This window comes from Delphinus delphis, chromosome 1 (assembly GCF_949987515.2).
Source record: "Delphinus delphis chromosome 1, mDelDel1.2, whole genome shotgun sequence".
In the NCBI taxonomy this organism is placed as follows: domain Eukaryota; kingdom Metazoa; phylum Chordata; class Mammalia; order Artiodactyla; family Delphinidae; genus Delphinus; species Delphinus delphis.
Window position 1 is genome coordinate 111,476,123 of NC_082683.1, and position 133,206 is coordinate 111,609,328.

The 133,206-nt window shown below is 56.4% G+C and overlaps 12 protein-coding genes across 37 annotated transcripts in view; 8 read left to right on the top strand and 4 right to left on the bottom strand.

Moving 5' to 3' along the window:
• PBXIP1 (PBX homeobox interacting protein 1) overlaps positions 1–8,292 on the bottom strand; it is a 10,286-nt gene extending 1,994 nt beyond the window's left edge. Inside the window, exons 1-11 of one of the 3 annotated variants that reach the window (XM_060030766.1) lie at positions 8,228–8,272; positions 5,763–5,849; positions 4,602–4,724; positions 3,882–4,008; positions 3,563–3,627; positions 3,324–3,489; positions 1,476–1,709; positions 1,324–1,347; positions 948–1,030; positions 732–863; positions 1–123 (exon numbers count right to left, since the gene is read on the bottom strand). The exon at positions 1–123 is cut by the window's left edge and continues 1,109 nt beyond it. In XM_060030766.1, the coding sequence (XP_059886749.1) occupies positions 1–123; positions 732–863; positions 948–1,030; positions 1,324–1,347; positions 1,476–1,709; positions 3,324–3,489; positions 3,563–3,627; positions 3,882–3,972 (918 nt within the window). In that variant the 5' untranslated portion in view covers positions 3,973–4,008; positions 4,602–4,724; positions 5,763–5,849; positions 8,228–8,272. Of the gene's footprint in view, positions 124–731; positions 864–947; positions 1,031–1,323; positions 1,348–1,475; positions 1,710–3,323; positions 3,490–3,562; positions 3,628–3,881; positions 4,009–4,601; positions 4,725–5,550; positions 5,618–5,762; positions 5,850–8,227 lie in introns of those variants that run through there. The other 2 variants (XM_060030757.1, XM_060030775.1) reach the window with 2 other exon arrangements.
• Positions 8,293–9,156: 864 nt separating this feature from the next.
• PYGO2 (pygopus family PHD finger 2) lies at positions 9,157–13,633 on the bottom strand. The gene is made up of 3 exons (XM_060030784.2): positions 13,085–13,633; positions 12,588–12,637; positions 9,157–11,948 (listed from the first exon to the last, which is right to left on the bottom strand). Exons 1-3 carry the CDS (start codon positions 13,185–13,187, stop codon positions 10,881–10,883), a joined length of 1,221 nt encoding a protein of 406 aa, XP_059886767.1. The 5' UTR covers positions 13,188–13,633; the 3' UTR covers positions 9,157–10,880.
• Positions 13,634–13,906: 273 nt separating this feature from the next.
• SHC1 (SHC adaptor protein 1) lies at positions 13,907–24,231 on the bottom strand. 4 transcript variants are annotated; one of them, XM_060030809.1, is made up of 14 exons: positions 24,095–24,231; positions 21,858–22,006; positions 20,459–20,626; positions 19,855–19,925; positions 19,264–19,327; positions 18,998–19,117; positions 18,677–18,730; positions 18,436–18,487; positions 18,144–18,270; positions 17,127–17,325; positions 16,970–17,039; positions 16,757–16,891; positions 16,374–16,612; positions 13,907–15,551 (listed from the first exon to the last, which is right to left on the bottom strand). In XM_060030809.1, exons 3-14 carry the CDS (start codon positions 20,621–20,623, stop codon positions 15,423–15,425), a joined length of 1,425 nt encoding a protein of 474 aa, XP_059886792.1. In that variant the 5' UTR covers positions 20,624–20,626; positions 21,858–22,006; positions 24,095–24,231; the 3' UTR covers positions 13,907–15,422. The 4 variants fall into 4 exon arrangements, with proteins under 4 accessions (XP_059886792.1, XP_059886800.1, XP_059886782.1 ...); XM_060030817.1 differs by lacking the exon at positions 21,858–22,006 and having other exon boundaries at positions 24,095–24,217; XM_060030799.1 differs by lacking the exons at positions 21,858–22,006; positions 24,095–24,231 and having other exon boundaries at positions 16,757–16,888; positions 20,459–21,259.
• Positions 24,232–24,511: 280 nt separating this feature from the next.
• CKS1B (CDC28 protein kinase regulatory subunit 1B) lies at positions 24,512–27,981 on the top strand. Its single transcript, XM_060007969.1, has 3 exons — positions 24,512–24,649; positions 26,737–26,864; positions 27,484–27,981. The coding sequence occupies exons 1-3, from the start codon at positions 24,591–24,593 to the stop codon at positions 27,534–27,536; spliced, it is 240 nt and encodes a 79-aa protein (XP_059863952.1). The 5' UTR covers positions 24,512–24,590; the 3' UTR covers positions 27,537–27,981.
• Positions 27,982–34,748: 6,767 nt separating this feature from the next.
• On the top strand, positions 34,749–40,755 carry FLAD1 (flavin adenine dinucleotide synthetase 1). 5 transcript variants are annotated; one of them, XM_060030870.1, is made up of 8 exons: positions 34,749–34,816; positions 35,368–35,592; positions 37,112–37,856; positions 38,561–38,708; positions 39,167–39,265; positions 39,343–39,532; positions 40,294–40,367; positions 40,485–40,755. In XM_060030870.1, exons 2-8 carry the CDS (start codon positions 35,512–35,514, stop codon positions 40,618–40,620), a joined length of 1,473 nt encoding a protein of 490 aa, XP_059886853.1. In that variant the 5' UTR covers positions 34,749–34,816; positions 35,368–35,511; the 3' UTR covers positions 40,621–40,755. The 5 variants fall into 5 exon arrangements, with proteins under 5 accessions (XP_059886853.1, XP_059886832.1, XP_059886843.1 ...); XM_060030849.1 differs by lacking the exon at positions 34,749–34,816 and adding an exon at positions 34,866–34,908; XM_060030860.1 differs by lacking the exon at positions 34,749–34,816 and adding an exon at positions 34,911–34,976.
• Positions 40,756–41,198: 443 nt separating this feature from the next.
• LENEP (lens epithelial protein) lies at positions 41,199–41,888 on the top strand. Its single transcript, XM_060030883.1, has 2 exons — positions 41,199–41,446; positions 41,534–41,888. Exon 1 carries the CDS (start codon positions 41,208–41,210, stop codon positions 41,391–41,393), a length of 186 nt encoding a protein of 61 aa, XP_059886866.1. The 5' UTR covers positions 41,199–41,207; the 3' UTR covers positions 41,394–41,446; positions 41,534–41,888.
• A 7,444-nt stretch (positions 41,889–49,332) lies between these two features.
• Positions 49,333–65,233, top strand: ZBTB7B (zinc finger and BTB domain containing 7B). 3 transcript variants are annotated; one of them, XM_060030913.1, is made up of 4 exons: positions 49,333–49,373; positions 49,531–49,631; positions 61,369–62,537; positions 62,929–65,233. In XM_060030913.1, exons 3-4 carry the CDS (start codon positions 61,375–61,377, stop codon positions 63,392–63,394), a joined length of 1,629 nt encoding a protein of 542 aa, XP_059886896.1. In that variant the 5' UTR covers positions 49,333–49,373; positions 49,531–49,631; positions 61,369–61,374; the 3' UTR covers positions 63,395–65,233. The 3 variants fall into 3 exon arrangements, with proteins under 3 accessions (XP_059886896.1, XP_059886905.1, XP_059886914.1); XM_060030922.1 differs by lacking the exons at positions 49,333–49,373; positions 49,531–49,631 and adding an exon at positions 55,131–55,734; XM_060030931.2 differs by lacking the exons at positions 49,333–49,373; positions 49,531–49,631 and adding an exon at positions 57,659–57,740.
• A 24-nt stretch (positions 65,234–65,257) lies between these two features.
• Positions 65,258–77,038, bottom strand: DCST2 (DC-STAMP domain containing 2). Its single transcript, XM_060030898.1, is given in 17 exon segments — positions 65,258–65,334; positions 65,337–65,447; positions 65,450–65,472; positions 68,467–68,607; positions 68,713–68,806; positions 69,168–69,295; positions 70,625–70,755; positions 71,397–71,497; positions 71,628–71,795; positions 73,264–73,428; positions 74,165–74,322; positions 74,500–74,713; positions 75,206–75,271; positions 75,598–75,795; positions 76,036–76,137; positions 76,424–76,594; positions 76,771–77,038. Coding segments are annotated over 17 exon segments (2,316 nt in total).
• Positions 77,039–77,345: 307 nt separating this feature from the next.
• Positions 77,346–92,489, top strand: DCST1 (DC-STAMP domain containing 1). Of its 2 annotated transcripts, XM_060030990.1 has the most exons (16): positions 77,346–77,406; positions 77,767–77,892; positions 78,180–78,254; positions 82,528–82,656; positions 83,003–83,142; positions 83,882–84,098; positions 84,200–84,343; positions 85,004–85,125; positions 85,519–85,676; positions 87,747–87,846; positions 87,972–88,067; positions 88,206–88,332; positions 88,718–88,834; positions 89,318–89,460; positions 89,582–89,695; positions 92,218–92,489. In XM_060030990.1, exons 1-16 carry the CDS (start codon positions 77,346–77,348, stop codon positions 92,470–92,472), a joined length of 2,124 nt encoding a protein of 707 aa, XP_059886973.1. In that variant the 3' UTR covers positions 92,473–92,489. The 2 variants fall into 2 exon arrangements, with proteins under 2 accessions (XP_059886973.1, XP_059886980.1); XM_060030997.1 differs by lacking the exon at positions 78,180–78,254.
• A 406-nt stretch (positions 92,490–92,895) lies between these two features.
• ADAM15 (ADAM metallopeptidase domain 15) lies at positions 92,896–103,189 on the top strand. Of its 9 annotated transcripts, none has more exons than XM_060030946.1 (23): positions 92,898–93,080; positions 94,265–94,371; positions 95,009–95,085; positions 95,489–95,567; positions 95,744–95,820; positions 95,913–96,105; positions 96,883–96,948; positions 97,031–97,099; positions 97,177–97,346; positions 97,498–97,582; positions 98,037–98,185; positions 98,270–98,444; positions 98,692–98,784; positions 98,914–99,218; positions 99,306–99,501; positions 99,768–99,845; positions 100,298–100,370; positions 100,576–100,714; positions 101,120–101,189; positions 101,830–101,904; positions 102,315–102,526; positions 102,653–102,777; positions 102,867–103,189. In XM_060030946.1, exons 1-23 carry the CDS (start codon positions 93,002–93,004, stop codon positions 102,917–102,919), a joined length of 2,745 nt encoding a protein of 914 aa, XP_059886929.1. In that variant the 5' UTR covers positions 92,898–93,001; the 3' UTR covers positions 102,920–103,189. The 9 variants fall into 9 exon arrangements, 6 of the variants coding, with proteins under 6 accessions (XP_059886929.1, XP_059886939.1, XP_059886946.1 ...); XM_060030956.1 differs by having other exon boundaries at positions 92,899–93,080; positions 102,315–102,386; XM_060030963.1 differs by having other exon boundaries at positions 92,899–93,080; positions 101,833–101,904; positions 102,315–102,386.
• A 1,114-nt stretch (positions 103,190–104,303) lies between these two features.
• Positions 104,304–108,454, top strand: EFNA4 (ephrin A4). 3 transcript variants are annotated; one of them, XM_060031023.1, is made up of 4 exons: positions 104,304–104,479; positions 106,588–106,883; positions 107,285–107,353; positions 107,739–108,454. In XM_060031023.1, exons 1-4 carry the CDS (start codon positions 104,367–104,369, stop codon positions 107,873–107,875), a joined length of 615 nt encoding a protein of 204 aa, XP_059887006.1. In that variant the 5' UTR covers positions 104,304–104,366; the 3' UTR covers positions 107,876–108,454. The 3 variants fall into 3 exon arrangements, with proteins under 3 accessions (XP_059887006.1, XP_059887014.1, XP_059887024.1); XM_060031031.1 differs by having other exon boundaries at positions 107,288–107,353; XM_060031041.2 differs by lacking the exon at positions 104,304–104,479 and adding an exon at positions 106,434–106,479.
• An 8,936-nt stretch (positions 108,455–117,390) lies between these two features.
• Positions 117,391–127,155, top strand: EFNA3 (ephrin A3). 4 transcript variants are annotated; one of them, XM_060031005.1, is made up of 6 exons: positions 117,391–117,597; positions 123,662–123,975; positions 124,445–124,510; positions 124,704–124,781; positions 124,991–125,079; positions 125,921–127,155. In XM_060031005.1, exons 1-6 carry the CDS (start codon positions 117,470–117,472, stop codon positions 125,990–125,992), a joined length of 747 nt encoding a protein of 248 aa, XP_059886988.1. In that variant the 5' UTR covers positions 117,391–117,469; the 3' UTR covers positions 125,993–127,155. The 4 variants fall into 4 exon arrangements, with proteins under 4 accessions (XP_059886988.1, XP_059886996.1, XP_059886992.1 ...); XM_060031013.1 differs by lacking the exon at positions 124,704–124,781; XM_060031009.1 differs by having other exon boundaries at positions 124,991–126,083.
• The last annotated feature ends 6,051 nt before the right edge of the window (positions 127,156–133,206 follow it).

Here is a 133,206-nt window from a genome sequence, read left to right on the forward strand (position 1 = left end):
CAGCTCTAACTCCAAGGCCCGCTGGGAGGCCTCGCCCTGCTGTAGGGCCCCTCGGAGCCGGGCATTCTCCTCTTCCAGCCCTTTGGGCTGATGCATCAGGCTCTGAAGCTCTTCCTTCTGGGCCTGGAATGGGAGTAGGGATGGAGAGGACAAGGAGGAGTCAAGGACGACCCCAGTGCCTTCTACCCTGATTCCATTCCATCATAGACTTTATGGCCTGGGAAACTCAGAGGACTTGGTTCTCATCCCCTGCCCCATCTTCACCCTTCACCAGACCCTGGGATCCCCAAATCCCATCACAGGCCTCAGCTTCTATGTCCTTTTTAAGCATACACTTCTCCGATTCACTGAAAGATAGCCAAGATGTGGCTGTCGTTGCCCAATTTCCACCTCCCATACCCAGAGCAGACATTACTAATTGATCCCAGCACTTCTTTCCCATTGAGCCTTGGCATGTTCTTCAAATCTTCCTCCACACAATGCTCCAGGTGGACCATGCCAATCAAGCACAGGTGGCATGCCACGTGAAGCAGGTATGCCAGTCCTGGCCTAACCCTTAGCATGCAGGACATGAACAGAGAACTGAGAAGATGACTTCACTATAGTGGGAAAGGGAGGGGATCAAGGTGTGCGGGTGAATACAGGAAACTTCTTTTGGGGGAGGACACTAGGACAGACAGACACCTGGCCTAGGGAGGGTGTGTAGCCCACCCACTCCTGCTTGTGCCCACCTGCAGCTGGGCCTGCAGCAGCCGGATATCCTGGTTCTCCTTGGCCAGCTTGTCCAGCAGAAGCGCCATGTTCTGCAGGCTGGGAACACTGTCAGGGGGCGCTGAGGTCGGCAGCTGCTGCTTTAGCCCATCCTAAGGGCAAAGGAGCCAGTCACCCCCGCAGCCCTGAATCTCCCCCATCAGGCCCCTCACACCAATGGAGAGTGTCACACATGCCTGCCCATCCCCCTCAGCCTCCAGCATCTCAGTATCCAAGCCGGTATCTGGGAAGACCTGCAGGTCTGCTTCCTCCATGGGCCCTGTGGGAAAGTGAAATCCTGAAACTGGCCCCAAGGCACACAGGGCCCTCTCCTCCCCCCCCCCACCCCCCAACACACACAGTCACCCTCCTGCCCTGGACCCGCCCTATGGCTGAGAGTCCAGCGAGGTAAAGGGTCAAGGGTCACCCTGAATAGCTGACAAGACCTATAACTGAGCAAAAAATGTACAGCCGCCAGCATCCCTACTCCTGACCCAGAGAACTGCCCCCATCAGCCTCCCTCAGGGCCGGAAGGGGACAGACACGAACCAGTCAGGGCCCGTCCTCACTCACCACTTTCAGCCTCTGACAGACCACCTGAAATGGAGACAGAGGAGTCTGGTCAGGCCCTCAGAGGAGGGGCTGGAATGGAGTGAAAGTGTGGCAGGAGGGCAGAAGAGGCCAGAGTGGAGGCTTAAGGCCTCATCAGGAGAGGGACCACTCACCGGAGAAGAGGAGGATCCCCAGGCCCAGCAGAACCAGGGCCCCGAGGAGACACATGTTGAGGGAGATGCCCAGCTCCCTGCCCGCACCCTCACCCCCGGCCTGGTCCTCCACACCCAGGGGGGCCGCAGGCTGAGGAGTGCTGGGCTCCCGGCCCCGCCGTCTCCGCAGACCCTCCACATCCATGTCGGTGTCGTCCTCACTGCTGGAGCAGTGGGCCTCCTCCCTGATCCAAGCTGGAGGAAGGGATGGGGACAGGGCAGTAAAGCAACGGGAGCGATGGGACATACAGAGAGACGGGAAACAGAAGTGAACACGAGAGGCCCCCAGCCCTGACCACAGAGGGGGCACGTGGAGACCCTGCCCACGTCTGCCAGGGCATTAGTGACCACGCCCAGTCTGGAGGCGGAAGACCAGTCCTTTCTTTTTTTTTGAATTTTATTTATTTTTTATACAGTAGGTTCTTATGAATTATCTATTTTACACATATTAGTGTATATATGTCAATCCCAATCTCCCTATTCATCACACCACCACACCACTCCCCCACTTTGCCCCCTTGGTGTCCATACATTTGTTCTCTACGTCTGGGGGGAGACCAGTCCTTTCAATCTGCAAACTACAAGAGCAGCTTTCACCCTAAAAGTGCACTCCTTCCTCCCACACGTGCCTCACGTGGAGCACCTTCCCGGCTCTGGGTTCTGCCCGAACCCTGGCCACTCCTTCCCAGTGCCTCTGCTCAGTCCCTGGCTCTTCCCGGTCCTAGAGGCAGAGGTCCCCCTGGCACCATTTCTGCTCTTCTCACCGTACACACAGTCACCTGCTATCTCACCCACCCCGCTGGCTTCCCCGCAGAGCAGATGAGTCCCTCATCAGTAACTCCCAACCTGGCCTCCCTGGAGCTCCAGGCGTGGACGTCTGTCTGACTGCCTCCTGGCTACTCCCACCTGGGTGTCCCTGGGGACCAAACATTGCCCTCCAAACTGGTGTTCCCCCACTGCAGGGCAAGACGCCACTGCTCCCACCTAGCCAACCTCAGCCCTCCCTCTTCACCCCACATGCAGACAGTTCGACAATTTGACACCTAAACATCTCAACGTCACTCGCCTTGTATCTGCCTTAGTTCAGGTCTTCCTCGGCTTTGTCAGTTGCCCCCTAAACGGCCCCAGCCCCCGGCCTCCCCCTCCACCCTGTCACCCCTCAACAGAGATGGACTCATACACTCCTCTGCCACCAGCGCTGGAAACAGCCTCCTCAGCACAGGACAGGGGGTCCCATCCCTTTGTTGATGCTGCAGCCTTGGCCTGGAATGTTCTCTTCCTCCTACCCTACCGACTAAAATCCTACTCTTTGCTCAAGGCTCCACTCAAATGACACCTCCAGTGTGGCCCTTTCCCCAGCTGTCCCTGCCTCTCCCTTCCCCTCGACCTGTCCCGTGACTGACCACCCTCCCCTTCCTTTTTTGCGCCCCTCATAGGTCTGACTTGCATCTTGGCTCGGTCTAGTCCACCTCTTACATAGGCCATGAAGCCAACCTCTTTCCCCAGAGCTGACACACGGAAGGGACTCAGGGAATGAGAGTTGCATCTAGAGGCAAGAAAAGAGGAGGCCCCACGGCAGAGACAAAATAGTCGACCAGACCCAGGCCCTGCCACTTACCTGCTGTGTGACTTAACCTGAGCCTCAGTGTCCCCAGGGGTGGTGGTAAGGTTTCACTGATACAATTTAAGGAGGGCACCAAGCTGCTAAGTCCTAGGGCCTGGCCCAGAGCTGTGTTCGTAGCGATATCTACTCCCACTCCCACACCTTCTAGAAGTATAGTGACAGGGGGAGACAAGGAGAACTCTCACCTGTTTGGGGGGATGAGAGCAGGCTGTTGGGGGGACTCTGATCCTCCAGGTCCTGTGTGTCCAGTCCCAGGCCTACTGCCTCGGGGGTCTCCTCCAAGTCTCCCTGGACCTCTGTGTCTCCTGAGCCAGGGGACTCCATTCCACGATCATCACCTTCCAGGACACCCTGATGCAGACACAGCTGTGAGCAGCTCCCGGCCCTCCCCATTTCCTACCCTTCCCCCAGTGAAGGTCCTCACCTTGGCCTCAGTCTCCTCTGGCAGAATGGGTCTGGACTGGGAGCTCTCACTCTGGAACAGGGTCTCTGTGGCAGGAGAAAAGGCTAAGGAGAAACACCACTACCCCCCCAATGGAATGTGCTACACGGCTCTCTGGCTCCCACAGGCCCCAACCAAGTTGGAAGGGGAAGGAGAAAGCAGGGTAGAATGGGGGAAGGTTTTAAATTGAGATTCATGCCAGAAATAAGACCAACCAGCCTCCCTCTCCCTGAGGAAACTGGGAAACACCAGAACATGGAGGAGAGGTGGCTGCACCCCACCCTCAGTAGGGCCCTGTTACCTTCTCCATCCAAGGTCCCAGCTAATTCCTCAGCAGCTGCCTTGGAGGGGCTCCAAGGGGCCTGGGGAGCTCTCTCGGATTCTAGGTCCATCCTGGATTCAGGGCCCAGGGTCTCCACAGGCAGGTTCTGGGGGGGAGGGGCACAAGCAGAAAGGCTGCTCCAGAGGAAGGACAGCAGGACGAAACCAAGGGGTGCTCTACTGGGGTGCCTGGGACTAGCCGCACTGCTCAGGGACCTCAACCCACATCTCACAAAAATATAATACACTCTGTAGTGGGCTGCTCCAAAGTGGGGATGGGGCAGGGGTCAGCTGGCACTGCAGCATCTCAGCTCTACACAGTGTTCGGCCATTCCCTAACCTCACTTGCTGCTCTGAGAACTTTCAGAGGCCAAGTTTCTGTTAAATGAAGAAGCACCACTGGACCAAGGCGGTGGACCACTGTACAAACCTGGTGCCCCCCACCTCCCCAGAGAAGCCGGCTAGAGCCTGGGTCTCCCTCCCCACAAGTGACCAACTCAGTTATTGGTTGGAAGGTGGGAGGATGGCAAGAGAACAAAGTCCCCTGGATGCCTAAGGATCACGGTCCCGACCGCCGCAGGCTTCCCCACAGTTGCCCTCAGAACGGGCCACCCACTCTAGTTACATCTTCCAAGCTTTTCTGGCCTTTCCCCCCTCCCCACACACTCCTCTCCCAGGAGCTGACAGAAACGTGACTCACCCCAGCCACAGCCAGACTGTCTCCCAAGGTGCTCTCAGCCCGGCCGTCCAGCCACGGCCTCTCCTTTCTCCGCCTATGCCCCCTTGACAGGCCACCGCCCGCTCATCCCATCCATGGCTCCCGCTATCCTTCCAAGAATAATTCTTGACCTTAGTATGTTTCTTTACAATTTTCAAGTCACTTTTTTCTCATGGCCCCTCCTACCAGGCAAGAATCACAACTCCCCTTTTACAGGGGAGGACAGAGAGGTGAAACGACTGGCCCAAGGTACCCCAGCTGTCAGCAAAGGCACCTCAACAGGGCGCCAGGGCTCTGGCTGGAAGCATGGTGTCCGTCCCCTCTGCCGGCCAGCCCTAGTCCATGGGCCCTGCTCCAGCATCATCCTGAGAGCAGCTCCTTCACCCCCAACTGGTCTCCTCAAGGCCACTCAAACCCGACGCCTTTAACTCAAGCTCCTCACCTTCTTCCCTCCCTGCGGTATGAACATACCAAGCCCTTGATAAACCTTGTCCAGACACTCAGCCCCCCAATCCCACTGGTCCCCTTCTCAGTGGCTTCAGGGCGCAGCGGTCTACTGGGATCCCGCCCCACCAACTACAACCTGGACTGCAGGACCTTCAAAACGCTCTCCCCCAGTTCCCGCCCAGCCCACACAGCGGCTGCACCCTCTGCCCAAGGCAGTGATGGTCCTGATTCCCTCCAGCTCAGAGCCCTTCCACGATTTCCCATCAAAGAGGAGGCCCGAATGCCTGAGCCAGGCCCTCCAGGCTTCTTCTGGAGGTTCCCAGGCTCTGGCCCAACCTCACTTCAACACCGTCTGACCCATGTCTCCACCTCCTCCAACGGACCTCCTTGGTCTCCCCCAACACGGCTCTCCCATTGCTGCCTCAGGACCTTTGCTCATGCTGGTCTCCCCACCAGAATATCTTCCCTGCTTCTCACAGCTTACCCCAGCAATTTCCTTCTTTCAAGGCATGGTCCAACTCCCAACACCTGACTCCTGGGGCCTGATGGCCTTCTCCCTGCCACTAGAGTTCCTCTCACAGCCAGCAGGAGGTGATGCACATGATCACCAAGACCAAGGAAGGGGACAGACCCAGCAAGCAGCCCAGCCCTATAGGAACCCCCATTCCATGTGGCTCCCAGGCCTGCTTTTCCTACCTCTGAGCCGGCAAGCACCCAGCTATTGTCCGAGTCTGGGCAGGAGGCCATAGTTGCTGAGGTCCCCAAGGCTACTGAGGCTGCCACCTGCAGAGAAAGTCTTTCTTAAGGACCCCAGCTCCCTTCAGGGGAGGCAGGATGGAGACAGCAGCCTCGACCGGGTTCCAAGGTTTAAGGGCTGGGCAGCCACTACCACAGCCAGCCTGGTTCCAGTCTTCTGACCCCAACACCTCAGCTCTTCTGGGCAGTATTTGCCTTTCAAATCAGAACGTACCAACAGCCACAGTGAAGCCTGCCTCTGCCAGGGACCGAAAGAGCCCTTGGTAAACTGGGAAACAGAACTGACCTTGAAAGGTCAGAGAAGCATAGGGCTGGAAGGGCTTTGGGAAAAATCCAGGCCAACTCTCTCATGTTATAGTCAGGGAAAATGAAGGGAAATGAAGGCCAGAAAATGAAGGGAAATGAAGGCCAGAAAATTGGCTGACATGACTTGCCAACGATGAACAGCTAAAAAGAGGAACAACCCAGCCCTCCCTTCACCTCCCCAGCCTTCCCCATAATCACCACCTTCTTCCCCAGAGCCTAGAAAAGACTCAATGGCCTCCTTCACCCCCAAGTCACCCACCCATCACCCACCATAAGTCCTTTCTGTGGTCTAGTTCAGGGGTCTTGTACACTGGCTGCACAATGGAATCACCTAAGATTCTGATACAACTGTGTTCAAGGGTCAGGCTCAGGGAAGGATATTTTTTTAATCTCCCAAATGATTCTCATTTGCAGCCAAGGTTGAGAACAACTGGCATAGCTTAGATCCACCTCAATGTACCTTTAGTAAATCTCTTTGTCACTCTCACTCTCCATTCTAAGTTGTTTCCCTTCTTAGTAAACTCCAGAATTTCATCTTAGGGAACTTGAAGGTGACTGGCAAAAGGGATTTATGGCAGCTATCATGTATAAAGCACTTTACAGTTTGCAAAGCATGGACAAAAATCAGGGTTGTGGTCCTAACCCCTGCTAATCTGCTCTGACTTGGCCGGGTGGGCGTGGGAAGTTACTCCAGTTTCCAAAGCCTGACACAAGGCAGGATGAGAAGAGAAGGACCTACCCCTCCATCCATGGCCTAGACTACTCCCCCAGGCTGGCAATTGGGACCCGGCATAAAGGTGGAGGGATAGAGGAGCTGACCCCCTCGAATCTGGGATTGTGATCCTTTAGAGGAGACTACATGACTGCTTGTTGATGGACTAGAAAGGTGGCAAGTGGAAAAGGACTCTGAAAGGAAACCCTGGGAAAAGGAAGTGAGGCTGGGGTAGAAGTGTGGCAGTTCTACCTTGGGAAACCACCACAATTCCCCCTGCTGTTTGAGCTAGTGTGAGTCCTACATGGTCCCCTAAAAACCTCCTGTGGCCCTTGCCAATCAAGATCCAAGCCCAGGACAGATGAAGGACCCCTCACAGCATCCCCCAATACCCATGCCTCCCAGACACATGCACCCATCCCACAAGGAGACAGGAGAATGCCTGCAGTGACTTCCCCACACCACGTCCAACAGCACATCCCTGGCCGGTTTCTACAGGCATCCACAGAACCATCACTGTGCTGCCTTCTGGTCTCAGGCCCCAACCCCGCCATTCTGTCATCATCTCCCCACCCCCAGTTGCTGCGTGTGACTCTTAACAGGTGGTGGCAGGAAGGAAGTAGCAGCAGCTTGGTCTGAAGTCCCTGTTTATCCCTGGCTGTGTACAGCCTGCTCAGGTCCTCCAGAACCAGGCACCATGGCAACCAGGGTGATGTCAGACACACTGTTTCCATGGAAACCAGCAACGGTATTTGGGTCAACAAGACAAATACTTCTGAGACCCGAACAGAAGACAGTCTGTTCCAAACCCTGGTTGATATCTCTATCTTGGTTGGGTTCACCCAACATTCCAAAAGATCTCCCAGTTCTCCCAAGCCAGCATCTCACTGCCTTATTAGGAAGTTCCTTCTGCTGTTTAATCCCCACCCTTCCCTGCTATTTTCAGATCTCTTTCTTCTCATCAACCTCTTGGAAGAAAACCCACCTCCACCCCCTCCTCACTACTCCCTCTCTTTTCATTCAGGCAGGATTCAACAAAAACGTCCTGTAAGGACTGTCAGGGACTTGTGCTGTTTCTAAAAGACAGCTAAAGGGGGAGCTCTCCCTCTCTGTACAAAGCTGGGAAGTCTCATCCAGCTAATTTCAACCCCTCTAAGAGTTGTTCCCCCAAACCTCTAACGCAAAGGACCTAGGAATTGTCTGGGGGACCCAGAGCAAATTTCTGTTTTGGAAACGGCCGCCCATGATCCCCCTTCCGCCGGCCCAGAAGTAACAAACAGCTCTGCAGATGCTCGGTGGGGCCCAACCCTTCAGAGTTCTGCCCTTCCTCTCCTCCATCTTTCCTCTCTTACGGAGATCTATGGCCCCTTCCCCGCTAGGGCATTACCTGACCCAGCTCTTGCTTCAGTCTTCAGCTGAACTTGTTGCTGGCTCTCCAGCTTCACAGCCCCGAGAAAGGAAGGTCATGTGACTAAGGACTGGCCAATGGAAAGTCAAGTTCCCTGAGGGGGCGGAAACTTTTGGCCAATAACAGCTAAACTTGAGAGCCAGGGGTGGAGAGCGGGTACCTGCAGAGCCCCTAAACCTGGGCTTACCTCCCGGTGGGACACTGGACTTCCAGCAAACTGAATCCTGGGTCACCTTCCCTCCTTTCCCAGTGTCTAAACAATTTCTGGAGGGAAGACCCAAAACTGAAAGGCAAGGCGTGACATCTCCAGGACAAGGAGCCAGGTTGGTTCCAGGACAGACAGAGACAGCTGCAGGATGGGGGAGGGGAGAGTGGCAAATTATAGGTTGGAAATAGCCCTCCTGCCACTCTCCTTACCCTGCTCCGGTGCGGATTAAGGATGCCGCTGTTTTTTTTAAAGGGGGATGGGGGGGCTGAAAAGCATCCAAAAACGAAATCTGCTAGACCAAGGCAGCCCCATCCCCCACCCCTGGAGCTACGCTCGACCCCTAAACCAAACAACTCGGGAGTGGGAGTGCGGGCGCTAACCCCAGAAGCTCTAAAGGCAGTTGTCTCCCTGAAGCCTTGGAGCCAAAGCTCCTGCTTGGCTCCAAGCCTGGCCCAGGAACATGCTCAGAAAGGAAAGTTGTTTCTCGCAGCAGGGACACAGGGCGAGAGGTGGAGCCCAGAGGCCTCCCTGGGCCCTGCGGCTTGTACCAGGGTCAGCACAGGGGCCCGAGTCTTTCTGCCATTCCCACCTCCAGGGACCCTGAGGGATACCTATCCTCACCCCGCAACCATCCTGACCAGCAGTGCCTGCTTCATTCCAACCCTGTGCACCCCAGCAGCAAGGAGTCCTGGTCTGGATTTTCCAAGTCATTTTATTAACCCAACCGTACAAAACTTTCCCCACCACGTCTCTGCCACCCCCGCTTCCTTCCAAAAAGCAGTGGACTGAGAGGGAGAGAGGGACTGAGCTGACACGCCCACCCCCCTGCAAGAGCCATCTTACCAAATGCAGAGATGGGGGAGACCACAAAAATAGCAACCGATAAAAGAGGGGCAAACAGAACCACAAACACAACACAAAGCTCAGCAGTGGTGGTGGGGGGGGCTGCCATCTCTGCTGTTCCGCGGCAGGGAACACTGGAGAGAGGCCCAGAGGCCTCTCCCTTCTTTCTCACAGCCTCAGAGGCTGCATGCTGCACCTGGGCAGGCAAGAGTTCTGCAGTATACCTTTGTCTTCTCTTCACACCCTAGGGTCCCGGGAGAAGTGGGGGCAGGGGAACACCAGCTCCTCTCAGGGCCACACCCCAAGCCTGCCTCCCCCACCCCACTGAGGAATGTGTGCACGAGCTGTAAGGAAGAGACAGCAGCTGTGAGGGGCTCCTGCTCAGGCCGCTGGCCCATCTCTGGCAGGCAGTGCTTACAAAATAAAATAAAAACAAAGCCCAGTGCAGGACCCTGGCTGAGAGGAATGAGAACAGCTAGATCACCAGGCCGGAGAAGATATAAAGAATAGCAGGGAGAGAGAAACAAAAAACATCCAGGCTCTGGATTGCATTTTAGTACCATGGCAATAAGGGTCCTGCCACCTCCCCACCCACAGGCAGGGCCAGGGATCCTTTCATCAGGAGAAAAAATGAGGTATAAGGGCTCTGCGCCTCTTCAAGCTTTCCTTCAATCAAGCCAGGGAAGCAGGGAAGTAAGGGCGCCAAAAATTGAAGACCAGCGCTGCGAATAATGTGCAACAGATGGGGGGGTGTACAGCCAGAGTCCAGGCTTCCAGGACAGTCCAAACATGAAATATTCTGCTCTGTCAGACCACATATCCCAATTTTTAGCAAAAATATTGTCATTAGGGAAAAAGCACAAGAGAGTCTGAGAAAGGACCAGTGACTTTGGTATGAGGAAGGTATGTCCTGACAGCATCTCTTACCTACTGTCTTGAAGCCCCAAATCACCAAGAAACTGCCATAGCCACGTACTCTCCTGCTTCTTCAAGCTATTTGGTTCTCTGAGGGGGGAGGAGTTGGGTAGGTCTTGGAGGAGGCAAGGGGAAGGTAAGAAAAGGGGAAAATCTCCATTTATTCTCTAAAGCTGTTTCCCAGCACCCATGAAAGGGCTACTGCAGAGATGGGAAGAGACCCCCAACTCCTCTGGCCAGAAACCTTTAATACTGGACTCCAAAACCTAAGGCTGGGGGGCTAGATAGGAGTGTTAGGCACAGGTGTCGGGGGTATCCATCATCTGTAGAGGGGACACCCCTGCCCTTCAGGTCTTCCTCCAGCCTCTTTTCTCTTGCAGCCACACCCCTAGGCCTCCAGAGACAGCCACCAAAAATGGCTCTGCTTGGCAGGGCTTTGGTTTCCTGGACCTCTGTAGATGTCAACACGTAAGTTTCCAGAAAAGTGAGCAATCCAGGCTCTTCTGCCTGCCCATCTCAGTTCCTTTTCTGCCCCCAGGAGACACTGTGTTTCTGCCCCATGGGGATGGGAAGCCAGTGGAAACAAGGACCAAGAGCCAGACAGGAAAACAACCACCCTGGAAGAGCAGGGAGGAACGTATGCACTTCCTGCGCACCTCGCCAGCATCACCCATCGTTAGCAGCCACCAGCTGCCCCATGCCCTCGCGGATGTAGACAGACTGGATCTCCTTGGTCTTGAGGCAGAGATCGCAGGCCCAGACAGCAGAGGCCTCAGTGGTCAGCAACCCATAGGCGCTCTCAGTCATGCCCGTGCACTCGCGGTGGAACCACTTCTGGCAGGAAGCCTCACACAGAATGGCATCTTGGTCGTCGTTCACCTCACTCCGACAGGCACCACATGGATACACCAGGCCTGGGGGAGGCTGGGGCCCTGAGCCCGCACTTGTCTTGCCAGGGGGTGCCAGGCTATTGGCATCTGGGGTGCCCCCACCCCGCCCACTGCTGTTTGGGGGAAAACTGGGCTGATTTCCATTAACAGCAGCAGCCGGGGAGCCTGAGTGGGGCTCCTGGGGAAAAGCAGTGGGAGCAGGTGGATTTAAGGGCTTCCCCCCATCCTCACCACCAGGGCCAGGAAAGCCAGGGTCCGGACCAGGGAAGGGACTTGTGTTGGGGGGCAAGCTGGGGAGGCCCTGACCAGGTCTCTGGAGAGGAGAAGGACCAAAAGGTGCCCCTGGCTGGGCAAAGCGTTGAGGGAGAGAAGGGGGGCCCAGCTCCCCTCTGGGAGGCTGTCCCATGGTGGGTGAGATCATGGGGCCAAATCCCCCCACGGGGCCTGGCATCATCTGCCCACCAGGCGGGCTAAAGTTTTGACCCAGAGGCTGGTTGAAGGGTTGGCTGGGAAAGTTCATGTTGCCTGGGGGAGGGTAGCCAGGGCCCTGTGGGGGCATGTTGAAAGCAGGGCCCATGGGGTTGGGAGGGAAAGGGGGGGGCTGTCGACGAAGAGGCTGGGGGCCTCCTCCACCCCCAGTGCCATAGCCTGGGGGTACCTGGCCTGCCATGCCCCCCTGTACACGGAAGCCCCCAAAGGGGACAGGACTGCCCAGGAATGGAGGGGCTGCACCCCCCACCTTAGGGGCTCCGAAGTCATCCTCAAAAGGGTTGGATGCGACCAGGTGATCAACCATGGGAGTCGGGGGTGGCGCAAACTCCGTCAGATGTGAGTATGCAGGGCCCTGGGGGAAAAGAGGAGGGAAAGAGGGTCATGGAGGGAGACGGAGAGCTAAACCAAGAGAGCATCAGAAACACAATACACATTTTTGGAGGCTGGTACTGGCCAGCTCAGATCTTAAATCAAGATGGACCTTAGAATGCAACAAAGAAACTGAGAGTGGAGAGCAGAACCAGCATAGTGCAGTAACTGTGTTTTGAAAACAGGCAGAACTACGCTGGAATCCTAGCTCTGACACTGAGTAACTTCAAGGCCCTGGCGCAGGCATTTAACTTTTTTAAGCCTCAGATTCCTCATCTGTAAAATAGTGACAATGTCCATCTCCCCAAACTGCTAGTTTTAGCACAATCCCTGACACTTAGAAAAGGTTCAGTAAGTGGTAGCTGTTAACATCATGTGGGAAACACGACAGCACAAACGGGGGAAAGAATGTTTCTAATCCTGACTGATAAGACCTTTGGTCAAACCATCTCATCCCCACCCCTACCCCTAAAATCTGTTATGAAGTTGAAGGAAAGGACCAGAAACAGAACAAGAAAGACAACTTTCTCTTCTCCCCGCGGCTTATGCAAAGTAGAGACATTGGAGGGGCAGAGCCCAAAGGGGCTACTAGGAATTACCCCTGCCACCAACCACCATTCACCTGAGTATTTGACTTCCTTCGCTTCTTTTCTGGGCTCTTCATTTGCAGACCTGGAAAAGTAGTAAAACGCAGACACAAGTTTCCCTGAAGTTTTCCCCAACCTCCTCTCTCGCAGCCATGATATAAGGAACTCTTCTAACTTCACTATACTCTTGTTTATTTACTTCACAGATACTAACAATGGTACACCTTGAAAAATAAATTGGACGCTACACTCTCAGCTGCCTCTTCCTTCAAATGAGACGCCCCATCTCTTGATACCCTCAGACTCCCAAGTGGCTCCTAAACTCCAGGTGCCCCAAACTCTAGGATCCGCAATCTGTGAACCCCTGCCCGCAACCCCTGGAGGGCTTCACCCACCCATCCTTTTCACCTGAGCCTCCCCGCCCTTCAGAGCCCTCAGCCAGAGGACCACCACCTCCCCCGCCCGCCAGCCCTCCCTCCGAGCTCCCCGACTTCTCGGCCTCGCCAGCCCCAGGCCCCCTCAGCGTTCTCACCGGCCTTGCCCTGCTTCCTCCCGGTGCTGGGTGGCGCAGGGGGCGGTGCGGGGCCGCCACCTCCCTCCAGCTTGTCCGGTGGGGGCGGCGCCGAGGCGGCCATGGAGTGGGGGACCGGGGTCAGCGGCGGCGGGGGACGGACGCGCCCTGGGGTTGCACCATGGCCCGGAAGGGGAGGCTGGGGCGGCGCAGGCCCCCGCGCGGCAGCAAGCCGGAGGTGCGGCGAGGCGGGGTCGGCGAGCCCGGGGGCCAACTGCACTCTCGCCCAGCCTTACCGCCCGCCCGCGGCCGCAGCCACAGGAACCGGAACTCGGCGTGGCAGCCACCACTGCGCACGGCAAGGAGGGGGAGCGAGGCCCGGGTCACACCCTCCCCCGAGCGCCGGGCGGGCAGGGCGGTACCAAGGCACGACCCTGGGGCGGGGGGCCGTCCCAAGCCCGGGAGCGCCGCGTGCCCGCTCACTAGGGCAGGCGGCGGCCGTGGGCTCTGCGGCTGGGCCGTACCATCCCCCGCCGAGGGGCCGCCGCAGAGGTGCGCGAGGGCGTGAGCGCGCGCCTGGGAAGCCCGAGCCGCCTGGGGTTCGGCCGGCCGCGATCCCACCCCGCCGCCGCGGCCCCAGTTGCAGACACGAACACCTCCTTGGATGATGGCCCCGCCCTCCCCACCCCGCCGCGCCCTCCCGGCGCCCCTCCTCCGCGAGGAGGCGCGACCCGAGCGAGGCCAGGTGGGCCGGGCCGCACCGCGCCCCGAGGCGGCCTCGGCCTCCCGCCACGGGAGGCCCACAGCCAACAATAGGCAGCGACAGGGACCAGGAGGCCGAGGTAGAAGAAATATGGACTTTAATGAAGATTCTTTCCCTTTGGTATAAGTGAGACCCGTGAAAACATCCAAACAAAAAGAAAAGAAAAAAAAGGGAGGTGAGGATTTAGATAGTCCACGCTCCCTTATCCACAAGGCCTAATGACAGAGCAGGGCCGGCTCCTCTGTCGTTGCGGCAGGACCCGGCCTGGAGAAGGGATTCAATAACTGCAGGTTTTAAGTGTCCCCAAGCCCCCGCCCCCGCCCGCCCCGTGTGAAACTAACATCCATTCAGCCAAACTTCTGCCTCCCAGCCTCGCGGTGGGAGGTCCAAGTTTCTCTAGTCCTAGCTCACCCTCGGCCTCTGGTCTCTCAGAAAAGATAATGCTACCGGCAAAGGCCAGGGTGAGGAAAATGCCAATACTTGTAAAAGGGCTTTGAAAAGTCAAAAAGGTGATGTATAAATCGATTATTATCATTTTGTGCTCAGGAATAAGCTATGGAAAACAAATTAGTAAAGTAAATCTACAGCCCTAAAATATATGCATATAAAATAAAAAACGCAGTTCCAAATCTACCGATGGTATCTGGGGATTGTCTACTGCTTTAGAGTCTCAGTGCCCCTGTTCCCACCTCCACAAAGTCCACCTAGGATGACACTTCAGTCATCCCCCCACCACCCCAGCAGGGGGAGGCAGGGCAGAGGCTACAGGAGGAAGGGCTGTACTTTGGCTCTAGAGTATAACATGCATGCAACATGGGGGGGGGATGGACTTGCCAAATGTATATATAGACCCCCTGGGGTGAGGGGCCCCACCCAAGAGGCACTGAGCAAGAGGCAGGTCCATCTCCCCACTGGCTGGGAGGGGGCTCTGAGGCAATCTCTAAGAGCTGCATATCCCGGTGGAGAGGGGACAGCTGCCACTCCTGCCTCTGTTCACCCAACCTAAACAGGAGGGGGTACTGAGCAAGGAGAGGACGGGGTCCCAGAAGCCAAGGTGTCAGCACCCCCATGCTTGACTTCAGGGGCCCAAGAACTCTTTGCATAAAATATCTTCAGACCTAGCAGATGGTCAAAGGCACAAAGTTTAAACGCTGGGAGGGAGGGTTGTTGAGAGGGGTCTGGGGTACCCTGAGCCCAGGGGTAGACTAAGGGTGTGATTCATTCCCCTTCCCTGGAAGGGTGATTGCTCCACTGGGCCTATCACCACAGGACATTTTCCATTACAAGGAGGCACACTGCCCAGGCCTCCAGCACCCACCTTGGGGAAGGGGGTATCAAGTTGGCACAGGAAAGGCCCAGGGAAGGGGGCCACTCTGTACATTAATACTTTGGTGAGGTTTGGGGAGAAGCAGGACTCTACCCCTGGCTCCTGACTCAAACCCTCTCACTCAGCTGGACGCTGAACCCAATGTCCACACTACCCCCATCCCTACACAAGGCCAAGCCCACAGAACACTCCCAAGTGAGGTCCTGAGAATTGGACAATAGGGTGGAAGGGGTCGCAGGGTATCTTCTAGGAGAGAGCACTGGGAGAGATCACAGTTTCCGCTCCACAGGTTGCTGGAGACACAGTTCGCTGCCCGCAGAGATGATGGGCAAGTGATTGTCCATGTGGTAGCTGATGAGGTGACTGACACTCTCAAAGCGGTGATCCTTTGTCCGAACCTGGGAAGTGGGAAGGGAGAAGGTCAATTCAGGTGAAGAGTCAAATAAGACCTCAGTCCCCAAAGCTGAGGAAGCTGGAATGTTGAAGAGGGTTGAGGCAGGAGAAAAAGATGGCAGAAGCGGGAGGGCCGTCAGTCCTGATCATTGAGGCTTCTCTAGAAAGAGAAGCTGGAGATAGCCGTGGGAATGGGCAGGTCAGTGAACTGGGAAAAGGCAGAGGGGACATCAGCCCAGAAATCATGAAGCTGAGGGATAGCTACTCCTCCCCTGACCTGGAAGAAGGTGGTATGTCTCAGAAGAGGATACACAGTACAAAAAAGACATGCAAAGGAGGCTGAGGTTGCTGTAGAAAAGAGACCAAAGTTATGAGGGGCAGAGGGACAGTGCAGACAGGAGACAGAGCACTGGTCTGAGCCCTGAGTCTGGAGAAGCTGGGGAGGCCCCTGGCTCCTCTTGAGAGAGGAGATTTGGGGTGCCTAGCCTCTAACCATCTGACATTGAACATCACAACCTCTTAAGGATGGTTTTCTCATTTGTCAAAAGAGGGACTCAGGTGACATGTGCACCTTCCAGCACTCATGGGCATAAAGTTTAGGGATTGGCCGGGACTGAAGGGAAAACAGCTCAAGTTCAGGGATGTGAGAAGGGAAGGAACCCTAAGCCACTAGAGGGGGAATGCCAGGCACCTTGAGAGCAGGGGAGGCTCAGATAGAGGTGCCCAGCAGGTGAAGTCTAGAAAGCAGTGAAGCAGGAACAGGGCTGCACAGGAGGGTACTGCACCTTCCTCTCTGCCTCACCCACCCATACCCCTGCGATACTCACCACACCCTCAGGGTCCACCAGTAGCAGGTGCTTGGGCTGCCCACTCTGCAGGCCAGTGAGCACATACTGGCCAGGCGTGGTCGTGCTTTCCCGCACCAGGAAGTCCCCGTTGAGCTGTAGCAGTGCCTCGGCCTCCCGCCGGCTCAGCTTCCCGTGAAACCAGGGCTCCCCTCGGAGCTGCTCAGCCATGGCCACCAACTGGGGAGGTGGAGGCACCCGCAGGGCATCTTCAAAGGGCTCTGGGGGTACAGAGAGAGGGCTAGAAGAGGCAGCTGGCACAACACATGCTCAAGAGCCAGACCCTCAGGGAGGGGAGGCCAGGAAGAAAAGAGGAGGAACCAAGTGAGAAGACGCAGATGCAGGAAGGAGAGGGGCACACTCACTCATGTCAAAGAGGTCTCGGGGCGCGCTGCCATTGACGGCAGGATTGGGGGGCCCGGCCCCACCGCCTGCTTGCCGTGCCTTGTCTAGGTTCTGGACATTGACATAGGAGGGATCATCAAAGAGCTCTCTGCCTGCTGAGGAAAGGGAGGCTTTACAGTGATCCCCGCCCTGCTTCTCACACCCCACTCTGTCCCTCTCAGCTCCCTTCATACCTGGGCAGGGTGGCGGGGGCAGCATCTGTTTGCGGGCTTCTGGGTCTCCTCCAACAGGCTGCCCCACTGGCTGAAGGGACAAAAATAGGGTGAGACCAGAGGCCCTAACCAGACGCTGCCTTCCTGGGCCCAGCCCACCTTCATGCAAGCAACTTACCAGCGTGGCTCCCAGGTGGCTAGGGGTCTGGGCACTGGGTGGAGTGGGTCGAGCAGCCCCCTGGGGGACTCCTTCCCGAAGCCTCATGTCCACCACCCCCCCAAGAGGGGGTTCCTTCCCAGGGAAGTCATTATAGTACTGATGGTCAGGTGGCTCTTCTTCCTCCTCATCCCAAGCTGAGCCATCAAAGCCAGCCATCCTGGGAGGGACAGGAGGAAGAGAAGAGCATGGGTAAGAGGATGGAGAACAGACAGAACAGCGGTCACATACTGGGCATTCCCTGAGGGGTAGGCCTGAGGCTGGGTGTTTCATATATATAATCATTTCATCCTCCTGGCAACCCTATAAGGTAGGTATTATTTCCTTCTTCGATTTTATAGATGAGGAAAATGAGGGTCAGAGGTAAAAGGATTTAGGTCTCACAACTAAAAGGTGGTGGAGCTGAGATATGAATTCAGATTTGTCTTTAAAGTCATGCCCTTGATCATTAAGCTGTCTCCCAAGAGGGAGGGGGAGCAGTAAGTACCGGGGAGGGGGGTGCTCCAGAGTCGTTTAACCTCCTCTAAATACTCAATACTACTGGTCTGAGGTGGGAAAGGTAAGGATCTCAGGAAAGAGCCATCCTCCCTCACCCAAATTCTTGACGGCTTCTAGAGGCAAGAAAATGAAGAACTAAACTAAATATGGAGAAATGCACAAAAGGACAGACCAGCAATGAGATGGCTGGGAAAAGAAAAGCCCATCTAGCCAGGGAAGAGCTGCAGCGTGGACGTCCTGGACTACAGCTCCACCACGGGCACACGACAGGAAGAGGTGGCCCGGCAGCAGGCAGGGCCTCGAAAGACCTTCCTGATGGCCACAGGAAACTTAAGAATAGCAGGAAGTGGGAAGCAGGGGCGCACAGGTTATTTCCTTCCCTGCACCTCTCTGAGCTCAAGTGTGGGAAGAGCAGACCTACTTTTCCAATTCCGGTCTGGGGCCCAAGAGCTGGCCGCCCCCCAACCCTGGCCCACTCACCTGTCATGGGGGGTGACCAGCTTGGGCGGGTTCCTGAGGTATTGTTTGAAACGCAACTCGAAGGCCTGGCCAATGGTGCTGATGACGTCCTGAGCAAGCCCTTCGGGACACTCCAGGATGTGGCAGGCTGGGGACACAGCAGAGGCCATCAGGGAGCTCGGGGGCAGCGCGGCCAGGAGGAGGCGCAGACAGAGGCCCTTGTCGTCTGTCCTCCACAGCCAGGAGCCGCAGGGTCCTGCTCACCTACCTCTCGGACAGCTGGCCCCACCCAGTGCTCCCCACCACGCCTCACCTCTCTGATTCACCGGGTCTTTGGCAACATAGGCGACATACTCGGCTGTGTCCTGGGGTGGACAGAGTCAGAAGAGGCCAGTTAGCTAAATTTCATAGCCCCACCTCACTCCTGACCCCTCAAACCCAGTCCTCTTCAGATATCACCTCAATCCTAGCACGCTCTATTCTCTAGCCAGTGTCTTTCCAACCCCTAGCCCCGTACTCTTCTCCCACCACCCGTGCTCCATTCCCCAACTCACCGGGTCCCCGCCAGACGCAAAGGAGATGGATTGCATGTGGTGGTTGGCGATGATCTGAGGGTTAGGGCAGGGGATGGAGAAGGAAGGGAATGACGTGTGTCAGGCAGCCTCAGGGCCCACTGGGCGCCCCCCACCATTGGCCCAGGACCCTGGGGTCCCAGTCTCATCCTTTTGGCTTCTCAACCCATGTCCTCCTAACCTCTTCCTTCCCTACCGTCCTGATGCTCCCAAGCCTTCTGTCCGAGTTTCTTGCCCTCATAACCGGGTCCTCACTTAGCCCTCCCATCAATGTTTCTGGTCCTGCCGCCCTAGTCCACCAACCTGTTTGCAGTCTGCGGCCATGAGGTTGAGGCTGCTGGTGGAGACGGTGAGAGTGATTGGCATTCCAGCAAATTTCAGGTTACTCCTCCCCAGGATGGAGCTGAGTGGACGGCTACAGGGCTAGGGAAGGGCCCAAGGATCTCAGAAGCTGGGGGCTCCCCGCACACCCCTGCCTCCTGGCCTCCTCCCCGCACGCCCCACACCAGCCTTCCCCCTGCTCCTCCACCTCTCCCGGCAGCGCCCCTAGCCCCATCGACCCCAGCTACCTTTCTCCTCCTTGTTGCCCCCTTAGCACCCGGCACAGCGTCACACACCAGACTGATGGCCTCCCTGGGGAAAGAGGGGTACTCAGACCCACGGCCTGCCTCCCACCCGGCTGGAGCTGCCACAGGGCTGGGGGAGGGGAAGGCCAGGCCAGACTCCAGGGGCACTCCAGGCTCTTTGTCGTGGCGGATTGAATTAAGGGCCTTTAATATTTGATGACACTGAGAGGCCGCTTCCTGGCTGATTGGGTTAGAGCCTCAGTGGGTCTGGGCCCACCCCCTTCCAGCTACCAAATGTCCCATCCCCTTCCCAAAGGCAGCAGCAACCTTCCATCTACCCCCTTTTTCCACTCAAGCTCCAGCTGCCAGCTGCCTCTGCCACCTCCCCCACAACCCCCCAGGCTGCATAAGCAAGAAGGAGCCAGGTCAGAGTTGCCTCTCTTCATTGAGACTTCGACTCCCTTCCCTAACTTTCTCTCAATCCCCTTCACCACCCAAAGATGAGCCATCACTAGTGCCACTGCCAAGTGACCCACTCCCCCCTCCCCTCACAAATCCCAGGACCCCCACACTCCGCCCCCCCGCCCCACCAACCTGGTGACCTGAGTCCGGGTGTTGAAGTCCAGGGCGCGCATTGACTGCAGGACCTCCACACATCCCATGTACTGAGGGGAGGGACAGGAGGAGAACAGTCAGCCGCCTCCCCCTACCTCTTCACAAAGAGCCCCAGGACTCTTCCCTGCTTGTTCCGTAAGGTTGCAGAAGTTCTGCCCACTGCCCGTGGATACATCCCACAACATGCAGAACAACAGGGTGAGGAGGGAAGGCAAGCTTGGGGGACCTCATGCATGTGGGAAGAGAATTCGGAGGGGAGTGACAGACACTGGGTGGGATGGAGTGACATCTCCAGAAAGGGGGAGGAGACTGGAGGGGACTGTCAAGAGTCACTCATTCCAACACTTACTAAGGGCTTGTGCTGGGCTTTGTGCTAAGCATGGCAGGGTGGGGGTGGGGGAGTCACAAGAAGGAAGGGGCCCCAGACAGAGCTGGAAGGGAAGGGGCGAAAGAATCAGAGAAGGGGCAAGAAAGGTTTAAGAAACAGGACACAGAAACCAAAGGAGTTGCTGGGGAAGAGCAGGAAAAAAAAGACTAGTGAGCAGAGGAACTGGAGGAAGTGGGAGGGAGGATGTTCACTCACCCGAACCAAGTAGGAAACCCCGGGTCCCATGACTTTGTCGTTGGGATGCAGCCAGCCCCGCGTGGGCTTATTGACAAAGCTCCCGTGGCGGGTCCACTCCTCGCCCCCCAGCTGGCCCCCTTCCACCCGAGTCCTGCGCCCGCCGCCTCCACTCAGCTTGTTCATGTCCTGGAGGAGGGGCAGGGGGCCTGAGTCCGGCATGGCTGCCCCTACGATCCCCTCCCCATCCTCGGCTGCCCTTCCTGGCTCCCCCTTCGGCCCCAGGCGCCCCCCAGCCGGGTTGGCCAGCTTCAGGTTGCTCATCCGGGGGAAGAAGGAGCACAGGGTAGTGGGACTATCGTCCCCAGGCAGAGGTGGCAGCATGGGCCCCAGAGACGAGGCTGATGGGGAAGGCAGCTCCTCCGGTGGGGTGGACCCTGAAGCTCCCTCCTCCAGCGATGACAGAGACTCATTCCGAAGTGGGTTGTACTTGGGCTTGGGGGGCAGGAGATCCATGGCTGGAGTGAGAGGAAGGCTGCTGCCCAGCCTGGCCCCCCTGCCAGTCAGGGCAAGGGGGCCAGGCAGGGGGCATCCCAGGCCCTTAGCCTGATCGGACCTCTCTGGCCCAGGGATCTCAAGGGTCCTGGGGAGGGAGAGGGACAAGTGGCTCTGGCTCCCCAGGCTCAGACCCAGAGAGTTTCAGGCCCCATCCCCGCCCAGCGTGGAGCCTCTTCTCTAGCTGTGAGGAGAACAGGCTGGACCTAGAGCTGACTGGCTCCTCCCCAGGGGCGGGGAGCTAAGGGGAGAGACCAATCCCGAGGACAGTGCTGACTCACAGGCTCTGAGGGGCTAAGCCTCCAGCACTGCCCCAACCCAGAACTCTTACAGGGCAGAGCGATCCATGCCCGCCCCCCCCACCCCCACCCCGCCCCGGTACAAACAACAAGTAATCTGGAGAGGAATAAAGTGGGAGTGGGAGGGAAGGATGGAGGAGTGAGAAGGAAAGGAGGGTGGCAAGAGGAGGTCTGCATCAATCCAAACCAGACATAGGCAGGCCAAAGGGAGCAGGAAACTAAGGGAGGGCAGCGGGGGGGGGGGGGGGGGGGGGGGCAATAAGGGAGGAAACAGAGGCAGCTGGGGGTGGGAAAGGGAGGGGATTCCTGAGCTCAGCAATTCCCTTCCTGTCCTAGTTGAACACTCAAACTCCCTCCTCCTCCAGCCCCGGCCACCCCCGGCGACCCCCCACCACTATCACACATGGGGTGGCAGCCCCAGGGAGCCTGGGCCATTAGCATCCTCTGCTACCACAGCTGTGGAAGGAGCTAAAGAAATGGGAAAAGGAAGGACGTGGTCCCAGTGGATGCAGGGAGGGGCCAAGAGGAAGGGCAAAGCTGGTGAAGTAAGGGGAATAAAGTCCAACCTGGGTGGTGCATCAGGGAGCCACCAGGCAGGAGCTGGAGCAGAGGACAGGCTGGTGGAGGCTTGTTCTCCATGCATGGCGCCTACCATGCCAAGGAGCAGCGGCCCATGCCAAGCACTCTTCTGTCCCCCTTTCCACAGCGAAGCAAGCTGTCAAGGGTAGAAGGGGTGGGGGCGGCCAGGGCATTGACACTAAGGTCAGCTCCCTGGACCTGCGGGTAAGCTCATACCCCTCCTCTTGCAGTAGTGACTGGGAAGGGTGCAAGTGTCCACCACAGAGCATGATGCCCCTCACGCCAGAGGCAGAGTCTGGCTGGAGGAAATGGGAGAGTGCAACAGTTCTCCAAGAGAAGTGGGGGCTACAGGCCATGAAGGGACAGAGGGGGCACAAGACAAATCTGCTAAGGAGAAAGGGGTGCCAGGAGAAGGACTGAGGATGGACACAGGGAACAGTCCCAAACCCATTCCTTCCGCCCACAGCTCTGCTCCACAGCTCTGCTCAAGGGGGCCATAAAGGAAGTTGGAAAGTGACCCAAAAAAGTAGTTGTAAAAGATACCTATAACCCCCCAGGCTCACCGCAGAATTACCTATCCTTAAATTTACTTCAGAATATAAAAAGATGCAAATTATCATATGATTATAGCAATGAACAACACTAGCACTTAAAACATGTTAGATACTGTGCTTATCACCTCCCACTTAGTCCTCCAAGGAGAGCTTTGCCACTCCATGCACCACTCCCGAGAAGAAATTCTATCACTCTGTTTCCTAAAGACTCAGCGCCCAGGCATAGAGAGAATGAGGAAAGTATTCTGCCAAAGCCTCACACCCCCATCACACACACACACACACCAGGATGTCCTCATCTTTAGAGGTGGGCATTCTATGGGTGCCTGCAGGATCCAGAAGCAGGGAATGACCAACAGGTGTGAGCATTGTTAGAAAAGAAAGAGGAAGTAGGGCTTTTTAAATTTATGTAGGAAGAAAGGAGATTGCTACTGGGAATCCGGGTGACTGGAAGAAGCTGCGTGTGGCTTCTCAGCCCAGCAGGGAGGAGGAGGCAAGAGCGGCGGAAAGTAGCAGGAAATGGCGAAAGCTCAGGAATGTTTCCAGAAGGGAAGGCTGGGCAAGCGGGACCAGGAGGAATGCCCAGACTAGAACTCCGGTTAGGGGGAGGGGAAGAGCCAGAGAAGTGGTGGGGCCTGAGGAGTCCCTTAAAAAAAAAAAATCAAACAGCAAAAAGGACACTATTACCTACACCCACTCCAAGCCACCGTTTTCTGGTGGTGGAAAACTTTCTCTCCTGTCACACCCACATGTTACACACCAACAAATCCGTGGCCCTACCCAGCTCCCGACGTACAGGTATGAGACAAACAGCTGTTTCTGGGGTGGAGTCGGTCCTGGGAGTGGGGCTGAGAATCTATGAGCGAGTCTCCCTCCCACTCTCGTACCAAACCCCAAGTCCAGCCCCCTTCAAGTAGGTCCACCCTTGGAAGAGGGTAAGGGAGAGGAAAAGGGCTGCCTCTAATCTCTGACTCCTCAGAGCCAGAGATGTGAACTTCTGACTTCCTACCCAATGGAGCATGAGAGCTCAGGAAAACTGAGCCAAAGTCCCCAAAGAGAAAAAGAACAAGGAAATGTTAAACAGGTGAAGTTTCTGGGATTGAAGACAAAGCTTCTGAGGCGATGACCCGGGTCCTACAGGGATAACGCTCCTGAGGGGGCGTGGCCCTCTCAGGACGCGAGCATCAGAGAGACTCCCAGGAGGCAAGGCTTCTGGACAATCAGACGTGGATTAAAGAAGGGGCGGGGCTTCTAGAGGGGAGGAACCCCTAGAGAGGCGTGGCTTCTTGAATTCGAATAGTTCTTTGAGGGGCAGGGCTCTGCCCTTTCGGGAGATAGGCTTTTTGATAGACAGGAGTTGGCGGAGAATCGTCGCTAGGAGGCGGAGTTTCGGGGAATTGGAAGGACTAACGTAGGGTTTCTAGTAGTAGGACCTGGAAGCATGTCTGGGGGTGGGACTTCCAGGAAAGTCGGGCGACAGAGTGGGGTCGGGGACAATAAATAGAAAACAAGTCGGGGTTCGGGGAGCCCCCTGAAGTTGGGAGGTGGGACTTCCGGGGAGGGGGTCGCAGGGGCGGGGCTTATAAGTGAAGACCGGAAGTAGGGTCCCGGGAGAGGGGTTCCGGGGAGGAGGAGTGGGTCACCTAAGGAGAAAAAAAGTCCCAACTCACCAGGGCTTCATGGAGTCTCCGCACCGCACCGCGGGCCGATTTGGTTCCGGATCACGCCACTGCCTTCTTAGGTCGCCGCTCCAACTTTCTCCCCGGGCCCGGCCTCCCTGGAGAAACTTTATTGCACTCACTTCCGGCCTCACTAACCCCTGACCCTCTACCATCGTCCCTCCTTCACCCGTCCCACTTTCCCGTGTCAGCCAATGGCAGCACGAGAACGCGCACAGGAGCCGTGATAGCCAATAAGAGGCCTATTTTTGACCTACGTTTGTTCTTGAGCAACGTAGGCAGTGCACTCCAATAAGGACTCAAGGAGAAGCAAATCTAAGCCAATCGGAGGCTTGAAGGTGGGGTTGTCCCGCCTTCCGCCAGAATGACCAATAGAAAGCGCGGGCGGTGTGTTTGAAAGCGAGGCCAAAGAAGGTGGGAGCGCGTGCTGCTGGGAGTTGTTTGGAGGTTGGCGGTGCGGGGCTGACGGTCCTCAGGCAGGGTGATTATGTCGCACAAGCAGATTTACTATTCGGACAAATACGACGACGAGGAGTTCGAGTACCGGTTAGTGCCGGCGCGGGGGCAATAACAAGGTCGTGAGCTTTGAAAAGTGAGGGCACGAGGAGTTAGTAACGCGGACTGAAGCTACAGAATGGCGCATGCGCGGGAGATGAAGGGAATGGGTGCGAGCAATGAGAGCGTAAGGCGCATGCGCGAAGGGTAGGGTGCGATCGTAAAAGAAACCCTAAAGTGGTAGAGAATTTGGAGTAAGCTCTCCTGTTGGGAGGAGGCGTGGGTGGACGTGGTTAGAGTATTAGAGTGCCGACCACCCTCAGCTTTGCGGGTTTCTGGATCATTCTCTCACCTTCATTGAGCAAATTGAATTTGCCTTCTTGAGACTACTTGTATCATGGCAACACCGTAGAGCCTCCTGGGAGAAGGTGGCAAAGGCGGATCCCGAATTTTCCTCGAGGCTTCAAAGTGAGGGGAGTTCTGAGAGAGCCTGAGTGTTGCTTATTAATTCATGGAAAGGGGGCGTGGTTGCCTGGCTTGTTTTAGGAAGTGGGCTTCGAAGAATTGGAGTGGAATAAAACCGGCCAGGAGCATTGAGAAAAGACTTAATATAGACCTAATAGATTCCCGTCAAATATTTGAAGGGCATCTACTTAGGAAACAGTTATGGAGTGCTTATAGGTTTCAGGTGTTCTACTAAAGTGCAAGGATAAGCCATGGTCTCTGCTTTCAACAAACCTAAAAATCTGTGGAAGTAATGACAGATAGCAGAAAGAAGGTGATAATTGGTATGATAGAACTATGTACAGATTGTGGTGGGAGCACGTAGAACTTGCCAAGCATGGTGAAGAAAGGACTCCCTATAGTTTGCATTTGATAAACCCTAAATCCATAATTCTAGATTAGAAAATTAGGGAAGACAAAGAATTCTACAAATATTGGCATTCGACCAATCTATATGAAGCGTAATACTTAAAACAACTGGAAGCTTGCTTTCCTTGTGTTTCTTCAGCCTAGTGCAGGGCTCTGGGCCTTCTGGAGAACTCAGTGTCTGCTGACAAACACACTATTTGTATTATTTTTATGCCAAATCCTTGGGAAAGGCCCCCCGGCCCTGTTTGGACCCAATTAACTTTCTTTTCCTCAGCTGTTTTTCTCTACATCTGAACTAGGCTAACTAAAATTAAGTGCTTATAATGTCTTTGCAGGGCTAGAGAAACATCACTAATTTCATCCCCTGGAAGATATAAGTCTTGGCAGTGATATTTGGTTTAAGAAAAGGGTTTGTTTGTTTTTTTGGTCTAAATAGGTATGGAAGCCAATCTTTATGCCAGGGACTTGTTAAGATGTAAGCTATTTTCAGGCATTTAGACTAGAATTGACTCTTTGGGGGAAAAAAATCCCTTTTACTTAGCACAGAGAGAGCATTCAGTACATTTTCATTGAAAATGATGAAGTCTGAATCACCCCAATTCATGTCAGAGTAGTAATTTCTTTGCCATGAAAGGAGACTTATCCTTGGTTAGAAAAGCATGGAGTTCCCCCCAAAGAAGTCTCATGGCACATCCCTTCAGAGTTAGGAAAATGAAGTTAGGATAGATCTTAAAGGATAAGATATATTTCACACTTTGTTCTGACTCTTCCCTGATAGGCTTTTCCTCTCCGTGAAATTACTTCTCTCCCTTCCTCCTTACAATTCTGTTCAAAATTGCCTTTACCTATTGAGAGAGAGAGAGAGAGAGAGAGGGAGAGAGAGAGAGAGAGTGTGTGTGTGTGTGTGTGTGTGTGTGTGTGTGTGTGTGTGTGTTGTGGGGTTCCCATTATATTAGGGTCATCAACTAGAAGACTATAAGCTCCGAGAAGGCAGAGTCAATATATCAACAGTGTCTGGAATTTAGGTGCTCATTCACTGGTGTTATTTATTGATGTGTACTTTTTAATATACTTCTGTGAGAATGTAGGTATCTTGGCCTTTATTTCTAGCTGCCTCTGCCCCACAATAAGATTATATAAACTCCCTGCCATTACGAACTGGTTTGTCTTTTCTTGCCTCTCTTGGCTTTATATGCAGGCACTCGTCTGACATACTGTACCCAGTACTGATACAGATTCCCCACCTTCCCATGTTTCTGTTACAGGCATGTGATGTTGCCCAAGGACATAGCCAAGCTGGTCCCTAAAACCCATTTGATGTCTGAATCTGAATGGAGGAATCTTGGCGTTCAGCAGAGTCAGGGATGGGTCCATTATATGATCCATGAACCAGGTCAGTGCAATGGCAGAAAGCAACCATGTAGGACTGAGGAAATGAAGGAATGATAAGGTTGCATAACCCAAAGAAATAGGGGGAAAGTGGGGATGATTTACTAGTTTCTTAACTCACCAGCCATCTAGAAAAACAGGAAAGTAAATAAGAAAAAAAATAAGAAAGTATCTGGGAAGTTCAGAAACAACCTGTCACTGAAAAAACCTCCTTTAATCTCTAATTTGGTCAGAGGATTTTTTTTTTTTTTTAAGGCTACATATACACTGGTAGAGGTTATGGCCCCTGCTTCATTCTCCATCAGAAAGTGAATTTGGGGATGTGTTCCAAATAAACCAAGGAGAGTATATTTCTTGATAAGACACCAGACACCAAACTGCCAGACAAAACTAATAAAGGACGCCCCGGGGCTGCACAAACATAGCAAGAGAACTGATACTGACAATTCTGTACTTGGCACACAGGCCAGGCTTCGGGGTCTGCTTCTAAGGCCATATGCTTAAATCTTAATTTAGTTGTAAAGATCTGAGTGGGTGATACCTGGGAAGTGGGAGTGGGAGATACTGTAGGTTGTGCATAGGATGATGTGAGCTTGTCTCTTAGATTTCACTCACTCTTTCAGAACCTCACATCTTGCTGTTCCGGCGGCCACTGCCCAAGAAGCCAAAGAAATGAAGCTGGGGAGCCACTTTTCAGCCTCATGCTTTATACAGCTGTCCTCATTTGCTAACATCTTTCTGATGACATTATTATGTTGCCTTCCTGTTTCTCACTTTGATATTTAAAGGATGTTCAGTACACTGTTTGAACGTGTTGGAGACTGCTTTGCTTCTTGAGCAGAACCAACAGGACCATGGCCCAGCCGGACAACTGCTCTTTGGGTTGCAGCCTCAGCTAAGTGTGACCCCCAAAACCAATGTGAGCTCTGTATCCAGCAGAACACACTTGGCAGATGGAGGAAGCATCTAAGAATAAGACCGTGGCTGTTACAGGGATTGTGTAAACTTCCTGTTTTTTTTTTCTGCCAGGTGTTGTATGTATGGTGATTTATGTTTCAATGTGTTGGAAACTTTCCATTTTATTCAAGAAATCTGTTCCATGTTAAAAAGCCTTGATTAAAGAGGAAGTTTTTATAATCTAATTCTCTCATTGTAAAGGTTTTTTCCCCCTCTCAGGGCAAGCATCACATTCACTATCATGGTTCTAATTATATGCCCTTCAGTGAGATAATGAAGTTCAGCTCTTTGTTAATAATGAGGTTTATTTCAACATTCAGGTAACTGGTTTTTAATCTACTTTAAGCAGACTTTGCTGTCAAACATCTACTGAAATATATTTCACTCTAACTACAGGCCTAAGAAAGGTTATATGGGGACAACTTCATCTCATCAAAACAAATGAATTCTTTTCTTCAGTCAGGGATGCTGCCATTAACGTAGTCCTGATTTTTGAAGGGTACACAAGGGAGGAGGCTGTCAGCCAGAGGCTGCTAGTGCACTCCACTTCCTGACCAGCCTAAGACTCAGGCACACCTCTGGCCTGTTCACTCCGCACAATGGTTTGGGGGTGTTTTCAGTGGTTCTCACCGTGGCTGAACATTGGAATCACCTGGGTAGCTTTAAAAGTGCTGATGGCTAAGTCATTCCCAGGGAAGTTGACTTAATTGGTCTGGGGTGTGGCCTGGATGAGGGAATTTCAAGCATTCTTACACAGGTAGTTACAGCACTAACCTTTGAGAAAACAGTTGTAAACTGTGGCTATTTGAGAAAACATTTCGCCAAATAATAGTTTACCCTCTACTTTGAACAGAAGTGCTAAGTAAGGGAGATTAATCTTCCCACTTCTGTCTTCCATTCATTTTTTCCTTAGAGCAGTAGTAGTTCAAGTGTGGTCCCTGGACCAGAAGCATCAACATCACCTGGAAACTCCTTAGAAGTGTCCATTCTTGGGCTCCACCCTAGACCTACTGAATCAAACTCTGAGGGTAGAACCTAGTGACATTTTAACAAGCTCTCTAGGTGATTCTGGTGCATACTTAAGCTTGAGAACCCACTGTAAAGGATCAGACCAGAGCTGATGTTTCGGGGAGGGGGGCGGGGCTTGTCAAATATCACCATTACTAAGAAAGATGATGTAGCATATATGGCTTACGTCATTAGGAAAGCCTGACTTTGTTTTTTTAGAGCTGAGACTCTCTTAATTGGAAAAAACACGGGGCTTATTATTTGAGAAAGAAGGGTCTAGAAGCCTGGCTCTACCATTCACTGTAGTGTTTTGTGGTTGTTGTATGGCATCCCTTCACCTTTTTGAGCCTGTTGCCCATCTGTAAAATGGGCGTCATATCTATCTTAGAGGGGTTTTAGGAGAGTAAAATGAGGCCAGGTGTGGTTCAGCAGTCCTCTAAATGAATGAATTTTAGAGCTTTACTACAGAAAACAGTGGCATCAGCATGACAGGAGTGTGGTGCTCCAAGGACAATTATGCTTAAAGGACAAAGAACGACCCTGCCTGAAAAAGTTGCAGCGTTACACCCCCTACCAGACTCTTAATCGCCCTCCCCACCACGTTGAGATGGTTACGAAATTCCTGAGCCCACCTGGGCAACACCCACCTGGGCAACGGGACCTGTCCCAAATAAGGAAAGGCATCTGGGCTGTCCCACTCTCATCAGATAGAAGGAAGGTGTATGTGCCTCAGCCAATCAGTAAACGAAATTTTCACCCCGACCATTCTTTTGTTTTCTGGCTATAAAAGCTGATCAATAGCACATGTTCGGGCTTGACTCTGCCAGACTGCTAGGAAGTTGGCCCACTGTTCTGGCAGCGACCCTTCCCTCTAATAAATTCTATCTTCTTTACATTCTGCCTTGTGTCTGGAAATTCTTTTCCAACCCGCGTTCAGACCACAACATTTGGTGGCCTGTACGGGGATCTCCAGGGGCATCTCTTTCCCCACCTCCTCTCCTCATTCCTTGGGACCCTCTGTGAACAGGCAAGTTGCTGTGGAAGCAAAGGAGGAACTCCGACCAGGGCCACAGCCTGTGTGTTCCGAAGCTCCACGGTTCACTTTGCCCCAGTAACTGCCTCCCAGAGCAGGTGAGGATCCCTCTGTCTTCCTTCCGACTGAGGACTAGACCAAAGGGTATCGTGCGGGCACGGGTAAGGCATTTAAAAGCCATTAGGGTGCCTGCTGCTTGAAGACTCCCGTGAAAGGATAAGGGGGTCACGGAACGGACCAGGCTATTAGAGCGTCTGCCCCCAGCAAGACAACTTCCGTGCAACGCGAGGCACATTGTGGACAAAGCAAAACACACAGCCCCCAGTCCCTTGGCCACCGCCTCCTCGGTAGGGATAGAAGGTGGAATCCTCAGTCCTCTTTTCTGTCGCTTCTGCTTCTTTCTCCTCAGCTCGGACTGACTCCAAAGGACCTCACCGCCTCTAGGTCGTCCCGGGAACTCCTTCCCATCCCTGAGAGTCTAATAACGGTGAGTCAATTCCCGGCTGGCGTCCGGGGATTCCCCTCTCTGGTCACTGATGCCCTGGCCTCACGGTTTCTCACTGCTCTGGCCACCTCAGTCGGACGTGACAGCTGAGACAGTAAGCATTTTTGTGCCTAAGTCGCACAGAGACATCACTGAGACAAAGAGGGCACATATGCCTGTAAGTGATTTTTTTTTTTTGCCTGTCAGTGATTTTTGCCTTTTTGCTTGTCAGTGATTCTCAGTAGCCCCATTCTATGGCATTGGGGCTAAGAATGGGTTCAGGTACATCTGTCCCCTTAGACTCACCTCTTGTTTATATTCTCAGGAATTGTAAGGAATTTGATCCAGACAGTCTCAAAAAGAAGAGGCTCATTTTCTTTTGTAACACGGCTTGGCCCCAATACAAACTGAGGGACCAAGAACAATAGCCTCTTAATGGGACGCTAAATTACAACATGATCCTCCAACTTGATCTCTATTGTTGGAAACTAGCAAAGGATTCCGAGGTTCCATATGTCCAGCCCTTCATGGCCCTCGGTCAGAATCTGAGCCTGAGGGACTCCTGTCACATGTGTTTCTCCATTGCCGCTTTAATGCCTCGTCCTCCCCCCCCTCCTCCTTCAGCTTCACTACCTCGTCCCTCCCCATCTCCCCCTCCACCAGATATCTTGGATGACCCTTCTTGTCCCCGATCTCCCCAGCCTCCTCCTCAACCTTCTGCTCCCCAACCCCCACCCCTGTACCCAGAAGCAGACCTTCCACCCCTGCCCCACACTCAGTCACCAGTAGCCCAATGCTCTGAATCGAGTCCCGATATGCTTCCCCTACGAGAGGTTGCTAACGGAGACCTAGGTGCTATCAGAGTTCATGTCCCCTTCCCCATGTCTGATCTCTCTCATATTCAAGGGAAACTGGGCTCCTTTAGCCAGGACCCCTCCATGTTCATAAGGGAATTCCAGGCCCTAACTATAACCTTTGACTTAACTTGGCCAGATATCCACGTGGTCCTAGCTACCTGCTGCATCACGAGGAAAATGCCAGGATCTGGGCTGTGGCTCAGGCCTGGGCAGATGAGGCACAAGCTCGAAATCCTAATGAGAACCGAGCAGGGGTAGAGGCAGTCCCACGGGCAGACGCAAGATGGAGATACCAGGAAAATAAAAATGGGCCAGCAGGAGGGCTAACTAGGAGACATTACAGGATTACCTGTCTACTAGAAAGTATGAAAAAGGCAATCATCAAACCTGTCAATTATAATAAACTCAGAGAAGTCACACGGGAACCCTCTGAGAATCTGGCCCTTTTTCAGGCCTAATTAGTCGAGGCTATGAGGAAATACACCAGCCTAGACCCTGAGACCCCTGAAGGTCAGGCTGTACTTGCAGTTCACTTTGTAAGCCAGGCATCCCCAAGCATAAAACAGAAATTACAGAAACTAGAGCAAGGGCCACAAACCCCATTTTCTGTCCTACTTGACACGGCCTTGAAGGTTTTTAACAATAGGGAGGAGGCTTCTAGGAACAGACGAGAACTGAGAGAGGAGGAAAAATTAAAACGACACGCTCAGTATATGGCTCTTGCCATTACTCAGTCCCTCCCACAACAGGGACCCACGGGAGCCCCTCTCCCATCTCAGAAACCACCGTGGACCTGCTACCAATGCAGTCAGCAGGGGCACACTGTCAGGAACTGCCACACCCCACCACCCGATATCAGACGCCCTTATCATCAAAAGGGCCAACTGGAAGAGGAGTTGTCCCTGCCGCCCTCAAGCTGGTAGGCCAATTCCACAACCACCCAACACTCGGGGTTTTTCGGTCCCAGCCCCCGTGGGCCGAGGTCAAAACCAATTACCCCTGTCAGTGGTAATTGACTACCAGGAGCAAGAACCGGATTGCACTGTAGATCTGGGGCTCCTGGATGTGGATGACTGAAGGTGTCTGAAGCTCAACCTACAGGACCCTATGTTCCCCATAAGACTGGAGGAGCCCCGGGTAACCCTGGATGTGGCAGGGGCTAATATAACCTTTCTAATTGACACAGGGGCTACTTATTCAGCCCTGACTTCCTTCTCTGGTCCCACTCGCCATTGTCCCACTGGTCGTTCCTCGATCCTCCTAACAGGGATGGGAACAGGCTCAGCAGGACTCTTAAACTCTATTTTCACTGCCCAACAGCTCTCTCTTGAACTCACACAACAGATTGCCAACCTAGCAGCTCAAATTAACATGCTACAAGAACAAATAAATTCTCTAACAGGAGTGGTTTTACAAAATAGAAGAGCTCAGGACCTCCTAACGGCTTATCAGGGAGGGACTTGTGCAGTGTTAAAGGAAGATTGCTGTTTTTCGGTTAATCAATCAGGCAAGGTCCAGACCGATTTTCGGGCCATGTATTTTTAACCTCCTTGTTAAGTTTGTCTCTTCCAGAATACAAATGGTGATGCAACAAAAACACCGGCCAGACAACACTCGTACAACCCCTTGAACAAGCCGCCATCACTTTACATGGGGCCCACACTCCTCCCTAGATACACCCTGACAGAGAGCAGGCAACGGGAACCCAGGGCCCCATGATGCCCCTGCTCAGCAGGAAGCAGCCAGAGAGTTTGTCACCCCTTCTCACAAAGGGGTTCCAGAATGCCTGAGAGGCAATTAGGCAGTTAGGTAGATATGAGCAGGGTACCCAATAGGGCCAAGGAATTGGCCCTATAAATAGAAGGGGGAATGTGGTGCTCCAAGGACAATGATGCTTCAAGGACAAAGACTGACCCTGCATGAAAAAGTTGCAGCGTTACACCCCCTACCAGACTCTTAAATCGCCCTCCCCACTATGTTGAGATGGTTATGAAATTCCTGAGCCCACCTGGCCAACACCCACCTGGGCAACGGGACCTGTCTCAAATAAGGAAAGGCATCTGGGCTGTCCCACTCTCACCAGATAGAAGGAAGGTGTAAGTGCCTCAGCCAATCAGTAAACGAAATTTTCACCCCGGACCATTCTTTTGTTTTCTGGCTATAAAAACTGATCAATAGCACATGTTCGGGCCGACTCTCCCAGACTGCTAGGAAGTCGGCCTGCTGTTCTGGCAGCAACCCTTCCATCTAATAAATTCTATCTTATTTCATCCTGCCTCGTGTCTGGAAATTCTTTTTCAACCCGCCTTAGGACCACAACAATGAGAGCTTGTTAAATGCAGATCTCAGGCCCCACCCAAACCGCATGAATCCTGTAGATTTAAACAGCATATTAAGAAGGCCCCCATGGGGACTTTCCTGGTTAAGAATCTGCCTGCCAATGCCGGGGACGTGGGTTTGAGCCCTGGTCTGGGAAGATCCCACACGCTGCGGGGCAACTAACCCCTTGTGCCACAACTACTGAGCCCGCGCCTAGAGCCCATGCTCTGCAACAAGAGAAGCCGCTGCAATAAGCCCTCACACCGCACAACTAGAGTAAAGCCTGCGCGCACCAACAAAGACCCAACGCAGCCAAATAAATAAATAATTTAAAAATAAAAATAAAAAATGAAAAGGCCCCCAGATGATTCGTAGGAGCGTTAAAGTTTAAGAAGTACTTTTAAACAACCTCTCCCAGTTAATTGGTCTTGGAGGTACGAGTGAGGGCGGCGACTAGGGAGTGCCACGTGTCCACTTTGGATTCTCACATTATCCTAGCTTCCTCTTATTTCACTTGCTTCTGGTCTAAAAGTACTTGTTGGGGCTTCCCTGGTGGCGCAGTTGTTGAGAGTCCGCCTGCCGATGCACGGGACATGGGTTCGTGGCCCGGTCCGGGAAGATCCCACATGCCGCAGAGCGGCTGGGCCCGTGAGCCGTAGCCGCTGAGCCTGCGCGTCCGGAGCCTGTGCTCCGCAACGGGAGAGGCCACAACAGTGAGAGGCCCGCGTACCGCAAAAAAAAAAAAAAAAAGAGGTTTCGGTAATTAGCTTTGCTGTTTATAACAGAGACAAATGAAAGTTCCACACACTAAAAGGTCACCTCCAGGATCTTGCTACCTCCCAGGCAATGCTGACAATTTTTCTTGGCTGTCCCTCCAACGTCCATTTGCCACAATATAAAATCCCCTCTGCACCAGTGCCAGCCCCCAACCCCTTAGAATAAGTCATGGTTAATGAATAACAGCATATGCATACAAGAATTTTAACACAGAGGTTAGAGTCAAGCCCCTCTTTACTTCCAGCACGAGACTGGAGCACCCCAAAGTCCTTAAAGAACCTCCAACCACCACCACTCATTTCACTCCAGACTCCTCAAGCCCAGCTCTGAGAGAAAAGCCCCGCCCCCCAACTAAGGCCCGGCCCCCATGTTTCCGGGCGAGGGGTGACCACGTGGTTGTCGCCAATAACAACCCAGCACTACTCCCGCCCTCTAGCTAAAGCTCGAGAGCGATAGTCGACTACACCAATTGACCCTTAAAGATTGTGTGAGCGACGACCAAAATGACCAATTAATACGAGGTAGGTAGGAGTCTAAGGCGGGACTCTGAGTACGGAAGCTACCACGGGAGGGAAGGAGAGAGGGAAAGACCCGGTGAAGGGGCAAGAGGCAGGTGAGAACCTGGAAGAGCTCAGCAGTCTGAAGCGTGGCGGGAAGAGACAGGATTCCGGGCTAGAAAGGGTGCGGAAGCCAGCAGAAGAAGGCGGCTGAGTTTTGGTCGTGGGTGGAGGGAGGGAACGCACTTAAAGGGGCCAAGGCCCAGGATAAGGTAGACATTTAAAGGAACAGATGCCCCAAAGAGAAGAGGCATTTAAAGGTGCAGATGCCCAAGATAGAGCAGACCCTAGAGGAGCCGAGCTCAACGGACAGAAGACATTTAAAGTGGTAGGTTCGGGAGAGAAGGACATTTTAAGGAGACTAGGACCGAGCATAGAAAACATTAAAAGAGGTATGGGCTAGGGTTTGAGAACACGTTTATTAAAGGGACATGGATAAAGGAGTCGATTGTCAAGGGCGTGATGAGGAAGATTGCACTCCTGCTCTCCCCCATTGTCCTTTCTGGCTCCTCCAGGTTCCCTCGACCCCGGAACCCCAGTTCCCAGGCTATGACCCCCAGTGCCCTGTAGACCTGGCGGGCCCCGCGTGCTTGCGCCCCCTATTTGGGGGTCTGGGTGGCTACTGGAGGGCCTTGCAGAGGGGCAGAGAAGGCAGGACCATGGCATCTAGGGCCTCTGAACCTCCCCCAGGGCGCAGCGTGACGGCGGGCATCATCATTGTTGGAGATGAGATCCTCAAGGTGTGTCTGGGACAGAGGAGGGGGGAGGGGCAGCGTTCTCCTGTCCTCCGGAGCTTGCTCCACGTTCTGTTGAGGGAGGGTGAAGCAGGGTGGGAGCCCCCTTGCTGCAGTAGGGTCCTGGAGTGAGTCCAATATATTGGAGGAAAAGTGACCTTCATTCTTTCAATTACTGTGTTGAAAAACTTGTAGCAAAGTCCCTACAATTTGCCAAGCACTATGGTAGGGGGAGGGGTGGCTTTACAGAAATGACAATGCATGTATTATTTCAGAGTTATATCCAACCTGTTTGGAAAATGATCCAAGGCATTCCACAGAGTAGATAAGTGAGATAGAAGGAAAGTACTAGAAGGGGGAAATTACTTCTGAATAATCAGGGAAGTCTCACTAGAGGTCATGGTGGGCATCAGGTTTGTAATAGTAATACTGAGTGCTTACTAGCGCCTGGCAGTGTGCTTATTACATCACATATGTGATTTTACTAATCCTCACAACAACTCCATGATGTGGGTACTTTTTTTTTTTTCCCTGCTGAGCCGCCCGACATGTGGGATCTTAGTTCCCTGACCAGGGATCAAACCCACGCACCCTGCATTGGAAGCGCGGAGTCTTAACCACTGGACCACCAGGGAAGTCCGATGTGGGTACTTTTATTATAAATCTCAATGAATAGATTATGAGACTGAGGCTCAGAGAGGTTGAGAAACTTGCCCACAGTTGAACAGCTAGTAAGTGGTAGGTGGGGTTCCAACCTGATTCTCACTTACTCCAGAGCCCCCCTTAACCACTAAACTCTCTGTAGAGAAGTAGAAGAAGATGGGGCTGGAAAAGAAGAGTGGACACACACCATAGACTCATAGCCTCAAATATTCTGCAAATGAATTTGAACTTTATTCTGTATATGGTTGGAAACAACAAATGGCTTTTGAGCCAAGAGTGATGCAATCACAGTGACACGTTAGGAAAGTTGTTCAGGAGGCACGGGGCAGAGTGCTGTGGCTGGAGGCTGGGATTCTGGCCAGGGGTCTGCCGCCACTGTCCAGGTGAAAGGTGCCAAGGACCCGTTTGGTGGCAGTAGGAACAGAGGGAAGAGAGCAAATGGAGAGACATTTCAGAAGTAGAATTGACAGCTTGAAGAACCTGACGCTGTGGACAGTGTCTGGAGATGCCATTGACCAAAGGGACAACAGCCAGGGATAGGGTGAAGATGCCCAGTAAGCACCTGGAGCCAGAGGACTAAAACTGTCAGGGTTGGTGAGGAAGTAGATGAGTTGTCCCCATACAATTGATGATTGAATCCATAAGCAGAGATGAAGGCCCAAGGGGGATCACATTACCCCTGACTCCATTCACATGGATTTTCCCACTCTTGCGCCTAGTCTGGGCTTCTGGGTAGCCCGAGGTGGTGTCCCCCAAAGAGCAGAGTGCCCCATCATCAGGCAGATGCAGCCTGATCCTTCCCCCTTTGCCCTTCATCCCTACGGCACTGACACTGTCATCTTCCCCATCTCCAATCTCGCAGGGACACACTCAGGACACCAATACCTACTTTCTGTGCCGGACACTGCGCTCCCTGGGGGTCCAGGTGTGCCGAGTCTCTGTCGTACCCGATGAGGTAGCCACCATCGCGGCTGAGGTCACGTCTTTCTCCAGCCGCTTCACCCACGTCCTTACGGCAGGGGGCATTGGCCCCACCCATGATGATGTGACCTTCGAGGCAGTAGCACAGGCCTTTGGGGACGAACTCAGGCCACACCCTGAGCTGGAAGGGGCCATCAAAGCCCTAGGGGGGGAGGGCTGGGAGAAGCTGTCACGGGTGCCCTCCTCTGCCCGCCTACATTATGGCACAGATCCTCTCACTGGCCGTCCGTTCAGATTCCCACTAGTCTCCGTCCGAAACGTCTACCTCTTCCCGGGAATTCCGGAGCTGCTGCGGCGGGTGCTGGAGGGGCTAAAGGGACTGTTTCAAAACACAGCTGTTCAGTTCCACTTGCGAGAGCTGTATGTGGCAGCTAATGAGGCCTCTATCGCCCCCATCCTGGCTGAGGCCCAGGCCCACTTTGGGCGCAGGCTTGGCCTGGGTTCCTACCCTGACTGGGGCAGCAACTACTATCAGGTGAAGCTGACACTGGACTCGGAGGAAGAAGGGCCCCTGGAGGAATGCCTGGCCTACCTGACTGCCCGTCTGCCCCAGGGATCGCTGGTCCCCTACGTACCCAACGCCGTGGAGCAGGCCAGTGAGGCCGTGTACAAACTCACTGAGTCAGGTAGGGGCCTCCTGGGGGAGGGGCAGCATACACCAGACCTTTGGTGCCACCCTCAGTCTCAGGAATGCAGGGGCTGTTGGAGGCTTCCCCCAGATCCAGGAGAAGGTAGAAGATAGCTACAGCTGATTCATTCATTCTTCCAATAAATATCAATTGAGTACCTCCTTTCAGCAACACTGTGCTGGCTGTTGGGGGTATAACTCAACAAGACAGAGGTATGCCCTATTCTGGACAAGGAGTTTAACAGGAGAGGGAGATGTTAAACAGGTAATCGTGCATGAGGTGTCAGTGATGGGGGGTCTCCATAGCAGGGAGATCAGCCTTGATGCGGGGTCCAAGAAGGCTTCTCTGGGCGAGTGACATATAAGCTGAGTGCTAAGGAGGATTTGGTCAGACCAGGAGGTAGGCAAGAGTAAACAGTGTGAGAGAGGGTCTGAAAGGAAGCAGCATGAGATTTAGGAGAATGGAAAGAAACCAGGACCTCCAGAGGGAAGACACTGAGGTGAAGAGTGCCATGAGGTGTGGCTGAATGACAGGCTGGGGGCAGACTGCAGGGCCGAGTGGGCAGATGAAGGCATGGGGAACACTGGGAAGATATGGAAGGGTTTTAAGCAAGGGCAACTTGGCCCCCACTGCCCTTTGACCACTGCCCTTTGACAGTCATATGTCTCTATCTGATGCCCTCTTCCCTGGCTGGCTGGCAGGGTCTTCTCTGAGAGAAAAGGTGGCAGGCGCCCTACAGACCATTGAGACTGCCCTGGCTCAGTACAGCCTCACCCAGCTCTGCGTGGGATTCAACGGGGGCAAGGACTGCACCGCCCTCCTGCACCTCTTCCATGCCGCTGTGCAGAAGTGAGCCAACCCCCTGGAGGCAAGACCCCAGAGATAGATCGGCCCCATCCTCTAGTTCCCCATCCTAAGAAGCAGGGAGGAAAGGGGGTGTCTGGGTGGGGTTTGGGAGGATGGTAGCCATAGTGACCTCTCAGTTCCATTCCCCCACCATATTTATTGAGCGTCTGACACCTGCCTGGCGCGGGGTATGGACGTGCAAGCCACCGTCCCCGACAACAGGGTGGTCACAGTCCTGTCGGGGAGGTAAGGCTTACATACTGGAAACAGGAGTGTATGCTCCAGATTTGAGAGGTAAGAGGTCAGAGTGGGCTTCCCAGACGAAGTGGGTTCTGATGGATGGGAAGGATGAGGAAAGGAGCGAAGGGGAGGGTGTCCATCCCAGGGGCCAAAAGGCAAGCTCTCTGGAGAGCATTTCCCTGCCCGTCCTGGCAAGCCAATGGATTCTGCTCCCTCCCCAGGAAATACCCTGATGCTCAAGAGCCCCTCCAGATCCTGTATATCCGCAGCATCTCCCCTTTCCCTGAGCTGGAGCAGTTTCTACAGGACACCATCAAGAGGTACTAGGGACCTGAAGGTTTGGGCTCCAAGAGGGGCTTGGCAGGGCCCACTCTTGACTCCCACTGCTCTTCCTCAGGTACAGTCTGCAGGTGCTGGAGGCTGAGGGTGACATGAAGCAGGCCCTGAGCGAGCTGCGGGCACAGCATCCCCAGCTGGAGGCTGTGCTGATGGGCACCCGCCGCACCGACCCCTACTCCTGCAGCCTCGGCCCCTTCAGTCCCACTGACCCAGGGTGGCCTTCATTCATGCGCATCAACCCGCTACTGGTATCAGGGAAGGGGATTTATCGCCTTCAGTCTCGTGCCCCCTATCAGTCATTGCTCCTTGGCTACCTGAGGTGGGGGAGGTTAGGCCCTGGGGCTTGGATGAAACAGCCCCATCATCCAGGGGAGGCTGTGCTATTTGTTCGTTCAGCCTTTTGAGCAATTTTTATCGAGCACTAATTCAACGGCAGGCATCCTGCTTTCTCCTGTGGACAGAACAATGACTTAGACCTGTGCTGTCTGATATGGTAGCCATGAGCCATTTATTTACACTCAAATTGTAATTAATTGAAATGAAATACAAATTGCTAAAAAAAAAAAACTGAATTGTATACTTTAGAAGGGTGAGTTTCATGGCATGTGAATATCTCAATTTTTAAATTACAATTCAAAATTCAGTTCTTTAGTTCTACTAACAACATGTCAAGCAACCACCATGTTAGCACAAATAAAGAACATTTCCATCATTGCAGAAAGTTCTACTGGACAGCACAGGCTTACACAGACATAGATATCCTCTCCCTGTCCTGGAACTTAGATGCCAGTGGAGGGTGGGTTGAGAAATGGAGAGGGACAGGATAAAAGCTTTCTCTTTCTTATTGGTTGGCCTACACAGAGCAAGATGTACCAGAGAATTGGGTAGCAGGCCCTCCCTCAGAGGCCAAGGGAGCCGAAGAGCCCCGGATAGTCCCCTTCCCAGGTGGCAGTGGGTAGGTGTGGGAAAGGAAAGTATGTGTGACTCTTCTCTGACTCTGACCTCCCAGGACTGGACCTACAGAGACATCTGGGACTTTCTGCGTCAACTGTTTGTCCCATACTGTATCCTGTATGACCAAGGGTAAGGGATTTGGAGGAAGAGGATGGGTGTGTGGAAGATGTGAGGGTGCTGGGACTGGAGAGCCGAGCCCACCACACTCACCCATGCCCTCCATTCCCATTCCCCCGCCCCACCAAGCTATACGTCACTGGGGAGCCGGGAGAACACGGTGCGGAACCCAGCCCTGAAGTGCCCGAACCCAGGAGGACAGCCCACCTACCGTCCAGCCTACCTGCTTGAGAACGAAGACGAGGAGCGGAACTCCCGCACGTGACCTCCCACTCCTGCCCTGTCCAGGAGGAAGGGAAGGGGACCATCCTGGGGTCTAACCTGTCAATAAACCACCTCTCCTGTGCCTGTTGCTCTGGCTGTGTCTTCCTGCTTCAGGGGACGAGAGAAGCAGAAGTGGGCCAGGCCCTGGCAGCTCGGAGCCCTCAGTGCTCACTTTGGGGCGGCGGGGGAGAGAGGAGGCTGGAAAGGAGCTCTCATTGATGATTTTCAGTGCCAGCCTCAGCTGGAGCCCACCAGAGGGCAGGAGCAGGGAGCAGTGCCAACCCCTGGGGGAAGGGGTAACTGGGCAGGGCAGCCAGGGCTTCGAGACCCAGGCTGGAGGAAGGGAAGCTGAGCTGGCCTGGCTGTGGAGGATGAAAGATGGAGTGGCCAGGCCCTCCTCCTACTAACCCCACCCCACCATCCCTGGGCACAGGGGCTGACTCAGCCCATTCTCAGGCCCAGAACTTTCCCTGTCCTAGACCCTGGGGCCTTTGTCCCCACAGTCATGAGGTCTGAAGGGGGTGGGGACAATGTTGATAAAAGGCACTAGAGGCAGCTCCCACACCCTTCCTCAGAGCTGCTGCCCACATGCAGTCCCGGATACAGCCCCTAGCCCAGGCCCTGCCCTTCTCCCTTGGAGGAGTTCTGCGAGACACTGGACTCCGGGTGCCTGTCATGAAGACGGGCACAGGGTGGGAGGGCCTGCAGCGGACCCTGAAGGAAGTCGCCTACATCCTCCTCTGCTGCTGGTGTATCAAGGAGCTGCTGGATTAATGGCAGCAGGGAGCTGCCTCCTCCCCGCTGGCACCATGGCCAGCATCGCTCAGGTGGGCAGGGTAGGGCAAACAGACAGGAGGCATGGCTGCAGCTTCTGTGGCGGAGCCTGCCTCTCAGCTTCCCATTCTCTTTTTTAGCACCCAGCCCAACCCCCATCAAGACTCCTGGGGCCAGCTGTGCTTGACCAAGGACGGGCCACAAACAATGAGTGAAGTGTGATCCTGCTTTGAGTTTGTGCCATCTGTCAGACCTGCCTCATCTCTCGGCCTCTATTCCCAGGCCCCACCTCCAGTGCACCTCTGGTGCACAGGAGCTTGGCCTGCTGGCTAGGACCCCAGTCAGACTGCAGCAGAACCTGGCACTCCTCCAAGCCTGGTACAGTGAGCCCACCGGCCCAGATGGCTGATCTCACCATACCCTCTTAGTACCAGGAATGGGCTGCCCCCAGTATCTCTGTATGAGAATCACTGAACTGTATGTATAATAAATAAGCCTTGAGACCAAAAGTTCTAAATGTCTACAGGGAAGTCAGAAAAAGTCAGCACTGGAAGAGTCTGGGAACCAAGGAGGGAAGGAAGTTTTCCTGGATAGAACAGAATGAAAGCCAGGTTTCCTGACTCACTGGTACCTGGGTGGGGAGGGCGTTGGGTAGAAAGGCCAGGTTCCTCCCAACTTGTAGACAGGGAGGAGTCCAGCTTGGGTGGGGTCTTCTTCTGTGAGGCCCTGTGTGTAAGGATGGGAACCCAAATAGAAGACCTGGTCTGGCCAGCTCCCTGCCCCTGAAGATCTTGGGGAAAGCACTGAGCTGGTGCTAGTTCCCAGCTTACGGAGGAAGTCCGGCCCTGCTCCTCTAGCTCACACACAAAGCTGCAAGAGAAAGCCACCTGTATGGCCACACAGGTCCCTCAGGTTTATGACAGTGCATAGGACACAAACAGCCAGAATGAGCAGAATTGACTCTTCACTTCCCCTCGGAAGCCACCAACACATGCTCTCCCTGAATCACTCCCAGTGGTAGGCACACACCAGCCATTTACATCGTCTTGTTCCTGCATAATGACATGCCCACTCACAGCCCCCAACGACCTCAGAGCCAGCCAGTGTCCCTGGGATCTCTACCCAGCATTCCCTGGGGCCCAGTTATGCCCTCCCCCCTCCATTCTGTCCTGGGACACTGGCCTGGAGATGGTGTATGTGGCCCTCCCTCACTGCCAGGGACCAGCTCTTCCTCAGACTTCTTAGTTAACTCCTTTTTCTCTGGGCTTATTTTCTTTTTCTTGCTTTCTCTCTCTCTCTCTTTCTTTTTCTTTCTTTCTTTTTTTTTTTTTTGTCAAAGTAATATATGCCTAATAAACTCTGATAGTAAAAATTATCTCCCTCCCACACCTATCCCCCAGCTCTCCTGCCTGGAGGTAACCATGGTGACCAGTATCTTGGACAGCATTCCAGAGATAGTCTATGCATATACTGCATCGTCATTCATTCTTTTTTTTTTTTAGTTTTTTATTTTAATTTAAGTATAGTTGATTTACAGTATTATATTAGTTTCTGGTGTACAACACAGTGATTCAAAATTTTTACAGATTATACTCCATTTAAAGTTATTATAAAATATTGGCTATATTCCCTGTGCTATACAATATATTCTTGTAACTTATTTATTTTATACACAGTAGTTTGTACCTCTTAATCCCCTACCTCTGTCTTGCCCCTCCCCCTTCACTCTCCACTAGTAACCACTAGCTTGTTCTCTATATCTGTGAGTCCATTCTGTTTTGTTATATTCATTCGTTTTATTTTTTAGATTCCACATGTAAGTGATAACATACAGTATTTGTATTTCTCTGTCTGACTTATTCATTAAGCATAATACCTTCCAGGTTCATCCATGTTTTTGCAAATAGCAAAACATTTATTCTTTCATTTAACAAATATTATTGAGCATCTGCTATATGCCAATCTGGCTGATTTGAATACAGCAGTGAACAAAATAGATCCCTGTATTCATGGAGTTTACATTCTGGTGGGTAGAGACAGAAAATAAAATATAAACATTAAAAAATAAGTACATTGATGTTACTAGGTGATAGGTTCTATAGAAAAAGAGAAAGTCAAGCTAAGGATGGGAGTGGAGGCAGGCCTAGTAGGCCATGGTAAGAACTTGAGATTTTATGCTGAGTAAAATGAGGAACTGTTGCAGGCAGTTGAGCATAAACTGATTTTTTATTTAAAAGGCTCACACTGGCTGCTGGGTTGAGAATAGACTTTAGAGGACCAAGGGTAGGATAGTAGAGACCTTTTAGGAGGTCATGGGCACAATCGGGGCCAGACATGTTGGTGGCTCAGAGCAGGCTTACAGCAATAGCAGCAGGGAGAAGTGGCTGCATTTACTTCTTATACTTCTAGTTAATAACATACTCTATACCCTGTTCTGTACCTTGCTATCTTCCCTTCACATACCTCGTACAGGAGTCCACATCAGTATATTTAGAGCCTGCCCATTCTTTTGTACAGCAGTATGGTACTCTATAGTACTCCAACTTAAGGTTATTTCTTATCCCTGGCAGCCCCTCTTTAGACATCCACAAAATGCAGGTCAGTGTTCTTGCCTGGTGCCTTCAGAGCCCCAGGGCACAGCAGTGAGAAGGTCCTGAATCCAAGGAGAGAGAGGTTAGTGGTAGAGATGGACACAGAATTCAACTTCCCATCTGAATTTGGAGTTCCCTCTCCCCCTCATAGCCTGCACCCTGCTTGGCCAACCCCAGCCCTTCCCTGACTCAAGCTCTAGACATTTGCCTCCTTTTCCTTTCTTAGACCTCACTCCTACCAAGCTGGGGCAGTGCCTGGAGGTGGATCCTGAAGTCTGAGCGTTCTGACTTTGCCAGGGGAGGGGATGTCTGGCAAGGGCTACTGGGGAGGTAGTAGGGGTGGAAGGCAGGGCCTGTGATTGTGGCAGGTGGTCGGAGCTGAAGAGGGGAGAGAAGTCGTGACTGCCAGTAGCCCAAGGAGAGTGTCAGAGCTGGAAAGAGAGTGTCAGAACCCTGAAAGTGGAAAGACTGAGGAGAGGGATGGGGAGGGTAACAAAAACCTCATATACCATTCCAGAGCCCTTTTCAGCTACAGAGTGTGCGAGCGTTACAAAAGTCCACTTCAAAAGTAGGCAGGACAGGGCTTCCCTGGTGGCGCAGTGGTTGAGAGTATGCCTGCTGATGCAGGGGACATGGGTTCATGCCCCAGTCCGGGAGGATCCCACATGCCAAGGAGCGGCTGGGCCCGTGAGCCATGGCCGCTGAGCCTGCACATTCGGAGCCTGTGCTCCGTAACGGGAGAGGCCACAACAGTGAGAGGCCCGCGTATCACAAAAAAAAAAAAAAAAGTAGTTAGGATGAGGGCAATTGTCCCATCTTAACATGAAGGAACAAGCCCAGAGAGGTGTGGTGACCTCTCCAAAGTCATATGAACAGCACACTGCAGTAGGGTAGTCATTTAGTGAACCCAGATTCTCTCATCTCAAATTCAGGGCTTCTCTCCTGCCTTCCTCTTCTGAACTGGTGCTTGGGATGGTAGCCTAAGTGGCCTGGGAGGCAGGGCCAGGCTAGCAGAAATGTGGAAGGGACTATCCACCCCTATTCTGCACCCACTCCATGATTTCCCACTTCACCTCAACCCTAATCTCCCCTTGTTCTTGATTTCCCCCGCGCTCATTTGGGAGGCCCAGCTACGCCCTTTTCATGTAAGCCACAAAGCCAGGAGATGGTTCCCTGGACTACACCTCCCCACTGGTCTAGAAGGGAAAGTGAGATGTGGCAGCTTCCCTGCAATGTTCTCTTCCCAACTAGAGTAAGTTCAGGTTTTAAGTGTCCAAACTACTGTCTCAAGAACTCACTGGAGGGGGATGAGGGGAGCAATAAAGGAAGATGTGCAGGCACCTAGACAGGGAGGGATGGGTAAGATCTCATTTACCCTTCGGCGCCCCGGAGCCCTCTAGTGGCCACAAGGGGTAGGGGACTGGGCGGGGTAAAACAGGGAAGGAGACCAGGCAGAACTGGAAGTGACCCCCAAGTACGACAGCATGCGGAGGAGCGGCCTGATATCCAGGATTCCCAGCTGATTACGTCGAATATAAGACCGTCAGTGGTGTGCAGAAGCTGGAGGAGAGGGGTCAAGAGAAGTGGTCTGAGGAGCCATGCGCAATAAACTGGATATTATAGTAATAATCTTGGGAGGGTCCCACGTTTTCCCAGCTAAACTGAAAGACGGGCAGAAAGGGGAGTGTGGCAGTTGTTTCACTAGCTCCAGAGCGCAGACCTCCAAGGACGTACGCTCTTATTTGCGTCCCTATTTGCATCTCGTTTGCATATGAGTTATTTCCCCTTCAAAAGGCATTAGTCCTTTCTCAGTTATGCCCAGCTGAGACTGTCTACTCCAGTCTTTGCCAGCCTTGGGGGCATACCCATTCTTCTGGCCATTCTCTGACCCCTCTGACCTCCGCCCCTCAGTATCCTCAGGTCGTTCTTTCTCAACCCTTTACCTACCTCAGCTTCAAAGCAGCGACCCGGCTTCTCGAGCCGGGGGACCTGCGCCGCCTGGTGGCTGTCCGGAGGAGGCTGAGGGCAGAGGGGTTCAGTTTCGCCTTCTCTGGGACGTGGAGTTTTGGAAAATGTTCCCCCGAGCTTCCTGAGGCTAAATTTATCTCCCCCGGCCCTGGGGGGCGCAGAGATCCCGGCGACGATTAGCGCTGCGCGACACCGGGCTCCCGCCCAGAGGCCCGGAATAGGCGCCGAGTTATAAATAGTGCAGCCCGCAGGTGTGGGGGGAGTCGGCGGGAGGGGGGCAACCCTGGCAGCCACGGCTCCTTCAGGTGGGTTGGGCGGTCGCGGTGGGGGCGCCGGGGGGCGGCAGGGCTGCGGTCTGAGCGCCCCCAGCGGTTTCCTGGGCGGCGGGTTTTTCGAGGGAAGCGGAGGCAGCCGGGGGAAGGCGGAGAGCGGGGAAGAGGTGGGCGCCGAAGCTGATGCGCCGCTTCCAGCTCAGCCCCCCACATTCCAAAGCAGGCCCCTAGACCCACTCACTCAGGACCCCGCCCAGTCACAGCCTTGCCTTTCTTCCCGCCAGAAGCCCTCTCTCCTCCAGGCTCTGCAAACATCCAGCTCCTCTGCAGCTCAACCTTGGCGCACGTGGCCCGGCCTAGGCACCTGGCCCTCACCCCGAATCGCTGTCCCAACCCCAGGTGTGCAGTTCTCCCTAAAAGGGGTTAACTCCCGGCCTGGGCGTTCATCCTTCTCTTTGGTCAACCACCTCACTCTCCGGGTATTTACCCACCTCCTGCCACACAAAATTAAGGTCTAGTTGGTCGCCTGAAGACCAACTGAACGTGCGGATCTTGGACGCTTCCCGATCCCCTGGAGGGCCCTTGGAGAGCCCACACCTGCCCTCTAGTTCCCAGTTCCAGTCCAGGCCTAGTGGCGGGGCAGGGGTGGCGGCAGGCCCCAGGGGCCAGGCTGGGGTTTCGTGGGAGAGGGCGGGGCCCCCAGTCAGCGTTTCTTGGCCGACGCGGTCTCAGTGGTTTGGCGAGGTAAGGGCCCGGGAGTTGGGGGTTAGGCGGGAATTTCAAAGTCGGGGTTCCCCACTCCGACTTCTGAGCGAGGGAGCTTTGTGGACCAGAAGAGAACGTGGGAGGGGGCGTCACTGAGAAACTAACAGGAGGTTCCCGGACTCTCGAGACTCAAGTGAGGAATGGCATTCCAGCCACTGAAAAATCCAGGTGGGATCCAACAAGACGCCTGAGGCGACCCCCAGGGATGGGGGACATGGCGAGCCCGCTGTTCGCTTCTCTATACCTATGGGCTGATGCCAAGGCGCCCTCCCTTCTATTGCCTCTAGAGGCCCTGGCTCTACCCTCCCCGAGCCACTTTCCCGCCCCCCTTTTCCTCGGCCATGCCCTCTCCACCCCGAAGCAGCCCCCTCTCAATTTCACTTGTGCTTCTGGCACTGCCGTCTTGCCCCTGGCACGGCCCTTCTCCAGGCTAGCGCGACCCCGAGCTGGGGAAGGGAGGGAAAATCCCTGGCCTGGACCCCGCCGGCTTCGGGCGCTCGCGAACCAGAATCTGTCCGGCGGGGCCGAGAAGAAAACCCGGAGCAGTGACCAGCCTCGGGACCCAAGAGGGACAGGGACGATAGGAAAACCTGGAGCGGATTACCCGAGCGGGAGAGACCCATGCCTGCTACTGCTACCCCCTCCTTCCTAGAGCCCCCCTAAATCTACAGTGAGATAATGTCTGGGGTGGGGGTCTGTTTGGTTTGGCCTGGGCCCTCAGGGGCGCCTCACACTTTCCGCCCCTGGCTGGGGAGCAGGGCAGCGGCCCCGAGGCTGAGTCACGGCCGGAGGGAGAGAGAGGGAGGGACCGGGACTCCGCCCCTCCCCCTGCTCGGGGATCCCGGGTCAGCCCGGGTGAGGGCCAGGGCCCCCCTGGCGCCGCCTATTGTGGTCCAACAGGTTGAGCTGGTGTCCCGCGGAGCCACCTGCTGGAAAGGGAGGGAGGCCCTCTGCGGAGGGGGCTGGGGTTGGAGAAAGCAAGTTCGACCCGGTTCGGCCCGGCCGGCCTCGGGGAGCGGAACCTGGCCCGCCGGAGCCGGATTTGAATCAGTTTTACACTAGTGGGAGGGGCTCTTTGGGGTACGTAGCGCCGCAGGCCCAGTTGGAAGCGTCCCAAACAGGCTACCTTCCTCAGTTGGGGGGCACTGAAGTACCCATCCTGATCTCCCCCCCAAGTCCACATACACATCGTAAAACACTCAGACCCCTCTCGCCTCCCAGGTCTCTGAGCGAACCCAAGTCCAGAGGTCCCTCCTTCGCAGAGACTCAGTTTCTCCACTTCGGGAACAGCGGGATGGAGGCGGGGAGCAGGAGCGTGAGCGTTCCTCCCCCTCCCCCTTCACGGACCTGGCCCCTCCCCTCCGACAATGCCAAGGCCGCGTCGGGCACCGGCTGGAGCGCAGAGGCTGCTTGCCCAGGGCGCCGTTCCCTCCCCGCGAGGCGCCGTCACGCGTGGGGAGGGACGCAGGGTGCCCGCACCCTCAATTCCCCCGCCTCCAAGGGGTGGGGTGGGGCGTAGGAGCTGGAGATGATGGCCGGGTGGCTCCCCTCCCCCTACCTCCAGGGGCCCTGACCTGATTATAGCCCCTCACGGGACCCCCTCCCTCAATCCCCTAAGTCCCCGCCTCGCCCCCATCTAGTGTATCTTTAACCTCCTCATACCCTTCCCTCCCGAGGTGCTGACCCTACGGAAGCCCCTCTTGTAGGAGTGCGAGCCCTTGATGGGGGTGCTCGGTTCCCCGGCCGCTGCGGACACTGCCCCCTCCTCTTCCCCTCCTCCAGGTTTCAGGCCAGCCCCTCGGCTCCGCCCCCTCCCTGGCCGAACGCAGGGAGGGACCCACTTGGGATGGGCGGGTGTTCAGGCCAATGGGCGGGCCGGGAGGTGGAGTGCAGGGGGCGGGACGGAGTAGCGGCGGAGGGCTGGATGGGGGTCGGGGGCGGAGCTCGAGTTAAGGTGGACTGGGAGAGATAGGGGCTAGAGAAAAAGAGAGAGAGAGAGAGAGGGAGAGAGAGACGGAGAGGGAGAGGGAGAGGAGGAGGAGGAAAGGGACCGCGGCAGGTGAAGGGAGAAAGAGAGAGAGAAGGAAAGAAGGAGGGAAAAGAGGAGGGTGGGAAAAGCTCGGAGAGCAAAGTAAGAGCTTGGAATAAGAGAGCGAAAAAGGAGGGAGGGATCCATCTGCGCCCTGCAGAGACTGGCTGGACCAAGGGGTTGAAGTTTATGTCCTTATTGGGCGGAGGGAGGGGGGCCTGGGGGGGCGGGTGAAAAACCAGGAAGTGACAGAGGGTGTTGCTAAGGGTTGGGAGGGGGAGTTTGGGGGGTGGCAGGGGGCGGGGGGAGGGATGGGGGGAAAGCAAGCAGGAGGACAGGTGAGACAGCAGGACAGGTGAGGCGGGCCCTGAGGGGGGGGCGGGTGGGAGCCAGGTGAATGTACGGTTCTCGGCGGCCGAGGGGGGGGCGGGCGGCAGGAGGAGGCAGAGGGCTGCGGAGGAGGAGCCCCCCAGCAGAGAGCGGCGAGCCACTGACCGCGGCCTTCTGACCAGGACCGGAGCAGGGCCCCAAGCCCCCGGGCCTGGCGGGGGACGCGCTTCTCCCCACACCCGGAGCCTCAGCAGCTCCAGCCAGCGGACCCAAAGGCAGAGAGGTGAGTGTACCCCACTTTTGTCTCCTGGCTAGAGGTCCCCCATACTCGAGACTGCTGCAGTGTCCTTCGTCCGTCCTGTAAGTGGGACCCCCCCACATACACACACGCACGCAGACCAGATTCCCACCACTCCCCTTCCCTGTGCCTTCCCAACACTCCGGGTCTTTGGAATTGATTTTAACTGGGAGGAAAGGTAGAGAAGGAACTACAGCCGCCCCCAACCCAGGGCGGAGGGTCCCCAGAAACTTTCTCTTCACTTCTGGGATCAGACAGACTGGCGGCTCCGGGATGGAGAGAGGGTGAGGCGGCGCTGAGCGCTCCCCCAGTCTCCTTCGTGACTTTAGGGGGAGACCCCCGACCCGTCCGAGTAGAGGGAATGGAAACGCTGACGGATTCTAACTAGGACAACGCTCCCCCCCCAACTCCGCGCCCCCTGGCGCGGTGGGTTGGACCCGGGCCAGTTGCATGGGGGGTGGGGGGAGCACAGGAGGAGCCGCGGCTTGGGGGAAAGTTACCGGCTGGACTATTCGGTTTCTTGCGCTTCCAGAGTCGCGCTCTCTCGCTGGTAGTGGGACTCAGCGACAACCTCCGAGCGAATATAGAACGACCCCTCTCTCCGCCTCCCCTCAATCCCACTCTCTTCGTTCAGGCTCCAGTACCGCCGCCACCTTTTCAAAGCCAGCTCCGGCCCCCAGAGCCCAAGAGCGAGGGTGGGCGACTGGGAAGAATTCTACCTATTACCCGTCCCCCAACAGGCGCCGGCGCACCTGCCCCTACCCGGAGTGGGGGTCGCTACTGTGTTGTTGTAGAACCTACTCTGAGCGCCGCTGGTAGAGGGCTGCCATTCAAAGGGGTGGGGGGCGCTGCTTTCAATTTCCAGCTTTCTCTCTCTCCTCCCACCCCACCCCAAGTAAGAGAGCGACGTGTCCCGGCCAGAGCGAGGGGGGGCCGGGAGTGGGGGGGCGGCGTGGGCAGCGGGTTGTGCCCGGACACGTGCCTGCCCAGGCGCCCCGGCCCTGCTAGTGTTTGGAGAGAGGGCGGGTCCCCTGCCCCCCGCCCCGCACAACCCCCACGTATCAAAGGGCGGCTGAGACGTGGTGAGACCTCGGGGCGCCCTGGGGGGCGGGGGGCGGGGAGTCTGGGTCCGGAGCAGGGGAGGGGCAGAGGCGCGGGTGCTAGCTGACCCACAGGAAACGAGCGCTGCTGACCTAGTTTGGGACACCGGAAGTGGGTGCTGGGGAGAGGGGGAGACCAGCAGGCTGTCCTGGCTTCCGGGCCAGGTGGAGGGCGTTCTTGAATTGACCCCCACCCGAGTGCCTTGGAGACCCCTAGCTGCAGCTGAGAATGGGAATGAGTCAGCGCAGCTATTCCGCCTTCCCCCAACTTATTCCTGGAGGAGGGAGACAGTTTATCAAGGGGCAGGGGGAGCCAGATTGGGCGGTGAGGGGTTAAACCAGGATGGGAACTCTGTTTCCTGAGGGTGCATGTGTATAGGGGGGTGAGCCTGGATGATTATGGGGTTGCCTCCTGCTCCCCCCACACACACCAACTGGTTTGGTCACCCCTGTACCCTCCTGGCACTGCTGGGAGAGCTGGCATGGAGTGGGCATCAGGTTGGGAGGGGACAGTGGGCATATGGAGTGTTGTGCTGGGCTGGAGAGGGACATATTTGTGACTGAGTTTGGGTAACATTTAGTGTTCCTCCTCAGTGGTGACTGGGGACAAGGGCAGGGGGCTCCCCTGGAGCAGCTGATGAAACAAGAAGAAATCTCTGTCATTGCCTCCTGTCCCTGGCCCTCGGGACCCCGGATCCCCCAGCGTGCCTCTGTTACATGGTTGCTGTGAGCACCACACAGCCTGCTGGCACCCCCAGACACTGTCCCCTCCCTTGGGTACCACACCCCCCAACCTTAGCACAGGGGTCAAGAAGGGGTTAATACCACCCGAAGGGGGCTCTGGGGAAGAAAGAAAGCAGTGCCCACTAGGCTCAGGTGTCAAGGAGAGAGGCCTGCTCTAATGGGGTACTCTCATCACTGCTCAGCTCTGGCTGACATGGACCCCAGGGACTGGGAGACAGGTGCTGACCTCTTCCCCCTTCCCCATGGTGCCCCCTGGCACCCAGGGCCCCCAGCTCCTCCTTGGCCTAGTGCCTGCCCCGGGAGGGCGAGGCGGGCAGCGGGGGCTGGGCTAACAATGCACCATCGGGCCCTTTGTGTGCTTGCACTTGGCACCCTGGGGAAGGGTGGGGGAGGGGGCCCAGCGGGCATGGGGGGCGGAGCGCCTCTGGGGTGGGGACAGTGAAGGCTGGGGGAGAAAAGCAGAGAATGAAAGCAGGTGGGGAGGAAAGGGAAGTAGGTCAGATAGGGTGCTGGCCCCTCATTCCAAGTCAAGGCCTAGAGAACCAGCCCCTGATCCTATGGCTGCCCAGATGGCATCATGCTGCCTGAGGCACAGCCTAGTACTGGGCATTTGGGGTCAGAAGCCACTGCCCAGGGGACTGGTCAGATGGAGGAGGCCTGGCCTGGTACTGCCCCCTTCTTGGTGGCTAAGAGACCCAGTTCTGGCCTAAGGCCGAGGTCCCAAGACGGGTAGTGAATGGGCTCCAGGCAGGGCACTGCCCTCTGATAGAAGCCTCTGGGCCTGCTTCAGGGCTTCCTGCCTCCAGCCTGCTTGGTTCCCTGACCTTCCGAGAGTTAAGACTGCCCTGCCACCAGGCCTTGGGGCCTATGCCTGTTTTGGCCTAGGACTGAAGAGGAGGGTGGGGGAGGAAGGTGGGGAAAAGCAGACGGATAGGACCCTGGCATGGGGTGTGCCTGCCCTGGCCTCTTCCCCCTCCTTCTGCTGAGTAAACTCGTGAGTAAACTTGACGTTTTGCCCGGACAGTTTGAAGTTGCCTCGCCGCCCCCCCCTCCACCAGTCCTGCCAACACACAGGCGGCCAGGCGCCAAGGCGGGCCTGGGGGACTGGGGGGAAGGGGTAAGAGCTACTGTTGCCCACCATCAAAGGCCTTGGAGAGGCAAGAATGACCCACCACCCAGCCAGACCCAGGTCTTGGCAAGAGTCTTGGCTGGGGCCTATAAGCATCTGTCCCAGAACCTTGGGGAGTCCAGGGAAAGTGGCCTGGAAGCAGAGCCTCTGCCCACTTCTGACCTCCACCCCCACTAAGAAAAGGCACCCAGCTGCCATCTGGTCCCCTGAGTTGCCACCGTTAATGTTCACAGGCTGCCTGGCACAAGGGGGAAAGCTACCTTTAGCAAATTCCACAGGGACACTGGAAAGGGCTGCCTTCTTCATTCTGTCCCACAGCCTGGGATGGGTGGGAGGCTGGTGGCCTTCCTTGGCATCTTAGCCCTCTCTTCACTGAGGCCTCCCAGTTGCTATGGCCTCAGCCCTAGAGGATGGCATCCTCATTTGCCAGCACAATTCCTTGACCTCACACCTGGGCCTAACCCCATACATGTCTCCTTCCACCATACCCATCAGGCCTGGCCCTAACCTCCCCCAACCCCTTCCTCTTCCTGCTAGCATCCTAGAACCTAGTCAGCTTTCAGAGCTCTCCAGCCAGCAGATACCCGTGCCAGATCCGGGAGTTGGGGTGCCCTGGACAAAAGAGGGCTGGTGGCAGGCAAATGGAGCCAGTGACCCCCGCAAACACACCAGTCTACAGTGACTTGACATCACTAATTCCTCTTATGCCTCCCCAGACCACCAGAATGGTGCCGAGGCCCAGCAGGGGGAAATGACTTCCCAGTCCTTGCTGAGCCTCGGAGTGGGGCTCCACCAGGCCCTTGCTTTCGACCTCATGTCTCTGGCTTCAGTTTCCTTCCTGTTTCCACCACTCCCCCCAACTCCTCCCCACCCATATGCCCCTTTCAACAGACATCCTCTCCTCCTTCCTTCCTCCTTTCCTCCCCCTTTGCCTGGGAGGGGGTCCTCTCCCCCCACCATGGACCTCCTGCCTTGTACCTCTTCTAAACACAGTCCCCTTGGAGATTCATAACCAAGTCCTCTGCTCTGCCCTCCCCACCCCATCAGCAAGGCTCTGGGGAAGAGGAGAGCACTGGGCTTCTCAAGGGAACTACAGCTCCCAAGGTACATGCAAAGCAATTGTGGTGCATACTGGGAGTTGTAGTCCTCCTTGATCTCTCAGTTTGGTTAAGTCTGGAAATTTTTCTGGATGGGGCTAAAAGCGGACTGGGATGATTTGGAATGTGGGGACCCTCTGCATCCCCCCACCTTGTCCTCACCATCTTGTTCCCACCTGACACCATGTACCCATGATTGACGTCCATCCCCCCTGCTGAGACATGCTACCCATTCTCACCTGAGGGCCCCACCCAAGAGATGCCCACACCCTGCCCTGCTGCCCCTGGCACGGGTGAAACGGAGAGGCCCCATGAACTCCCTCCCTGCCCCCTGCCCCCTAGGCTGGTTCCCTCCCTTTATGGGGATCAAAGGGCAGAGAGCAGCCCCGCCCCACTCCCTCACAGGCTGCAGGCACTAGGGCACTCAGGAATATCAGGGACTTTGGTGCCCAAGCAAATGCTTGGGCAGGGGGAATGCCGGGAGGCTGGCGCCTGGTGGCAGGGAGAGACACTGGCCCCCACCTTGGGGAGTAGAGCCTTCAATAACTGCTCATCAAGCTGGCCATAGCCCCCTGGGCTCTCTTTGTGTAGGCCCTAACCCGTGCGCTGCCTCTTGAGGAGATGGCTTGAGAACAGGGTCTTGTGCCTTATCTGTAGGACCTAAGGGCCTGGGCCCGCCTAGCTGGCACCAAGGCACAGGGGTGACCCTCCCCCACCCGAGGCCCACAGTTGGCATGGGGCGCTGGGAGCCAGGGGGGTAGGAGGGAGAGGAGGGCAGGACTGCCAGCATCCTGGTGGGTAGGTGCCAACCGGGCCGGGAGCTGGTGAGGGGCAGCAGGCCAGCGGCATTGAGCCAGCAGCTGTTGGGGGGAAAGGGGAGGGGATATTTTAGGGGGCATTTCTGTGGTGCCCCCTCCCAGCCCAGTAGGACTTGGGATGGCCTAGTGTCTGGGGGACCTAGGGCATGCCTCGTTCCAGGAATAAGAGACCCCAGAAGCTGTTTAAGTGGAACTTTGTGGCCCACCCATCTCTGGGCTCAGAGCCCTCCTGAGTTACCCCTCAGGCCCAGGCGGGTCCCACCCAACCAGCCAGGGTGGCAGCAGCTTACGCAAGGGGTGGGGCTAGCCGCTTCCCAGCAGATGCCCCCTCCCGGCTCCTTCCTCTTTCGGTGCCCACAGCTCCCCCCATCTGTCCACCCCCCTCAGGCCAGCTCTGTCCCCCTGATCCTCCTGGCCATTGGGGGCTGGCACAAGTGCTGCCCCCTGGCCTGGTTGGCAGGGGCTGGTGCCCGGGCAAGGAACTGTGGTATGTGAGTGGGTTTGGGGTGAGGCATGGGGAGGGCGGGGTGCTGCCTTGCCCAGCCCCTGAGGGCCCCAGCCCAGTACAGAGTGGGGAGAATTCGGCCAGCTCCCAGGGGTGCTGAGGGACATACTGGGGTCTGGAGGGCCTCCCTGTGTTCCCCTATTATACCATATGCCCTGAGGGGCTGGGACCTAGGCACCTGTCACCCCTGGCACTGCCTGTCCAGGGTTCCCCTCCTCCCACTTCTGGCCACTGCTGCCTCCTGTCCCCTCCCCTCCCTTCCCTTCTTCCTTCTCCTGGTCCCACCTCCAGCAGCCTCTCCCATTGCTCCTCCTCACCTCTGTCCTCCTGGACTGTCCCAGCTCCTACCTTTCCTACTGCTCACCTTTTTCCCCTTTTAGGACTGAGAGAGGACGGGCCAGGGTGGATACAGCTGGGGCTTCGGGCACCACAGGCAGAGACTCTAGGCCCTCTCCCACGCTGCCAGGCCTCTGGTAACCCCTCCCTCCATCTGGGGGGAGGGGGGACAGCACCCAGAGGGTTAAGGCTGTAGGGGGGAGGGGCTGGGCCAAGTCGTGGGCGGCCCCTTTGAAGGAGGGAGCTGGAGCGGGGAACAGCCACCCTACCTCCCCCCCAGCCCGGCCCTCCCCCACCCCTCCCAACCTGCTCCCCCCAGGGGCCAAGAGGAGTTGCCGGCAAGGCCCCTCAGCGTTCAGGTGAGTAGGCCACACTCTGGCTTGGGAGATCAGGCCCCAGGGGAGGCTTGGAGGCCTAGAATTGGCCAAGGGTCAGAGAGGGACTGAAAAACAGGCTAGGAAGAGGGTGTCTGAACTTCACAGGGGGCAGTTTAGGAACTGAGGGGCTGAGGAGCTGGAGCGTGGGGAAGCTTCTGTGTCTGGGGGACCCAGGAGGACAGGAGAGCAGAAGAAGGGGCCTACGGGAGCCGAGGGGTTGCTGGGCCAGGACAGGAGGTTGGACAGGCTGGCAGGGAGCCGGGCTCCGGGGATCGGGCCGGGGTGTCCTCTGGGGCTGGGGGGCTCAGGTTTCTGCTGGCGGCTTGGCGGGTGTGGGGTTACCAGCCGGCTCGGTTACCCAGCCGGAGACGCTAGACTGGGGGGAGGGGGTGGGCACAGGGCAGACCCTGGCACCCTGTGTGGTCTCCTCAGGCCCTAAGGGTATCTGGCACTGCTCCGGCAGACCCCCGCTGGGAACCCTGATGACCAGGGTCTGTCCAAGTGCACAGTTGCCTGGCCTAGGGTGGGCAGCCTCTGGGGAAAGTCCAGCAGCTCCAGGGCTGGAAATTCTGACGGGCAGAGAGGCCTAGGCTGTCCCCCTCACCCCACCCGACATCCGCTCTCACTGTACCACCCCCTCCCATCTTCCCCAACTGTCCCCCAAATTTTGGCCCTGTGCTTCATCCAAAATGGGGCCGTGGGTACCTTACATGTGACCATCTCATGGCAAGACCAGGCCTTGGAGGGCAGGCCTGGCATCTTGATTTAATTCCTCTGCCCCTCTCCACACTGCGCCTGCCTGGGGAGAAGAGAAGGGATGCTCAGAGCAAGATGAAATGGAGGAAGTGAGGAGGCTTGAGCGATAGAACCAAAAGGGAAAAGAAAGGAGAGGTAGGGATGATTCCTCAGAGGCCTACGGACATAGACGCGGTAGAGAGGAAGCGGGAGCCTCGCAAGGGCTGAAGGAAGGAAAGCAAAGGATGAGTCGCGGAGAGGGGAGACAAGGGTCCGAGAAGGCGGTAAGGGGACAGGAAGAGGCCAAGAAAAGGGGCCAAGAGTGGAGAGGGCCTCGTTCCCAAAGGACAAGAGGGGAAGGCTGGGGAAGACGGAGTTGCCCCCATTCCTTCCTCCGCCATCTTTTATCTCCCTCAGATTTACCCTGATGCGGCCTGAGCGGCTGTGGACTAGGGCAGTTGTCATGGAAAGAAAATGTGGGGGGACACTGAGGTCTCCCTCCTGTCAGGAGCTGAAGCACCAGGAATTGGGGATTTTGAGGGAGGAGAGGCTTAACCCCCACGGCACCGGGAAGCAGCCAACTCCCCTTGCCTCCTTCCCCCTTCGTGGCTTGCGGTCTCTCTTCCCCGCCTCGGCCCCCAGGAAGTGTGAGTGCTGGGGGTGGTGAGGTTAGGAGGGGGAAGCGGCCTATGGGGGATGGGGAAGGCATGTACTAGCTTGGAGGGGCTGGGGTGGAGAGGGAAGGGCTCCATAAATGCCTAGGGCACCCCTGGGCCAAGGGCCTCTCCTTCAAAGCCATTCCAATCCTCAAGGGGATTCACCTCAACCCCTCACCCTGACTTCCCAACTGGGCAGGCCAGATGGCTTCAGCCCCTGGGCCTCAGAGGCCCTAAGAAGGGGTGAGAGAAGCTGGGGAACTAGGATTCCTGGGTCCCTGAGGACTTTGGACTGGCTGTCCTATTTCCCCACCCCCCTGGTCCAGCCACAGGCCAAAGCCCTGGCTTCGTGCAAACTTAGCTCCAAAAAAACAGGAAGAGAACCTGAGGCTGGAGTTGGGGTGGGGGTTGGAGGGGGGCAGAAAGGAGAAAGAAGTAAGGGGGAAGGGTGGCCGGCTAAGGTGGGAAGAGTGCCAGGCCTCTCCATCACCCTGGCAGGAGGTGTCACAGCCTGGTCCTCAACCTCCCTCACCCCACGTTGCTACACCTGGAGAGGACTGGCCAGGTCCCTCTCAGGCTCTCCGGCAGAGCCCAGAGGTGGGGGCCTCCAGGCTTGGGGAGGGGTGGCTCTGTGTGCCTGTGTCTCAGGCCCATATCTATTTTCTCCGCCGCTAATCCTGTTTCCGCCTGCTGCCCCCCACACTAAGCCTTACTCCCCTAATCCCCAGGGTGTGGGGAAGGGGGGCCAGCTTTATTCAGCTGCCCTGTTCAGGGCCTCATATCCCAGCTCTTCAGCTGGCTCGAGCCGGCAGTGTTGGCCCTGGTGCCCCCAGCCCTGCACTGGACACTGCCGGAGGTCAGCACCTGGAAAGAGTTCCAGCCTCCTTTTCCTTCCCATGCCAGGGCCAGTGCCCTCTACCTTTTGGTTTCTTGGTGGTGGACACACCTTGGCAGGTGCCCTTGGGCACTGAGGGGTAGGTGATAGGGGCTCCCCCCTTTGCCCCCTCCCACCTTTCTAACCCCAAAGTCTTCCCCCCACCAAAGATGGGGCAAGCTTGACTCAGGGCCCAGTTTCAAGAGAGCTGCCCACCGGCTTGGCCGGTCTAGCAGGCCTGACAGTGAGGGGAGCCTGGGGGGTGGCGGGAAAGTGGGGAGAGATGGGGTGGGGCCCCCAGTTCTTCCCCCTACCGGCAAACAGACCAAACAGACCTTGCCTGGCTCCCTGGCACAGCTGCCCCCCCAGCCACCACACACGCCCATGCCCACAAGGTCTTAGCAAGAGGGGGCATGCCAGGCTGGGTGGGGACACTTATGGGCGTCGGGGGGCTGGGCCCTCTGGGATACAGAGGTGGGAAGGGTGCCCAAGGTGGGGTGGGCATCCTGGCACCAGTGCCCCACCCTGGAAGAAAGAAGGGGGAAGCCTCCACCCCAGCAGCCCCTCCCAGATGATGGGGCTAGGAGTATCCCCTTGGCCTGGTTGGCATCAGCCTAGTTCCAGGTGGCACCTAAGTTAGCATGGGTGCCAGAGCCCTGGGTAAGGGCTAGGGGAGTTTCCCAGAAGCTAGAGAACCATGTGAACACCTCCCCTTCCCACGTGTGTCCTCTGCCTCTCCCTTCCTTCATTGGTACCTCGTGGCCACAGGGTTAGGCCCAAGGGGTTAAACACCCACCCCTGCCCGAGCCAGGCCTGAGTGAGTTGCATCGTGAACCAGCCAGAGCCTGTGACCTGACAGCGGGGTCAGCCAATCAGCGCACCCGCCACACCAAGTTGCCTCGGAGACGGCCCTGGGGTGGGAGAAGGGAGGCGGGCTTAGCAGCGGGAATGGGTGGGGTGTGGAGGGAAGGAGGGAGAGGGATGGGGTTAGCCACGTGCCTGCGGGTGCCCAGCCCCGGGCCAATGGACATCGAGGACAGCCCCACCCATCCCCCTCAGGAGGGACAGGATTTGCTTGGGCCCAGGAGGGAGCCCACTGCTGCTTGAGTGGCCACTGCTGCTGCCCACCCGATTTTGTTTGTTTCTAAGTCCTGGGGCCATTTGCCTCTTGTACTATTTGTAAAGTACAGGTAGGGGAACCAAAGGAAACTGGGAGTGCTCCCAGACTGCTTGGCCCCTAGGGAGAGAAGTGATCTGGGGACTTAAGGTGGGAAGGGGTGGGCTGTCTAAGGGTGTCTGGCTGTGGCTTATGAGCCACATGGGTGCTGCTCACTCATGGCTTCCGCGCAGGCGTTCTGGCGCTGGGACAGGGAGGCAGGCAGAAACAATGCAGTTCTTGTGTCCTCAAGAGGAAACCTGTAGCCCTTGACTCCTCCAACCCCCCCTCCCAAAATCTTCCCCATCAATGGCCAACACTGAGCAGCTGTTGGGAGTGGCAGAGAAGACACTGACAAAATGTCAGTGGGACTTGCCCTAAGGATCATCTAGGTCAGTCTTTAATTTTACAGATGAGGAAACAGGTCTCCTCAGGAAAGGAAGTGACTGGTCCAAGGTCATGTAGCTAGTAGTAACCTGACTTCCTGGGGTGATTTGAGGGAGGGAGACAGACTTGTTTCCCAGCAGACACCACCTGTGTAGTGGAATCTGCCTCTAGGTGAGGCCTTGTTTCTCCTTGCCAAGGCCAGAACATTTATTGAGCCCCTACTGTGTGTGTTAAGGCATTGTGCCACCCACGGTCTCATTTAACCTTCACCACAGCCCTAGGAGTCAGGTGGAATGATCCCATATTAGAGATGAGGAAAGAGGTCCAGAGATTAAATCACTTGTTTAAGGTCACAGAGCTAATCAGCCGCAGACGGAGGATTCAAACTCAAGCCTGGATGACTCCCGAGCCCAGCTCTTTCCAGGCCCCAACTCTGTCTCCAGTTGCTCCAGACCCACCAAATGTCAGGGCTGAAGGGCTGAGCCCATGGGGCATCCATTCCCAGCCCCTCCTTGTACAGTGAGGAAATTGAAGCACAGAGAGAAATGACTTGCCCAAGGTCATTCAGCAAGATAGCAGCAGAATACTTATAAAGATGTTTAAAAATAATAATAAATAAATATTAATGGTATGGTTAAAAAAAAGATAGTAGCAGAGCCAGGACTTAAAGCAGATCTCCCCACTTCCAGGCCAGACTCCCTCTACTACCCCTCCCCTCCCCTCCACCAGCCTCGGGATTGCTGGCAGCTCTGCACCTTCTGTGGCTCTGCCTTGGAGGGGAAAGCATAGAGGGTGAAAGATGGTCCTCTGGAGAGGGGGGACTCTCCTGACTGGATGGGAATGGGGAGGGAGAGGTGGTGGTGGTAGCCCAGTGGGGGAGGGGTGGGACTGGAACTTGGCCTATTGGCAGTGGGAGAGGGGGCGGGGACGATGCTTATCGGTGCGGGGCAGGAAGCACCCGCGCCAGCCAGCGACACCCCAGCAAAGGGTGGCTGCTCCTTGGCCCCATGGGGGGAGGGGAGGATGTGGGGGGAGGGATGCTGGGAGCTGTGTTTCCCTTTTGGCCTCTAGAAGGGGGGATCTAGAAGGGGAGATGAACTTTTAGTGGGTGGGGAAGGAGGAGGAGGAGGGTGCTGGGAAGCCACCTCTCAGGTTTGCATAGTGTTTTACTGTACACCAAATGCTTTAGGGAGATAACATAAGTTAAAGCACCTGACCTTGCCTTGAACAGTCCTTGGCGCAATGTGAATCTGAACTCTCTCATTGGCCTCTCTCTGGGCTGAGAGGAGGTTCCATCACAAAGACTGTTACCCCACTTTTCAGATGACTGAGGCTGGCTGTGTCCCAGCCACCCAGAGTCCTTCAGCCAATTCTTCATGAAGCCTGAACCAGAACCCAGGCATCCTTTCTCCCAGTCCAGTGCTTCTTCCAAAGGGATGGGGAATGGGGCAGACCCGTGAAGCAGACGGGTCTCTAGGAAAGGCCAGAAGGGCAGGGCTCCTGCTCTCACAGAGGCAGAACAGTGCACAGTGCTTAGGAACACGGACTCTGGGCCCATCGCCTGGCTTTGAACCTCTTCTGCACTTAACATAGAAAGTTGCTTCACCTGTCTGCACCTCAGGCTCCTGTCTGTGAAATGAATGATAACTGTTACTTTAGAAGGTTGTGGAAGATGAAGTGGGTGTAAAGTACTTAGAAGACCGTCTAAGTAGTCTGCAGTCACCTGGCCAACGTTGGTATATATCCCTTCCCTGGACCACCTTGCAGGACTGAGCGCTCTTAACCTCCCTCTCTACTTGACTCTGCAGGAGAAGATGGGGAGCCCCGAGGACGACCTGATCGGGATTCCATTCCCAGACCACAGCAGTGAGCTCCTGAGCTGCCTCAATGAGCAGCGCCAGCTGGGCCACCTATGTGACCTCACCATCCGGACACAGGGCCTTGAATACCGCACCCACCGGGCTGTGCTGGCTGCCTGCAGCCACTACTTCAAGAAGCTCTTCACTGAGGGCGGTGGCGGGGCGGTCCTGAGCGCTGGGGGCGGCGGGGTGGCTGCCGGGGGAGCAGGGGCCGGCGTGTGTGAGCTGGACTTTGTGGGGCCGGAGGCACTGGGTGCCCTGCTCGAGTTTGCCTATACAGCCACACTGACCACCAGCAGCGCCAACATGCCGGCAGTGCTCCAGGCTGCGCGGCTGCTGGAGATCCCGTGTGTCATCGCTGCCTGCATGGAGATTCTGCAGGGGAGCGGACTAGAAGCTCCCAGCCCTGACGAGGACGACTGTGAGCGAGCTCGCCAGTACCTGGAGGCCTTCGCCACAGCCACAGCTTCAGCCTCGGGAGTTCCCAACGGTGAAGACAGCCCTCCACAGGTGCCCCTCCCACCGCCGCTGCCGCCGCCCCCTCGGCCTGTCGCCCGCCGCAGCCGCAAGCCACGAAAAGCTTTCCTGCAGACCAAGGGGGCCCGGGCAAACCACCTAGTGCCTGAAGTGCCCACAGTGCCCACCCATCCCTTGACCTACGAGGAGGAGGAGGAGGCGGCAGGCAGAGTGGGCAGCAGCGGGGGCAGTAGGCTGGGGGACAGCTACAGCCCTCCCACAGGGACTGCCTCACCCCATGAGGGGCCCCTGAGCTATGAGGCCTATGAGGGTGAGGAAGAAGAGGAGGAGCTGGCATATCCCCCGGCCTATGGGCTGGCGCAGGGTGGCGGGCCCCCGCTGTCCCCAGAGGAGCTGGGCTCAGATGAGGATGCCATCGATCCTGACCTGATGGCCTACCTGAGTTCCCTACACCAGGACACCCTGGCACCAGGCCTAGATGGCCAGGACAAGCTAGTGCGCAAACGCCGCTCCCAGATGCCCCAGGAGTGCCCGGTCTGCCACAAGATTATCCATGGGGCTGGCAAACTGCCACGCCACATGAGGACCCATACTGGTGAGAAGCCCTTCGCCTGTGAAGTCTGCGGTGTCCGTTTCACCCGGTGAGCACCAGCGGGGAAGGGGTGCAGCAGGGGCCATGTCGAGGGGGAGGGAGGAAGGGATTATGAGACCCGAGGTATGGAGGCAGGTGATCCTGGAGGGACTGGGGTGGTGATGCCCAGGGTGAGGAGAGAGACCAGATTAGGGAGGCCAGGAGAAAGAAAGTCAAGGGAGGTAGGTCTGGGGCATGAAAGATGTGGCTGTGCTGGAGGCAGAGTGGGTGGTGGCCGGGCCCAGTTAAGCTGCAGGCACGTCAGCAAGGGTCTCCTGGGGCAGTCATAGGGAAACGAATGGTGGGGGACGGGAGTGGGACGAGGCCTGGGAACGCGGCCAGGATGACCCAGGGATCGCATCCTGAACCATTTCCTTGCCCCTCCCCCTTGCCTGTGCCAGGAATGACAAGCTGAAGATCCACATGAGGAAGCACACAGGAGAGCGCCCCTACTCATGCTCGCACTGCCCAGCCCGCTTCCTGCACAGCTATGACCTCAAGAACCACATGCACCTGCACACAGGGGACCGGCCCTATGAGTGCCACCTGTGCCACAAGGCTTTCGCCAAGGAGGACCACTTGCAGCGCCACCTCAAAGGCCAGAACTGCCTGGAGGTGCGCACCCGGCGGCGCCGCAAGGACGATGCGCCCCCTCACTACCCCCCGCCCTCTGCCGCCACCCCGACCCCTGCTGGCCTCGACCTCTCCAATGGCCACTTGGACAACTTCCGACTCTCTCTGGCTCGATTCTGGGAGGAGCCAGCCCCTACTGGGCCCCCAGTCTCCACCCCGGGGCCCCCTGATGACGATGAGGAGGAGGGGGCACCCACCACACCTCAGGCTGAAGGTGCCATGGAGTCCTCTTAAAGAGGGACGAGTGGCCGAGCTGGAGCAGCACGGGGCCGGGACGCCCATGCTGAGCAGCGGGAGTGTGCAGCAGAGACGGCGCTGGGGTCCGGGCACTGAGCCTCCCTGGCATCGGAAATTGGGCCCTTCCCTCAGAGCTCTCATTCCAGTTCCAAGCTGAGAAGGTTTTGGGGCAGAGGCTCCCCAGATTGGGGTGCTCTCCCAAGGAGTGATACATACGATATCATGTATATATTTACAGCTCCATTGTAAAGGTGGGGTCCCTGTCCCCAGCTGCTCCTGGGGAGTAGAAGCAATAATGTATTTCTGATTTGTGGGGTCCCTCTTCGGCTATGCGGGTTTCTAGGGGGTGGGGGGCTTGGGACCAAAGCCTTGCCCTGCCCCCATGCCCCTTGGGGTTTTGGCTGTGTAAGGGGGTGAAGGACTGCCCCTCCCTTTCGAGACCCCTCCTTCCTGGTTTCTGTTCCCTTTTCCTGGCAGTGAATTATGCAAAGGGGGGCGGCAAAGGAAGGGTAAGTGGGGGAAAGCAAGGTAGAAGCTTGAAAGACTGGGGGACTGGGCCTGTAAGGAAGGAGCCATCCTAGTCCCCCTCCGCCCTGCTCCCAGCGCTGAGTCATGGGGTCCTGGAGAAGGGGGCGGGGTGGCCTGATTGGTTCGCCCGCCCCTGGGGGCAGCGGGAGGGGCCCCGCCCAACTACGGGAGCTGCTGCTGGTTCTCCTCCCCTCCCCTCCCCTCCCGAGTCGCTGGGCAGGGAATGTCTTGTTCCCGCCGCTCCCTCCCCGGGGCCAGAGGGCAGGGCGGGCCGGGCGGTGGCCTACCCTCTTCTCCTCCTCCCCGCCCAGGTGCAAGCCGGAGCCGCCGACACTGCTGCCGCCCCTGACTCACGCCGCCCCCGGGCTGGCGCGGTGCAGGGTGTGGGACAGGGTGAGGGGTTGGGGGCAGCCTTGCGGAGAACGGGCGAGCCGGCGCCATCTGGCGGCCGTGCCCTGCGCGGGCGAGCGCCCCTGGCGGCCACTTCCAGCGAGCCGTCTTCTCTCAACCTCCACCACCCCAGCTGGTGAGCGGCGCCCCCTTGCCAAGGCCGGGGCAAATAGCTTCTTGCTTGGCCGCAAGGAAGGTGGGCTGCGGACCTGTGGGAAAGGGATCCTTTCCCCAGACCCTTGCCAGCCGGGCTTCCTTTTGGGTCGGGGAGAGTAATCCCCTCACTCTACCCTTAGGATTGAATCCACCCCCGGTCTGTACATAGCCTTTTCTGTTGGTCTTGTTGAAATCTAGTTTCAGATTTTTAACTACCCAATTCTGCTGGGGGTGGGGGTATCTCCTCCCCACCTTCCTCGCTGGGTGCTGGACCCCATTCTGCCTGGGCTCTGCCTTGCACTATTTCCCCTCCCTGGCCTGGCGGCTCTTCCCCTTCCTTAAACGGGGCAGGTTCAGGGGCCCGGTGCTCTCCCTCTCCCCCCATGCACCCCCATGCCCATTTGCACAGCTGCCCAGGTACCCCCAATAGTGGGGGGGGGGGTCACAGGGAGGGGGTAGCGGGACCAGTCCTTGTATCTATTTAAAAAGTGATGATGTAATATATTGGGGTAGGGGGAGGTCGGGTTGCCCTGGGCCTCATCTTAGCATTTCAGGTGATGGGAGAGCCCAGGGCTGAGGAGACCTGGGGCCTAGCCCCAGGGAGTGAGGACAATGTGGCCTCCCCCCTCCCCCCTTGCGGCTTCTCCACTCAGTGCCTTACGGGGTGGGGGGGAGGCAATCCCCCCTCTCCTGTTCCCCTCCCCTTGCCCTGCCCCCCACCTCGGGTGTAAGTGACAGGAAGAAATAATAATTTAAGATTCACACTTGTGTCCACCTTTGGTTTCTTTATTTTGGAGATAGGTGGGAGGGATGGGGAGGAGAGGGAAATGAGAGACAGAGGGACTGGGGTTCTGAAGCAGGGAAGGGGCTGCTTTGGGGGCAGAGGATTTCTGAGGTGGTCAGGAGGGCTGAGGGGGCATGGGTATGCTGATGGACTGGGCCTCACGTGGGCGCTGCTACCTGTGCCTCCTCTTCAAGGCCCCTTTTCCTCATCCAGGTCACTAGCGAGGAGAGGAAGGGGGGTGGCCCAGTCACCAACATTCTGTTTTCACAGGTGCATTCCTGCCTCCTGCCCCTGCCCCATCTGTTCAGATTTGGCTTCTGTTATCTACCAGCCACTGCTGCTCTCACAGGCCCCCCCCCCCCCACAAGGCAAACCAGCTCATGGCTGTAGATAGCTTCTGATTTTAGGCTGAGAGATGAGTGGGCAGCGATTTGCCCAAGGTCATGTGAGTAGTAAGGGCAGAACCAGCAGTGACCTTGGGAATAATAGCTGCTCAAGGCTCAAGCTATCCTCTCTGGCGACCCAGCTTTTAACTTCACTGAGCCCTCTGGAACCTCTAAAAATAAAACTTTGCTTCCCCTTCAACCCCTCAACTCATTACTACTTCCAGTGCCCCATTCGCCCTGGAATGTGACCACCGGAGAGTATTCTTTGCAGTCCTCCCGAGTGGAGGTTGCTTGCCTTTCTCAAACTCGGCAGGCCTGTGGCATACTGCAAAGCCCCTAGCTGCCATGGCAGCTACACCCCTGGGCTGCGGCTCTCCCCAGGCCTAGCAGACACCCTGCCACACCCATCCAGGGTGCTGGTACCAGACTTGGGCTGTTGGCGAGGCCCAGCTGCCTCCTCACTAGTGGGCGGACTCTTCCAACACTCTGGCCTTTCAGTCCTCAACCTCCTTGGCCATAATGACCTTCACCTCTGCTCCCACTCGGACCTCACCCTCAACCTTGGCCACTCTCTTCATTTATCCCCGAATTCTTCCCAGGCGTGGCCCATCCTCAGTGTCCCTCCTGGCCTCTGCTCTAACACCCCCGTCGAGACATAGACCTAGGACTGCCCCCTGGGGTCTCAGTACCTTCTCTTCCCCAAAGTCAGTCATCTCAGACACTCTTGACTAAAGACACCCCAATTCTCTCCCCATCTTATCCTCCTGACCTGCCCAGAAAAAACCTTCAACCCTGGAATCCTGTTCATGGCTACCACATTTGCTCGAAAAAAACCGCATAACCAAGCGCGCTGGAGTTGGTCATTACACGTTATGGTTTTCAACTTCATCTGAGCCTGTAATGCTACCTGGAAATCTCTTAACCTCCCCCGCTGGCTCCTTTGCACAGTCCCCAAGGCAGATATTTCAGCCTCCACCACCCACTCCTTGAAACTTTTATTCCACTCTCAGACCCCTTCTTTGCTGTCTTAGCAGCTGTGCTTGCCTCCTACCCCCGCCCCCCACCCTCCCTGAGAAGAGCAAGTCCACCAGACTGGAGCAGGCTTGGCTCTGCTCAGAGGAACATACCCTCTCCCCTCCTGCCGCAGGCGAGCCCGCTCCTATTTGAGGCCACCCTGTTCACCTGGCCTTAGATCCCATCTCTCTGGCATCCCTCTCTCTTCAGCGCTCTCTTTTTCACCTCTGAAATGCTCAAATCTCCCTATACTTGGATAAAGAAAAATCCTTTAGGTTCCCTTCAAGCTATTCTTTTGCGGTACGCGGGCCTCTCACGTTGCGGAGCACAGGCTCCGGACGCACAGGCTCAACGGCCATGGCTCACGGGCCCAGCCGCATGTGGGATCTTCCCGGACCGGGGCACGAACCCGCGTCCCCTGCATCGGCAGGCGGACTCTCAACCACTGCACCACCAGGGAAGCCCCAAGCTACTCTTTTGTTCTATGAAGCTAACTCCCTCCTCTTTACCATCAAGCTTCCTTTTTTTTAACTACAGCAGTTATATTAAAAAGAAAAAGAATTCTCAGACTTCTTGCAACAGTGACACACAGCCGCATACCCCATTTCTGTTTCTGAGTCTTCTCTACCAGTCACCCCCCCTCAACCCATTAAGACTGGTGTTGGCCTTCCCCACACCATGAGAAATGTTCCCACAAGCCACACCAAGGATCTCTCAGCTGCCAAATTCAATGGCCAATCTTCAGGCTTCATCCTGCTTGATCATCTCACAGCGTCTGATATGCTTGGCACTGTTCCTGAGCCTCTCCCCTCCTTGGCTTGTGATTGAGCCCCTCAGAGTTCTGTCCCTGTCCCCTCCTCTCCTGCCCTGCCCTCTGCCAGGGTGATCTAGCTCATCCTCTCTCTTACAGTCTCTAAGTCAACACCCCCGCCCCCCCACCAAAAGACACCTCTGGCCCAGAGCCCTGCCCTTTTCTAACTGTCCCCTGGGCATCTCCCGCTGGATTCCCTACAGATACCTCAAAGGTCTCGAACTGGGCCATTCCTCTTTCTGCAGAACCTGTTTCTCCTCTTGCCTTAACACCGCCCAGTCCCAAGCATAAACTCCCTGCCATTCTCAGCACCTCAATCCTGAGGCCATCACCAACTTTTCCTGAGATAAGACAGCCTCCTCTCTGGTCTCCCTGTTCCTGCGCAGCCTCCATTCTGCCTCCTTAGCTTACTGTCCTAAAAGACAAATATGATTATATCACTCTCTGACTGAGGATCTTCAGATGGCAAAGTGAGGCCCTCTCCCACCTCTTCCTGCCTCATCTCCCAGCATGCTCTGCAGTCTCCACCCGGCCACACATACACGTCTCCCTTAGCTCCGCCCGCCCCGGAGCACCCGCGCACCTCCTAAGTGTCTCACGTTCTCCAAACTCACACACAAAAGCCTCGCCCTGGAATGCTCTCCTCCACTCCTCAGCCTAACAAACCCCCGGGGTGCCCCCAAACCCACCTCTTTTTTCACTTCTTCTATGAAGCCTTCATTAATATCCCCCCATTCCAAATTGGTTGTTCTGTCCTCTGTGCTGCCCAGAGCCTGCTTCACTCCTTGATCGGGGCGCTCTCCACATTTGTCACTGATCTATTTGATGTCACTCTCCCCCACCATTTGGTGGGCTCCTCCAGGGCAAGCCTCCCTTCCCTCCCCTCCCTTTATCTCCATCTCCAGCTCTAGCAGAGCACCAGGCACCCAAGAAGCCCTTGGTAAATGTGACAGAACATCTTAGGCCTCCCAGGCCCCAACTCCTTCAGCTTTCTGCTCACCTGAATTCGGAGCTGGAATCCGATAAGAGGGGCCTGCCCAGCGTTTCTTGGAGCCATTGCTGCAGTAACGCCTCCTGCTCAGGACCCTTTCTGCGAGCTGCCGCCAGCCATAGGCGGGGGCCGTCCTCATCACTGGAGTCCCTGGAGAAGCCTCCCGTCTCAGTAGCCCACAGAGGTCCTGGGGGAGGGGTGGCTGCTCCCACTGCCCCCACAGACTCCGGCCACCCCATGTCACTGGAGACTCACAGCTCCAGGTCCAGCTCCCCCTGGTAGGAGAGGGGAGATGCACACACGGAGCAGGTGTTGTCCAGGAGGCGGAAGCAGGTGAGACAGAAGAGACCTGGAGGAGGCCCGGAGGAAAGGAGGTAAACTTGTACCCCCACAACCACTGTGCTCCCCAGCTTTCAGCCCTTGCCTCCCCGACCCCACCCTTGGGAGGACCATCCTCATCGAGCGGTGCACACTAGGGAGTTGCTGCAACGCCACTTGCCTATAAATTCTATTTGCACCGGAGGATTAAGGCTCACAGAGAAAATGAGCTACCTGAGGGTTCTGTGTAAATGAGGACATGCATAGTAATGAAGGGAGGGGTACAAAAGGTGAGGTACAGGAGAAGTCCATAAAAGAAGGACAACAGCTGATTGTCATATGCAAATGTGGTGAGTCCCAGAAGGGAGAGGCATACTCCCCAGAAGTCTCACCTCGGCAGCCTGGGGTACTGCAGGACACCGAATTCTCTGTGTCCCCCTCATCCTGGGGCTGCCCGCAGCCCAGGCAGTAGGTCTGGTGCTGCCTAGAGTGGCTGATAAACGGAGCCAGGCAGGAGCACCTGAGGAGAGGGGTCCCAGACACTAAGCAGGCCAGCCCAATATATCCAGACAAAAATGTAATTCAAAAAGATACATACACCCCTGGGACTTCCCTGGTGGCGCAGTGGTTAAGAATCTGCCTGCCAATGCAGGGGACATGGGTTCGAGCCCTGGTCTGGGAAGATCCCACATGCCATGGAGCAACAAAGCTGGTGTGTCACAACTACTGAGACTGTGCTCTAGAGCCCGTGAGCCACAACTACTGAGCCTGCGAGCCACAACTACTGAAGCCTGCGCGCCTAGAGCCCCTGCTCCACAACAAGAGAAGCCACAGCAATGAGAAGCTCGCACACTGCAGCGAAGAGTAACCCCCACTTGCCGCAACTAGAGAAAGCCCGTGTGCAGCAATGAAGACCCAATGTAGCCAGAAATTAATTAATTAATTAAAAAGATACATACACCTCTATGTTCATAGCAGCACTATTCACAATAGCCAAGACATGGAAACAACCTAAATTTCCAAGGACAGATGAATGGATGAAGAAGATGTGGTACATATATATAATGGAATACTACTCAGCCATAAAAAAGAATGAAATAATGCCATTTGCAGCAATATGGATGGACTTAGATATTATCATACTAAGTGAAGTAAGTCAGAAAGAGAAATACTATGTGATATGGCTTATACATGATATCTAAAATATGACACAAATGAACTTTTATGAAACAGAAACAGACTCACAGACATGTGGTTGCCGAAGGGGAGGGGGGTGAGGGAGGGCTGGAGTGGGAGTTTGGGGTTAGCAGACGCAAACTATTATATATAGAATGGATAAACAACCAGGTCCTACTGTATAGCACAGGGAACTATATTCAATATCCTGTGATAAACCATAAAGGAAAAGAATATACATTAAAAAAGAGTTTATGTGTGTGTGTGGCTGAATCACTTTGCTATACAGCAGAAATTAACACAACATTGTAAATCAACTATATTTCAATTTTAAAATTAATTAATTTTTTAGAAAAAGCAGGCCAGCCCAGCCAGCATAACTAACACTTGTCTTCTCTAGCACCACCCTCCAAACCAAGGGTAGCGCTTCCTGTAGGCAAACCTCCATCCCTCTGACTATAGCAACAACATCTCTGCTTCCTGTCCTCCTCCTTTCACTCCCCACCCCTAAGAATTCTCATCCCCAATCCATTCATGCATGAATGCCATGGAATGAGCACCGTCTTCAAACAAACCTCTGGACACCTAGGAAGGACAGTGATCCATTCTGACCTCCAGCTCTTTTTCTACCCCCTCTCACCCCATTTCATATAAGGAAGGACAGTGGGCTCACCGCCTGGCCAGCACCTGGAGGACACTCATGTGGCCCTGGTCAGCTGCCCGTCTCCTCACCGATCGGTGCAGGGCAGGCAAAAGCTTGGTTCGGCGGCTCAGAAGTACATTGTAGAGGTAGGAGATCCTTTCCTGCCGGAGGGGAGGTCAAAGAAGGGGTCCCCTTGATCTTGTTTCTTCTACCTGGAATGCCCTCTGCTCCCGCCTCACTCCCTACCTTTGCCTTCTGTCCAACTCCTATGACTCCCTCCAGGCTTGGCTCAATGCCCCTTCCTGGGGGAAGACTTTGAGACGTCCCTAGGTGGATTCACCCATTCCCTCCTCTGGATTTCCATAGCACTTTATTCATTCCTTAATAAAAACACTTTTTTCATTGTAACATCTGGTTAAAAGACTGTCCGGCCTGCCTCAAGACTGTGTCTGGTTCACCTTGGCATCCTTGAGGCCAGCACGGTAACTGGCATACGGTAGATGCTCAGTGAGTCATAAATGAGTAAACAAATGGTGAGTTTCCATTCACACCTCAACATGTTAACATGGCTCCTGTCCCCCCAGGGTTTTCACAAAACTTTGGAGGCAAGCTTTGTCTCAGAAAGCCCTGCCCCAAGAGGCACCATCTCTGCCATCTGCAGTCCAGATCATTTGCTTTGGGGTTCAACCAGAGGAGAGAGAGCTGGGCTGCTGAAGGCCTCTTAACTCCCCCAAACCAAGACAGACAGCCATGAGCTTAGCAGCCTGGGGAGGGGGGCAGGAACTGGCCGCGGACCCCTCACCTGCTCCCGGGATGGGTAGTAGGAGGCACAGATGACCCGCCGCAGGCGACTGACATAGCTGCCGAACAGAGTGACGAAGAAGCACAGGCCATACATGACACCTGGGGGCACAGCAGACACAGTAAGCCACTGCCGGAGGGCACGAGGTGCCAGCCGTGCTCGCCCTCAGCAGTCTGTGCCTCCTTCCCGGAATGGTGTCTATTCCCCCAGTGCCCTCAGGGGTGTGGGTACCGATGGCTATGTAACCAGTGGTGTTGGGCTCTGAGGGACGCAGGCGGCAGCGCTGGGACAAGACGGTGATGTTGCCTTGCTGCAGGACATCAAATGCCGACACCAGGTCGCGGTAAATCTTCCCGGTAGAGCCAGTGCCTTCCACAGTTATGGATATTAGCACAGGGCCTGGCACCAAGACACTGTGTGAGGGATGCTCTTGGAAACTGCCCACTCCACCATGCCGGAAAGGCCATACTTTCTGGAGGGTGGAGAGTGGACAGTGCAGGGCATAGAGATGGCCCCCAGGCCCTCAGCCAGGGGCCTTGGACATCCTAGGCACCCTCATGGTGCCCTGGGGCTTAACATCAGCCCTTGGCACCTGGGACTGGCTCCATGGTCCAGAGCTGGCTGGCACTGGTGCCTGGTCTGCCTTCCCAGGCTACCAGATTTGAAATGACCTGAATGGTGAGTGAGTCCATCCCCTGACTCTGTGACCACCCAGAAGCATTTATTTTAAAGCATTTGCCTGGGGGAGGAAAGGATTGGGAGTTTGGGATTAGCAGATGCAAACTATTATATATAGAATGGATAAACAAGGTCCTACTGTATAGCCCTGGGAACTATATTCAATATCCTGGGATAAACCATAATGGAAAAGAATAGGAAAAATAATATATATATTATGTATAACTGAATCACTTTTCTGTACAGCAGAAATTAACACAACATTGTAAGTCAACTATACTTCAATAAAATTAAAAATTAAAATTAAAAAAAAAAAGAAGCATTTGCTCAGCATTGACTGTGTAGCGGGTACTGAACTAAGTGTTTTATGGATTATTTTGGGGTTTTTTTTTTTTTTTTTTTTTTGGCTGCATTGGGTCTTCGTTGCTGCGTGTGGGCTTTCTCTAGTTGCAGCGAGCGGGGGCTACTCTTCGTTGCGGTGCGCGGGTTTCTCATTGCAGTGGCTTCTCTTTGTTGTGGAGCACGGGCTCTAGGCGCGCGGACTTCAGTAGTTGTGGCATGTGGGCTCAGTAGTTGTGGCTTGTGGGCTCTAGAGCGCAGGCTCAGTAGTTGTGGCGCACGGGCTTAGTTGCTCTGCGGCATATGGATCTTCCCAGACCAGGGCTCGAACTCATGTCCCCTGCGCTGGCAGGCGGACTCTCAACCACTGTGCCACCAGGGAAGTCCCATGTTCTGGGTATTTTTTTTTTAACTTTTTCTGTTGGGCCTCTGGTATACAGGATTAGATTAATTCTATTCTGTGGTTTGTGGCACACACTCAGTCAAAGGTCCACCAGCCACTTAGCACATGTGGTCTCATTTACTCCTTAGAGCCACCCAGAGAGGTTGCTACCATGATTGTGTCATGGTTCAGATGAGGAAACTGAAGGTCTGGGAGGTTCAGCAAGGTTGCTCAAGGTCACCACCTGGTAAAGGACACTACTGAGATTTGAACCCAGGCCAGTCTGACTTACGAGCTTGTGTTTTTAGCTATTCTGTTATGGTATAATCTTGAACTGGGCACAGGGGTTACCAGGCAGAGGATAGAGCTGGAGGAGTGGCAATGTCAGGGGCTGGTAAGTATGAGTGACATGGGGACATTCAGGCAATCCCCCAGGACTGAGGAAGCTAAGGAGGTTCAGGCACTCACTGCGGGCCACGATCTCCCCCTGCAGCTGGTACCGGGCCAGGTCCAGGACCCAGAAGGTGGCATAGTCCAAGAAGACCAGGAGGAAAATGAGGAGGAGGTGCCGGATTAGGTGGAAGGTTGCTAGGATGTAGAAAATCTGCTCCCGCTGGGACAAGAAGAGGGAGCCTGGGTAGGGGAGAGCTGGTCAGGACGACGCTCCCCTGTTTCCCACCCACCAGAACCCAGCTCCTACAGAGATCTCCCTCCTGGAGGCGGCTCCTGCCCCTGATCAAGCTGGAGCCCGTTTGCTCATCTGGAAGATGTAGAAGCTGTGAGGACCCCTGGGCAAAGGTGGGAAGCACTCTTTGTGGGCAGGGGCTCCGTGGCTAGAGGTGCGAGCCTAGCATCTCCACCTGGGTCTGGTGGCCTATTCCAGTCTCTAGGAATCCTCTCTCCTGAGGCATCCTTGATACCCTTACCAGGCCCCCCACTTCACAGACAGCACTGCCCACCCCGCCCAGCTGCATCACCTCCATATCAGCACAGGCACACTTCCTGCTCGCCACCCTGCCCCCCACCAAAAGCCTCCCCAACTTCACTTCCCTTGCTCCATATCCACTCCCTACCCATCCTTCCCTCCGTCCTGACATCCAGGGTGCTCCCAGAAGCATCATCTTCCCCTTCTCTCTCTGTCTGCGTGCTCTGAGGGACCCTACTTTCCCCTTTCAGACTGAGGGCTCCCCAAAGACAGGGTTGTGTCTCCCCCCAGCCGGAAATTTCCGTCAGCTCTGGCCTGTCTCCCCTACCTCTTGTCCCGCCCTGAGCCTGGCCCGTGCATGGCACTCTTGGGCAGGGCAGTAGGGTTGGGGGAATCCCTGGCCTCCCTTAAGGGTCCCTGTCTCCGGGTCCTCAGGGCCCTCACCCGGCTGGATGTAGTGTCTGGCCTCACGGGCACTGAGTGGCAGCACCGTGGGCAATCCCGCCTTGGAGCGGACAGCATCCATGTGCAGGAATCGGCTGGTGATGTAGAAGTTGTCAAAATTGTCCCAGTTCAGGTAGCGGTACCGGTAACACAGGGCTCTGGCGGGGCACACGTGAGGCCCCTAAGCACCCCCCGATCAGACCCCCCAGGGCAGGGCACCCGCCCCCGCCCCCAACCCTGCCCCCAAACTCCAGCCTCCCAGGATGCCATGGGCATGGGCTGGCCCCCCAGCAGCCCTAGCTCTCCGCCCTCACACCCGTCTTCCATCCCCTCACTGGAGGTAGAGAAACACGAGCAGCAGAGGCGTGGTGTAGCCCATCAGAGCCACGGCCTCTCGGACGCGGTACAGCTTCATGCTGACAGCTTCGTGGAGGTCCAGAGCCACCTGGGACAGGCTCCGAGAGGCATTGAGATCCACAGAGAAGTGGTGGGTGGCTGTCATGTTGAACTCGAACTCGTGACGCACCTGGTTAATCAACCTCCGCACGGCTGAGGTGCGCGGGTCCAGGGGAGAGGCAAGCAAAGGAGAGTTAGGACGGGGTCGGGCTGCGCTCGGGGGGGGCCCGGTCAGCCCAGGGGTCCCACGGCTCACAGGCCGGCCGGGAACCCTCAGTGTTGGGACCTACAGTGGACTGAGGAGGGGACAAAGTCTCCACAGTCTATGCCACTGCTGCTGTGTGCCTAGCACCAGCCTTACATCTCCACAACGAACATCTCAATGACCTGCTGCGGGGGCAGGGGACCCTGCTTCTCTCCCCAGCTCCCGCTCTCAAGTCAGGCTTTGAGGAAGCACCTCCTCTTCTCTGGGCCCCAATTTCCTAATCTGTGCAGCATGGACACTGGCCTGGGTAACCTCTTGAGGTCCTTTCCTGCATTTTCATTCACGGTCTGGGAGCACTCCTGGGCTGGCACATCCTGGGAGGAGGGAGGGAGACCTCTCAGGAGCACCGCATGCAGCAGGGCCACGAGGGGATCACTCACGGGTGACGATGCTCTCGCGCAGGAAGGTTTGGATGTACCCGGGGATGATGCAGAAAACCTGGGCCACTGAGAGCCGAGACCGAGTGTCAGCAGGGGCAGAGACACACAGCCTGCCTCTCCCACCTCCAGGGACCTTGCTCTCACAGGGCCCCCTGACTTTTCACTCTTCCTTCTAGCCTCCACACTGGCTCAAAACCTTTTGGCTTCTCCTTATTACCCCACCCTCTACATTGGTTCCTCCCTATCTGCCCCCACCCGATCCCACAAAGGGCGCATCATCCTTATTGGTCCCGTATTTATTGCCCCCCATTGGGCCCCTGGGCCCACCCTCCCACCTGACCCCTACATTTGCCGGGCCCCCAATCCTGCCGGCAAGCCCCTGGCTCTCTCACCACTGGCAAGTCCACAGAGCATCAGCTTGAAGGGCATGAGCACAAAACACAGGTGGTAGGCTTGTGGTATGACCTGCATGCAGCTGTCCTTGGCGTCATCGAAGACCCGAGCACACTTCAAGTAAGGGTTGCCCAGCTCCGAGTTGCACACGTCGCCGATGTGCAGGAGCCAGTACCACACGTTCCGCAGGGCCCTGGCTGGGGATGGCTGCGGGGCTGGTACCCAGGAGTCCTGCAGCACCTTCTCGGGGGGTGGGTGGGGAACACCAGGACAGCACCCAGAGCTGGAGAGGCTCATGGTCAGGGGCCTGGCTGTGCTATATCCAGTGGGAACTAGTCAGCACCCAGGTGGGGCCCAAAAAGTCCTGGACGGGGTGTGAGGGTGAGGAGACTGGGTGAATTTTGACCCCCCACAAACAGACACGTTAATGTACTGACCTATGTGCTTCACGCCATCCATGATTGACCGGAAGAACTTTCGGACCTGGTCAGCCACCTCCTTGGCCTTCTGGGCAATGGCTTTAATCTTGTTCAGGGCACCTGAGAGGTGGGGGCAGGGGTACTGTCGGAACTCCTCTGGGGGCTTGTTCTCACCATTGCCCTGGAGTAGGGAGTGGAGGGGGCCTGCCACTCGGGAAATGGGCAGCCTGGATGCTGGGAAATAGTTCATCTGGCGGTGGAGCAGGCCAGAGAGCGAGGGTCAGGGGGTCTAACAGGGTGCTTTGAGGTTAGGGCCCAGGACCAATGGAGAGGAATGAAGCCAGAGGACTGTAGAATGTGCAGGACGAGGGGGAACTTGGGGGTCCGTGGAGATGGGCGGCCTTACTGACGAGGGGCTGCCTGGCCCTCTCCAGCACTTCGGCGGTCTGGTTCAGGGCCAGTTCTGCCCCACAGGCCACAGCCTCGCTGGCCCGGGTGAAGTTGCGCAGGGTGTTGGCACAAGGCCCTTGCAATACCAACCCAAAGGTAGCCACCAATAGCAGTGTCCGGCCCTGCTCTGGGGAGAGAGCTCCCTCAGAACCAGGTCCCCAGCCTGACACATGGCGGCATATACCATTCAAGTGCCTTATAGAAGCCTTGAGAGTACTTCCCTCAACCGCCCTCTCCCTCAAGATCCCTCCTGCCCCAGCCCCTGCCCCAGGGCCCACCCCTTCCACTGGGTGCCAAGCTTACTGGAGAAGGCCTGGGGCAGCAACAGGAGGATGGTGACTCGGACCTGGCGGGAGAATCCCATGCCCAGACTAAGGAAGGCGGCCAAAGTGAGGGTGCCCACCAGGCAGCCCCAGGGGCTGTGCCCTTCCACCAGCAGCTCCAGGAGCCCATAGGCTGTGGCCAAGGACAAGCCCAGGATAAAGCCCCCCGTGCTGCGGACCACGGCCCGCGCCACGCTCGGCTCCTCTGCCCCCAAGGGGTGCACAGCATCCTTCGTGACTTCGGGCATGGCTGCGGAGACTAAACGTTTCCCTGTCTCCAGGAGACGCCCACCAGGTTCTGTGGCTCTTAAAGGCCCTAGAATTTCTCACCGAATTCTAAGGTTCCGGAGGGCTTTTGCTGTATCTTGGAATTCTTTATCCAGTTGCAAAGGGATAGGTACGTCTCTAATCTCCACATTTCACAGCAGAGGGATTCGAAGACACAGACCCCAGACAGGCTGTGGGTGAGGCGGTGGAGACAGAAGCAGAACCTCTCGTCCAAGGACATCTCCGAGGAGACTTCTGGGAGGAGAGAGGTTCATCCAGAGCACACTTATGGCCATCAGACCTCATCAGAACGGAGCAAAAGGGCAAAAAAGGAAACTACCCCACACCAGTGAGTCAGTCACCAGAGACCCCGACCCTTCCCCGTGACTCCCAGCGGCTCCCAGCCCCCACTCCTCTCACCCAATCTCTCCTCCAGGACCCCAGCACCTTCCCCCACTTTGGGGTCCCCCAGCCTCCACCCCCTCATCCAGTGCCCTCCTCCGGCCTAGCCCTTTCTTCTTCTCTCGCTCATGTCTGCCCCACTTCCCCAGGGTCCCTCATCCTCCTTCAGGATCCCCCAAGTTCCTGCCACCCTCATCCGGGTTCCCCCAGCCTCTACCCCGCTGCAAGCCCCTAAACCTAATGAATCACGCCCCAGCCGGAAGCGTGGTATGTTGGCCTCGCTGGGCTAAACTCTTCGACCCTTCAGCGGTGCAGAGGTTCCTGAGCTGGGGGCTGCCCGTCTCCTGTAGCCGATTCCTGTGGCGCCAGCCGGGCGAGTTTCCGGTCAGTGCTCTCCTGCTGGGGGCAGGCGCCGGGGGGCTCCTGGCCATAGGTGAGTACAGGGCAGACGTCAGGGATGGGGCCCATCTTTTTTTTTTTTTTTGCGGTACGCGGGCCTCTCACTGTCGTGGCCTCTCCCGTTGCGGAGCACAGGCTGCTGACGCGCAGGCTCAGCGGCCATGGCTCACGGGCCCAGCCGCTCCGCGGCATGTGGGATCTTCCCGGACCGGGGCACGAACCCGTGTCCCCTGCATCGGCAGGCGGACTCTCAACCACTGCACCACCAGGAAAGCCGTAGGGCCCCATCTTTTGACCTTTGGCTTCACCCTGTATCCTTAGGTCTCTTTCAGCTCCTGGTGAACCCTATGAACATCTATGAAGATCAGAAGATGGTGACATTGTACGGCTTGGTGGGTTAGTGCCGGGCTAGGGACAGGGACACAGCCCAGCTCTGGGTGCCCAGGGAGGAGTCTGCACTTGTTTCTTCTGTTCCCAAGTGTCCCTTGTAGCCTCAGCCTTGTTTTGGCCTTTGAGAGGAGGGAAGAGGCCCCCAGTCTACAGAAGAAGACACAGTCCTTGCCCACTAGAGTCTCCCCAATCTGAGGGACTCCCTATTACCCCCATGATATGGTCCAAACCCCACGACCATTCATAATCCCTATCTCTCCTGACCTCTCTGGTCTTGTTTCCTGCTGCTCCTGATAAATTCAATTCATTCACTCATTCATTCATTTAGCACTAACTGACCACTTGCTAAGGATTCAGCAGTGGACAAGGTTGACAAACACCCAGCACTTTAAAAAAAAATTTTACACTCCTAGAGCTTATAATATATATAACACATATTACACACACATACATACATTGTAATGTATAGTGCATACTTGTATATATACATGTGCAGTGACAGCTACAATATAAATCTAATGATTTCTTTTTTATATAATGATTTCTTTTTTTTTCTAATTGACATATAGTTGCTGTACAATATTATGTTAGTTTCAGGTGTACTACACAGTGATTTGACATTTTCAGACATTATGAAATGATCACCATGATAAGTCTAGGAACCATCTGTCCTTGTGCAAAGTTACTACAATATTATTGGCCATGTTCTTTTTTTAATTGAAGTACAGTTAATTTACAATGTTATATTAGTTTCAGCTGTACAGCTGAAGTACAGTTAATTTACAGTTAATTTACAATGTTATATTAGTTTCAGCTGTACAGCATATTGATTCAATATCTTTATAGGTTATACTCCATTTAAAGTTATTATAAAATATTGGCCATATTTTGGTCAATAAGGATATTGGCCAAATTCTTTACGCTATATATTATACCCCTGTGACTTATTTATTATATAGCTGGAAGTTTGTACCTCTTAATTCCCTTCAACTACTTCCCCCCTCCCCAACCCCACACCCGCACACCCAGCTCTTTCAGAGTTTACGTTCTCTTTCAAGTTTACATTCTAGTGGAGAGAGTTAGACAACACATGAACAAGAAATAAACAAGAGCATTTCTGATGGTGACAAGTGTTATGAAAAAAGTAAACCGGGGGATGTGATAGAAAGGGATTGGGAGCTAGCTTGAGTAGTCAGGGAAGGCTTCTCAGAGAAGGTGACATTTGATTGGAGACCTCGTATCAGGAGGTGTTGGGCCGCAAGAACAGAAAACCCACCTAAAAGTGGTTTAACCATAGAGGGAGTTTATCATCTCATATCACAAGTTCAAGGTAGAGTGGTTTTGGAGTTTGGATAATTCAGCAGCTCAGTAAACCCACCAAGACTCAGCTTCCTTTTGACTTTTTTCTCTGCCGTCTTTGGTCTGTACATCATTCCTCTTCGGGTCATGAAATGGCTGCAGCAAATCCAGGCATCACATCCTCATACAGGAGTGTCAAAAGAGCAGAACATTCCTTCCTCATGTCTCTTATAAGAACAAAGAAAACTTCCCGTAACCCCCCAGCCAACTTCCCCCACACCTCTTTGGTCAGAGCGACAGCACGTGTCCCTTCCTAACACTGTCCCAGGCAAGGGGCTCGGACATGGCATCATCCCCGGTTCACTGAATGATCTACCTCTATGGGATACCAACAGGAAACTACTTTTTCCCTGACCACTGTATTCCAACCTTTCTCCCACTGATGACCTCTCACACAGACCCTTAGCTTTCTGGTGATTTTAATCTAGAAGACCTAGTCCTGCTTCAGTAATTATGATTGTTTTTAGGGTTTAAGAGGTCCAATCCAGTCTACGTCAAGATTTCAATCTCACGTCCATTCTCAAACATCTTCCCTCCTTACCGCCCCCTTGCCCCGCAGCTCAGGCCTGATCCCTGGCGTGAGGTCCCGCGGTGGAGAAGGGGGCACAGCCTGCTCACTCACTGTTTTTCTCCACTTCCTTCCCCTTCTGGTTCTTCTGATGTCAGAAAGGGGATTAGAAGAATTAGAGGAAAAGGGACAAAAGTCTGAAGTCATCGATACTGTTTGAATTCCACCGCCTCTGTGCGGCGAGTGCTCACATCCTGGCTGTCTCGGGGGGCCCATTCATGGTCCCGCTGGAGGCTCTGTGTGGACCGCACAGTGCCCAGTTTCCTGCTGAGGGCAGTTCTCTTTGACTGACTTCGAATGAAGCTCCCTGTAGCTCCTACAGGCCACCTGCAGCCTCTTACCTTTAGACGCCTCCACCCAAGCAGGCAGAGGGTCCCCATCCCAGAGGGATGGCTTGAGGCCTGATGCCCTCCACACGTCTGCTTGTCCCAAAGGAAATGCACACATCCTTGCCCTGCCAAACTGGGAAAGCAGGGCCCCTTGCAGCTGCCCTCTCCCCTGTCATGATGAGAAGCGAGTACCACCCTCCATGTTCATGTTTCCCCGACACTCCCGGGAGGCCCTGCTGAGCACGTCCGTGAACTCTCCTCCCTCTCTGTGCTCCAGTGACAGCCCTGGGGTGGCCCTGCCAGGCTCTGCAGCTCAGCGGGTGTCCAGCTGGGAGGGATGAGCCGGGTTCCCCTTCTTGCAGCACCAGCTTCAGAAGGGTTCTCTTGGAGTCTGTCACTGGGCATGAGGAAGTGAACACCCATCCTCTCCTCAGACTCTCCTCCCATGTCTGCCAACTCTAACCACTTCTCTCTATGTCCAGAAAACTCAGATTTCTGGTCTTGCCTTTGTATAGACCTGTTGGGGTAGAGGGGTGTAAAACCAGTTTTGCTCTTTTGGTAAAGCCCAGACTGGGACCAGCAAGCTCCACGGGGCTCTCTTTAGAATGTAGAGCAACGCTTGGTCAACAATCAATCATCCTCAGAATGTAGGACAACTATTTATCCACTGTCGTCCTCAGCTTGAGTCTTGGCCAAAAGGCTGGTGGAGCCGGCCAGGTGAAGACTCTAGGAGGACGAGTGCTCCTGGCAGGGGGAACAGCGAGGGCAAAGACCTGAGAGGAGGAATGAGCTTGGCAAGTTCTAGGAACAGCAGTAGGCCAGCGTGGGCGGACATGGTGGGCAAAGGGCTGAGGAGCATGAGATCACTTCAGAAGGTAGTCAGGGGCCAGATCACGAGAGTCGGTCGACCGTATTAGGAGAGTCTGGATTTGTTCCCAAGTGAGACGGAAAGTCACTGCATGGTTTCCAGCGGAAAAGGGACATGATCGGATTTCATTTTTACAAGATCCCTCTGGCTGCCTTGTGAAAATGGAAGTTTAGGTTAGCAAGAGAGGAGCTAGGGGACTAGTTAGTCCCAGTGAGAGACGCTGGGGACTCTATGAGGGCAGTGCAGATGGAGGGAAGAGTCAGGACTTGGGATTTTGCTTTGGCGATCCTTGGGAGAATGCTCTATCCACACAGGAATCTTCTAGGTTCCCTGACCAGTTTATGCTGTTCCTTTGGCCTGGAATGCCTAACAACACTTACTCATCTTCCAGGCCCAGCTGACACATCACCTCCTTTGTCCAGCCTTCCCAGCCCCACCCGCCCCCGCAGAAATACCCGCTCCCTCCTTGGCTCCCACAGCTCTGTATAAGCACCTCCCTGTGCACTTAGCACTTGGTGTTGCAGTCATTTGTTTACCCGTCTGTCTCTCTCCCTGGATTACGAGCTTCAAGGAGCTCACTGTCTCCCTGCAGAGACCACAGGGAGACACATGTGAAACTGCTAAAACATACCAGGAGGTACACGATTAAGGGCTAAAATTAGGGACCGAGATGGTGAGTGCTGTAGGTGTCAGAGCACGGGGAATATTGAGGTGGCTGTGGCCTCTCTTCTCACTGCTCTGAGCACCAGTGCCTGTTTCCAGAATTTTTCTCTTGCTCTCTCTTCTCCCTCAGTACCTAGGGTTAGTGTGAATCCAGCCTGGAAAAGGGAAGTGTTGGCCCCCTTCCCTAACACAAACCCACACACTCATACACACACCAAGTCAATCACCAACCATGGCTTTTCAATCTCTAGCCATCTCTCCAAGCCCTTCCACAGGCTGCCACACAGTCGAACTCCGTAAATGGCTCTTCAATAAATGAATGAATGAGTGGTCTAGAAGGCCTATCAGAGTCAGTGTAAATGGGACAAGGGCAGTACAGTGATGGTTCTAGAAGGGAGTTGTGCGGGGTGGTGGGGGGGCGGTGTGTGCTCTGCAAACCTGGTGGTTTAGCGTCCTGACTCTGCCTCAACACCTCCTGGGCTCTCCTGACAGGCTTGGGGGCCATAGGCTGGGGTACCTCCCCTCACATCCGCTGCGCCAGCCTCCTGCTAGTACCCAAGATGCTGGGCAAGGAGGGCCGGCTCTTTGTGCTGGGATATGCCTTGGCCGCCATCTATGAGGGTGAGTGTGTGCCCCTGGGTACCAGTTAGTGACACTGAAGCAGTGACCCTGGGTGGGCCATCCATTGAGAGCCAGGCCTGGAGAAGGAGAAAGAGTGGGGGTCTAATCCCAGCTGTTCCAACTTGCTGTGTGTCCCTGAGAGAGTTCCTCCACATCTCTGGGCCACCTTAGTTTACACAGAGAAAAACATCAGGGGTTGAATGAGATGACCTCTCACCAGCTTCTGAGCCCCATCAGTGTACAGTTCTAGAAGGTGGTCACTGCCCGCAGAGCAGGAGCTAGGGATGGGCTGAAGAAAGTTAATTGGCTCTAGAGGGAGATAATCTACCAGGGCATCTTCCCCCAGGACCAGTGGCCAACCTGCGGCACAACCTCAATGAGGTGATAGCATCGCTCGGCTGCACTGTGGAGCTGCAGATCAACAACACCCGCTCGGCTTGGCGTGTCTCCACAGCCCCCCTGCGGGCAGTGTTCAAGGACCTGCTGGTCAGGACCCTACACAGGCAGGGCCTAGGGGTCCCTCTCCCCGCAGGGCCTAGATGACCTGAGCTGGGACCCTGGACTTACAGTTTCCCAATGGGGGCGGTACTGGCATTTTTGGCAGAACTGTTCCCAAACATTGCAGGATGTGCCCTGATCCCTGGACACTCAATGCCAGGAGAGCCCCTGCCCGCAGCCACTGGGACACACCACACACACACTTCCAAACACCTGAGTAGGTGGTACTCTGCGCAGATGAGCTAGAACGTCAGGAAACTGGGGGCCCTGGCCTTGAGGAGTTTGGAAACTTTGAGGATCAGGGGATGAGGGAATTGGGTACTGGAGATTAGAAGAATTGGAAAGTTGAGGAGTTGGGGAGAGAAGGGCTGAGGGGCTTGGGAGTCAGGGACATTGAGATGGCACAATGGCCTGAGAGGTTAGTGATGAGGGGTGAAGTCCAAGGACCTGGGGAACCCCTCCTTGACTAACCAGGACTTGGGATGGGAGGCCTCAGGAGGAGCTGGGAGCCTGGGATGTAAGCAGAGCAGAGGCACCTGGGGAGGAGAGGGGGCTCCCAAGCACTACGAACAGTGGACTGTTTGAGGCGAGAGGCCATCTCTGGGCCTAGGCTCCTTATAGGCTTGAGGTAAGAGCCCAAAGCTTGGCTAACAGGGGAAGAACAGGCTGTCTGGCAGCAGAAGCTCTAAGCTCGCATGCCTGACCCCTTTCCTCCCTCCGACCCCAGAGCAGCAAAGAGTCATTGAAAGCCAAGACTCAGAACATCACCAACACCTTTGAGGAACTGGATGCCCAGGTGAGCAGTGAGAGTGGATACGCGCCCGAGGATGCCGAGGGCTCGGAGGAGATAGCCCCAGGCAGAGAGACCCTCCGCGCCTCAGCCTTCAGACACCGCCTCTCTACACAGAAGATGTATGAGCTGAAGACCAAGCTGCGTTGCTCCCGTGAGGGGGATCCCTGGGCAGGGGAGGGCGGGGAGGGCCGCCGGGCCAGGGCTCCGGGTCAGGGTGTGGGGACCTCGGACCCGCACTGCCCCTTCCCACAGATGTGGTGAACAAGGCCATGATAAACTGCCGCCGCTGGTTTGACCAAAAGCACAGAGAGTGCCTTCAACGCATCTGGGTCCCACTGCTCAACCACCTGCTCTGCCTGCCCATGAAGTTCAAGTTCTTCTGTGGCATTGCCAAGGGTCAGCATAGTGGCAGGAGGGAGGGGAGCAGCAGGGCTAGGGATCTGAGTCCTTGGGGACCGCTGGGTAGGTGCAGGGCAGGAAGGCATTCAGGAGGGGAGGCTTTCGGCTCTGAGGACGCAGCATCCTCAGGGTCCAGCCCTTCCAACTGACCAGCTTTGTGACTCAGGTGAGTTTACAGCAAGGCTCTCAGCTTCGTCTCTTCATTTGAAAGATGGGCATAATGATAGTACTCATGCCATTAGGGGTTTTGAGGATTTAAGGGGATAATACATGTAAAGCAGGTAACAGAACTGGCCCACAGAGGAATGGCTCTATTAAGTATCGGCTGTCATAATTAGTTAGTGTTTGGTATGGTTATAGACAGGTGAAAAAAATGGGGGAAAGAATTCAAGGAGAGTAAACAGGGGAAAGACTCGGGGTGGTAGAAAGTCATGGGCGGGGACTTTCAGTGGTTAGGACTCTGCACGCCCACTGCCAAGGACCCAGGTTCAATCCCTGGCGGGAGAACTAAGATTCCACAAGTCACATAGTGCAGAAAAAAGAAAGAAAGAAAGTCATGGGCAGAGAGACAAAAAAGTAGCATGAAGAGGATCACGGGAAGGGAGGACTGGAGGCCGGGCCCAGGGAGGCCCCTAACCTGGCCCCCCTGTCCACCAGTGATGGAAGTTTGGTGCCGTAGTCGCATCCCAGTAGAAGGCAACTTTGGGCAGACCTATGACTCCCTCAATCAGTCTATTCGCGGCCTGGAGGGGGAATTTTCAGCCACTATTAACCTCAAGGTAGGAGAGGGGCAGTGTAAGGGTGGGGGGCACAGGGAACAGGGCGTGAGGAAAAGAGCAAGGGAGCGGGCACAGGAGGGAGGTGGCTGGCTGTGAGGGAGGCGGAAGAGACGAGGAGTGGTGCTGGGACTGGGTGACAGGAGAGGGAGGGTGCCGAGCCTGCGGCGGGCACAGGGACCTGCCTCTGGATGGGTGGTCGGCCAGGTGTGAGGAGGTGTCAGCTCATACAGGTGAAAGACTGTGTCAAGGAGGGCAGCGAACAGAAGACAGCGGCAACTCCTAAAGGTCCTGGGAAGAGCTGGGGACAGGAGCGGGGCATCAGGGGAGAGAAGCCACAGAGAGGCTGGGAGGCTGGGTCTGGGCCTCTGAGTCGGCACCCGGGCCGTCCACCAGGAAGAGAAGCGGGCTGGGGTGCTGGGCCTCAACACGAGCTGGGAACACGTGAGCACCGAGGTGCGGGACTACGTGAGACGCCAGGAGGCCCGGCTCGAGTGGATCCTGGGGCTGCTGCACGTGCTGCTCTCCTGCACCTTCCTGTTCGTCCTCCACGCGTGAGTCCTGACCTCCACCCAGATGCCCCTTCCTCCGCTCCAGATTGGAGACCTGCCCTGAGGGAGGCCCTAAGAATGGAGCTGCAGGGCCCTCCTCCGACTCTGAATGTGAATGTTCTTGCGCCTTTAACTTTGCCTTTTTACAGAGCTGGGATCGCTGTTTACCCAAAGGTAAGAGAAATGTGGACATTTTGTCAGAAGAAACAGTTACCCATGTTCCCACCACCTTAAAAGGGCGACCGTCTTCATTCATCTACCTCCTTCCGGCCTTTATCCCAACGCTGACTTTTTTTTTTTCCACTTTTAGCTTTGACTTTTGATTTTTTTTCTTGCCCTTCATATTCCCCTTGGCTCTGACTTTGTGCCATTTTTATCGTCCAACTCTGCTTTCATTTTCTCCCGCCCACTGCGTTGGCTGCTACTTTCCCTCCATTTGGACCAAAGTCCTCAACCCCACCCAGCCTGGCATCCAGCTGGGCTGCCCTGAGCCTCACTCAGCTTCCCTGCTGACCTCTGGACCCTTTATTTCCTGTCTCCACCCCCAAATGCCTGAGATGGGCAGGGGCTGGGCAAGGGCGGCCACAGGGGCGCCTGCTCTCTCTGCCCCTGTTTGTGGGGCTTAGAGTGACAGCAGGTGAGTGGTTATGTGTGTGCCCAGGGCCCTGTGGGACGACGAAGATCAATGAGCCATATTCCTGCCTTCAAGAAGCTCAGGGTCTAGGGGAGGCAGGCGAGGCATCCACAAACCAGAGATGGTTCAAGGGCTGTACTATGGACTGGCTCTCGGGACTGGTATGGGAGCCGAGGAGGGGCCCCTGCAAGGGCCATAACTGGGCTTCAAAAGGCTGCAGATGGGGAGCTACAGTCAAGAAGAGGAAAGGTGTTCTCTTGGACCAGGAATCTGGCATTTGTGGGATGTGGAAGGCAGAGGCTGGGGTTGAGGACTGGGCTGAAGTGGGCATGGCCAGAACAGTCTGGAAATCCCTGCAGGAGGGCCCTGAACTGCCCCACAGTTGCAAGGTTGCAGGGTGGACTGGGACAGCCTGGAGGCAGGGAGGCCAAACTGGGTCAGAGATTAGGGAGCCTGAGTGGAGTGGGGCATGGCAGGAAGTTGGCCTGAGATGGAGGGAGGTAGGGGGAAGGTGCAGCAGGTCTCAGAGCCAGCTTGGGGAGGGAAGGAAGGAGGCACAGAGTCAAAAGCCACTTCCAGGTTTTCAACCTGGGTGAGGTCACTCACTGAAGGGGCTGAGCTGGCTGAGGGGCGGAGACCAGACTCAGGAGGCCCAGGCCCAACAGCGCTAGGTCTCTCCACAAGGGGGCGCCCACAGTCTTTCTTTGCATTTATAGTTACTTCTAAAGGCAAAGATGTGGATTTTTACAGGGTCCCAGAACCAACAGCATTGGAACTTATGTTTCACGGTTTACAGAGCTTATTTAATGTACTTATACAGTTTTAAACACATTTCCAACAATTAACATTTTTTCCTCAGGAAACTGAGTCATTATGTGGGACTTTGGGAGATACACAGAGGAGAGTTACATTTGCACGGGCACACACACGCACACACGGAAAACATCGCCACACACAAGGGTGTGTCAGAGGAGAAGGGAAATGATGCTTGAGACGAGTTTTGCTTGAAGTGACCTCCGGGAGATGTTTTGAGGGCTCGGCCAAGAGGCAGGGACTTGAGAGGTGAACGTGGGAGTCAATGGATCAGGTGATTTCTTCAACCTCGAGGGGTTTCCTTGTCTCCGTGCCTTTGCTCCTGCTGTTTCTTCTGCTTGATATTCATCCTGGAAGTTCCATGCCTGGGAAACCTTCCCCTACCTCCCAGGCACACGCATGCACTTACACGACGCTCCCTCCCCTCCTCACCTCTGTTATGTCTCATCCGTGTGTATGTGCATGTCTTTCACTGGACCGTGGACTGCTGGAGGGCAGGGCAGAGCCTTCTTCTAGGACGCAGGTGGTGCTCGGTGCATGCTGGGTGGCCAGCTGACTGTGCGTCAGGGAAGCCCATGGTTGGGGGTGGGTGAACCTGGAGGCGATGGAGACACCCTCGTCCACAGGTGCTTCTCCTATGTGGACAGCTATAACGGGGATATCCGCTTCGACAACATCTACATCAGCACCTACTTCTGTCAGATCGATGAACGCAGGAAGAAGCTGGTGAGTGGGCACAGCCCTACCCAAGGGTGCCCTGCTCTGTGCCCTGTGTGGCTTCACGCTCCAGGAGGGCAGAGGGGAAAGGGAGAGGGCGCTCAGTGCTCTCACCATGTGGACGTTTTTCCCAGGGCAAGCGGACTCTGCTGCCACTCCGCAGCGCTGAGAAGAAAACCGTCATCTTCCCCTGGGACCCCACTATCCAGGCCACAGAAATGAGAAATGTGGTGAGGATGGCACGAAGGGGAGGCCCCTGGATCCTACTAGAGGCGGGATCTGCAGGAGGGAGGGCAAAGGCGTCAGAGGGGACTCCATGCCAGGGCCAAAGGCGCTACCCAGCTCTGACCCTCCTGCTCCCTGGGCAGATGAAGGAGCTCATGGAGACACTGCCCGTGCTGCTGCTGCTACTACTGCTGTGTGGCCTGGACTGGGCTCTCTACTCCATCTTCGACACCATCCGCCACCACTCCTTTGTGCAGTACTCCTTCCGCAGTGAGCCCAGTCCCCACTCCAGGCTCCAGGCCCAAGAGACACCCCCTTGGAGAACTCCCACCCTTGTGCACACACCCCTCCCCAATTCTTCCAATTTCGTCACCTCCTTCTGCATCTCGGCCCCTCCCTGTCCTCCTTAGGGTCAAATATCAACCCTGCAACCTGACAGCTATCACTGGGGCCCTCTGTTTCCACCCCCCTTTATATCTACCAAAAGGAGGAATTAGTACTCAGTGAAGGGATGGAAAGTCCCGTGCAGTTGAGAAGTATTTGTATGCCTTGACCTCTCCCCTACATCCAGTCCCCAACCTGCCCCATCCCCTTAACTCCAACTCTTTCCTGACTCCCCGCCCCACACACACCACGTTCCCTATCCTGGCTTCAGGCAGTCATAAACTGGAGGTGAAAGTCGGGGGAGACTCCATGCTTGCCCGGCTTCTTCGGAATACCATCGGAGCCCTGAACACCTCCTCGGAGACGGTGGTGGAATCCAACAACATGCGTGAGTGATGCTGAAAGTTTGGATCAGAGGAATTGAGGGCTGGGAGGGCCAGGGTCTTTCCAAGACAAAGAGTTGGGGGACTGGGCCTTGGCTGTGGCAAGATGGGGGTTGGCGTGCTTGCATTGGAGAAATTAAACTAGGGAACATCAGGTCAGGCTTGAAGATTTGGAGGATGACAGACTTGGGTCAGAGGAGTCTGAGGGCTGGGGCTTTGGGGCCAGATGGTCCCAGCCCTCTGGAGCAGTGCTGTTTAACAGAACTTTCTGCCGTGATGGAAAATTTCTACATCTGTGCCAAGTTGAGCAAATAGCCTCATGGGCCTAGTGGCTATAGTCCGACAGCACAGCTCTGCAGGGTGAGGGGCAGGCAGGAGGAGAACAGGGTAATCAGAGATTTAACCCACACCCCACTGGCATGGGGAATTCAACCCAGAGCCGCGGCCGGTCCTGGCCAGATCCCTGACACGCCTGCCTCCTCTGCCAGCCTGCCTGCCCCAGCCCGTGCTCCTGAGTACCAGGGCCTATTTGAGGGCTGCACTACCAAGCGGCCTGCTAGTGTGTCTCTGCCTGCTCCAAGCTTTCAGCTACCGGCTCCGGAGGGTCATCGTAGCCTTCTACTTCCCCAAGGTGCGCCTCACCCTGCCCTCTCCACCCCTGCATACACAAACACACCAGCCTGAGCCCAGCTCCCCACAAGCCCCATCTTTGGGGAATGTCTTCCTCCTCTGTACTGTCTCCCTGGCCCCAGCGTGAGAAGAAGCGGATCCTTTTCCTCTACAACGATCTCCTGAGGAAGAGAGCAGCCTTCACCCAACTGAGGAGGGCCACCATCGTGAGACGGGCACGACAGCAGAGGGCTCCTGTAAGTCCAGGCCTGTGCCCCTGGCTGGGTCTGAGAACTGAGGGGGACAGGCATCTCCCCTCAGTCCACCCAGCCCCCACCAAGGCCCCAGGCCTACTGATGCTCAGTGAGTTCTTATGGAATGCATGCCAAGGGCCCTGGTCATCCAGCTCCTGGAGGTCAAGGCTGTGTCCATCTCTGTGCCCCAGGATTCAGCCCAGCCTGAGATCCTAAGTGGACCATTGGGAAGCAGGCAGAAAAGGGGAATCAGATTTGATACCATCAGGTCAAAGGAGAGCAAGAGGGGTTCATCAGAAACAAGGGACCCAGGACAAAGCCACAGGTTCTTCTGAGAGGGCTTCAGACCAGAACCTCAGTGCAGTCCCATCGGTGGGTGGGGTGGGAGATTGGTGGATGAGGGGAAGCAGGTGGGCTGGGGATCAGGGAGGCTTCATGAAGGGGCACGCAGTATACAGAAAGAGCACACCGTGGGAAGAAGCAGGCTCCAGTCCACACTCCCTCATTAAGCTGTGTGACCTTGGCCATGGTCTTCACTGGACCTCAGTTTTTCCTCTGAAGAATGGGAAGTTTGGACAGATCTGTAAGGCCTGCTCACTAGAGATCAGTAATAGAGTGGTGGTCAGGTGTGGGGCTCTGGTGCCAGAGAGTCTGGGTTTGAATCCTGGCTCCTCCCCTTATTACTATGACAATTGTGTGATCTTGAACACACATAAATGCTGAGCCTTGGTCTTTCCCTTCTGTAAAATGGAGTTAACTACTCCATCTAGTTGTAGTAAGGATTAAATGAGTTTCACTGTCACGGTGCAGGCACATAGCAAATTCTGTACGCGTGTTAGTTGTCACTGTGTGATCCTAGGCAAGTGATCACCTCTCCAAGCATCAGTTTTCTTGCCTGAAAAAGAGATGATAACAACAATATCTGCCTTACATGGTTATTGTTTGAATTGAGTTAATTTACTTACAGTTTCTCGGTACAGTGCCCAATACTATTTAAAAAACAAGTGGCAGTCACTCTTATTTAATCAGCCCTAACAAAGCTCATAAAAGTGAGAGACTGTGTTTGCTTAACTTTTTCCTCCAGTGCCTAGATCCCCCAACTCCCATGACACACAGTAGGGGCTGAATGAATGTCTGATGAAAAAATGAACATATTACAGGAGGAGGTGAGCTCCATGTCCTTCTATTCCACCATCTTGATCCAGCCTCCTAAGAAACTCACTGAAAATGAACATACTATGATTCCACGACCAGATCATGGAGTTAACTGGATTTTGATGGGTAGATGGAAATGTGAAGAGCATTCATTCCAAGCTAAGGGAACAGAATGTGCAAAGACTCAGAGTCCAAAGGGAAGGCCGAGTGCCAGAGCTAGTCTAAGGAGAAAGTGGCACAGAAGATGCAAATTTCAGGGAGGGGTAAGTTGGAGCAGAGGCTAGAAAGAGACCAGACTGTGGAAGGCTCAGAAGGCCAAGCCCAGGAGTTCTGCCTTTGTTTGGCAGGCAGTGGAGCCCCTGGAGCTTCTTTCTTTCTTTTTTATTTTTTAATATTCATTTATTTATTTGGCTGCGCCAAATAAATAAATGGCTCTTAGTTGAGGCACACAGGATCTTCGTTGCAGCATGCAGGATCTTTAGTTGCGGCATGTGGGATCTAATTCCCTGACCAGGGATTGAACCTGGGCCCCCTGCATTGGGAGCATGGAGTCTTAGCCACTGGACCACCAGGGAAGTCCCAACCCCTGGAGTTCCTTTTTTTTTTTTTTTTTTTTTTTAATATTTATTTATTTATTTGGCTGCTGCTCTGGGTCTTAGTTGCGGCACGCGGAATCCCCATTGCTGCCTGCGGGATTTTCTTTGCGGCATGCGGGATCTTTTAGTTGCAGCACGCAGGCTCTTAGTTGTGGCATGTGGGATCTAGTTCCCTGACCAGAGATCAAACCTGGGCCCCCTGCACCAGAAGCGCGGAGTCTTAACCACTGGACCACCAGGGAAGTGCCCCCTGGAGTTTCTTGAGCAAAGAGCATCTGGTAAGGTGGCCTGAGAATTCCTGGCAATTGTGCGGAGAGAGGGTGGGAGAGCGAGAGAGCATAATGAGCCAGGCTTGTGATTTGGAATCAGGGTACCTGCGTCCAGGCAGGTTTGATTGTTCAGTCTGTGCCTTTGGGGAAGTCACTTAACATTTATGAGATTCATCTTTCTCATCTGTAAAGTGGGGGGGAACACAATAGTGATAGTCTTATCTGTCCTACTCACTTCTCAGCCCCACGGTGAGAATCAAATAAGGCGATTTATGGTAACGTGATGCTGGTAGTTGCTGTTACTGGCTGGGAGAGAATCGAGGCTTCATCCTCCCACTCTCCATCACGGAGTGAGGGAGGCTCTCTAGGACCCACTTGCATAGCACCCTCGCCCTCCAGGGGTCTTTGCCCAATCTAGCTTTCTCCAACACGTGGGCATAGTCAGGCCTTGAGACTTCAGACAAGAAGCGCTAACAGGCTCTAAACCCCCCTTGCCTCCCAACAGCGCCGCCACCTGGCGGACATCCTGCACCGCCGTTGCCTGCCCCTCTTGCGCCCCTGGCTGCGCAGGCGATGCGTGGTGTGCCAGGCACCCGAGACGCCCGAGTCCTACGTGTGCCCTACGCCGGATTGCGAGGCAGTGTACTGCCGGTCGTGCTGGAACGACATGCGGCAGCGGTGCCCGGTCTGCACACCCCGCGAGGAGCTCTCCTCCTCCGCCTACAGCGACAGCAACGACGATGCTACCTACGCGGAGTGAAGAGGCGTCCTGCTGGCTCTCCCACCCGCTCCTTCCTGTTTAATAAAATGCTTTGTACACGCCTGCTGCCCGCGCTTCGCGGGGGTCCGGTACGGGAGGGTGAGCCGGGCAATCGGGAGAACTGGCCCGCCTGATCCGACAGAGCGGGGCGGCTGACTTGAGGCCAGAGGGCAGTGAAGCTGCTAGAAAGGCGTCGGGACCCAGGGCCGGGTGGAGGCGCGGCTCCCAAGGCGGTCGGACCGGGCCTCGGCTCCTATTTTGCACAGTAGCCGGGAAGCCGCTGTGCAGACCAGCGCTGGCCGTGCGGGAGTCGGAGTCATGGGCTAGGTCCACGCCTCTTTGGGACCCGGCGCGCTGTGGGGGCGGGGCCTTCCGAGGGCGGAGCCTGGCTCTGGGGGGTGGGAGGGGGCGGGGCGGGGCCTGGTGGCTGCGCCGAGCCGCTAGGTGAGCGAAGCAGACCCAGCAGCCGCGGCTCCTCGGCACTCCGCCCAGCACCTGCTGCCCTCGCCCGACCCCGGGCGCCGCTGCCATGCGGCTGGCGCTGCTCTGGGCCCTGGGGCTCCTGGGGGCGGGCAGCCCTCTGCCCTCCCGGCCGCTCCCAGATATAGGTGAGTACCCTGTCAGCAGTGGGCCGGGGGGCGGACTGGGAGGACGCGCAGGGAAGTCGGGAAGCACTGGGGTCCTGGGGTCGGCCGGAGACCCCAACCAGAGTGCAGCCCGCCCTGGTCGGCTGTCCTGGGCCGAGGGCCCAGAGACTGGGCGATGGAGTGGGAAGGGAAGGAGGAGGGATGCCGGCGCCCCCTACTCTGTCATCCTCTGCGCAGTCCCCGCGGACACTTTCAGGCTCCGGGACCAGGCACCGCAGGGCCTGGCCCAGCGCCCCCTCAGGATCGCGGTAGAGGGTCTCTGCTCCCCAGGACTGATGTCTTCGCTCCTCTGGGGCCTAGCTGACCGTTCCACCCGGTGCCAGGGCGCCGAGTAGGCACGTCTCCTAGGGTTTGGCGAAGAGGATACTTCCTGGCCGCCATCCCAGACCTGCGCGGCCAGGCACCCCTCACCCTGGTGCTGATGCCACCAGAAAGCTGGCTGAACGGGAGGGGGCCCGGGAGGAGCCAGGAGTGGGGAGAATTGGCCAGGAAAGAGGCTGGGACACCAACTCCTCCTTGGAACTTTCACTTCCCGCTGCTGTCTTGGGCTGGGGGCCGAGAGGGCAGGCGGGGGTGGAGTGTCCGGAGGAGAGAGGGCCATTGTGGGGATGGGGGGCGGACTCCGGGAGGAAGCGGAGGCTGTGGGGAGCGGGTGTGCCTAACTGGGCATGAGGGGTATTTAGGGAGGGGGTGTTTGCAATGTTCACCCAGAAATGGGCGTTCCCGGCATCTCTGATGTGAGGAAAGGGAGGGTGAGTGGGCACAGGGCCACAAGTCTTCGCCCAGTCCTGAGAGGGGGCGTTCCTGGGCGGAGGTGGTTGGGAGCGGGTAGGAACAGGCGGAGGGTCCCTGTGAGAACCTGGGATGGGCCTGAGGGGGACAGGGGGGGCCACAGACTGGGCAAACTGAACTTCTTTCTTTGGGGACTTGTGGATGGGTTGGTGGGATGAAAGGGAAAAATTGGAGAGAAGCCCCCGCCCCCTCCCTCTAGTATTCTTTAAGTCCCAGCATGCAATGCAAGGGTCCTGCAAGCAGAGAAGGGCCTTGATGTGCTGGGAGCCAGGTGGGTCAGAGGGCACCAGCCACCCCCAGCCGTGGTGCTGATTCTCTCAGCACTCTCTTGGGGTGTCCTGGGAACCCTGCAGGTGGCACTGAGGAGAAGCAGGCAAGGCCAGAGAGGGCCCTGAATGGGTCTTCGGAGCCCCAGATCCTTCAGGACAACCTCACGCTCAGCCTAGCAGAGGTACTTCAGGTGAGCCTCTCTCTCCCCTCGAATAAAGAAATACACCCGCACCACCCACCACCCTGAATAATCAGGTGTCTCCAGGCAAAGACTGGCTGAGGAGTGGGTGAATGGACGTCACTGTAGCATGGCCATCCCAGGTCTGGCTGCCTCTCCCTCCGCACCCCAGCACCTGGCTTCACTTATCTCGCTCTCCCCACTGCACACACATCTGTCTGCCTCAGCCCCACCCAACCCTTCCATCTCCACTGGGAAATTCTGAGGCCAAACTTGCTTTCTTGGTCTCATGTTGTCAGCTTTTTCAGTGGGGAGACTTGGAGAGGGTCAGGGCCTCACCAAACACCCTCCCCTCCCAATTCTAAAGCTGAGTCAGAGGAAGGGCTGGGGCCTGCACTGGGTCCTCCATGATGCTTCCTCTCTGGGCAGGAAGCCGAGAAGGGGCGGCTCGGATACCTTCCTTGACCTCCCCACACAACCCCCCAGAACAATACCCCAGGCCAGGCAGGGCTTCCTGGCCCCTCCCTCAGGATCCCCCCACCAATGATCTAATCATTGGTACTCTCCTAAGGGCCTGAGGTTTTCTGGTTAGAGAAGATAGGAGTTTCAGACAGGGCCAGGGAGGTGACATGCCCTCTGGTGCCCACAGACCAGTCTGCCTGAGGCTTTGCGGATCAAATTGGAGTTGGATGGTGAGAGTCATATCCTGGAGCTGCTACAGAATAGGTAATAATGATAGTGGTAACATTAACAATAACATGGCTAACAACTTATATAGCATCCACGATGTACCAGGTACTAAGAGCTTGAACTCATTAAATCCTCATAACAACTCTATAAGGTAGATACTATGATGTATTATTATCGGCCTCATAGATGAAGAAGTCAAGGCACAGAGAGGTTAAATAACTCTCCCAAGGTCACACAGCTAGTGGGTGGTGAAAACTAGATTGGAACCCAGATAGCCTGACAGCGTTTGTGGCCCAACCGCCATACTCTGCCGTCTCCAGGGGAAGCAGGAAGCTTGCAGGGATTGCCCAGCCCCCAGCCACCCCTCTACCACCTCCAGGTCTCAGGCTGTGACTGCACCACCCTGGGAGCACTGCCCTCCTTCTTCTTCATTCCACAGGGAGCTAGTCTCAGGCCATCCAACCCTGGTGTGGTACCAGCCTGATGGCACCCGGGTGGTCAGTGAGGGACACACTCTGGTGAGTCAGGTCATCTTGTGCCCTGTTTCTGGCCCGAGGGAAGAAGGAGAGGGGCGACTGGAAGGTGCCGTCCCTGGAGAATGGGAGGACACTGCCTATCCTCACCCACAGGCTAGCCTCCTGGGCTCAAACCTTGGCCTGGTCTTCCAGTTGGCACTCATGTTTCTCTGCTGTAGGAGAACTGCTGCTACCATGGAAAAGTGCAGGGCCACGCCGACTCCTGGGTCTCTGTCTGCACCTGCTCCGGGCTCAGGTACAAGGGGTCAATTCCACGAAGGTGGAGAGAGTGAGCGTAAACGAGGCATGGAGCTGAAAAGTTTTCTGACTTCCTGCATCTTTGCCTAGGGGCTTGGTGATCCTGTCCCCAGAGAGAAGCTACTCCCTGGAGCTGGGACCTGGGGACCTCCAGGGTCCCCCTGTTATCTCCCGGCTCCAAGACCTCCTCCTGGCAGGCCACACTTGTGCCCTGAGCTGGCCTGCATCTGTGCCCACTCAGGCTCCACCAGAGCACCCCCTGGGACAGCGTCACCTTCTCCGGGTGAGGATGAATGGCAGGAGGGCTGGGCTTCTGTTGTCCCCAGGGCTGGCCCCCGGGCCCTCAGAGCTATTTGTTCACAGTAACAACTGCTCCTGCTAATGGAGCAACTTCCCAGTACCGGGCACTTTGTGAACATTATCTCCTTTACTGATCCCAGCAACCCTGGGAGGTAGGTGCTATCTGTAGCTCTGTTTTAGTGAGAAAAGTGGCTCAGAGAGGTTAAGTGACTTGGCCAAGGCCATTCAACTAATCAGTGGTATATCCAGGGTTTGGATGCAGGTACTTGACTCAAACTCCTCATCTGTCTTATGATCCAAATGCAGAGAGCTCTCACTGGGGTATAGCAAATACATAGTTACTGATCATAAAGCAATAAGCATTCAATTTCCTAATTTACTCAATGGGGATAATAAAACTACTTACCTTATAGGATTACTGTGAAGATTAAATAAATCTATATACATACATATATATATGTAAATGCTTAGAACTCTGCCTGGCATACGTTAAGTATTTGATGGTGTTGGCTGTTATTTTTTTTTAATTGGGAAAAAGCACTGAATTTGAAGCCAGAAGAGCAGGGCCCTACTCTCAGCTTCTAAACCTCTTCTTTGTCTATCTTGGGCAAGTCCCTGGCCTCTCAGGTTCTCTGTAAAATGGGCTCTTCACTCTCTTGTCTGACCACACAGAGTGGTTGTGGACACAGCCTGGTCAGCCCTACGCGGCTGCTGGTGGGGTGTGGTGGGTGTGCCTGATGCGCCTTCCTCTTGTCCACAGTGGAGGCGGGACGTGGTGACAGAGACCAAGATTGTTGAGCTGGTGATTGTGGTTGACCATTCCGAGGTGAGCCTGCTGACCCCTGCAAGTCCTCCCCCGACCTCTGCCTGCCCTGCTGCCTTTCACGGTCACCTCTCTTGACCCACAGGTCCAGAGGTACCGGGACTTCCAGAGCCTGCTGAACCGCACCCTGGAAGTGGCCCTCCTCCTGGACACAGTGAGTATGGGACCCAGCAGCATCCTTATGGCCCCCGACCATGGGAACTCCTCTCCTGAGCCCCACTTCTCTTTCAGTTCTTCAGGCCTCTGAATGTCCGGGTGGCGCTCGTGGGCCTGGAGGCCTGGACCCAGCGTGACCTGATAGAGATAAGCCAGGACCCAGGTCTCACACTAGACAGCTTCCTCCGCTGGCGCCGGACAGACCTGCTGCCTCGGTTGCCCCACGACAGTGCCCAGCTGGTGACGTAAGACCCACCAGGCTCAGCCAGCGGGGCCCAGCTCTGCTCCGGCCCTGCCCCGGCCTGGCAAATTTCACATCCCAGCTCCCTACCTGAGGCCCTGAAGCTCTGGCAACCTTGGCTTTGGGCCCTAACCTTCGCCCTCTCAATCCCGCAGTGCCACTTCATTCTCTGGGCCCATGGTGGGCATGGCCATTCAGAACTCCATCTGTTCTCCTGAATTCTCAGGAGGTGTGAACATGGTGAGCTAGTTCCACGTCTCCTCCCCATTCCCGTTCAGCTCCTCCCAAATGTGGTACCATGTATTCACTGAAACCCCCAGCAAAGTTACCAACCCCAAAGCTGAGGGTATAGAGGGCCGGGGTGCATGACGTGGCCTCTGCTGTCAGGATACCCTCCGCCTGTGGCCCGCCCATTCGTGTCTTCACCTATGAGCTCTTCCCATTTCTTGGGGGCGGAGGACGTAGCTGAGGCCCAAAGAACAAAGGTGCTCGCCCAGGGCCATATAGCTAGAGAGGGGTAACAGAGGTGAGCTAGAACCCGGGTTTCCTGCCACCCAGGCCTGGGCTCTTCTCCTACTTTAGAAGCACTTAAGGAGGGAGGCGGTGCTTGCTCAGTGCCCAAGAGGTCAGATGAGGAGAGAAGAGGAGCAGTCAGGCTGGTGCTGGACCTGGGGTATCCCCTCCCCAATGACAGGACCACTCCACAAGCATCCTGGGAGTCGCCTCCTCAATAGCCCACGAGTTGGGCCACAGCCTAGGCCTGGGCCATGACTCACCTGGGAATAGCTGCCCCTGTCCAGGTCCAGCCCCAGCCAAGAGCTGCATCATGGAGGCCTCGACAGAGTGAGTAACTGCAGGATGGAGAGGGCAGGGGGCAGGGGGCAGGGAGCCGTCCGCAGCCCCAACCTTCCTTGCCGCCATCGCCAGCTTCCTGCCAGGCCTGAACTTCAGCAACTGCAGCCGACAGGCCCTGGAAAAAGCCCTCCTGGGTGGAATGGGCAGCTGCCTCTTTGAACGGCTCTCCGGTCTGCCCTCTATGGCCAGTGTCTGCGGAAATATGTTGGTGGAGCCCGGCGAGCAGTGTGACTGTGGCTTCCCAGATGTGAGCCCCTCACCCAGAGCCTTGCCCCACTCACTTCTGTGCCCTCACCCTGGCTCATGAGCCGTCTCCAAGCCTCAGGAACCCCTCTCCCCACCTCCCTGTCTGCGGGGACTGCACATAGATTGTTGGGCTCTGGTCTTCATTTGCTGTGTGCATCCTTTTGGGTTCAGGCTCTGGGAGGGGGTTAGGGCATGCTCTCAGGCCCAGCCTGCTCTGACGCTCGGCCCCTCTGTGCCCTTGCCCATAGGACTGCACTGATCCTTGCTGTGATTACTTCACCTGCCAGCTGAGGCCAGGGGCACAGTGCGCGTCCGATGGACTCTGTTGTCAAAATTGCCAGGTGGGCACAGACTGGACTGGCTGCCCAGAGCCCACCTGCCAGGGGCCAGTGTGGAAAAGGTCATTCTGACTCCCAGGGCCTGGCTGGATTTGCCCAGCACCCACATTGATGCTTACCCACCCTCCACAGCTGCGCCCGGCCGGCTGGCAGTGCCGCTCTACCAGAGGTGACTGCGACTTGCCCGAGTTCTGCCCAGGAGACAGCTCCCAGTGCCCCCCTGATGTCAGCCTGGGGGACGGTGAGCCGTGTGCTGGTGGACAGGCTGTGTGCATGCAAGGACGCTGTACCTCCTATGCCCAGCAGTGCCAGGCTCTCTGGGGGCCTGGGGCCCAGCCCGCCGCGCCACTTTGCCTCCTTACTGCCAACACTCGGGGGGACGCCTTTGGGAGCTGTGGGCGCAGCCCTGATGGCAGCTATGTGTCCTGTGCCCCTAGGTAAGTGAGGGAACCTGGCTCCTCCTCTGGGTTTGTGGGAGTCTTGGCTTCGCCCCCACTGACCCTACACCTCCTCCCTAACCCCAGAGATGCCATTTGTGGGCAGCTCCAGTGCCAGGGAGGGAGGGCCCAGCCTCTGCTGGGCTCAGCCCGGGATCTTCACTGGGAGATGCTGGAAGCCAACGGGACCCAGCTGAACTGCAGCTGGGTACACCTGGACCTGGGCAACGACGTGGCCCAGCCCCTGATGACTCTGCCTGGCACAGCCTGTGGCCCCGGCCTGGTGAGCAGCCTAGGCGGGCAGCACCAGGTGGGGAGGGATATCTGGACTGCTGCAGGCAGCGCCCAGGCCTCACTAGCCACCGGTGAAGAAGATGCAGGCTCCGGGGGGAGTTCAGATTCTCACTTCAGATGGAGCAGAGTCCCGTTACCCTCTGAGCCTTGGTTTCCCCATCTGTAAAAGCGGGGTGGGCTTCGTTTGTGTTGGCCTCCCAGTGCCAGTAAAGCTCCTGAGAAGGTGATCTTTGCTCTTCTCTCGCCATCGGGCAGGTGTGCATCGACCATCAATGCCAACCGGTGGAGATCCTGGGAACACAGGAATGTCAAAGCAAATGCCACGGGCATGGGGTGAGTTGGCATGGGGGGAGATGAAAGGGGAGCAGGGAGCCTCTGGGAAGGAAAAGAATGGTGGGCTTTGGAAACAGACACACCTGGGTTCTAATCCGTGCTCTACCACATCTTAACTGTTGGATCCAGGGCAGGTTGTTAACCTCTCTGAGCTCAGCTTCCTCCTCTAACTAACGGGCATAATAATAGTACCCACTTCCTGGGGGCACATGAGATGAGTATGGAAGCTTCTAGCACAGTGCCTGGCAGATAGAAGGCACTCACAATGTGAGTTCAATCTAATTTTCTCTGGCCCAGATAAAGAGTCTCTCTCTCCAGAACGCTGGCGCCCTCCACACTATCATTCTCAGCACGCCTTCCAGTTGCGGACATCTGAGATCTTGAAAAGCTGGGGACAGGGAAACACGGCCCCAGAGGGCACAGCTCCTCACTGTTCAACCTGTACCTCCTAGGTCTGCGACAGCAACAGACGCTGCCACTGTGAGGAGGGTTGGGCGCCCCCAGACTGCACCACCCACATCAGAGGTAGCATGAGGTGGGGGACAGGGGCAGCTGAGACGGCATCCTTCACTGCCCCTCTTTTTCTGACCCCTTCGCTGCTGATTCCCTGACTCTGTGTGACCCCTGACCCCTTCACCTTCTCTGATCACCTGACCTCCCTGCCCCCCCACCTCTTCCTGGGTGTAGAGTTCTTAGCCCTGCCCACCTTCAAACCTGCCTTCACCCACAGCAACCAGCTCCCTGACCACAGGGCTGCCCCTCAGCCTCCTGTTGTTGCTGGTCCTGGTGCTGCTTGGTGCCAGCTACTGGCACCGTGCCCGCCTGCGCCAGAGACTCTGCCAGCTTAAGGGACCCAGCTGCCAATACAGGTACCAGCCTCCCCACTACTAGCTTTCTCCACATCTCTGTTAAGGACAACAGCTCTGGAGCCCCACCCCCGCCCTTGGGCAGCCCCTGACACCTGATTCTGAACCCAAGCCCCCCAGACCACACCCCACACACATCTCCCTTCCCTACAGGTGCCCCGTAACCCTTCACCTCACATGTAGACCCAAGTGGGGAAGCTGGGGTGCTAGGATCATTTCTCTCCAGGAGCCCCAGTGCTGAAGTGGGGCCCTCCCTCAGGCTGATGAGCTTCCCCTTCCCACTTCTGATTTGGCCTACACTGTGCTCCAAGGGGCCACAAAGGGTTAACCCCACTCAAAGGCTGCAAATGGGTGGAAAACAGGGTCTGAGGGTGGGCCCTCTCTCTCCTTGCCTTTCTCCATGTTCAGGGCAGCCCAGTCTGGTCCCCCCGAACGCCCAGGACCCCCGCAGAGGGCTCTGCTGATGCCAGGTGCCAAGGTAAGTCTGCATGCCAGAGGAGAGAGGGCCCAGTCCTGGCCAGGCATCCAGCTTGGGCCCTGGTGGGGGGCGGGTATTGAAGGCTCTAGACTCAGAGAAAGACTTGCATTGCCCAAGAGTCAGTCAGAGGAGTCAGGGCCAGCCCTCCCCTCCCGTCCCCTGGCTGCAGGCTGAGAAGCAGGGTCCAGCCTGGACTGGGGAGGGGCAGTCACCTAGAGGAGGGAGTGCTGTGCTCTTTGCGCTGGCCTAGCCAGTGGCTTTGAAAGGTGGGTCTACCTGTGCTCCCAGCAGTGATGTCCCCTGGAGGGCATGAGGGGGTGGTGCTCAGAGTGGCCTTCAGTGTGCCAGGACCTGATGAGGCCCTGGTTGCCATGTGTAGAAGGGCTGGTGAGTGCCCCTGCCCTGAGCCCTCTGGATCTGATGCCAGAAGTGTGTAATGTGGAGGTGGTCTGCACGCCCACTCCACCACTTGTCACCCCCTCTGCATGAAACTGAATAACCGCATGCACAGCCCCACTGCTCCCCGGGGCCCTGGCTGCCCATCCCTGAGCACTAACACCTCTCTGCCCACATCTGTCTCTCCGCTCCCTCTCCCCCCCCCCGCCCCCACTCTGCCTGTCCGCTCCTCCTGCTCTTTCAGCAGGCTAGTGCTCTTGGCTTCCCGGCCCCTCCCTCCAGGCCGCTGCCTCCTGACCCTGTGCCCAAGAGACTCCAGGTAAATCTGGGCCAGCCCCTACCCTGGCCCAGGGCAGGTGGGAGGCTTGGTGCCCAACTGCAGTTCTCCCCCCTGTTCCCTGCCAGTGGCGCTTTTCACTAGGGGACCAGGGTGCCCCTCAGCCTTCAGACACTCCCCAGAAGTAGCAAAGGGTGAGCCTCCTGCCTTGGTTTCTACCACCATCTGGTGGTCAGTGGTGGGACTGCAGTCTGCCAGGGACACCACAGGTGACCCACACCTTTCTCCCCTAAGGCATCTACTGGCATGCACTCAAGCCCCATTGCGCATGCCCCCGTTCTCTCCTGCCCCCTGGCTGACTTTGCATGTTGACCTGAACCCCTCGGGAGGCCCACTGCATGCCCACTGCTCCTGGCTGTTCTCTCACAGTCACTGCCCCTCTCTCTGTTCAGGCTGAGCTGGCTGACCGACCCAATCCCCCCACCCGCCCTCTGCCCGCTGACCCGGTGGTGAGGTACCCGAAGGTAACAGTGGGGGGAGAGAAGGGCACAGCCTCTCCCCCCACCCAGGGCTGTGGTGCTGGTAGCCTTGGCAGTGGTGCTGGTAGTAAGATGCCCCCTGTGACTAAGGGCACATACCCCAGTGGCATCTTTAATGGTGACAGGTTTGTTTGCAGACAAAGGTGTCCTCTGGTGCCGCCCCTCAAGCTGGTGTTCCCCAGCACCAGTGTGTGGGAGGTGGGCAACATGATACCCCCTCCCAAGCTGGCCTCCTGCCTTCTCTCTCTCAGTCTCAGGGGCCCACCAAGCCTCCACCCCCGAGAAAACCACTGCCTACTGACCCTCCGGGCCAGCACCCTTCGGCTGACCTGCCTGACTCTGGAGCTGGAATCCCGCCCCCAGTGGTACCCTCCAGGTAGGGGAGGAGGGGCGCTGAGGATGGGCTCGTGGGGCGAGTGGTCTGGGGGGACCTCTGACCTTTTTTCTCGGCCTCCCACACCCCAGGCCTGCGCCGCCGCCCCCAGCAGTGTCCTCGCTCTACCTCTGACCTCTCCTGAGGTTCCGCTGCCTCCAACCTGGACTTAGGACTTCAACAGGCAGACCCCTGGAGTCCCCTGCGGTGACCGAAGGAGCTGGGGCCTGGACACTACGGAACAGGAGTCTTAAAACACTGACACCGGGCACCTCCACTTGCTGTCGAGCAGCACCCTGGGGACCCGCCCACGCAGTGGCATCTTGGGGTTGGGGAGTGTCTGGGAGCTGGACGGAGCTGAGGGAGGTGCGCACAGCCTGTCTCTGCAGAACTGCAATAAAAGTGAGGTCTTGGGAGCGTGCCTCGAAGTTTGTCTGCTTAGGGAAGGAGCGTCTCCCCTGTCGCGATTCCAGATCTGGCCGCCAGGAGACGCTGCTCCTCAGATGAAGACAGGATAGGGAGGGCGAGAGCCCCAGGTTGGGTCAGAGGGTGTCCCTGGGATGCACGCGGCTTGTTTCTGCCCAGTCTGGGATGACCTTCTGCACAATCCAGTACCACAAAGGGCGCTGTACGCCCTCTGCCACCCCCAGTAGCCAAGTTCTCGCCCCCAACGCTGCGCGGCCCCTTGGCGGCGACCATCGACAAACCGGCCAAGCTGTTGGACTCGCTGTCCCCACCCTCTGACCAGCGGCTGGGAAAAACGGAACTGGCTGGCGTTCTCAGAGCCCCGGAGCCGGGGCGGGGCGCGGCGGCGGCTCCCACGATTCCAAGGCCGCGCACCTGCTTCTCCCCTCCCCCACCCCACCTGAGGGTTCGGGAACAGAAGTGCTTTGTATGGGCCGCAACCACCTCATTACTTCGTCTTTGAGACTATGGCCTTCGTTCGCCCAGAACGAAGGTATGGGGCGGAAAGGGACAGGGCCCAACCCCAAGGTGGACATCGAGCTCGCCATCTGAGGTTCTGTAAAGGGGGGTTGGGGTGAGGGGGTGGTCCCAGGAGGTGATTTGTCCCTTCCCCTCGCTATATCCCTAGATGTGCAAAGAAAAAGGAGCAATGGTGCCTAAGATGGCTGGACAAATTCGTGGATCCTCTCCCGTGCCTCACTTGCCTCTTTCTGGGCAAAAGGCGTGGGCCCATATTTAAATCTTCCAAAGATTTAATAAGGCTTTCTACCCTGTACCAATACAGACACGAAAGACACGACCTCCCTAAAACAACTCCTAGACAGTGGAATACGTCCCTCCTCGCCGCCCCCTTGAAACGCGGTCTAGCCTCAGCAAGACCTTGCCTAAGCTGGCGCGCGCGCTACAGCGCACAGAAGGTTAACAAGAGTTGGCTTTGAATGAAGAGGCGGAGACGCGCCCACATTGGTGGAAAGTTATCCAGGGGCGTGGTCTGTGAGTCTCAGCACCCCACCCCCCTCCCCGCAAGTCCCCCCCACCCCCCCCGCACTTTGTACCTTTCTCGGCGCGACTGCGAAGCGGGACGGGCCGGGCCCGCCCGGGCCAGAGCAGACCAGACCCCGGGGGCGATGCGGCTGCAGCCCCTGCTGCGGACTGTCCTCTGGGCCGCGCTCCTCAGCTCCCCTCTGCGAGGGGGCTGTGGCCTCCGCCACGAGGTCTACTGGAACTCCAGTAACCCCAGGTAGCAGGGCTGAAACCTGCGGGCTCCGAGCCGGGCCTGCGCGCTCCCGGGCCGGGCGCGCGCCCGACACTCGCACTGTGCGCGGCGCCGCCTAGACCCGGCCGCGCGCCGGGGCTCCTTTGTTTGAGCCGGCGGGGGAGGAGGGAGGGGCGAGGCGTGCCCGGGGTCCCCCACCCCTGCCCGCACGCGCTGGGGGCCGAGAGGGGGACCCCAGCCCCGAAGGCAGTCGGTGGGGTCTCGGAGCCTGCACTCCGAGCCCCGCCCCTCTCGCTTCTCTCTTGGTGATCCCCAGCCTCCCAACGGCCCGAGCTGGGGCCGGCGGACTTGAGGCGGGGGGGGGGGGGGGGGGGGGCTTTACTCTTGTGAAAGAAGGTTACTCCCCTGCTCTCTTGGCCTTCCCTTTGGTGCTACTCTTTCTCCTGATCTCATTCTGTAACTCTGCTTTCATCTCGTCATTATTAGTCCTATTTCTGTGCAGTCTCGGCCCTGCCCTTCTAGCTGAATCACCTTTAGGCAAGTCGTTTGACCTCCCTAACCTCAGTTATCTCATCTGTAAAATGGGCTAATAACGCCTAGTACCCTGGGAAGTCAGGCGGACTAACAGAGGTCATGTGTGTGAAAGAGGTGCAGGCTGCACAGATATAAACTATTATTTATTTCTCTCTCCTGAGCTGCCTGCCTTTGAACGTCGATATTTTTTCCTGTTTCCATCCTCCTCCCCAATTCTCCCTGCCTCCCTCTGCTTTCTCCATCTGTTTTTCTTTCTGATTTTCACTTAAGACAATCTGTGACGCCGTTTGTTCACTCACATTTATTAAGTGTGTACTCTGTGCCGGGATCTGTGCTAGGGTGCTGGGGGTTAGAGATAAGACCTAGGCTCTGCCCTCTGGGAGCCCAAAGAACCCCTGGGCCAGCAAGCTTCGCGACAGGTCATTACAATACCAATGCTGTGTGATAAGAGCTATTGTTGTCCTCCAGCTCTGAATTCCTCACTCTCTGTTCTAGACCGGTGCTTCTGCATCACTTGGAGGTTTTGTTAAAAATGCAGGTTGCTAGCCCCTAAGCCTGAGGTTTCTGGCTCATTCATTCAATCCACAAATATTTGTGGAGCGCTGTCCTTGTGCAAGACACTTTTCCAGGCACTGGGGATGCCGTGGAACAAAATGTACAAAGGCCCAGCTTGTGTCCCAGTAGGTCTGAGCTGAGCCCAGGAATCTGCATTTCTAATCAGAACTCCAGATGCAGGTGATCTTAAGACCACCCATAGAGAGACAGTTGGGGGCCTTTCATAAGTCAAGTTGGACTCTGTGTATGGTGGGGATGCGGGGGGGGGGGGGGGAGAGGGAGTGATTCATGCTCTGTTTGATGCTGGAGAGGGACAGCATGTCCCCAGGTTTTCCCACCTGTACTGGCTCCCCCAGGCAGGTGGAAGGGAGTCCTGAGGAGGCCAAAGATTGGGGGATATGTGGAGGGGGCCCCCCTCTTCGTATGACACTTGATTGTTCTGGCCAAAAAAAAAAAAAGGGGAGGTTCCCACCATCCACCCTCTCATTTTTTTTTTTTTTACTATGGCATTCTTTTCAGCATTGAATTGAGGTCTTAAAAGGCAAGCCTTCCTCTTTATGCACCTGTTAATGAGGATACTGTTCCCAGGCTCCATCTCTAGTCTGTGACTGCTCTGTGGGCCCAGATCTGTGCCCCTTGCCTCTGTGCCCCAGCTTCTTCACAGCAGCCATCCACCTAACATTTATCAAGCACAGGTGCTACACCAGGCCCTGTCTTGGGCACTAGGGCTAGATAGGTGGGTGGCAGCTCCCACCCAAAAGCTAGGCTGTGGTGAGTGGCCTTCTCACATTTGGGCCATGTGGTTGTAGGCACTGCAGTCCCTTAACCTCTCTGAACCTGTGAATCGGTTACTTCATCCTTTTCTTGCACTCTGTCTCTCAAGAGGTGTCAGTCTGGAGAACTCAGGCCTTCCTAAGCTGCTCCCTCCCCAGCAGGTGAGGAATTGGCTGGCGGGGACCATTGGGAAGGGGTATCTCTGACCCTCGTGCCGCAGGTGTGCCGTGCCATGAGCCCCTCCGCCCTCACCTACCTTATGCCTGCAGGCTGCTTCGAGGAGACGCCGTGGTGGAGCTGGGCCTCAAGGATTACCTAGACATCTTCTGCCCACACTATGAGGGTCCAGGGCCCCCTGAGGGCCCTGAGACATTTGCGTTATACATGGTGGACTGGCCAGGCTATGAGGCCTGCCGGGCCGAGGGGCCGGGTGCCTTCAAGCGCTGGGAGTGCTCCCTGCCTTTCTCTCCCTTTGGCCCTGTTCGATTCTCAGAGAAGATTCAGCGCTTCACGCCCTTCTCCCTTGGCTTCGAATTCTTGCCTGGAGAGACCTACTACTACATCTGTGAGTGAAGATGGGCACACTGGCTGCCTCCTGGGGAAGGTGGGGAGGGGAATGGGGCTACCTGCCATTGCTAGCAGTCAAGGCAGAGATCCTGAGGGGTGGGGGAATGAGAGGACTGGGAAGGAAGGCTAGGCCTAGGAGGGGGGAGCGGACAGGGGGCCTGAGTCCAGGACCGAGTAGGGGGACATCTAGAGTGAACCAATAGAGAGGAGGGGAAAGGAAGAGGAGCCAGGAAAGAGGACATGAGTAGGGTCACAGATGGGCCCCTAGATGGGACCCCAAAATAAGGAAAAGCTTTCCAGGGAACTGGAGAGAAGAGAAGCTGGGAGGGTTTGAAACGCAGTCTGAGGCATGCAAACTAGCCTGTGCTAACTTCTTCATCCCGATTTCCCACCACCCAGCAGTGCCAACTCCGGAGAGTCCTGGCCAGTGCTTGAGGCTCCAGGTGTCTGTCTGCTGCAAGGAGGACAGTGAGTGGGTTGGGGCAGGGGAGCAACCCTTCTGGCTAGTGTGGGGCCTTCAGGAATGAGGGGAGGAGTGGGAAGAATCTGGGAGCATCAAACTCTGAGGAACCTCTTCCCCCCCCATTTAGCCTGTGGGAGCCTCCCCTACACAAAGGGAATGGCATCTCCAGGGGCAAGGCTGTCCAAGCCTTAGCTGAACTGGTGGTCTCTAATGGCAACTGGGAGGAGACTTGGAAGTTGGGGCTTAGAGATGATGAGGTGATTATGGGAAGGGATTGGCCAGTTCGGGAGACCCCTTAGAAAGGGGTGGGAGTGAACAGGTAATGGGGAGAGCAGGAAGGAGGCTGCTGAAGCAGGAGGACCCATCAGTGCTACCCCCTCCCCCTCACAGAGCCTGAGTCAGCCCATCCTGTTGGGAGCCCTGGAGAGAGTGGCACGTCAGGGTGGCAACGGGGGGCCACTCCCAGCCCCCTCTGTCTCTTGCTGCTGCTGCTGCTCCCAATTCTGCGTCTCCTGAGAGTCCTCTGAGCCAAGCGGACCCTTCCTGCCAGCCCCAGGAACCAGAGCCCTCCCAGGACTCCCCGGAGGAGGGCCCTTGCCCCCTACCTGAGCTGGGAGGGCCAAGACAGACAGACAAGATGGAATAGTGATGGGGGAGGCCAGAGGGTCTGGGGTGACCCTTCCAGGTGCCGGCCTCCTCATCACAGGCTGAAGAGGAGCTGCAGGGGAGCTGCAGACAGCCCTGGGCACCCTGGAACAGAGGCAAGACAAACATAGGGTCTCTGTCAGCTGCTTTGATATTCTCATCCCATCCCCCAGGAAGACTGGGATTTGATGGGATCGGATCCTTGAGCCTGCTGGGGGCCAAGGCCGAAGACCTGGGGACAGGTGATTGCTGGACCAGGTAAAGCAGGAAGCCCAGGCTTGCCATCTGTGCCCAGTGCCCTGTGGGCCTCTTCCCTGGGGCAGCACCTTTCCTCCCCGGGGGGTCACCCACTTGTCTTCTGTGAAGACGGACTTGCCATGAGGTCGAATTTCATGCCAATTTGTATTTTTATAAGTGTCTGGACCAAGCCTTCAATAAACCACCCATCTTTTTGTTGCTTTCCCCAACCTACTGCCCTCTGGCTCCTTCCCTGACACGGCGGGGGCGGTGGGGGGGGGAGGGGGACGGGGACTCCCTGCAGCCTCTGCTCTCAGCTTGGCTTGGCCTGACCTCCCTGCCAGCTGTGCCCAGACCATCCATGCCAGGCTTCAGTAGGCACCCTCTGGGCAGTGTGGGGTGGATGCCAGCAGCAGCTGTGGAGCTTGGCACCCTCCACCACCTCCCTAGCTGGCTTCCTGTGCTGGGGAGGGGACAGGTGCTCCTGGTAGCCCACCCACTTGGGGCGCTGCGGAAGCTGTGGTAGCACCAAGCAGGGCCTTGGGGCAAAAGCAAGGAGTAGTAGAAAGACAGCACCTGGGTTTCAGAATGCCTGGGTCCCTGAGAGCTGGGCGTCCCTCCCCCGCCCCAAGGGCAGTCTGGGCGGTGCCTGGCCTAGAACTGGGAAGGTGGGGTCAGATCAAAGCCTCCTTCCCCAGCGGCCTCTTTGTTCTTCGCTTTTATAAGGAGGAGGAGGTGGGGCCGAGGAGGGAGGGCCCCCTTTGCTCTCAGCCTCACTCTGTCTCTTCCACCTCAGGCAGGCAGAGGTGGCAAGGCTATGATCCACCCCAAGACTAACCGGGGTCCTCTTTCTGAACGGTGTCCTGGGTGCAGCCAGGGAAGGGGTGCCCCTTCCCCCGAAGCTATGCCCTACCCGCCCCGGTGCCCCACAGTCTGCACTGGCACCATGCCGGCCCGCCTGGCACCCAGCCAACGATCGATAGGTGGATGTTGTGCTGATTAGCTCGGCGGGGCTGCGGCGGCTAGAGGCGGCGTGTGAACATGCGCGGGGAGGGGAGGGGCGCCGCGGAGGGTGCTGGGGGTCCAGAGACTGACAGACCAGACCGAAGTGCTGGAGACTGCGAACCGCTGCCCCACCCCCTTGCACACCTGGGTCGGACCCCGGTCCCTCTGGGTTGGTTCCATTGCTCTGGCTGAGGCCTGGGATGGAGGACAGCGCCGCGGACGGAGCATACATGAGTGGACCCTCCCGCCCCCCATTCAAGGCCACTTTCATAAAATGCCATGTCTGTAGGTACGTGTGCCTGCGTGTCAGCGCTCTCACCCCAAAACAAGATCCTTAGCGGGGGCGAGGGGCTGGAGTGGAGAGGGTGAAGTCTGAGCTGAAGCATGAACTATGGGCTCGGTCTTCTGGTCCTGAGTTCGAGTTCAGCCTCTACTGTCATCCAGGAGGGTGTCTATATGTCGCCTTGGAAACCGACTGTACTGCTACCCCCGCCCCTCTCCAGTGAAAGCAGAGGCGGCGCAGGCCGGGGATGACTGGTTAGCCTGGCACTGAGGACCGTGCGGGTCACATCCTGCTCCCAGCGGCCCCAGACATGCTCTCTTCGCGGACCAAGCCGGGCCCGCTCGCTCCCGAGTCTGTGGCCGGCGCGCGGATCCGCCGCTCGTAACGCATGTCCGAAAGAGACGCGGGGCCCAGTCGGCTTTCCCCGGCACTCAGACACACGCCCTCACTCTCAGGCAGACGCGCGCACTTGACACAGACACACACCCTCGCCGGCCGCCTAAGCTCCCTGCAGGTGTTAAGAGTGGACACCTGCGCAGCCACGCACTTGGCCTCGGGGCCGGGGTGGGGGGTGGCGGTGAAAACTCAGGCCCGCCGGCCGCAGGCCTCAAGCCAGCCCCTCCCTACACTCACTTTCCTTACAGCTTGGGCCCTGTGCGGACAACTGTTTCAGTCTTGGGGCGCCTTTCCAGCGAGGGCGAAGTCCGCTCATGGGACCTAGACGGGCTGAAGGCTCTGGGCCCTACCCATCAGAAGTCCTTGAGGCGTGTTCCGGGGCGCGGTTCCAGGAGGCTGGGAGACCTGCAGGTTTTGGGGAGTCACTGATCTCCCCAAAGCTCAGCGGCGCTAGATGGCCAAGGGTGGGGCCCTCAATTTGCTGGGCCTGCCCTGGTCTTCTCGGAACGATGCAAAAACTTCCCTCATCTTTGCATCACGCTATCTTGCTGTCCCGAGAACCTGAGAGCCCGAGTCTCCGACCTGGATCCTGCTCCGCACTTTCTGGGGTTGCAAGTCTTTCCCTAGAGGCTAAATCCTGGAGTTTTGGTCTTTTTATGTGACCCCACCCTCTTTTCTTCTTCCCTTTCATTAATCCCTTCCTTCCTTTCCTTATTCATTCATACAGCAAATTGTGAGCTCCCAGCGCGTCCTTCTTTCACTCGGCCACACCAGCTGGGGTCGTCGGGGGATCCCCAGCGGTGACGCAGTTGGAGAAGGGCACTCTGGCTTCCAAATAACCAATAGAATCCCGGGGCCTGGGGCATGAGGTCATCAGTGGTGATGCCCATTGGTTCAGGCCTGGACGTGGAGGGGGTCCCCATAGCAACCGACGGTGCGTCCGAGCGTAACCTGGAGAGTGGTCTTTGCTTGCGCTTCAACGGCAGCTTGGGTGGTGCTTGGGATGGGGGCGGGGAGGCGAGGGTGGAGCCCTGTTTCCCAGGTCCTGCAGTCCTAGCCCAGCCAAGCTCTTATTTTTCTTGAGATCATCTTTCTCACTCAAAGTAATGGGCAGTGCCACTTAACCCAGGAAGGTTAGGAGGGGAGTATTGGCAACAGCGTTGGGGTCCTGGGTATGGAGCTGATGCCACCCGGAATGTTAATTATGAGCTCCTCGCTTTCATCTGCATATCGTCTGCATCTCATTTGCATTCTCTTCATTTAAGGTCAAATTGGGCAGACATCTCCACATCCCCAGCTCTGTTGCCTGTCTGTATCCCAAATCTATCCCTTAGTGGCTCTCTAATCTACCTCTCAGTTGTCCAGTTCCTTACCCCACCTCTCCTCCCAGCCTCCGGTCTCTCCATGGGTGGGAAGGGGCACAGCCTAGTGAAAGGAGAAAGGATAAGAAGGCTGCTTCTCCCTTTGGATGTTTGGTGACAGATGGGGAGGGCTGGTCTGTACTGCCTAGAGACTAAATTGGCAAAGCAAATGGTGGGGGGAGGTGCCCCGGGCTGAGATGAGGGTCTCCAGGGCCAAATCACCCACATGCCCGACAGGGTACTGGAACTAGGGATGCCTGCTTCCAGCAAGGGGTAGGCCTGCCCACCTGTCTGGTGCCAGGGCAGCTTCCTTCCTCCAATTAAGCACTAATGAGGTGTCATTAACCCTTACCTTGCCTGCCAGCCCTCAGGTGGTACTCAAATTCATGGGCTCGCACCGAGCAAAGAAGGAGAAAGGAGGGACTTTGAGGAAGCTAAGAGGCAGTAGGGTCAGGGGACCAGCAGACAAGAAGGTGGGACCAGAGGCCTGAGTAGCCTGCACTGGTTATGCTCTGTGTGCTTCTGAGGGATTCTAGGCATGGGTGTCTCACTATCTGAATGCATTTATTCTTCTGTTCATCAATTCAACAATTATTTATTAAGCACCTCACCTATTCCTATTAACTAAATACCAGGCTGCATGCTAGATGCTGAGGATATACACTTGCATAAGACAGGATCTCTTCCCTTAAGGAATCTTCAGATTACTCTAGAAGACAAACTGGCCAGCAAATAATTACAATACCAAGTGCAAATGCAGTTATGGAACTGTGCAGAAAGTGCTACGGGAGCACAGGGAAGATGGACTGTCAGAGAGGACTTGGGTTTTGAAGGACAAAGTTTATGGCATGGAGGAGTGGTGTAGGACTAACCATGCTTGTGTGTTTGACTCAGTGTATGGGCCCATGTTTAGCTGTGTTTTCAGTACTGCTGGTGTCTGCCCTCCCAGAGCTGTATGTTTTGCATCTGTGTGCATGTGTGTGAGTGTGTATGTGTGTCTGGATTTTCTGTGTCTGGCATCCCTTCTCCCGAACACACATTGTGGTTTCATTACAGATCAGTGTTTGCTGTGACGCTCTGGTGCAGATTAGCCTGAACCTGCCCAGCCCAGGGGAGGGGAAGTGGAGAACTGATGTTGGCTCTTTGGGAAGAGGTGGACAGGCACCATTTTCACACCTCGGGCCCCAGACCCTTGACACCCCAAGTAGCAGCAGGCTAGACAAGGGAGGCAAGGGCTGGGCTATGGCCTAGGGTGTGCCCAGGCCATGGTCCCCTCTGCCCCTGGCTCCTCACAGGAGATGTGGGGGTTACAGCCACCACTCCCCACCAAGATCTCAGGCCCCCTCCCCCAGCCTGTTCCTCTTCTGTCTGTGGAGGAGCAGGCCGGCTCAGGCCTGCCTGCTGGCTCTCTCCCACTGGGATCGGATCCTTTCCAGGGGACACGAGAGGGCTGGGGAATGCTCGGGCCTAGTGGGAGGCCCCAGGTACTCCACCCTGGCCCTGTGCAGCTCTCTCCAGCCTGGATTCTCCCCACCCACTCTGGGGTGCCACTTCTCTGAGTTTTGCCCAGACATAGCCATCTTCGTCAGGGAAGCGCTCAGCCAATAGGCAGAGGGTAGGGGCTAGAGCTCTGGCAGTGAAGACTGGCCTGGGGACAGGTGGGGTGAGGAGATTGTGATGCTACTCAGAGACTCTACCCCAATTCCTTCTGTCCCTTTGCAGCCACTTGCTAGAAAGCTAAATTTCGGTGGCAGGAAAGAGAAGAGACTGTGGATCTAAGGAGAGTTTTAGGGGTTAAGGAGAAGCTCTGGGGTCTGAGAAGAAGGTCAAGGACCCCTCCTTTCACACTGCCAAGGATGTGAGCTTCTTTTTGGCTGTAACTTCTCCTCCCCCTCATTCTATCTAATCTTTTCCTATCCCATCCCTACTCCCCAAGCCCAAGGTCACCTCTCCCAACTATGATAGCTATGAAGAGAAGTTTGGAGATGGGGAGGAACAAATGAAAAAGAGAATCTGAAGCTAGTTTAGGTGGGCAGACCTCAGGATAATAATGATGAGGAGGCCTCCATCAATCGAGCACCTTGTGGGTCCTAAATTCTGTGCTAAGTGCTTCCCAGACATGGATCTTAATCCTCATAACAGCCAACTCTTCAAGGGTGTCATTATTCCCATTTTACAGATGGGGAAACAGTCTCAGAGAAGTGAGGTGACTAGCACAGTCAGTGAATGGTGGAAATGGAATTCGAACCGAAGCCCATCCTGTTAACTGCCAAGCCCAACTGCCTCCCTCTCCGCTTTTCTAGAAACACATTCAGAGGATCCACACGCACCTCCATTGTAACACCCCAGAGAAGCCTCTCCACTTCAGGCTTCTGAGCTTGCTGGCCTCATTTGAGGGATCAGGGCATGACTAGAATCAGAGGTTATGACACCTTAACCCCACCCACCAAGCCCTGCATTCTAATTTCCTGTGTCCTGGACCACACATCAACGCACCATGTTCCCTGCTGTCAGTCATGTGTGTGGTTCCATGTCAACTCATGGACATCAGAGCACCACGTAGCCATGCTGACACACACATCACACTTGGAAGTCAGAGGATACGTACATTGCCCTCCTTGTTGGCACCCAGGGTCCCGTGTTAGGACCACGCCAACAGGCTGCCTGCACTGAGGCACACACATGGGCCCTGGGCAAGGTGCGGAACCTGTGAATATTTCATGTCTGGAACTGGCGGCTGCCTCTCCCGCTCACATGCGTGCCTGATCCTCCCTCTCACAGGCTCCTTGTTTATTTGTTTAATGAATTATTTATCCATGGCCCCCCCCTTCCGTCCTGGCCTCCCCCTCCCCCAGGCCCTAGTCTCCATGATTTATTGAACACAGCTCGGCTCTGTGGTTGCCACCCGATGTCCCGGGAGCTGCCTTGGGCCACACAGCCTGAGTACTCCCTCTGCCCTTGACCTGTTCAGCTCCCTGCTTCCTTGGCCCCAGGGGGAGGGGTGGGTGGGGTAAGGCACCACATTCAGAGAACTCCCGAGGGCCTGACTCAGTGCCCCTGGAGAGAACATGGCAGCCAGCAGCATTCTGGCAAGCCTGAGGGTCAGAGGGAAATGTAGGCAGAGCCTGCAGGAGAGGAGGAAGAGGCCTGAGGCCCTAGAGAAAGAGGATCAGCCCCATGGAGAGAACCCCAGCTTCCACAGAGGCCCTCACTCCGCAGAGAGGTGTCAGGCAGGGCCCAGGCCTTAGAGTGTTTCAAACTATAGATTGTAACTGATTAAGGGTGATACAATCAAGGAATCAATTTTCTGGGTCTTAACGAGCTTTGTACTTTATGTAATAAATTTTTAAGAATAGAACAGAAGAAAAATATGAGTGCATCTTCTGTAATACGGTAAGTATTGCTTCATGAAACATTATTTCAGTTATATGTGAAAGTGTGTGTGTGCGTGTGTGTGTGTGTGTGTGTGTGTGTGTACTGTATTGCAAATGCAAAATATACATCTTATTGTGAGTCACAGTCAGGAAAGATTTGAGTCACTATTATAAACTGAGGCCCTAGGCCCCATTGATGGAGGCCTGGGTCCTTCCATGACCCAGATGCCACAGAAAGAGGCTTAGGCCTCAGATCCGGTTCCAGGCCTGTAGACAGTGGCCCAGATCTTTCTTACACACAGAGACCCAAACCCTAGAGAAGTCCAGACCCCATGAATAGAGGCCTGTTGACAAGCCTAAGCATTACAGCTGGAAGCACATATCCTATACTCAGAACTGCCACATACAGGTGTGCGGTTTGTGCCTGGCACAAAGGAGCCACCCAAGAAGTAGTACAGGCGATCAGCCCAAGCTCCCTCACTAAGATAGAGAGACACATAGGGCCACCTCCCACAGAAGGAAGCAGCACCTTTGTTTTTGCACAAAGGCACCGCTTGCCAAGAGATGACCCCTAAGGACTGGGTCTGCATAGAGGGGTGGTTTTTCTAATTCACCCAAAAGCCCAAATCAGCCAGCACCTAATTTAGATAGGGGCCCAGATAGACAGAGCACCGTATCCCACAGACAGAGGCCTAGGCTCTATAGAGAGTGTCTCAGAACTTAAAAACCAGAGGCTTAGACCCCATAGAGAGAGCTGCTTAAATCCTGGAGAGAGAGCTCCAAACTGTAGAGAAAAGAACTCAGTTATTATTGAGCGGGGGTTGAGGGAGAGCACGCTAGATTCTAAAGAGGAGTATCTGAGCCCTACAGAAAAGGGCCTAAATCGTTAAGTGGGACCCAGATTCTATAAACAGGGCTTCTAAAATGGAATTTAAAGTCCTAGGCCAAACCAGCAGGCTCCCACTCCCCATGAATACGGGCAGCCTCTCTGCCAACTGTGGGCCCAACAGAGAGAAACCTCCCTTTGCAGAGCAGGGATGTGGGTAGGCAGGGAGGAGGCTGGGATTTGTGGCACCTGGAGTAGGCAGGTCAGCCTCATTTGGGTGAAACAAATCTCCCTGGGGATGAGGAGTCTGGGGGGACGGAGAGCTGTTTGCAATGTCCCCCATTCCCCCCCCAAGGGGCCTAATTTATTTTCTGGCTTCTGAGAAGAGAGAGGAGATCTCCTGGGGTGAAGTGGAGCCCAGAGAGGACAGAGCCTGCTCTTGCCTGGCAGCAGCTAGGCACAGGGCTTTTTCTCGTTGGCACTGCCCCTCCCCCAAACCCAGCATCTGAGGCCAAATTGTGGTCAGGATCCCTTTCCCGCCAACGATAAGCAGATAAAGAGGGCCTGTATGTCCTCTCTCCTGCAGTAAGAAGAAAAGGGCATCATGCCTGTCACCCTGGGCACAGGTGGTTGGATTGGTTTCTGAGACTCTGGTCTGAGACCTGGTCCTCCTGATCACGCTTAATCTGAGCCTCTCCAAAAAAGGGGATGAGGGGTGGATACCCCCTAGGTCCGGATTCTAGACCCTTTCCCTCAACTTCTACTTCATAGGAAAAGAGAGAAGAGGAGAGGGCAGAGCTGAGTGTGTGTCAGAGTGTGTGCATGGTCTTGTGTGTGAGTCACTGTGTGTGTGTCTGGGTGTGTGCTCCTAAATCTATGTGCACTTAATCCCTGTGTTTCTACAGATCTCTAGTTGTCTGATAGTACCTTTACTTGTGTGTGTCTCCGAAGGGTTATCTGTGTGTGTGTGTGTATGTCTGTATCAAACGCCTGTGTTTCTATGTTTTCTGCCTCTGGGTGTCTGTGCCTTTTCTCCTGAATGTGTGAGTGTAATGTCTGTGTCTGGGTGCCACTGTGAGGACGGTGACCATGGTGAGAGCTGGAAGACAAGGTGCTCTGCCTGCTGCCCTCTTGTTAGCATCTGTAAGAGTAGGAGTGAGAATGCCTGGGGACACCACTGGCTGCGCTGGGAGGGGGCTCTGGTTGGGTGTGAGTCAAGAATCCTTTGTAGGTGTCCTAGGGAAGCCTGTTTTGCTCTAGCTGACTCTCCTTGGTCCCTCCTCTGCCTTGGGCCCTGGACTGCCGAAGGCCCTTCCAGCACCCAGTATTGGCATTCTTGGGGGCTGAGCTACTCTACACTACCTCCAAGAAAAATAAGCCGCCTGCTCAGCTGGGGGCTTCAGGTCAACAGCTGTCAGGTCCTAGGTGGCAGCTGAGGGCTTCTCAGCCACCCTCTAGAACCCACTTGACTCCTCATGCACATGGGAAGAGGGGCATAAAGGGAGCAGAGGACCAGACTGTTCAGAAAGGAGGGGGACCTAGTTCTACTTATTAAGGGGTCCTGGACCCCCAGCTTCTTTTCAAGTCTCCTTCGCCCCATCCCAGAAATGAATGTTCACAGGAGATAAAGATCCCTGTCTCGGCCTCCCTAATTCTTCTCCTGGGAACTCCAGATTGGGGAGCTGAAGGCCCAGGGCCGGCGGTAGCAAATTAAACCTAAGAGTGAGAGGCGAGTAGCGCCCCGGTTGTTCCCGAGGGGGCAGCACGGGCCTCACCTCCCACGCGCCGCGCGCGCTCCGGGCCCGAGCGGGGCGGGGCCTGGCGGGAGCGCGCCAGGGGCGGGGCTTCAGGGGCGCACCCGGGAGGGCGGAGGGAAGGGCTGGGGGCGTGGCCTAAGGCTCTGGGGCCGGCGGCGGCGGCAGCAGGGAGCTGGGAAGCAAGAAGCCGGGAGCGCGGGGCTCAGTCGGGGGGCGGCGGCGGCGGCGGCTCCGGGGATGGCGGCGGCTCCACTGCTGCTGCTGCTGCTGCTTGTGCCCGTGCCGCTGCTGCCGCTGCTGGCCCAAGGGCCCGGGGGGGCGCTGGGAAACCGGCATGCGGTGTACTGGAACAGCTCCAACCAGCAGTGAGTCGGGGGCCCAGGGAGCCCATGCGTCCCGCGTCAGTGAGAGGGGGAGGCCTGGGAAGTCCTGGGGGAACCTGGGGTGGGAGTCCTGGGAGACCATAGCTGGGGGCTAGGAGGCGAGGGAGAGGGGGAAACACTCTGTGGGCATCTATGACACTCGGGGGGTGTCTGAAAGAGGCTGTTAAGGTATAGTAACCAGGGCTTGGGCCGTGCTGAGGAGGCAGCTCGGGGACACCCCACCCTACCTTGGCTTCTCTCCACACCCGCCTCTGGAATAGCTTACCCCCACCGACAGTCCCCCCATCTTCCTCTCCTTCGGCCGGGCTGGGGTTTGGGAGTACCAGTGTGCTGGGGATAGGCCGCCGCACTTGGGGGACCCAGGGATGACCTGTTTTCAGCCGTGAGGGTTTCAAGGGGTTCTATGACTCCTGCTTTTAAAAGTGGAGTCCAGAGCTGAGGCAAGGAGTCCGACCAAGCACCTCCTCAGAACGAAGGCGAATGGGTTACCCTGGTTGTATGGATAAGCCCGGTTGGGGTGACCTGGGGCTGGGCCGCCAAGTTGGGGGGCTCTGGAGGTGCTGCTTGGATAGGATGGGAACGTGGGGTACCGGCAAAAGGGAGGGAGGCAAGGAGACGGCGTGTCACACACGCACACACACGCCCGGGCTGGGGACGGCGTGTGGCTCCAAGAGTGAGCGGGCGTGCGCGGCTGTCAGTGTGCGTGTGTGTCTGAGTGTGTGATTTGTGTGTCTGCGTCGGCGATTGTCTGGGGGTGGGAGCGGGCGACGGGTCGGGGAGGGGGCTGCGGTCGCTGTCCGCGTGGCCGGCCGCTTCTGAGCGAGGGTGGCTGGCCGCGGTCTGGGCGGGTGTCAGGGCGGCCGTGTGGTTTCCCGGGGTGTGTGAAGAGGCGGCTGGGTGCCGGCTGCGGGGCCAGGTCCTCATTCTGCTCAGTCCTTGCTGCCCTTGTCTTCTCCTCCCCGCCGAGCCGCCGTGTGTATCACCCCGGCCGCCTCCGTGTGTGTCTGTGTGTGTGTGGAGGGGGGGAATCCCTGGGGACACGGGGGTCACTGTCACACCTACCCAGGCGGCGGCGGTGGCACTGTTTCTGGCTCCCCACTCCAGGGGGCGACTCGGGAGCAAATGGCGAGGCCCACAGGAGGGGACTGAGAAGGCCGGGCGGCCGCGACCCCCAACCTCCCTGGGGAGGGAGTGCCGCTCGCCGCTCCGCTCTTTGTTGTTTGGGGCTCTGCGCCTCCCCCTCTCTCCCTCCTCGCGCCCGGAGTGTCAGACTGGGGGTGGGGATGAGCCAGCGACGCCCCCCTCTCGCTTCCCATGGAAACCTCGGGGGTGGGGATACGGCCCCTCCCCCCCGGACCGGGACTCGGAGAAATCCGAGGGGCACTGGGGGCTGACTCCCCTGCTCAGTCTAGCTCGTCTCCCTCCCCCAGACTCACACGTCCGCCCCCCGCCCCGCTAGAGTCTGGCGGGGGGCGGGGAGCAGAGAGCGCGCAGGTGAGGGGCCCCGGGTTCCCTACGACCGTCAGGGCACCCCCATATTCTTAGGAGAAGCCAGAGCCAGGGGGATGCGGGAATGGCGGGGGGGGGAGGGATGTTGTCGATCAGGTTCCCCTCCCCTCATACACCTGGGCGCAGGTGAAAGCCCTGGGAGGGGGTGGGGAGCCCAGGTTCCGAGAGCCTCCTTTCTGTCTTCCCCGCTCCCCCACAGGTCTGGACCGGCAGAGATGGGAGGGGGCGCGCACCGGGCCGGGAGGCCGCCGCCGCCCCCGCCTCGCTTCCTCCGCCTTTGTTGCCGCTGTGCCCGAGCTCCCCGGCTCCCTCACTGCGGCAGCCGCGGCCCCATAAATCGTGAGAGCGACGTGCTCCGGAGCCGGGAGTGGAGAGGGCCAGGGAGCTGGGGGCGGGGCCGGGCCGAGCCACAGGCTCCCGCGCCCCCTCCCCCAGGTCACGTGAGCTGGGCTCCTGGCTCCCACCCCCCCGTCACTTGCCGAGGGTCTCTGCCCCTTGGGATCATGTGGAGAGGGTCTTGCGACCCCGCCTCCTGGGGGTCACGTGGGAGTGTACTGGTGGAAATTGTGCGCTGGTCTCTGACAGACCTGGGGGCAGTGCCCTGCACAGCGACCGTGATCTCGCTTCCTATCTCCCACTCGGCCCCTCCGTTTGGTCCTCTGGAATAGGCGAGATCTATTCCCAGCCTGGCCCAGAAACTAGGGATTGGGCGAACTATACTGGAGGAAAGCGTGAGAGTGTGAGGTCGAGGGGTCCCCTGAGCCCGGAATCGAATGGGGGGTCGGGACTGGCCAATGGCCAAATATATGCGCCCAGGACCGTGTTCCATTTCTTTGCAGAAGTGTGCAAAGGTGCTGGTCTTCACCCCTATCTCAAGAAGTGTACGGAACATCTTTCTCTAGCTGTCTCCCTACCTGTCTCTTTATCTCTGAAATGTTTCTGTTGCTTATCTCTCTTTCATTCATATATTTATTGAACAAATATTTATTGAGGCTATACTACCTCCCTGTTGGTCTTTCTCTCTCTCTCTTTTCTCTCTGTCACCGAGTCTCTGCCCTGAACCCCTTCCCCGTCCCTGATATTCTGCTTTGCGTCTCTCCGTCTCCGTCTTTGCTGTCTGTGGGCCTCTCTGGAGCGGCCTCTACGTCTCTCCCTTTCTCCAAGCCTCTCTCCTGTCTCATTCTCTTCCCTCTCTCTCTCGGTTTCTGGATCCCTCTCTTTCGCTGTGTCTCACTCCCTTTCCCCTCTCAGTGAATCCGGTTTCTGTTCATCCCCCTCTCGGTGTGCGTCTCCCCCTCTCTCCATTTCTACGTGTCTCGCTTTCGGCGGGTTTCTCGCGCTTCTCCGCCGCTGCAGATCAATAAACCTTCGCCGCCGCCGCCGCCGCCGCCGCCGCCGCCGCCGCTGTCGCAGGGAGGAGGGGCGGGGATATGGGGCGCGCTGATTTTCTCCCATCCGACGCCGTCCGGAGAAGCCCAGGGCCCAGTCCCGGGCTGGCAAGACCCAGTGCGGTGGGGCGCCGAGGCCCGGGGCGCCGGAGGGGTGAGGGGGTGTCAGCGTGCACGCGCCGCCCCGCGAGCGTTCTCGCCAGTCACCCACCCAAGCCCGGGTGCGCGGACCCCACGCCGCACACACGTGGTCAGGCCTAGTCTGCTGGGGTGAGCGGCGCGCAGCCTCGGGGGCGCGCGCTAGAGAGAAGGAGAACCGGGGTCCGGTGTCTTTATCCCTCCTCCACTTCCTTAGCTCTGCATCCTGGCGTCTGGGGTGGGGGCAGGGATTTAACAAGTTCAGCTCTCTGGGGATCATTTCCCTACTCCCTGGTCCGTTAGACACCCTGTTTACCTGCCCCTAATTGCCCCAGGGGGAGAGGTTTGCTCCTTCCCCGCTCCCCCGCCGCCCACCCCACCAGGCTCGAGCAGGTAGGCCACTGAAGGAGTGAAAGTGAGGGGTGGGAATGCGCACCGGGGGCGGTGAGAGCCGGGAGAAATGAAATAACAGGGTGAGGGGGCACCCCCTCCGGGTGGGGTGTGTTGACACGCCTTTCTGGAGGAGAAATGGGAGGCTAGGAGGGGATGAAGTGAGGAAGAATAGAGAACTGTTTGAAGGGGCAGGCACGACCCAGCCCCCAGCCCCCAGCCTATCCTCTTCTCCCGTGGGGCGGGGGGTGGGGTATGGCTCTAGGTTAGAGAGGTGCGGCCCTGGAGGGGGGGTGAGCTGTGGCGCTAAGCCGGGGCCTAGCGGCACCTCCCTCTTCAGTGCCAAGGCTGGGAGGATGACAGATTCAATTAAAGCGCCCAAGCCGAGCAGACACCTCAGGTCTCCCGGGAGGTGTGGCTGGGGATCCTGGCACCCAGCCCTTTGCCCCCTGTCCACCAGCTACCAACTGGGCACAGGCATTCCACAAGCAGTTCTTTCTCCCACATGCACAGCTTGGGGAGGGAGGTGCATTTCAGGGGCTGTTCCACTCAGCCCAGGGATGGGAAAGAGGTGGCTCCTCTTCAGTTGTGGTCGCCCAGCAACCTTTGTATAAGGCTACTCCCCTCTGCGTTAAGGAAACTGAGGTACCTGTAGGGATAGCTCTGGCTTTGGCTTCCTCTCTGCTAGAGCAGGGTGTGTTGTGGAGGAACTGGGCAGTGCCCTAGGGAGGCGCTACTTCAGAGGAGGGCTGGAAACCCGGGCGAAGCTAATGGACAGAGGCCCCAGTGTGCCTGTGCAGCTGCTCCAGGCCTGGCACTGGTGGCCCCCTCCTCAAAGCCTGTGGAGAAAACAGTAGACTTTGGGCTTGGGGATAGAGAGGCAAACCTGGGGTGGTGGCTGGGAGCTAGGCCTGGTCTAACCCGTTTTCCTGCTCCCAGTGCCCCAGGCAGAGACTCCTGCCCACCTGAGTGCCAGGGCCAAGGAGGGGCCAGAGTGACCCATCACTCCCATGGGGACCGAGTGGGGCTGGTGGCATTCCTGATGATTCAGGGAGGCCGTGCCCATTCTTACTGGGGTGCTCAAGCACCAGCTCTTACCTATCTGCCTTACTGCTAGGCTTGGAAGGGAGTATCTGGGGAAGGGGTGGCACAGGCAAGGCCAAGGAAGTACGGTGAGGTGAGGAGGGACTCTCAAGGCCCCATGCCATCCAAAGGCCTCCAAGCTCGCTTCCCTAATGGATCTAATTACTGTTTGTGGAACTGGAAGGTGCCTGGCGACATGGGGAGTGAGTCTCTCCCCTCAGGGAGTTCCAGGGACCAGGGACCCCAGTGGTTGGATGTTTTGCCAAGTACCCCATGCCTTCCTGTGTCCACCACACTCCCCTCTCACTGCCAAGATGTGTGCATTCTTATGCTAAGGAAATTAAGGGAAACTCCTGCCTACTTCTCTGAGTTTCTTTCTCCATTCAGATGTTTCTCCCATCCCCACACCACTCAGTACCACCATGGAGAACAGTAATACCAACATTTTGATGGTAACTAGCAAGGCAGGTGGGGATTACAAGGGACCCAGCATCTGCTTCTCTGCCCATAGAAGGATCAGGGAAGTAAGAGGCACAGCCATCTTGTCTGGGCACTATGCCCACTACTCTTCCCAGCATCGTCATCACCTGGGGCGTTGGCGTCCAGGTTGAGGAGGGAGGTGTATAGAGACAGAAGTTTTGGCTGGTTAGCGTGACACCACACGGAGCCTTGGTGTTGAGTCCCTTAGCTCCCTGATCTATTGTGTCACGTTATTGGGGACCTAATTGTCCGTGGCCTCAGGGTGGAGGTCAGTGGGACTCAAGGTACAGAGGCCAGTCATACCGTAGAGAGAGCATGTGCCAGTGTGTGTGTGTGTGGGAAGAGCAGGAAGAGCTTGCAATTGCTGGGGTCAACCAATACCGGCATGCCAGTCCAGCACACATATCACCTACTTTTTCTATGTGTATACCGCCTATGAGTGGGCGGTGAACATATTTGTGTGTGTGCCATAGAACTTGTGCATGTATATGCATGAAGCCTCCATACATGCGTCTGTGAGGGCAGGTCCTGTCCGACTCGCCTTTGGGGCCGACTGGCAGCAGCAGGAAAGCATGCTGGGAGAGGCGATGGAGAGTGCGCATCCCTCGAAGGGATCCCTCCCACTTTCACACTTCCATTCCTTCTATCCTTCCTCCCTACTAGTGAATTATGGGGGATGGACAGAGGAAATCCGGGCCTGGGTCTGGGAGTCGCTGGGGCCTGCGCCGTTTCTGTGGTAACCAAAGCATACGTTCCCTTCTTCCCTCCACCCTTCTCCCCCGCCTCTTTTCCTTCGGAGGCCGGCAGGGCTTCCCTGTGCCTTTGCTACCCTCTGGTGGCCACTATGAGAAGGGCAGAACAAGGAGTGGGCCTGGAAGGATAGCTGGGGGATTGACGGCACTAGGGCCCTGGGGACAGAGACAGGGACTGAGAAGGGAGGAAGCGCAGAAGAAAAACCGGGAGGCTCCGAGGACCCTGGGGAAGGTCTGCGGAGCGGTGAGGTGGAAAGTGGGTTGGCTTTGGGTTTGTTCTCTCTGACCCGCTTCCTCTCCCCACAGCCTGCGGCGAGAGGGCTACACAGTGCAGGTGAATGTGAACGATTATCTGGATATTTACTGCCCGCACTACAACAGCTCAGGGGTGGGCCCGGGGGCGGGGCCAGGGCCCGGAGGCGGGGCGGAGCAGTACGTGCTGTATATGGTGAGCCGGGCAGGCTACCGCACCTGCAACGCCAGCCAAGGCTTCAAGCGCTGGGAGTGCAACCGACCGCACGCTCCCCACAGCCCCATCAAGTTCTCGGAGAAGTTCCAGCGCTACAGCGCCTTCTCTCTGGGCTACGAGTTCCACGCGGGCCACGAGTACTACTACATCTGTAAGTGACGGCCAGGCGGCGGACCAGGGCGGGACCTAAGAGTGCCAGGGGGTGGAGTCCCGAGGGGCCGGCGGCGGGCCAACGCTGCAAGGCACTAGGTCTCCGTCGCTTGGAGTGATACCTCGGGATGAGGCGTGGGGGCTGGGGACCTCAGGGTTCCAGCTCAGAGTCTTGAGGCTAAGAAAGAGGTTAGTGGCATTCCGAACTTTGGGTCGCAGAGTCACTGTTTCTGTGAGGGCCATTTCTAGGCCGGGACCTCAGGGGTCATTGTTTCTTGAGGGATGGGACCCAAAGGGCTTCTAGGGCTGACGGCGGAGCCACCACGACCAATGCGCAAAGGGTGGAGGAGGTACTGAAGGACACTGCCCAAGAGGGGCAGTTTGGAGGGGGTGAAAAGGAGAGTTTCTGAGCGAGGAGGGCACGGGGTGTAAATCTGGAGAAAGCCACTCAGGCCCAATCTCCTCCCCAGCCACGCCCACCCACAATCTGCACTGGAAGTGTCTGAGGATGAAGGTGTTCGTCTGCTGCGCCTCCAGTGAGTATAATAGGCTCCCAGCCGCGACCCCATTCTCGGCTCCCCTGCTTTGGGGCTCCCCTGGCTTCCTGGGGGTGGGGGCGGAGGGCACAGGCGAGGGGGACTCGGTCCTCAGCTGTAACAGGGGGAGGGGATCCTGGCCCTGACTATCCCCTCCTCTCTCCCCCCCCCGCACCCCCCCCCCCCCCCGCAGCATCGCACTCCGGGGAGAAGCCGGTCCCCACTCTCCCCCAGTTCACCATGGGCCCCAATGTGAAGATCAACGTGCTGGGTGAGTGCGCAGCGCCCTCTGGTGGCCACTGCTGGAACCGCAGCCCCCTCCCGGTGCCTGCTCATCTTGCATGTCTTTCCTGGGGTCACCGATCTTTACCACCCCCGTGGGTGGCCACGTCCCCCGCTCCACTGCTGCTGCCGCTGCCGCGTGCCCCGCCCCAGCACTCAGCACAGCTCTCACCAGTCTGTCTATTCATCTATCCACAGAAGACTTTGAGGGAGAGAACCCCCAGGTGCCCAAGCTTGAGAAGAGCATCAGCGGGACCAGCCCCAAGCGGGAACACCTGCCCCTGGCGGTGGGCATCGCCTTCTTCCTTATGACACTCTTGGCCTCCTAGCTCTGCCCCCTCCCTTGGCGGGGAGAGATGGAGTGGGACTGGGACAGAGCAGGGAGCCTTTGGCCTCTCCAAGGGAAGCCGAGCCTTGGGGCCTAGACCCCTCCTCTGATGGCTGGAAGTGGGGTCTGCACCATACATCTGTGCCCACCCCTTCTGCCCCCTCCCCACCAAGCAGGGCACTGTAGTGGACCAGGCACAGGGACAACCAAGGGTTCCAAGTGGCCTTGTGGCTCTGGTAATGTTTGGTACCAAACCCGGGGGGCCATAAGGGGCAGTGTTCAGGACTCCCTGCCCCCTGGTACCTTTCTCTGACCCCTGGTGCCCTCCCCCTTGTCCCCCCCCCCCCGAGAGAGAGACAAATGTGCCCCAGAGAGAGCAAATCGAAGTGTGGGAGACACCCCCAATCCCTCTCTTCCAGGGGCAGAACATGGGGAGGGGACTGGATGGGCGAAGGGGTGGCGCCGCCTGCTGCCCCCTTCCCCTGTTTACAGCAATAAGCACGTCCTCCTCCCCCTACTCCCACTCCCAGGACTGTGGTTTGGATTGAATCCAAGTTTACAAGTAGACACCCCTGGGGGGGCCGTCAGTGGACAAGGGTGACAAGGGGTGGGCATTGGGGTGCCAGGCAGGCATGTACAGACTCTATATCTCTATATATAATGTACAGATGGACAGAATCCCTCCCCCTCCTTAACCCCCTGACCTTCCTTGACATCCCCTTCCAGCTTCAGACCCCTTCCCCACCAGGCTAGGCCCCCCACTGGGGGACCACCTGGCCCCTCTTTTGTCTTCTGTGAAGACAGGACCTATGCAACGCACAGACACTTTTGGAGACCGTGAGACAACAACGCCCCCTCCCCTCCAGCCCTGAGCGGGGACCCAGCTCCCAGGACCTTGCCCTGCCCATCCTCTGTGGTCCCCACCCATTCTCCTGGGCCTTTTTCAAGTGCTTTGGCTGTGACTTTCATACTCTGCTCTTAGTCTAAAAAAATAAACTGGAGATGAAAATAACTGAGTGTGTGTAATTTCCAGGGGCCACCACTCTTCTGTACACTGGTTAAATAAACCCCACAGGTCACAGGACCTGGGGAGGGGACAGGACTCTAGGGCCAAAGGGTCAACTGAACACCTTGTTCTGTGGCTCATCTCCCCTAAGGAGGCAGCTCTGAGTGGAGGGAGCAACAAGGGCTTCCGAGCAGGGCATGGCAACCTCTCTGAGCCTCAGTCAGAAAATTTAGGTTATAATACACCTCTCACAGGGATGGTGTAAAGATTAAATGGCAGAGGGAGTATAAGGCTCAGTCAGTGGTGGTTTTCTCCTTTTCTTCCCATTCCATTCTGTAACCAGAAGTTCTTGACTGGGGTCTATGGATTTCAGGGGGGTGTGAACCTAGATAGGAAAAAATTATATCTTTATTTTCACTCGCCTGTAACTGAAATTTAACATTCTCCTATGTACTTGGGCAATAAGCCACAGTAGTGGGCTTCCCTGGTGGCTCAGTTGTTAAGAATTCACCTGCCAATGCAGGGGACATAGGTTTGAGCCCTGGTCAGGGAAGATCCCACATGCCGTGGAGCAACTAAGCCCGTGTGCCACAACTACTGAGCCTGTGCTCTAGAGCCCCTGAGCCACAACTACTGAGCCCACGTGCCACAACTATTGAAGCCTACGCTCCTAGAGCCCCTGCTCTTCAACAAGAGAAGCTACCGCAATGAGAAGCCTGCGCACCGCAACAAAGAGTAGCCCCCGCTCACCGCAACTAGAGAAAGCCCGCGCGCAGCAACGAAGACCCAACACAGCCAAAACTAAATAAATAAATAAAAATTTTAAAAAACAATGTGAAGGTAAAACAAAGAAGCTTTAAAAAAAAAAATAGCCACAGTAGTTTTAAGGGCGCCTGTGACTTTGTAACAGACACAGATGTGTTCAGACTGCGTTATAGTTTTTGAAGATATCTCAAAATATCATTTACTCTCATCACTACTTTGAAATAACCGTGGTTGTTAGATCTTGTTTTTAATGTGTTAATAAAGAAGCATATATATTACTATACCAAAAAATGTAAATGTTTTGATAACTGTGTTTCAATATAATTGGTTTCCTTTATAATCCTTTGTAATTTTATTTCTTTCATTTAAAACATTATGGCCAAAAGGCTGAGAGTTTGCGGGTGCTGTAGCCGCACATAACAACAGCACCCTACATCCATCAGGAGAGTGAGGGGACAGAAGGAAGAAGACGGGACAGTGGCTGAAGCCGTCAAAGGTCACAGCCCCACCTAAGCCCAGTGAGGTCAGGGTTGTACAGGTGGGCACTTCAGGAGGGCGGTGAGGGGTTGCTGATAGGGGCCAAGATCTATCCAGGCTTCCCTTGCCCAGCCAAGCTCCCTGGCCCAGGGAGGGGGTGCCTTTTTCTTCATTGCCAAGCAGTGACTCCAGCCCAACCAGGGCACTGTGTGGGCAGGCTGGGTCCTGGGTGAGGGCCCCTCCTGTGTGCCCTGTGGCTCTTGCCAGCTGCACTGTGAGTCTCTGAGCAGCAGGGACTGTGTCTTCTCCCCCTCTGTACTCATAAAACATGGGAAACGGAATTTCGACCGGACCGTGGAGAGTGGGTAGGTTTCCCACTGGCAGAGCTGGGAGGAGTGGGGGTGGGAGGGCAGGTGGGGAAAGGATCAGGGGCAGCCAGTGCACTAGTCCGAGGCTCCCTACGTGGAGACAGGACTTGAAAAGGTAGGCTCATCGATCTAGTCATTCATGGATTCAATCGACATTTATTGAGCGCCTGCTGAGTGCCAGGCCCTAACCTGGGTGCTGGGGATACAAAGAAGACAGTCTCTAGCCTCAGATGAGCTCATAATTTCGCATGTGTTGATATGTGATGAGGAATCAGTGACACACACACATATGGCAATGTAACCAGGTGTAACATGGGTAAATGCCAGGAAGCTATAGGAACATGGGGGAAAAAAATCACACTCTAGCCTGGGGACGTAGGAGGAGGAGGTACACATAGCTGGGGCCCTACTAGGCAGTCTTGAGGGCCTTGAAGGCTGAGGAGTGTGGGCTTGTCCCACAAAGGAGTCCAGGAGCTCCTACGTGGGGTAGGAGCTGGCCGGCTGGGATGGGGAGGATCTAGTGGGTTCAAAAATCCAAGAATGGGGGCTTCCCTGGTGGCGCAGTGGTTGAGAATCCGCCTGTTGATGCAGGGGACACAGGTTCGTGTCCCGGTCCGGGAAGATCCCACATGCCGCGGAGCGGCTGGGCCCATGAGCCATGGCCGGTGAGCCTGCGCATCCGGAGCCTGCGCTCCGCAACGGGAGAGGCCACAACAGTGAGAGGCCCGCGTACCAAAAAAAAAAAAAATCCAAGAATGAGAAGGCTGCAAGAAGGCCAGGCATTTGGGAGCAGGAGCTAGAGCAAGCCAGCTTCCGTTCACTGAGCACCTACTACGTGCCAGGCACTGTGCCCAGTGCTTTACATGCACTGTGTGCATCACGCCCTTGGAAGCCTTACTACCCCAATAGCACAGATAGGAAAACTTGAGGGCCTAAGAGGCTATGTCCCTCAAGGCTGACATTCAAAATGGGTCTGTCTGTCGCTGTATTCTGACCATTGGACCCTGCACCACCACCTGGAACCCTTTCCCACAAATTCTGATTGCCTCCTGTCATCCCCTCCATCAGAGTCATTCAGAGGTTTTGGAGAAAGACATCAAAGGACTTCAGCTCTGGATTGGGGGAGCCAGTCCAAACCCCGCGTTTTACATATGTGAAAACCGAGGCTCAGAGAGAGCAAGTGACCTGCCCACAGTCACTTAGATGTCCATGGCAGAGCCAGGACTGGAACTCAGGTTTTCTGAGCCCCCAGTTTTTCCTATCATATTGTGATGCCCCAGAAGGGAAGATCTGCACCTTCCCAGGAATTGGAGACTGGTCTTTGAAACCCCTTAATCCCCCACAAGCAGGGATTAAGGAGGAAGCACGACTCACTTCAAAGATCGCTTTTCATTTCCCCTAAGGCTGGGGCTTCAGGAAGTTCTGGGGTGCTGCTGGGATCCCCCTCAGGCAAGGCTTTAGTTCCCAGAGCACGTAAGATGGAGTGGGGTGAGGGCTCAGCATTTAGATGCACAGATGACATGACCCTGAGCCCACCTGGCACAGGGCCTCTGCCTTGTGGCACCAAGATCTGCATAGACCAGGGTGTCCTGGCCAAGGCAGAGGTGAGATGATGCCAGTGGTGGGCCTGAGGGCAAGGGCTGGAGGTGTGAATGAGGGCAGGGGTGGCAGGAAGGAAGGAAGGGGGCCTACGATCCAGACTCAATACCTGTTGATGGAGAGGATAAAGCAGGGGAGGAGTGCACAGAACCAAATAGAACAGTTTGGGATATGGGACTGAGCAAGATGCTGGGGGGAGGGGGAAAGAGAGCACCAGGACAACAGCAGGGCATGGGAAAGCGAGGCTAAGCCACCTTCTTCCTGCTGCCACATCCCAGCACCTGGGATGCCCCTAGAATCTGCTGATGGCTGCCAGATGGTGCCCCAGGACCTGACATTCTGCTAGTGTCCTGTCCCCACCCCAAAGGACAGGGCCCTGAGGCCAGGGAAGTTCAATTCAGTGAGCTGTGCCAGCTCCAGACTGGCAAATCCAGCTCCAGATGGCAGCGTGCCCACGCTGAGCAGGGTCCTCTTCCTCCTTGTTCTCTTGTCCTGGCCGCCTCCACAAGGGCCTCAAGAGGGTTCATAGCAACACACGCTGGAATTCCCAGAGGGTCCTCCTAGGGACATCCCAGGACACAGCCAGACAGAGACTCTCACACGGCCCCTTCCTTCCTGCCCTCCCCAGGGTGAAAAACTGCAGCCACAACAAACAACTCAGAACAGATTTTGGCTGGTGGAGTGACGTTCAGAGCCAGCCGCGTCCTCCCCTTCCGGTCACGAGGTCAGCAGGGCCGTTTGTAACCCAGGCTGGGTTCAAAGCCTTGTGCCCTGGGTTGGGGGCCTGCAAGCGTGGGTGCTGGCCCTTGAGGGGAGCAGGGGGCTGCGCTGGAGGATGCTTTAGGCTCAGCCTGTTCTGAAGCCTGGGGCAGAGCGGAGACATCCCAGTGCATCCTCCATCTCAGGACTTCTCTGACCCCTTACCCCCTTCTCTCCCTCCCTTCAGTTCTAGATGCTATGGGGCTGAGAGTGGACTTGGGCCAAGTCCACACCTGTCCAGCTTAGAGCTACTCAGCCCCAAAGCCTTACGCAGTCTCCCTTGCCATCCTTGTTCTGCCTTATCGGCAAACCCAGGAGCGTGGGCTGAGCTGGGGGGACATGGGTCATGGGTTGGATGTGGTGGTGACATGGGCTGGGATGGGACAGAGATTGAAATGGAGGGACATGAGCTAGGACCAGGAGACATGGACTTGGATGGGGGGACACAGGTGTGGATGAAGGACATGAGCTAGGTGGAGGGGGGGCGAGGGCTAGCATGGGGGACAGAGGTGGGAAGTGGTGGGGACACATAGGCTGGGTAGCTCAGCCCCGGGATGACACACTGACAAGTGTGGTGCTGACACAGGGAACAGCCCAGATGTGCTGGGGCCAGGCCAGACAGGATACTTTGGGCCCAGAGCAGGAAGAGCAGCTGCAAGCAGAACCCAGCGATGCTGGCCTGAGATCTGAGCCAGGGAGGCCTGGCCTCTGGCTTAAACAGAGGTTGGGGGGAGCGGGGACAGATACAGCTCCTCCTCCAGAGGGTCAGCGTCACACGCTTGGCTTTCACTGCAGCACCTGGCCGGGGTTAATTACAGGGCTGTCGCCAAGCCTGGCTATAAGTGGATGAACCGGCCTGGGGACCTGCGAGAGCTCAGCTCAAGTGGCTTGGCATCCCCCCCAACCTGCCACTGAGAGGCTGGTGTTGGCCAGGGGACGCTTCGGCTTCACATTCGCGCTCATGCACAATTTTGCACACTTCAGTTCACACCCGGGCATATAACCTCACAACCTTGCAACCCCATGCTTTCAATCAAATTCCCTGCTCTGAGATGGGGTGGGGGGGAGGAATGACAACCCTGAAGGGGCCTCAGAAAGGAAGGCAGGGGCTTTGTTGACACAGCTGAAGTGGAAGGGTCCTCCCTGGGCCAAGGGAGCAGCTCAGGCAGCCCGGGCCCGCCGGCAACCCCTGCCCCTGCAGCCGCCCCGCGGGCAGGCCCCGGACACACACCGCTTCGCCACTTCCACACACATTCCGGCGTGCACGCTCAACACACTTCAAAGCCACACTCCCACCCTTCACGGGCACCAGGCACGCACAGGAAGGTCACACTAACACACTCAACAAACGAGAGCCCACACACAGGTGGAGGGGCTCACAGGCACCCAAGCCACACTTGCACCCAGGGTCACACAGGGTGACACGCTTGAGGACTGGCATCCGACAGATGACAGTTGCCAACACAGACCACGCTGACGGCCCCAACTAAACAAACAGTGTTTCCTGCCCGGAAGGGCAGCAGCCAAACCGGCTGGACAAAGTCTGGAGTCCGGGAAAATCTAGGGGAGGGAGAGGGTGGGGTGTGGGAGAGAGCAGGGCCACATTCACGCCCTCTGGAACCTACAGGTTCCTAGGACCCCAAGGATATGCCCAGACACACTCACAGACACAGGGCGAGGCAGGGGCTTCTCACCCACGTCCATACGTACACAGAGACATGAGTCCACACCGGCATTAGACACAGATGCCCACCGCAATTCCTCCCAGGGGCCCTGAACAACCCTCCCACTCCTGTCATATGCTGATCAATAAGGAGACAACAATGAAAGGGACCCCTCTTTGCACACCACGGACACGCCTTCACACACACGCACCAGACCCTGAGCCTGGGATAGGGACCCGGGGAGAGACCAACAGAGCCTGCCCTGCTCTTTGTGGGCCATGTCCCCACACTTACCACCCTGGGCACCAGCACTGCCCACTCTGGGCACAGACCCCCCTACACCCAGCCCTGGGTCTGGAGGGTGATCCTGGCACCCCTCTGTGTCCTGAGGCCTGTCACCTGGGGGCTCTTCTAGGCCTGCCAGCATCTGGTCTGACCCCTAGAAAGGGCTCACAACGCGCCTTGGGAGCATTCTTCACTCCTCGAGGGCTAAGCACGCCCCAGGCCCTGTGCTAAGCCCTGGGTGTACGACCCGGAGGGAAAGGGCCACTTGGCTGGGCCTGTGGGCAGGGCCACCAGGGACGGCTTTTGGAGAGATGAGAGGCTTGAGGGACGGGTGGTGGATTGCCAGCTAGCGTGTGGGAGTTGGCTGGTGCACTAGGAGGGAAGACAGGCCCGGCAGAGGGGGCGGCTGACCAAAAGGGCAGAGGCTGTTATGTTTATGTTCCATAGCATAAGCAGTCACAAAAGCATTCACACTCGCAGCAGAGCACACCCTTTTCACACAGTGCACCTTCATGCACACACACACACACACACACACCCCCCTCGGGCACAAGTCTGCGGTCCCATTCCCTCCCGGACTACCCTGTCGGCGCCGCTGCCACAGTCTCTGTGTGCATGGCGCCCCCTAGAGGTTCTCTCGCACATCTGCGCCCGGGCTGAGGGGCCGCCTATCGTGCGTGGGTGTTCGCCGTGACACCCGCAGCGAAGGAGCCTCTTCTCCTGGGACAGGTGGCTGGGCAGCTGGGAGCATCGGAGCAGACCGTGAGCCTCCCGGCGCTGGGGACAGCGGGGAAGCCAGGGAGACTGTGGCCGCTAGGGGCCTCAGAAGCGGCAGGTTCTCTTGTAGCCAAGAGCACGTAAGCAGAAGCCCGAGTTAAAAATAGGCTGGATTTCCTGCCAGAAGGTGGCAGAAGAGGAAGCGCTTTTTTGACAGTACTTATTCTGTCCTAAACACCTGGAGGCTCTGTGGGACATCCCCCCCTGTGCCCCCTCCCACCCCTGTGGTCTGAGGAAACCAACCCAAAAGCTCAGTTTTTAGAGCGGGCAGCCAACATGCCCCTGTGGATGCTTGTGACCGTGTCTCCATTTTTTGTCTCCTTTATTATCTTATTAAGCTATACTTTTAAACGTGTGTGTGTGTGTGTGTGTGTGTGTGTGTGTGT

Excerpts from the sequence above, each read along its gene's own strand:
- PYGO2 (XM_060030784.2), bottom strand. The coding sequence starts at position 13,187 with ATGGCCGCCTCGGCGCCGCCCCCACCGGACAAGCTGGAGGGAGGTGGC. Across the intron at positions 12,638-13,084 it reads GAGGAAGCAGGGCAAGGCCG|GTCTGCAAATGAAGAGCCCA; the intron begins GTGAGAACGCTG and ends CTACTTTTCCAG. Across the intron at positions 11,949-12,587 it reads GAAGGAAGTCAAATACTCAG|GGCCCTGCATACTCACATCT; the intron begins GTGAATGGTGGT and ends CTTTTCCCCCAG.
- SHC1 (XM_060030793.1), bottom strand. The coding sequence starts at position 20,953 with ATGGATCTCCTGCCCCCCAAGCCCAAGTACAACCCACTTCGGAATGAG. Across the intron at positions 17,326-18,143 it reads CTGGTCACCCCCCATGACAG|GATGGCTGGCTTTGATGGCT; the intron begins GTGAGTGGGCCA and ends TGTCCCTCCCAG. Across the intron at positions 17,040-17,126 it reads GCCACCTGGGAGCCACGCTG|CCAGTGGGGCAGCCTGTTGG; the intron begins GTAAGTTGCTTG and ends TTGTCCCTTCAG.
- CKS1B (XM_060007969.1), top strand. The coding sequence starts at position 24,591 with ATGTCGCACAAGCAGATTTACTATTCGGACAAATACGACGACGAGGAG. Across the intron at positions 24,650-26,736 it reads GACGAGGAGTTCGAGTACCG|GCATGTGATGTTGCCCAAGG; the intron begins GTTAGTGCCGGC and ends TTTCTGTTACAG. Across the intron at positions 26,865-27,483 it reads TTATATGATCCATGAACCAG|AACCTCACATCTTGCTGTTC; the intron begins GTCAGTGCAATG and ends TCACTCTTTCAG.
- FLAD1 (XM_060030831.1), top strand. The coding sequence starts at position 35,085 with ATGCCCCAAAGAGAAGAGGCATTTAAAGGTGCAGATGCCCAAGATAGA. Across the intron at positions 35,181-35,367 it reads GACAGAAGACATTTAAAGTG|GTTCCCTCGACCCCGGAACC; the intron begins GTAGGTTCGGGA and ends TGGCTCCTCCAG. Across the intron at positions 35,593-37,111 it reads TTGGAGATGAGATCCTCAAG|GGACACACTCAGGACACCAA; the intron begins GTGTGTCTGGGA and ends CCAATCTCGCAG.
- LENEP (XM_060030883.1), top strand. The coding sequence starts at position 41,208 with ATGCAGTCCCGGATACAGCCCCTAGCCCAGGCCCTGCCCTTCTCCCTT.
- ZBTB7B (XM_060030913.1), top strand. The coding sequence starts at position 61,375 with ATGGGGAGCCCCGAGGACGACCTGATCGGGATTCCATTCCCAGACCAC. Across the intron at positions 62,538-62,928 it reads TGCGGTGTCCGTTTCACCCG|GAATGACAAGCTGAAGATCC; the intron begins GTGAGCACCAGC and ends TGCCTGTGCCAG.
- DCST1 (XM_060030990.1), top strand. The coding sequence starts at position 77,346 with ATGGCCATCAGACCTCATCAGAACGGAGCAAAAGGGCAAAAAAGGAAA. Across the intron at positions 77,893-78,179 it reads CGGGGGGCTCCTGGCCATAG|GTCTCTTTCAGCTCCTGGTG; the intron begins GTGAGTACAGGG and ends CTGTATCCTTAG. Across the intron at positions 78,255-82,527 it reads GACATTGTACGGCTTGGTGG|GCTTGGGGGCCATAGGCTGG; the intron begins GTTAGTGCCGGG and ends CTCTCCTGACAG.
- ADAM15 (XM_060030946.1), top strand. The coding sequence starts at position 93,002 with ATGCGGCTGGCGCTGCTCTGGGCCCTGGGGCTCCTGGGGGCGGGCAGC. Across the intron at positions 96,106-96,882 it reads GACAGCGTCACCTTCTCCGG|TGGAGGCGGGACGTGGTGAC; the intron begins GTGAGGATGAAT and ends TCTTGTCCACAG. Across the intron at positions 98,186-98,269 it reads ATCATGGAGGCCTCGACAGA|CTTCCTGCCAGGCCTGAACT; the intron begins GTGAGTAACTGC and ends CGCCATCGCCAG.
- EFNA4 (XM_060031023.1), top strand. The coding sequence starts at position 104,367 with ATGCGGCTGCAGCCCCTGCTGCGGACTGTCCTCTGGGCCGCGCTCCTC. Across the intron at positions 104,480-106,587 it reads TGGAACTCCAGTAACCCCAG|GCTGCTTCGAGGAGACGCCG; the intron begins GTAGCAGGGCTG and ends TTATGCCTGCAG. Across the intron at positions 106,884-107,284 it reads AGAGACCTACTACTACATCT|CAGTGCCAACTCCGGAGAGT; the intron begins GTGAGTGAAGAT and ends CCCACCACCCAG.
- EFNA3 (XM_060031005.1), top strand. The coding sequence starts at position 117,470 with ATGGCGGCGGCTCCACTGCTGCTGCTGCTGCTGCTTGTGCCCGTGCCG. Across the intron at positions 124,782-124,990 it reads TGTGAAGATCAACGTGCTGG|AAGACTTTGAGGGAGAGAAC; the intron begins GTGAGTGCGCAG and ends ATCTATCCACAG. Across the intron at positions 125,080-125,920 it reads GGGAACACCTGCCCCTGGCG|ACAGGACCTATGCAACGCAC; the intron begins GTGGGCATCGCC and ends TCTTCTGTGAAG.